General features: G+C 45.6%; 8 protein-coding genes across 20 annotated transcripts; 3 read left to right on the top strand and 5 right to left on the bottom strand.

Annotated features, from left to right (window-relative positions):
* The first annotated feature begins 2,321 nt into the window (after positions 1 to 2,321).
* Positions 2,322 to 15,184, top strand: ARMC7 (armadillo repeat containing 7). Of its 4 annotated transcripts, XR_012648265.1 has the most exons (5): positions 2,322 to 2,421; positions 3,326 to 3,420; positions 3,586 to 3,729; positions 4,314 to 4,481; positions 5,147 to 5,281. XR_012648265.1 is itself a non-coding variant. In XM_075014723.1 (4 exons), exons 2-4 carry the CDS (start codon positions 3,330 to 3,332, stop codon positions 13,087 to 13,089), a joined length of 351 nt encoding a protein of 116 aa, XP_074870824.1. In that variant the 5' UTR covers positions 2,322 to 2,421; positions 3,326 to 3,329; the 3' UTR covers positions 13,090 to 15,184. The 4 variants fall into 4 exon arrangements, 3 of the variants coding, with proteins under 3 accessions (XP_074870824.1, XP_074870825.1, XP_074870827.1); XM_075014723.1 differs by lacking the exons at positions 4,314 to 4,481; positions 5,147 to 5,281 and adding an exon at positions 12,974 to 15,184; XM_075014724.1 differs by lacking the exon at positions 5,147 to 5,281 and having other exon boundaries at positions 4,314 to 4,793.
* On the bottom strand, positions 6,703 to 15,952 carry NT5C (5', 3'-nucleotidase, cytosolic). The gene is made up of 5 exons (XM_075014722.1): positions 15,594 to 15,952; positions 9,220 to 9,320; positions 9,078 to 9,138; positions 7,153 to 7,267; positions 6,703 to 7,054 (listed from the first exon to the last, which is right to left on the bottom strand). Exons 1-5 carry the CDS (start codon positions 15,777 to 15,779, stop codon positions 6,846 to 6,848), a joined length of 672 nt encoding a protein of 223 aa, XP_074870823.1. The 5' UTR covers positions 15,780 to 15,952; the 3' UTR covers positions 6,703 to 6,845.
* A 1,113-nt stretch (positions 15,953 to 17,065) lies between these two features.
* JPT1 (Jupiter microtubule associated homolog 1) lies at positions 17,066 to 31,673 on the bottom strand. Its single transcript, XM_075014811.1, has 5 exons — positions 31,514 to 31,673; positions 27,851 to 27,993; positions 26,952 to 27,040; positions 23,626 to 23,650; positions 17,066 to 18,027 (listed from the first exon to the last, which is right to left on the bottom strand). Exons 1-5 carry the CDS (start codon positions 31,567 to 31,569, stop codon positions 17,879 to 17,881), a joined length of 462 nt encoding a protein of 153 aa, XP_074870912.1. The 5' UTR covers positions 31,570 to 31,673; the 3' UTR covers positions 17,066 to 17,878.
* Positions 31,674 to 36,672: 4,999 nt separating this feature from the next.
* On the bottom strand, positions 36,673 to 51,458 carry SUMO2 (small ubiquitin like modifier 2). Its single transcript, XM_075014148.1, has 4 exons — positions 51,229 to 51,458; positions 48,933 to 49,064; positions 44,313 to 44,384; positions 36,673 to 41,584 (listed from the first exon to the last, which is right to left on the bottom strand). The coding sequence occupies exons 1-4, from the start codon at positions 51,247 to 51,249 to the stop codon at positions 41,522 to 41,524; spliced, it is 288 nt and encodes a 95-aa protein (XP_074870249.1). The 5' UTR covers positions 51,250 to 51,458; the 3' UTR covers positions 36,673 to 41,521.
* Positions 51,459 to 59,926: 8,468 nt separating this feature from the next.
* Positions 59,927 to 80,985, top strand: NUP85 (nucleoporin 85). 2 transcript variants are annotated; one of them, XM_075014146.1, is made up of 19 exons: positions 59,927 to 60,046; positions 60,880 to 60,970; positions 61,730 to 61,892; positions 63,498 to 63,568; positions 66,447 to 66,490; positions 67,794 to 67,863; positions 69,111 to 69,232; positions 71,986 to 72,120; positions 73,041 to 73,163; positions 73,717 to 73,848; positions 74,261 to 74,367; positions 74,716 to 74,799; positions 75,944 to 76,009; positions 76,506 to 76,657; positions 77,512 to 77,629; positions 79,185 to 79,285; positions 79,875 to 80,026; positions 80,637 to 80,723; positions 80,816 to 80,985. In XM_075014146.1, the coding sequence occupies exons 1-19, from the start codon at positions 60,014 to 60,016 to the stop codon at positions 80,915 to 80,917; spliced, it is 1,953 nt and encodes a 650-aa protein (XP_074870247.1). In that variant the 5' UTR covers positions 59,927 to 60,013; the 3' UTR covers positions 80,918 to 80,985. The 2 variants fall into 2 exon arrangements, with proteins under 2 accessions (XP_074870247.1, XP_074870248.1); XM_075014147.1 differs by lacking the exon at positions 71,986 to 72,120.
* A 335-nt stretch (positions 80,986 to 81,320) lies between these two features.
* On the bottom strand, positions 81,321 to 116,355 carry GGA3 (golgi associated, gamma adaptin ear containing, ARF binding protein 3). Of its 4 annotated transcripts, none has more exons than XM_075014853.1 (17): positions 116,225 to 116,352; positions 105,135 to 105,232; positions 104,040 to 104,115; positions 103,409 to 103,507; positions 102,317 to 102,440; positions 100,797 to 100,900; positions 99,485 to 99,565; positions 96,768 to 96,905; positions 95,307 to 95,388; positions 94,652 to 94,768; positions 92,795 to 93,070; positions 91,530 to 91,597; positions 90,439 to 90,743; positions 89,444 to 89,712; positions 88,306 to 88,475; positions 86,673 to 86,783; positions 81,321 to 83,627 (listed from the first exon to the last, which is right to left on the bottom strand). In XM_075014853.1, exons 4-17 carry the CDS (start codon positions 103,490 to 103,492, stop codon positions 83,517 to 83,519), a joined length of 2,040 nt encoding a protein of 679 aa, XP_074870954.1. In that variant the 5' UTR covers positions 103,493 to 103,507; positions 104,040 to 104,115; positions 105,135 to 105,232; positions 116,225 to 116,352; the 3' UTR covers positions 81,321 to 83,516. The 4 variants fall into 4 exon arrangements, with proteins under 4 accessions (XP_074870954.1, XP_074870952.1, XP_074870953.1 ...); XM_075014851.1 differs by having other exon boundaries at positions 105,148 to 105,232; XM_075014852.1 differs by lacking the exon at positions 105,135 to 105,232 and having other exon boundaries at positions 116,225 to 116,269.
* Positions 116,356 to 118,094: 1,739 nt separating this feature from the next.
* MRPS7 (mitochondrial ribosomal protein S7) lies at positions 118,095 to 125,175 on the top strand. Of its 2 annotated transcripts, XM_075014861.1 has the most exons (6): positions 118,123 to 118,221; positions 118,475 to 118,494; positions 119,975 to 120,166; positions 120,790 to 120,853; positions 123,340 to 123,507; positions 124,474 to 125,175. In XM_075014861.1, exons 1-6 carry the CDS (start codon positions 118,123 to 118,125, stop codon positions 124,693 to 124,695), a joined length of 765 nt encoding a protein of 254 aa, XP_074870962.1. In that variant the 3' UTR covers positions 124,696 to 125,175. The 2 variants fall into 2 exon arrangements, with proteins under 2 accessions (XP_074870961.1, XP_074870962.1); XM_075014860.1 differs by lacking the exon at positions 118,475 to 118,494 and having other exon boundaries at positions 118,095 to 118,206.
* A 122-nt stretch (positions 125,176 to 125,297) lies between these two features.
* MIF4GD (MIF4G domain containing) lies at positions 125,298 to 137,580 on the bottom strand. 5 transcript variants are annotated; one of them, XM_075014863.1, is made up of 7 exons: positions 136,687 to 136,861; positions 134,964 to 135,032; positions 132,408 to 132,541; positions 130,700 to 130,809; positions 129,443 to 129,598; positions 128,466 to 128,558; positions 125,298 to 127,465 (listed from the first exon to the last, which is right to left on the bottom strand). In XM_075014863.1, exons 3-7 carry the CDS (start codon positions 132,487 to 132,489, stop codon positions 127,238 to 127,240), a joined length of 669 nt encoding a protein of 222 aa, XP_074870964.1. In that variant the 5' UTR covers positions 132,490 to 132,541; positions 134,964 to 135,032; positions 136,687 to 136,861; the 3' UTR covers positions 125,298 to 127,237. The 5 variants fall into 5 exon arrangements, with proteins under 5 accessions (XP_074870964.1, XP_074870963.1, XP_074870965.1 ...); XM_075014862.1 differs by lacking the exons at positions 134,964 to 135,032; positions 136,687 to 136,861 and adding an exon at positions 137,038 to 137,580; XM_075014864.1 differs by lacking the exons at positions 134,964 to 135,032; positions 136,687 to 136,861 and adding an exon at positions 137,355 to 137,376.
* Positions 137,581 to 140,298: the final 2,718 nt, after the last annotated feature.

Raw genomic sequence — 140,298 nt, 5'->3', positions numbered from 1 at the left:
CCCAGGCCTGACACAGTATGGCCATTCCTATGAATGCAGAGATCACAGCAGTGTGGGTAAGCAGGATGGGATAGAGCAGGGGTTTGTAAACTGGGGCATAGGCCCTGCAGCAAGGGGCATGAAATTTTGTAAGGAGGGCACAGCATGCTCGGCTGCTAGGTCTCAGGCTCACCCAGCTCATTAAAAACATAGAAATAGGTTACTGTTTTTAATGTACATGTTCACATTTACATACGGCTTTACAAAGTTTTTACACATTTTCTTGCACATGCCAAAAGCTTTCCTTCACATGATCATAGCCAAATTTTCCATCTGTTCCGATTACATTAGACAGGTTGAGGGCCCTGCTAATTGCAGGAACGAAAATTGCAGCCCTGTATAAAAAGTTTGCTCACCCCTGGGATAGAAGGCATTAAAAATATGATTGCAAGGAAACACAAAGATAATGAGCGAAAGTCTTATGCCCAGGTAACTTTATAACACGATGCAGTTTTGCGGTGACCCTGAAGCCTATTTTTACCAACACTTCTACCCCTCTGAGCATATTCATACATGGGAAGTTTAGGCTCTTCCTAGAAGAAAAAAATTTTAAATTCTAGATTTTTCTATTATAGGAAGAGCTCGACATTATGGTATTTATTTACATCTAATTTCAAAGGAGAGTGGTCCCTTCATTTTTTCAATACGAAGTGTAAGGAAGCAAACTTTCCAATCAATAGTGAGAAGCCTGCTGTGAATACCCCAAAGCATTATTTTAATGCCTAAATTAAACTCGTCAGTCACTCAAAGATGATCAGACAGAAGCTGTGGTTAAAGTACAATTTGGAGCTGTGCAACACTATCATGGCAGAAAGATTACAAAAGTTACTTAAGATAAGATATGTGTGGCAATGAGCTCAGGTATATTAGCATTTATATAGCACCTTTCATCCACAGATTGCAAAATGCTTCACACAAGTGGGCAGACATTATCCCACTTTACAGACAGGAAAGCTGAGGCACAGACGGCATTTCTTGATTAGGAAGAGTGGGTCAAGTTCAGATCAGGGTTGGCTAATACAAGTTGGCAAAATCTGACTTTTCCCCTAGTGTAGATGCAGGATACTAGGACTGTAATCTGACTAGCTAAAGGTGTCTAAACTAGGAAAAAGAGTCAAATTTAGGTTAGACTCCCCTAATGCACTAGCTAAATGCAATCTGAACTCAGTTTTTCATCAGTGAAGAGAACCCCAGACACATTGAGTGACTTGTCCAACATCACACAAAGCTAATCACTGGCAGAGCTGGGAATTGAGCCCAGATCTCTGACTGTTTCGGATTACTAGACCACAATACAGCTGGGAGATTTCTGAAACCATCACTTGAGCATATCAAGAAAGCTGGGGGCAGAAAACACACCAAATGACCTCCCTGACAAGTGGATGGAAAGTTCACCCAAGCTGCATGAACTATACGGAAGGTGAAAGCGTGTTACACATTCTTCAATTCCCAGCACAGCTCCCCAGCCCCACGGAACGCATGGGCTCATTAGAGCTGTGCTTCTCCTTCCCCTCACAGCTATGGGGAAGCTTTCTTCTCCGCCAGCTCAGCCAGCTGCCTCTGGCGCCTCTGCACCACCTCTTGGCGCTTCTGCTCATAGTGCTCGTACTGCCTGGCACGGAGCTCCTCCACCTCAGGGAAGAAGTGATGCCTGAAACAGAGAAAGATGGTAACTGCAGCGCACTGAGCTCCAAACTCTGAGAGCCACACCCCCCACCTCACCCCACCAGCCAAAGCCCCCGCAACACCCCTCACCCAGCGGAGGGCCCCCCCCGCCAGCCAAAGCCCCCGCAACGCCCCTCACCCGGCTGAGGGCCCCCCCCCGCCAGCCAAAGCCCCCGCAACGCCCCTCACCCGGCTGAGCACCCCCTCAGCCAAAGCCCCCAGCACCCCCACTGGGCTGAGCACCTCCCCCCCCCCCCGCCGCCAGCCAAAGCCCCCTGCACTTCCACCCGGCTGAGCACGTTCCCCCCCCCCACCAAAGCCCCCAGCACCCCGCTGAGCCCCCGCCCACAGCTCGGCCGGCAAACACCCCCCTCCCCGCACCTGCACACGAAGGCGGCGGCCAGCGCACACAAGACACCGCCGAAGAGGAGGGGCTTCGCCAGCCGCTTCCGCGCCGACATACGCCTCATAGCGAGCCGCGGCGGGACACTGTTAAGAGCCTGGGGCGGGGTGTCCCGCCCTCCTGACGCCACACTTCCGGTCCGTCTCAGCATTCCCGCCCTTCTGTCGTGTTGCCCTGACGTTATTTCCGCTCTCCGCGTTCTGCGGGTGCGGGCGTTGCGGAGGGGCTACTGAGGCCGCGCGGGTAGAACGGCGCGTGCAGGTCCCGCGTGTCACCTGGGTGCAGGGCCCGGGCCAGGGCCAGCTGGGGATCGAGTAAGTTGAGAGCTACATTGCAAAGCGGGATCACCCTGCAGCCGGGTGAGGGGGCACCTGGGTGCTAACCTGGACTCGTGGAGCAGGAACGTGTTGCAGTTGCTGGATCCTCTGATTTCTTCAGTGGGAGTCTTGCAGTAATTGGGTTTAGGGGCTCTTAAAGCCCGAGCTCCTGGAGTCCTGTGACTGTGAGAGTCTTTCATTTTTTGAAAAAACTCAAGTTTCTAGCTCTGCGCCTTGCCTGGGGAAAGCATGGGAACGTGACCGATTCACCCACATCCAGTGCAGCCTAAAGGTTCAGAAACCTCATGGCAAATAGAAACAAAAATGTATTATTTTATTTGCAGATCGGGCAGTTTTTAAACCCATTTCATTTTGTGCATCCTCATTCTCTGTTTTTGAATGGTTGAGATTGGCAATAGTGCATTTTAAGCACGGAGAGCACTTTGGCTCCATTCAGACTGATCTCATCTATACTAGGAAAATCAACATAACAAATCCACCAAACGTTGCAATGATGGAGACAAAATAAGTCAAGATGAGGAGGGTTTACCAACTTTTAGCTAGGAAAGGGTTAGAAGAGTACAATAAAAATGAATGCCTTGTCTGCTGTCGCTAATGAAGCTGCACTAATGTTAGTCCAAACATGGGACAATTGTCAATGATTTTCAGTAAAGATAAGTGCAGATCAGATAAATCCATTTGTAGCTAGCATGGTTTTGATCCAAACCTGGACAGGGCCTTGGCTTCTTATACTGCCACTCACAGTTTTCCCAGTGAATCTGAATGAAAGGAAAATAAAATCATCTGATTATTCTACACTTATTAAAATACTTGTATGAACCTTGCAGTGAAGCTGAGGCCATTCTGACATCATTTTGAACAAAACTTAATTTTCCTCTAGCACCATGTCCCAAAAGCGGCAGGATCTGCTGGAATTGGGGCGGCTGGAATACTTGCAAGCGCTGGTCACAGAGTTCCAGGTAACAGAGAGTCCAGGTGAGTGAAAAAGATAAACCCTTTTCTTTTTTATTCAAATATATTCCAAATGTCACAATCATAACTTTCTTGTCAGACACTGGTTTGACTTTTTTTTTCTTCTTTCAGGAATTAGCCCAATCCACTTCAGCAGTCTCTTCTCTAAATGTTGCTTATATATTGCAGACGCCAAGGAGCAAGTGCTGGCTAATCTAGCCAACTTCGCCTATGACCCCAAGAACTACGAATATCTCAGACAGCTTCAAGTCCTTGATCTGTTCCTGGATATGCTTACAGAGGACAATGAGACCCTTGTGGAATTTGCAATTGGTAAGGAGTAGATGTAAAGCTATATGTGAACAATAGTAGTTTGAAGCACTGATTAGATACGGCTGGGTCAGAGAACGCTAGCCTGGCTGCTCTGATTTGTTAGCCCTCTTGAACTTGGGAGAGAGGCTCAGCCATGATGAACCATCTATGGCAAATGTCGTTCAAACTGGTTAAGGCACTACTGGAAGGTCCTCAGATACTAGTGACAATGGCAGTACAGGCTGAACCTCTCTAATCTGGCATGCTTGGGACCTGACCAGTGCCGAACCAGAGAATTTGCCAGACCACAGAAGGTCAATATTATCTAGGAGCATTACCAATACTTCCACTGCTTACTGGGCTCTTAGGAGACATTTAGGGGTAAATTACAGCAGAATAACAGCACAGAACACTGAGAGCCAGGACTGGTGCCTGTAAACAAACTTTATGGGACCACTGGAAACTTGGCCACACCCATGATAAGTGACAAAACAAAGGAGCAGAAATGTAGCACTTTAAAGACTAACAAAATTATTTATTCGGAGATGAGCTTTCATGGGACAGACCCAGGTCACCTGGCTAACTAAAATGATGCTGGATTACAGATGTTGCTGGATGAGAGCGTGCCAGACTAGAAGTTCAACTTGTAAAAAAAATCTCTTTGGAACAGATGTGAGAGACTGGATAGGGACTTGAGCTGAAAGATGTCACCTCCAACAGTATGCACCAGTAATGAGCATGTTAAACTGGGTGGAATTCACACCTTTGGTTTGGTAAGTGCCAAGTCTATGTACGGGACAAACTTGGGATATGTCTACACATACAGCTATTCCAGAATACCTTATTTTGAAATGATGCTGCTACACACACAAGCATTTTGAAATAGCACCCAGCTCTTTTGAAATACAGCATCTGCACACAATAGAGCCTATTATGAAACAGAGCCGTTGGACACACTGTGGCTTATTTCGAAATATCTCCTATTAAGACAGGGAACATAGCCTATTTCAAAATGGGCGATATTCTTTGTGCAATGAGATTTACCAATTTCAAAATAAGCCACCTGCTTTTTGAACTGATTTCGAAATAGCGCTTGCGTCGTGTAGACACTAGGATAGTTATTTCCAAATAACTTTGCTATGTGGGCAGACCCTTAGTTCACAAGAGCATCCTGTTGTGATACAACAAGTAGGAGGTGGTGGTTTGTAAAGAAAACATATGTGAGCACAGATAGGACTTGTTGTGAATTAACTAAAAGACATGAATGGAAATGCTTAGTTATTTTGATGCTAGTTACCACACAGACAAGCCCCACGAAGGAGCTGAGGATCCTGGCCGTAGCAGTTCTCTTCAACGTCCACAGGGAATTAGGCATTAGTAAGAGGGTGATCTAAGATGGTGGTAGCTGGGGCCACAATTGCTCTCTTTTCTGTTTCAGGTGGTCTTTGTAATCTCTGCCTGGATAAGACAAACAAGGACTATATCTTGGAGGCAGATGGGGTGGCACCTGTAATAAACTGCTTGTCCAGCTCAAATGAGGAGACAGTGATGTCAGCAGTCACTACTCTAATGTACTTGACCACCCCACGGTCTCGCCAGCAGACCACGGCACTCCCGGTGGTGGAGTGCATGCTACGTTTCTCCCTCTCGGCTAACAGGAGGCTGAGCAACCTGGCCAAGGTCTTCCTTGAGGATTATTGCTCTCCTGAGCAGCTGGAAGAGGCCAGGAACCTGAGCAAACATACGGCTGTAGGCATCCCGCTCCCAAAGGACTGATGCTGGACAGAGCAGAGGGAGTAATTTAAGACTGTTACGGAGTGAGAAGAGATTTCTGACTTCATCTTTAGAGCCCCCTTCACCTGCAGGGTAGGGCAAGATACTGGTGAAACCAGTTGTAAAGGAAGAAAGACATTCCTGAAATTCTGTCTCCATCTGAAAGACCCGTGGGCGGAGCCAGAACATGGGACCAGACGGCAGGATTAGCAGTTAAACTATAATAATGCAGAATACATTATGGCTGTTAGGGATCAGGCCAAACAACTCCTGAACCATCATCGAAATAACCATTTCTGATAATTACCCTTCTCAGCATGGTTGTCAGGTAACTCAAACCCAACACCATTCTTTTGCATCACTGTCACCCTACCTGCTACCATTGCTGCCTGTCTGTGCAGTGACTATAGCTTTGAAATATGTGTAAATTGTACAGTCTTTATTTCGCAGTCGGAGACAACACACATTCTTCCCCTCTACAATTTACAGTCTAATTGCATACCTCAGGACTAAGCGTGAGCCAGCATCCTCGTACCACAGGCATCTGGCCAGCTAATTACGATGCAGAACTAGCCCTGCTGATGTTAAATATCAATTGGAATAATGGATTCACTACAACATAGCTGGTGGAAAAGATGCAGATTAAGATTTAAAAGGGAACAGGAACAGCAAACTGCAGCTGAGTCAGACAACCTGTCTTGTAGAAGCTGTGGGAAAATTACTCTTAATAAAAACATTAACCTAAAAGGAACTTAAGTGTAAACAGTTCTGGATCGGATAATCACTGATTACAGCATTTGCAGTCCACGTCTCACCAGCTCACATTCCTGCAGGAGAACCAGGAAATGGAATGATCTACTTTCATTCTGTGCCAAGCAGGGGAAAGAGTGGTAGGGTGCTGACCAGCCAATCTGGCTTAGCATGTGAAACTATTAAAACAGTTAAACTGTTGAAAGCAAAATTTCCTTTCCTAACGTGACGGTCTCTCTCATACTTACAGCTTCAGGTATTTGACTCACAAACAGGAGGGTGACAGGAAGATGCCCTACTTGTTACTGAGTGACTGCCAAGAAGGAGGATTACATGAGGGAATGAGATGGGGGGTAGTGTACAGTCATGGAGTTTCACAACTCCTACTTCCTCTAATTTCTTCATATTTCTTTCCTGCCAGCCCCAGAATATTACACCTACTGTTATAATGAACGACTCATCTCTGCCAAATTTCTCCTTCCAAACATAGTTAATGACTCTTATAGACATTCAGTAATTTAATTGCACCAACATTCCAGAGATGATACAAATCTTAAATCAGCTTTGGTATCTTTGGCTCTACCGGGGTCAGTACGTTTCCTTTCAGTGGGGTTTCATTGCCAGTTCCCACCATGTGTGTTTCCATCAGCCGTGAGATGAGCATGGCATTCTTTTTCCACACCATGTCTGCGTTTGCTTTCCACTATCCCCCGCCAGTCGTCGGCCCACGACTGCAGCCGTCTACGTGGTGCCTGAAGCTCAAGGTGCTTGTTATGGCAGCAGGTGAACAAGACGTGTTCCCAGCGTGGCTTGGGCTCCACACCTGAGAAGAGCCAGAACGGAGAGCTGAAGTTAGTCAGTCTTTCCTCCAAACAACAGTAAATCATTTGCTGTGAAACGTCCACCTTGCGCTTCCCAAACCTTGAATGGTGTCTTTGTCATCAAACAGCAGGTCAGCGGATACAACAGTTTTATCTCTGGTCAGAATGATTCGCTCCACAAACTTAGGACCCAAGTGCTTTTCCACCCAGCTGTACTGTCAGGAGGAAGAAGACCAGGAGAAGGATTTTATTTAGGGGATGACCATGCTACCAAGTTTTCTGACAAAACTTACGTTGACACCCAAACGTCGACAGAAGTTGCCAGAGGGCATTCACACTTGTCAACAGATCACGTCCACATTGGTACACCATCATCGACAGTGTGAGCAATGCTCTTGGGATACATACCCCACCATGCCATGGTGGGGGAAGGCAGAGCTGCTAGCTGCAGCTCTTGAGACTCCTGGAGTTCTCCCTCAGCCTCCTCGTCTGCTTTGGAGTGTGATGATGAGTAGCTCTGTGAGCTCTCCCTGCTGAGGAGTGTTCCAGGGAATCGATCACTTGACGATTACCTGTTCTGCTCATTCCCTCTGGGGCACCTGGCATTAGCCACTGTCAGAAGACAGGATACTGGGCGTGATGGACCTACGGTCTGACCCAGTGTGGTGGTTCTTACGCCCCTTCCCCTTGCAGCACCAGTCTGCCTGGGCTGAAGAGCAGTCCAGGGATTTGTTCTTTGTTCCCCAATAGAGCAGCTCAATCAGCAGTCAGACACTTCCCAGAGCTTTGAAAGGGGCGGCGTGCAAGTCTGCAGCCATGAAACATTGAGCAGAGCCATCAGGGCGGGCATTGTGGGATACTGGTGGAGGCCAGTTCTGTTCTCAAAACAAACAGCAGCGTTTACACTGGCTCTTTGTCAACAATAAAGGAAGGGGACAAGAAAAGTCTCTCTTGGGGAGGAAGTTTTTTGTTGCCAAAAATGGGTGTGTCCTTCTCCCTCCCCCCCTGCAGAAAAAGTGACACAAGTGTGAACATTGCCACTGTGGCTCTTAGTGACAAAACTTGGTAGTGTAGACATATCAGTTGCATGTCTGACTGTTCGTAGTACAAAACAGCAGTCATGTTAGTCAGTCATTTTGTTGGTCTTTAAAGTGCGACATGACTGCTGGTTTGTTTTGTTAGAATACAGACTAGCACAGGGACCTGTGACAGTACAGTGATCCCTTGCTGTGGGCCCAGATCTCTTCTAGGAGCATTAAGAACCCTGCAATTGGCACAGGGCACTGGAAGGATGGCCGTGAACTGTCCTTTCAGTGCCTTTTGCTCATTACTTCACTGAATCCCAAAACCGTGTCAAATCTCAGAGCTGCCCTGACCACCTGCCAGGAGCCCACAGGCTCTGCCCAATTTGTTAATACCGTTCAAAGACTTAAGGCCTCAGTCTCCTTTCTTACACCACTGTAAGACAAGACCAGCACCATGAAGTTACACTGGTGTGGAGCAAGCTGAGAGGAGAGTCTATTTATGGTATATACTTACAGCATATGTGGGCCCTTTGTTATCTAACCCTTAAGTAAGCCCCTCCTGCTCTACATTCCTGCCTGGCACCAAGCTTTTGATTGTCAAGATTTTCTCAGAGGCACCTCAGGCATGCAGTCCCCTCCCAATGCAATGCATAAGACACCCCCGAGCGCTCCCGGGGTCTGAAGGGAGTCAGGCCAGCTGCTACTGGACCATACCGCGTGCGTTTCTTGCTGCTGTGTGTATGAGCTGATGAAAGTTGCTGGTTGTCTGGTTTGGTTAAGTGTTTGATGTTCTGGCTTTCACTGTGTAGAACTCGGATGTAAGGCAGAAACTTTTGCTCCTGGCCTTTTATATTTCCTCTCCGGCTGAACAGCCGCCACCCCGATGGGGCCCTGCAGACATTGCTGGCAGTGGCGTGGTACGTGGGCACATACTAGCAGCTGCAGGTGCCTGGACTCTGCAATAGCAACCTTACAACAGGAGCGAGGAGAGCTCTCCCACCTTCTCTGAGATGCAGTGCTCATACTTCAGCAACGGGCTCGTGCAAATAAAAACGTCAGTGCTAAAAAGAAACAGCCCTGATTAGTAGTCGTCAGAGAACATGGATAATAGAGAAGAGTGGGGCAATGCAAAGTGTCCTTACTCCTGCATATGGATCATTTCCTGCATGGCTTCAACAGCTCCTGGAATTGGCTCCAACCCCAGAAAGAAGCCAGGGGATTCATAGATATTAGCTACCTTAGCCTGGAAGAAAGGGAAGAAAAATTAGCAGTTCTCTTAATTGTAGCTTTGGGCATCACTGCTACTGAATGTATTCCCCATCCCAAGGACGTATTTTGTCCACCTTTCAGGGAGGGAGGCCAAATGGCTGAGATAAGTGATTAATGGGTTGCCAGGACAAATCCAGCCCAGACAAGTAATGGTTGGAAGTTGTTACCATTTGTGACGTGACGTGTTGGATCCCATTCCAATTCTCAGGAGACAAAGCTGTCTCATTACAAAAACAAATCAACAGGCCACCCACCACGCAAAACCCCAGGAACACTGCACCGTGATAACTAGCACGCCACCAGAAAGATCAGAGACAGATTGGGACATGGAGACTCAGCCTACAGCCACACTAATGTGGAAGATCAACCTGTTCAGGGTCAATCTTCTGTGGTTTTGTTTCACAGATGTGCAAAACAGTACTTTCCGGGGTCAAAGAAATACTCCCGTTGACCTTCTTCCGTGTAGACAGCCCTAGCAGTCGACAGGTAAGTTGATTTTAGCTACACAATTGCATGGCTCAAGTCACAGACAAGCCATCGACTGCTATGTCTAGTTATCCTCAGTTATCCCCACACTTCACAATGGAGTTCGGCAGACCACAACTGAAAAATACTGGAAGCATGGTTGTGTTGCGCTCAAAACTTTTGTTTAGGTGCTGCTCAGGGCCTCAAGCCGCAAGATTGAAATGTCTAAGAGCAGATTCTGGCTTTGGAACAGTTTCCCCATCTTGATAACATCAGTGCAAAGGCTGTTTGAAGATGTTTAAGTTTGTGACCACATGACTAAAGGCAGGAAATTCAAAGTTTAGATAAGTATTTGTACTGTGAGGGCCAGTGCAGGCAGAGTGCTGGCTGGGGGATTACTGTCTACAGCAAGAGAGTGGGGGTGTCTCTAGCAGGGATGGAAAAGTACCCCAAAAGTTACTTGAGTAAAACTACAGCAAGTGGGGGATGTAGGTAAATACAAGTCTCTGCTGAGCCTCTGGAAAACTACTTGAGTAAAAGCACACATGCTACACCTTGAATGTACTCAAGTATCCAGAAGTGAAAGTAGCTGCACTTTTACTCAAGTAACTTTTGGGGTACTTTTTCCACCTGCAGCAATCTTGTGAAATTCAGTGCTAGTGCCTGTAGTCCCTCATCCACACAGCAGGTTCAGCAGTGAGAGCAACTGCGCAAGCTTCATCAACGCCACCCCACCTGGTCCTGGCAATAAAGGTGCATTTAAAGCCAACTGTGCTTGGAGAGGGGCCAGCTGTTCACTGGTTAGAGACCTATAGGCCAGTCACCACCTGCCCTGGGAACAAACTGACTGGTTTGGATTTGAAAGGCAGCAGAGGGGCTAGGCTTCTCTTTTGAGGATGAGAGATAATGCCTTCTGCAGAGCAGAGGCATGGCCCTACATTTTGTTTCATATATCTGTAGCCAAGAGGCTGAAAGGGACCAGACAGAACAATGATGAGTGTGATTTTCACAGAATGCAACCTTCTCTAACTTGCTGTCACAAAGGTGTTCCAGTAACACGTGGCATTTCGTGGTCCTTATCCTTGTTGCCCTGTGAGGCAGATTTTATCCTGACTCTTACAGATAAAGAAATGGAGGTTAAACACGCTCATGGGTGGTCACTGTGAAGGGCAGAACTGGCCCTCAACGTGGTGAGCCTCTTGTTCCCAGGCTCATGCAGCACTGAGACCATTCCGACTCTCATAAATAACAAGCTTGGTGATTCTGCTCCCCTGCCCATGGAAACAGGGGAACGAGTTACAGCCGCCCTCACTTGCAAAGGGGGACTGGACTGGTCTCCACAGCCAGTGTTTCCTCTGTTTTTTTAAACATCCATGGGTGGAATAAATTTTGTGCGCACCAAAGCATGTGCAGATGTACACCACCAATTGGCACACAGGCTGGGCGCTCTGCTAATCAGCTGGGTGGCACTTGAATAGTTCCTGGGCAGCCACCCAAGCACTCAGCTTACAGGGAACACTGCTCATTAATACAGGAAGCACAAGCTGCCTCCCGCTCTGTCTTGGTGCCTGCTCCAAGCACAGGGGTGAGCCTGCTTGTATGAAGATTAGTTTATCTGCTTCTAGTGCACGTACTCCCTCCATAATCACAGCAGACTGTTTTCGGAGGGGGATCTGCTGTGCATTCCTCAGCTATCAGAGGCCGTGTTTTCATGGTGCTGCCGGAGCTGTACTGAAGTGGAGAGGAAGAGGAATCAGGTGCGACAAAGACACACTGCAGTTGATGGAAAACAGACCGGAAGAGGTGTTTGACCTACAGCCAGGCAGGGCTGAAAGCACAGTTGTAAAACAGCCTAGGTGGAAGTTCACTTTCAGAGGTAACTCCCTTGAGGGTAGCAAGGGGCTGAAGGGAAGCCAGGGCACAGCATAGGTGGGAGTTTTAAGTACCAGTGTATTGGTCAAGTATGAGGGGAGGAGAGGAACTCACACAAAAAGCAGTTAACACTACTGGACTGGGTGGTTAGCTGTACTGGTCACAGGCACCTTTGCTCCTTACTAAGAGACTATGGTTCTACTGGCCTGGGTGGGGTCTAGCCCTCCATCTAGCTAACTGCTGTGCCTCATTTCAGACACAGGAGACCAAACTGCCTGGGCTGGTTGGTGGCCTGTCTCCAATCACAGAAAGTCTCACGGCAGGTTGTAGCAGAAAACCTACCACAAAACCCACCACCAATTACAGGCAACACATGGGGGTACGCAGGGGGGCCACATGTGCCCCCTGCATCCCTCCACCACGCCGCCTGCGAGCACCGTGCTGCTTCTGATGAGTACGGGGCACTCAATCCTTCCCTGCAGCAGCATGGCCCACGAGTACTACTGCTAGGCCATGCCACTCCAAGGGCAGGGGGGACTGTACCCCACATCCACTAGAAGCAGCACGGCCCAGTGCTTCCACAGGAAGGTGGGGCATGGGCAGGCCCCTGCAATGCCAACCAACACTGGTCTCCTCTGCTGCCACTCCTCACCCTCTTATTAGCGGACATCACAATAGCATAAAACAGTGTTTCCCAAAGTGCGGTGACATGTAGCACTGGTGGGTCTCACGAGGATTTCAACGGGTACACGGCAGAAAATCAGGAGAGAAGCACTGGGACAGACCTGGGAGAGGGGGCACGCCTATAAGGCCACAGTCCCAAACAGGGTAGGCGAATGTTTTAAGTTTGGGAAGCACTGGTGTAAAAGATGAAATGGACTGCGGGGGGCTAAGTTCTGGTCACGCTTCAGGAATGTCTATGGGGGAGCTTGAGCTGTAATTTCCAGCTTCAGGAGACCCATGTGCATGCCACTACCCCGGTCAACTAGTGTTCTAAAAATAGCACCTGTGGCGGCATGAGCCCCACAGCGGGCTAGCTGCCCCAAATCCACGCTTGGGGTTTTAGATTGGCTGGTTAGCCACTGCAGCTGGAGACCCAGCCCATGCTGCAGTCACTCTGCAGCAGCAGCTCAGCTCCTCCGTCATCAAAAGTTAGTGAGTGATGCAATCTGGGTGTCACGTCACAACACCATTCGGTTTGGGGGCCCTCGGCCGACTTCCCCACTTCTCTGGGTGGCCCTGGCTTTCCCAAAATGTTGTTTGTTAAGTTGTTGGTTTTTTTTAAACTAGAGTTGCAAATACTCAAGTTACGACGCTACCACCAGTTGACTACACCTCATTTGAAACTGGAAGTACACAATCAGGAAGCAGGGGAGACCAAAACAAACAACCCAATAAATAACTAAAGCAAAGAATACAGTACTGCGTTAACCATAAACTACAAAAAAAAAGGTAAAAGTGTTTTTAATTCTGCATTGCAAAGCTGTATTAAGTCAATATCCAGTAGTGCATTTTTAAAAGAACCGTAACATTTTATTCCGTTACAAACGCCCTCAGAATGAAGGTTGTTTGTGACTCAAAATTCTACTCTACTTATTACAACTCTAGATAGTCTTGTTATGCCAATGGATGTCCAATCCAGTTTTCAGTCTGGCTAAGCTAGAATCCAGCTATCGTACTGTGAAACCTGTCAGTTGAGCAGCAGAACCCTGATCATGTCACCCAGACAAACTGGTAGCTAAATACAGTAAAAAGAAAGGAGTTAAACATAATTTTGTAAATGCTCTGCTTTTTTTTTTAAAAGTGAAATTAGGTAATCTTAAATTATGATCGTAAATAGGAAGGAAGCAACATTTAATTTTAAACAAGAATTAACAACTAAAATGCAGAAGTAGGCAATGGTTAAAGTTCAAAACAAATGGACAATTAGTAAAATACTATCAATTAGGCAAGAGTTAAAATACAAAATGACTGGGATATAAATACCAAAAAAAGTACTAAAAAGGATTTAGTTAAGGGGGAGGGGGATCATTTAAATACGGAACTAAGATACACACCTATAATCAAATCATTTAAATCAGTGTAGACACTGGACTCCCTGCTCATGATTAACTCAACATGCTAGGAGGGGACACACACTCTCTCTCTCAACATGCTAGGAGGGGACACACACACACTGTACCTACCCCTCAAACAGTTTACAATACCTTGTTCATGGTATTTTATTTTCATATTTATAAAGTCTCTGGGACTGAGACAATTTCTTATTACATGCATGAACAGCACCAAGCACATTTTGAGAAATCAGGACATTAATTGCTGTCATCCTGACCTCAGCTGGATTCAAACCAGTGATTTAAAAGTGCCTGTCTCTGTATTTCCCTGGCTCCTCTGAGTTTTGGAGGGTGGGCAGCATGGGAATGGTTCAGTAATAGAAGCTGACACATCCATAAAGAGGCTAAAATCCACTTTGCCAACATAGGATTACAAACTCACCAGGCAATAATTTATAGACTAGCAACACTGACAAGACCACTTAGGCTACTAGAGAAAAAATATTTGCTTCAAAGCATCTGGATATTAGGATCTGATTCATTCTAAGAATAAACTGGTTTTATTCCAATTGGGTTAGGGTCCTGTTTAATGTAGGGGACAATAACAGGTGCCAAAAAGTATCTAGTGTAAAACTGCTATTAACTACAAGCAAGTGAATAGCCCTATCACATTAAAACAGCCTATGAAAATCAGGCTTAGATTAAGTGCTCTGAGTACTGTATTCGGGCACCAGCTTCGAGGAACTGCTGGTAGTAAGCCTCACCCTTGTTGACTGAGCTAACCTTGTTATCCCCACCCTTGCTCTGGCTTATTTATACCTGGCCCTGCAGATTTCCAAGACCAGCATCTGATGAAGTGAGTCTGTGCTCACGAAAACTCATGCTCAAAACTTTTCTGTTAGGCTATAGGGTGCCACAGTCTTTTACCTGCAAGTTACAAGCTTGGGCAGTTTTCTAGCCTATTTGGGATATTAAAAGTAGAAGCAGTGGATGTCTCCAAGAGGTATCTGATGTGACTTGGTTCAGCAGTCCCCAGACTATCTGAAGAAAACAAATTCACAATCCCAGTAGTTTTAGTCTTCTTTCCTGACTACTTACACACACATATATATCTCAATCTGCATCAGCTATTAGGGGAACCCACCAAAGACAAAGAGCCAGATCCATCTGCAGCTTTGACAGTTTCCTATACCTGCTCTGTACACTGCAGTAACCTCCCTGACAAAGAGGTGCTGCAATAACCCCATTCCAGGCTCAGTTAACCTTTGTAGAGTGCTCCGAGATCCTTGGATGGAAAGTTGGGTTGCTGCTGCTGTATAAATGATCACCGTGGGGGAGTGAACATGAGGGGGCTGCCCTGTTTGAGAGTTTCAGTTGGAGCGCACACTGAGTGCCTGTGCTTGTATAAGGAAATAGGGCTGTCCCCCACCCCAAATCTCTGCAAGCGGCTGGGGGCAGCCCCCCTCTGAGCCGGCCGTGATACAACTGAAAGGTACCGGTAGCATTCAGCGACCCCTTTCGTCCCGCCGCCGTTACACGAACAGCACGTCCCTCTCTCCGCCACACAGGCGTGTCAGCATTTCCAGCAGGGAGCAGCTGCTCCGCGTTGTAGTGACGCTGCGCTCCTTGGCTTGCTCTCAAGCCGATCCCTTGACAACAGCTGCCCCCTCGCTCAGGCACACCCAGCCGGGGCACTCTCCGCCCGCAGCACATCTGCCCAGCCTGGGCACGCTGCCCCCGGCCCACCGTGCAAGGCCGCCCAGCGGCTAACTGGGCTATCGCCTTTGCCCCCCCTGCCACGCTTGGGGACGCTTCTACCCAGCCCCACTTCCCTCGACCCAGATCTCGCCTCTCACCCCCAGGTCCTCCCGCAGACGGCGGTACTGCTCCCTGACCGAGAAGCCCCTCCGTTCCACCAGCTCCACGTGCGGTTCCCTGGGGTAGCGGGCGCGGAAGGCCCGCAGGATTCCGCCCTCGAAGTCAGCCAGCACCCCGTCCATGTCCACCAGCACTCGCAGACGGGGCGCGGGCGCTCCAGCCATGCTGCGGCCGGCACTGGAAACCACGTTGCGCCTGCGAGAGCCGGGCCTGTGGGCGCTACTGAGAGCGGGCGGAGCCGGTGTCTATTATTCCCCCGTGGCTTGCAAACCCCGCGGGGATCTCAGCGCTCGCGGGACTGGGGCTTGCGCGGGCTGTGGTAAAGCCCGCCCAGGGCTGGACTCACAGAGGCGGAGCTCCGGAGCAGGGTGGAGAAATCGGATCGCCCGTCTTCCCCCACGCGAGCTAGTGACACAGCTCGGACGGGACCGGCTGCTCATCTCCCCCAGCGCCAAGTCCGCGCAGAGGGGAAGGGAGACGCACTTCCGGCTCGGGGCGACGGAGAGGCTTAGCCAGAGTCGCTGTGTAAGCGCCTTCTGCCCCTGCACTTATTGGAGGGGGCAGCTGATGCCTGCAGTCGTGGCAGGGCTGGATGTGGGAGTCTTCAGCCCCCTGAGTTTGTTTGCGATGTGTTCATATCCCCACCGGTGGAGTAGAGAAAAACCTAGAGCTTTCCACCTGCAGCAGCCGAGCCCAGCTCTGCCTGAGCTAGTGGCACTAGCCCTGCTAGGGCTGGGGAGGTTAGAAGTCTCTACCCTTCCACAGTACGTTAAAAGTCTCAACTTATTTAAATTTGTCACACTTTTAAAAAAAAAAAAAAACAAAAAACCCTCAATACAGGCTTGGATTTTAAACACAAGATTTAGTGCTCTTTGTTGCTGGGTGATATATGGCCCTCTGATGCTGGAAGAGCAGGCCTGTGCCAAATTTAACCACTACAAAGAAACTTTAGACAAAATTGTAATGGTGAGTGCTACTTAAGTCCTGCTCTTTTTGAAAAAGAAGAGTGCAGCATGGATGAAAGAGGATGCGGACACAGCATTGTATGCTTGCCTCTGGAATACTAGTGACTGGTACAGAGTTTTAGATTACTTCGTTCTCCACGTCCAGGAAAAATAGCACATAATGAAGGATTTAGCCCCTAGAACTCTGTCAAGAGCCATCATTTGGCTAAGATTTCAGTACTTGTTTACTAATCAAAACACTTGCTTAAAAATAAGAGGGAAGTCATCAAGAGCTAACAGGATACTGGGTAGGTGGAGCACTACAGTGATGTCATCATGCTATCACAACTTCATTTATAAAATCCTCATCTCATGTATTTACACATCACTTAAAACTACTGCCACCAGGGAGAAGTATTTCAAAGGGAAAGATCAGGTATGTGTTACCAGCAGTACAATGAGGTGAGAGACAAACCAGGACATCAAAATAAAACCCACACAGGAAACACTGCTTCAAAACTTCTATATTATTTACTTTTAAGCAACAGTCCAGCTTTTGTGAAGTTACAACACACATTTTAAAAGGATGATTTTTCACCTCATGGTCAAGCACCAGCATGATCATGCACAGCATTGAGTCATTTATAATAAAATGCCCCTGTAATTTTTACTTAACCACTTATATGATCCAGTCTCCATTCACCTTCACAGGTGCTATACACAAATCCTTCTTCAATATTAGGACAGGCATCTCAGCCCTAAATATGGCACATGCTCCATTTCATAATGGTCCAGCTCTAAGATACCCTTTGTTAAAGGCAGCAAGGTAAACTATCCTTGTACTTCGGTACTGTTCTGGATGGCACACAATTGGGCTTGAGACATTTGCCAATTGAGTTTCGGATATTCAGTAGGTGTGGTGAAGGAGACAGTTCTTGTTTGATGATTGTTTGTGGCCTGTTCAACCAGAATCTTAACCCTTGTAAAGCTGACTAAGAAGTTCTTTAAAAAAAAATACAAAAATTTCTAAGCACACTTGAGAGCAATCTAGTCTCCTTTGAAACACATTACTATCCCTCAAAGCTCTCCCTCACGTTCACTACTAGAAAACATTCATATCACTTCCTGTAGGTCCAGGGGAGACAAAAGAAGTTGGGGGGGGGGACCACCAAAAAAAAAACTTCTTTAAAAAATGGCAGTACATAAAGTGCTTCTTTTTAATGAAAGAAATTTGAGATGTACAGTCAGGCTCAAGTTGTGCAGTTCACAAGCATGAGGGGGAAGAAACAGACAAGTTCAAAACAGTCAGAAAAACAGGTTTAACCGAGGACTAGGCTGGACTTTCCACCAGGTGGATTTCTCCTGGATGGTGCAGGTACTGGCGCTACTGGGCTAGGAACAGGTGCAGCAGGCAGGGTTTTCTCTTCACTCTGGCCAGGAGCTGCTTCTGCATCAGCTTCAATGTTTTCTAGAAGCAAAAGATTTTAGGTATTTGATATGGAGAAGAGATGGAAGTCTGTCTGGATTTCTCAGGTACTCCCCACCTCCACATTCCAATAGGATATAGCCATGGTTTCCCCCGTCCTCCCCCAAGGACTGCTTCAGCATCTGCTGGTAAGACAGCATTAGCTTTTTCATTCAGAAATGTATTTGTTAGACTCAAGAAACTATCACATCTTACACTTAGGTATAGTCATTTAGGAGACAATTTAATTCGATTGCCAACAGAGCAGCACCTGTCAGCAATTCACAGCAAATACCCGCAATTACTATGGTCATGCACAGTTAATACTGGTGCTGCCGCCGCCCCCCCACCAGCTTGAAGTGAATTCCATCATGTACAGGATATACAGCTTGGTTCAATGCATCTCCACTCCCCAACTATACAAACGGTTCAAATTCTAGCACTCTTGTAACCATGACTGTTTTGTATCATCAAATCTATTCATGTCTGTTATGTTTTGAACCAGCCACTTACAGTGCAGGTCTGAACCTCAGTTCTGCACTTGTTTTAAATGCTACATTTGCATCTTAATACAAAAAGCTAGAGCCACAGAACTCTAGGCTGACATGGTAATATGCCTAAGCCCTTCCTAAACTATAAACAAAGTCCAAGGTGATTTGTCTACAAGCCTCCAATACGGCCACATTAAAAGCCTGTGGGCCTTTCTGACATGTACATCTCTTGAAAAGAGAGTGTACTGTTTCATCTCCTTGTCTGGGGTCTTCTATCATTAGAACCACCATGCCCCACCACACAAGAATTCTACACATGTAGCACATTCATGAAAGTTTTACTTGCTAGGGCATCAATTCTACTGCATTTTCCTACTTCTTGCAGTCAGTTATCCAGCTTGCCTTAATCTACAATAAGTTACTACAAACAGGAGAAATAGGAGGTTGTGTGTTCAGTCAAAATTCAGAGCATGTAAAAGCTAACAAGATGTACTCCTCTTTCCCCTGCAAATTCTCAGCTACTCAAAAAGGTCTAGTCTTAATTCCATAAATGTATTTCAGCTTGTAGGTTATGTTCCATCAGAAAAGGCCAAGCAGGGCTATCCTAAGGTGGCACGGGAGGGGGGGGGGGGGGGGGGGGTGTCAGAGGGCCAGGGCAACTGTCCCCCCACAGCTTTGCCCCTGATCTAACCCTTACCCTGCCCTCTTAAACCCATCCCCCAAGCAATACAACCCATGGGATTATAGTGGTGTGGTGAATACTGCAGACTTTTTAGCAGGCTGGGAGGGAACTGGGGCAGATCAGGCCGCTGGGCTGCTCCAGCTCCCACCACCTATGTAGTAAGTTGAGAAGGTGAAGGGGAAACTTCTGCTGCAGCCCCCATGCCAGGCTCTGTGACCTCCCGTCCATGGGATGGTTGGGGCAGCTGCAAAGGGCCCCCAGAAGCACAGGGCCTGAGGCAGCCACCCTCATTCCCCCTATGAACAGGACAGCCCTGAGGTCAAGGTTGTGCTATGATAAACAGTAGTGGCAGCACCCCACCCCCTTTTGACATGTCAATCAAATCTGGTTTTTGATGCAAACTTCCTGCTGGACAAAGATTATTCACATCTGTAGACTAAAAGCAAGGTGTGTGATCAGCACATTTTAAGTCAATACACCACAGCTTTAAGCAGGGTATTTTTAATATCTCGAAGCAAGTCACCTGTGACGCACCAAGGAAAGACTTATCTAAATGTATCAAGATATATAGAAAAAAAAATACCAGTGACTGAGCAGAGACTCAAATTTCTCTTGCATAGTAATACATGCAGTTGCCTACAATGCAGGATTGGGAACTGGGTGGATAAACAGATCCCACATGTCACAGAATCCTTCAGAATTCTAGATCGCATCTGCATTCCTTTGATGCAGCACAATCTTGAAACAGATTAGAAAACTACCATTTCAAACTAGCACATGGAAACATGAGCAACACAGAGCATAGAACATTTGCCGACCTGAGTAGCAACATTTCACATGATAGGAATGTCAAGAGACGTTCTGAGGTCGCCAGCTTCCTCAGTGGCAGTGTGTGCAATTTTGTCCATGCTCAGTTTACTTGTGGGTATCCACAACAAAACATGGAAGGAGGGGAACCAAGGAATAATTTGCCAGGGTTCACAAGAGACTTTTCACACTCAGGAGGTACTGTCCTAATGTTTATGCTGTTGCTTTGGAAAAACCTCTACAATTCCTGTTAGTAGCATTATGTCTTCACAACTTATTCTGACCAGTCACAAAAATGCTCACTCTTGAGCAGATGGGACGAGGAAAAACATGACTATTAAACCAACACACTTTCCAGTTGTGTGTCAGGAAAACCAACTCCAGTTCACTTGCTGCTTAAATTGCTGACATGACAATCTACAAGAAGTGAGAAATGGGTTGACCAGTGCAGCTAGAAGGATCTACTCCTGTAGCGCTGGGGTTTCAATTACCAGCAGAGCTACATGATTATTTTGTACCAGTCAAATGCGCTACTAGTTATGGTGTTTGCAAATCCAGACAAAGTTCATTCCTAAAGTTTTGAAACTCATTCTCTTGCCTCAGTAGTTTCTAACCTTGATCTATCCTCAGAGCCCAGCACTGCAATGCTAATTAAAACGCATTAGAAATGACTCTCAGGAAAACATTAAGGAAAGCTGAATTGTTTATGGTCAGAGGCATTAGATACTCTTCTCACACCAACACTTGCTATATGATGAAGTGGGTCTGTCCCACAAGAGCTCATCACTGAGGAAATTGTTTTGTTAGTCCTTAAGGTGCTACATTTCTACTGCTTTGTTTTGTTGAAGTACGGACTAACACAGCTACCTCTGTTACTATTCAACTTGCTGTATGGTTAGCTGATGCCAAGCCCAGGCATAGCTGCCACTTAACAAATAGGAAAGATTTTTTTTCTCCTAAAACCTTTAAAGAGGGGTCCTTTCAGGAAATTAACTTAACAGCTTGGCTGCTCTTCCAGAAACAAAAGCAGACATGCGGGGAAAGTGGCACTGAGGGAAGTGCTGGGGTAAAGAGACAAAGGAATACTTGTTCCAATCAGGAAATGGGCTATTTCTGGTGTAAGTTTTAGAAGGTGGGAAAGGAAATAGACTTCACCCAAACATCGAAAGAAGAGACTTCATGATCAAAGTCATGAATGCTTATCCATAGTTACATAGACTCTTTTGCCATTACCTCCTGCTCAGCAAAGCTAGTTAGTAGAGACATTAAAAAGGACATTATGTACTTGAAATAAAGAGGCCTGAAGAATCAGTTAATGACTCAACCTATCCTCGAGTCTCCTTGTCCATTTTTAAGGAGATCTTTTTGGTGTGAGAGGAACACATGGGAAAGGAAATTAACTATAATGGTAGAACCGTTAAAATTTAGCTATCAAAACAAAAAAGCAGTTCAGTAGCACTTTAAAGACTAATAAAATAATTTATTAGGTGATGAGCTTTTGTGAGACAGACCCACTTCTTCAGATCAAGTCTGTCCCATGTAAGCTCATCACCTAATAAATTGCTTTGCTAGTCTTTAAAGTGCTACTGAACTGCTTTTTTGTTTTGATAGAATATAGGCTAACGTGACTCTGTTACTATAAAATTTAGCTAACAGAGAACAAAAACAATTATAGACAAAACCACTAACTATAAGTACTCTTTAATTTTAATTGTAACATTTACACCTGACAAGGAACAGGAAATTGTTTCCAACTTGAGTACCATCTGGCTTATTCAAAGGACATTAGGCTTCCCCATTCCTGAAGACATTTCAGGAAAAGCATCTAAGATGACCCTGCCAAAAAGATAGCAAGTGAAAAGATCTGATCAACAGAGCTGAAGCTAGATCCAATTGGTCACCAAAGACCAGAGTGAAACAGCCAGTGGCCCTCATTACAGACCACAAGGCTTTCAATGACATCCAAATGGAGAAAGGACAATGCTGCAACTCAGTCTCTCAGTAGGAAGCATACCCTTCGTGCATGAGTAGCAAGACCCTTTGTGCATGAGTAGCAAGGCTAATCAGATAACAGTCCAATAAAGTTGGAGCATGGGACCAAGAGGAAGAAGCCTATTAGCTTAATGAACTTGAGATAAGATTAAAAATTTAATGAATACACATAACCGAAGAGGGAGCCTAGGTTTTCCAAGCTGCTGGTAAAGGAGGTTATGTAAATATTAATAGCACTTTCAATTTATAATCAAATACAAATTCCACTTAACAGTCATCCTCCTCAAGGGCCATAATTAAGTGTCTCACAGGGCACAGGGTAGAGACAAACAAATCCCTATTATTGATCCTCTATTTGGCTTACTGAAGGAAGTTTATATTTTTGTCAAAGCTGAGCCTTAAGTGCTCTCAAAGTCTCTCTTGGGAACTGATTTATGTGGCTCTCTGAAGGGTACGGTTTCAAATGTCCAATCCCAGTTTGACTAGAGGATAGTTTATTTTCATTCTGGATCAGAGCTGTAAGTGCCAGATTTTTGTAGGTAGTCGTGGACTATTAAACAGATTGATTTTGTTTCCTGTGATTGCTGCCAACTGGGGACATGCTGGCAAGTACCATCAATCTGAGAAGTCTCTCCATTTATGAAACGTGCTGCAAGCAAGTTCATATTGTTCACTTGGTTCAACAGCTGAAAAGCTACTTTTGCCTCTGCAAGGGTATATATTGGACAAACAGCTATAGCCCATGAAAGCTCATTAGCTAATAAATGTGTTAAGTCTTTAAGGTGCCACAGGACTGCTTATTTTATGAACCTACAGACTAACTCTTACACCTCAGACTAAATCTTAGTATAGGAAAATCTCAAACCTCTCTGTACAACTTCCTTCTAACAAGAATTATTGCACAACCCCAAGAAGGTGGGCTGAAGCCTCAGGCCCAAGTCCCACTGCTCTGGGAGGGAAAGGATGAGAACTGAAAGCTGTTGCTCAAGAGCATCAGTCCTTGGCAGGAACACTAACCTGAACTGCCACCCATGGCTGAAACCTCGGGCTTGGTCTTCAGCCATTCGTGGAGATGAGGAGGTTTGAGTCCCAGGCCCCAAACAGTCTAAGGCAGCCCTGGTGAACGCATCACAACGGCATCACAACCCAGTTTGAGAACTACTGTCCTAGTACTGATGATTCATTTGTGGCATTCCCGATAAAAGGTGCTAACAAGAAGTCTTTGAAAACTTCACAGTCCAACTTCATGAGAACATACACTATTTATTGCGCTCTGCAATGTGCTGTCAATATTAGTGTGAAATACTGAACACCAGGCCCCATCCAGCAATTGCTGCTAAATGACAGTCCCTTCTCAATCCCATTTCCCTTGTAATATGGGTTTTAAAACTAATCCACTTGCCCACAAGTGTTGACTTCTTGGCACTAACTCAGAGTTGGCTGTGACCCTAGATCCAATCTGTTAAAAGCATTCCCCAGTTAGACTTCATTCACATGTTAACCAAATACAGGAAATATTTAAGTTACCACCCTTTTGAAAGATCCAAGAGGGAATCCTGTGGTTATGTGTCTCCTCCCAACACCTCAAATACACCAGTTAAAGGTTAGACATGAGACAGAGTTACTCACCAAATGTTTCACCACTTTCCCCACCCTAGAAGAGAACACATATACACATTACTTCCTGTACTCTGCAATGCATTTTCAACATTAGATACAGCGAAGGACCGAACACCAGGCCCTCCCTAACAAAGGCTGCTAAACAATGCTGATCTTACACAGCAGATCCCTCTGAGTTGTAAGAATGCAGAAACAGAGAGTCATCTTAGGATGCTGGACTTTCCAGAGCAGTACTGTAGATAAACCATGCATTCTGCTGGCCAGAAGAACATTACCTCCTTAGGTCTGACTGGCAGTCAATTCAACCAAATGTTTTTAGCAGGGGTCAACAACCTTTGAGATGGAGTGCTGAAATTGGACCTCTATCTATGGTCTGAGTGCTGGTGATAAAGTTTAAAGTCACTAATAGTCCTGCTTACAACAGCTTCAATAATAAAGATGCAGAGCTTTACTGTTTAGGTGGTGGTTGGTAGCATTTTCTGGTCTTTTGTTAATCCACAGGCAGCATGGCTTTGAGCAAGCTCCCGGCTATATGGGGAAGAAGGGGTGGTGATGAAAAATTGGCTCATGTGCCACTCTTGGCACCCGTGCCGGGAAGGATTACTGACACCCCCCCCCCCCCCCCCCCCAAAATCTATAATGACCTTGTCAACTGATCAGGGAAGTGAGTTGGATCTGTGTTTTCAAATACAGACTTGTCCATTATAAAAGATCATAGTGGCAAGGATTGACTGCGCATACATGCTACTCACCCTAAAGGCCAGAGTTAGTGACATGTAGAAATGTGTCTTGTGCTCATGCAAGCAGCAGCTGGACAGTCCACTGTTCATCTAGCACCTTTCATCAAAAGGATCACTTTGAAAGCTTTACAGACATGACATGTTACAGCTGTGAAGTGATGAGGCTACTTGTAAGTATACCATGAGTATATATTTTTATAGTTTGCCCCCCTTCTTTCCTAGGAATTTTCTGACAACACTGGCTGTCTCAAAGGTAGTTGAACTGCTTATGTAAAGTCGGACAAAATGATTCAGACTGAGCACACATTCTATTCAATCCCAATTACATTTTCTATAATAGCACTGAAATACCCTTCTTGCTTGCTTTAGCAGCTTACAATCAGATTGGGGCCCAAAAAAGAAACAGTTGCTGGCTGGCAAGCCAAATGGCCAGCAAGCCAAATGGCCCTGGGTCATTTCCCTCACACAGATCAACTCTTTAACAAGGAGATAATGAATCTTATCAGAATTGAGCCTGTTGTTCAGGTGCAAACTGACAGCTCCACTAACGTCAACAGAATTGCATGAGTCAGGCTGAAGCATATGTAGGTATATCTAAAATTTCTGGACTGGACAACAATTTTAATACAGGTTGAACCTCTGAAAGCCAGGATTCTCTGGTCCAGCAACATCTGTGGACGCTGCTAGACCAGACACCAGCTGAGAGTCCAGCAGCAACTGCTGAGCAGGATCCGTGGCCAAGAAGCTGGAGGCTAGGAGGCATTCTGGAGGGCAACCTGAGAGCACAGCTAACAGACAGCAAGGAAGCATTGATCTCCTCTGGTCTGGGACCACTCAGGTCCCAAGGATGTTGGGCCTCCCTGGTCCAGCATGTAGTTTAAACTGTTTGTAGCTACAGTCACTGTGTGACTCATTCTGTGTGATAGCAATTGTTTTTTAAAAAAAAAAAAAAAAAAAAAAGCCACCCTGCAGGCTACAGAGTATGTAATATAGGTAAACAAAATTAGACCAAACAGCTTACTTTGGCTTTCTGCTGTAACCACCACATGACATTTACAGCTGTTTCAATTTAGCAAGCAAGACAGTTCTACACTCACTCCAAAGTCTTGCTGTGGATCAAACAAGCCGATTTTGAACAGTCTTTATGACTTTAGATCCCATTTAAATACAAGTTACAATAGAGGATCTCGACACTTCTCTGCTCTCATCATACCAGAGGGTTACACTTTGCAGTTTCTCTTTTCTTGAAAAGCTACTGAATTTCAGATTGTCAGAGAGGAATAGCTTTTAGAATTGTCCACAGATGAAGCTTGCCAGAACCTCCCCAATTTTGCTCTGTGCAGAGAAGCTACTATTCTTATTTATTGATAATTTGAAATTGCACACTAAGCAAAAACTTGTGCAAATAGTGTGGTTCTTCTCTCCTTTTTTTTCTTCCCCTATCTCCTGAAGCTAGACCCGGGGTCAGCAACCAAAATAGCTGAAAGAGCCTTTTTTTTTTTTTTTTAATTCTGTTAAAAAAAGCCCTCAATAATTCAAGAGCCACAATGCAAGTGAATAAAAAACTTAATTAGCAACACTACTACTATAGCATATCCCACAATACACTGCACATATTAAGGGGAGTTATCCAATGATTTGAGATTGCATCATTACACATGAGTTGTTCGTTTTGGAGCTTTTAGATGTTCACCATTTATCAAAAATAATCTGGAGAGTTTTGTTTAACAAAAAAAACACCCCACACTTTGCAATTGTTGTGTCAGGAGCCACAAACAAGTCCTTAAAGAGCTGATTGCAGACCCCTGACCTAGACCATTGAGGTGCATCTGCAGCTCCAGGTACATAACAGCCAGACAAGTTACTACACAAGTATCTATAAGTTACAGGTTGAACGTCTCTAGTCCAGCACCCTGGGACCTGACCAGTGCCAAACAAGCAAATTTGTCGGACCATGGGAAGTCAATATGGTCTAGCAGCATTACCAACACTTCCACTGCTTACTGGGCTCTCAGATGACATTTAGGGATAAATCAGAGCTAAGTAAGAGCCAGGGCTGCTGGTTGTAAACAAACTTTATGCACCACAGGAAACTTGGCCACAACCATAGTAAGCATTCCTCTGGCTAACTAAAAATCACCTGGATTACAGATGTTGCTGGATGAGACAGTGACAGACTAGAGAGGTTCAACCTGTACATATTTTACACTCCATCACAAAACTGACAATGCCAAAGCTCCCCCCACCAACCCCTTGCCCAGCTGATTAAGGAGCACAGCAACCTGAGCTTTGCAAGCATATGCCCATAATACTGATCTTGTGGCTAAGGCAGTTTTCCTCATCATTACCAGATTATAGCAATGGAACAGGCAGAAACTTTTTCTGGAGTACCCAGTTTAAAAAAGTATAATTCTATCACTGTGGAACTGTAGAATATGCCCACAGCATATTAATGGTATTGGGAAGTTTCATACTTTCTCCAGGTAGAAAACGAAAGGCCGTAATAAATTCTTTCAGCTCTTTTCCTACTACACAATCTTATTAGAAGTAGGTAAGCAACCACAAGCACAGTGCAAGCTTCAGATAGTCACTGACCTTTGGATCTACAAAGTCCCCACAGTTTGCATCCAAAGAGTTTCTCCTTTGTGGCTCAGCATCTTCTCTGACACCTCTGGGCATGACCCCTGGAAGCAGAAGTTTGTTTTAAGTAAGCTGAAAGCAGGAGTGGACCACTCCAAGATTTTGATAAGTGGTCAAGGGCTGCATTTATCTGTGGAGGAGGAGTGGAACCTGGGATGGAGGTGGAGCACAGATCGGGGAACTCACGGTAGGGGACTGGGGTGCAGAAGAGGGTGTGGGGTCTGAGAGGGATTTTGGGTAAAGGGGTTGTGATCGAGGGCAGGGGATGGGGGTGTAGGAGAGGATTCTCTCTTGAGAGGGAGTTGTGACGGGGGGGTAATGAGGATAAAGAGGATTTGGACGATGACCTGGGACAGGGAGTTGGAGTGGGAGAGGTGGTGGGCTGCCAGGTGCAGACTCTGGCTGAGATGCACTTATCTAGGTGGCTTCCAGAGAGCAACCCAGTGGGACACTCAGCATCCTGCTTGCCACAGCATCAGGCTCAAAGATGCTGATTAGTCTCTACATGTGCCTCTCTGCACTGGATTGGACGGGGAGAGAAGTTTGCATGTTGCCCAACTCCCAGCTCCCATTGGCTGGAAACAGTCAAATTTCATCTCACTGAAAATATGCAGCAGAGATGGAAGATTAATTCATATTTCCCCAAATCTCAGACTGTGACCTGAACTACAAAACCATCTTTCCTCTGCATCGGTCATCAGCTGACTCTACTACTACACTACAGGATGCTAATGATGCCACTCTCCACAGTTCAAGGGGTCACTCACAGCCTTTTCCATAAAACATTATGGAATTGGAATGGTTACAGGACACTAGCAACAGCAGAATGGACACAAACCAGAGCGAAACTTTACCTGTTGAGTCAGCCTTGGAAAGTGGATTCTCTTCAGGAGGACCAAAGATATTGGATGCCATTTTGTTCCTTCGCACTGGCTGGTCTTTTGGCAAATCAAAGCCCAATGAGAAATTGGAACCTCCCCCTGGAGGGCGCAGTACCCTGGAGAAAGATTTGATGGGAATCTTATTTTTTGAAGGTTTTTACCAAAAGTGTTCATTAAGTATTATAAAAAGTTGGTTGGGTTAGCAAAGGGATTGATGGCTCTGAAACAGAAGTAGAAGAGCATCACCTGGGTTAAACAGTGGGTAAATTCAGCCCAGTTTCAGTACTCTCAAGCTGCTATCAGGCAATTAGATGTTCACTTTTCACAATCAAATTTACAGTAGACAATACTGACCAGCACTATACTTGTTGGCTCACACAGAAGCCAAGACTAGATGAGAACCAAGAATGACTTATACTTCTGGACCTACAGCATGCTTCAGGAAAGCACAGAGGCATTTTTTCTGTCCCTGCTATTCATATTTTTGGTGACTAATCAAGACTGTGGAGAGAGAGTACAATTCGCTGCACTAAATATTAAAGAGACAGCCAAACAAGGGGAAAACCACCACAAGAGCCAGTTCCACATATCCTTGTGTCCCAGAAACAGTGACAATTATGCATCAAACTCGGAGCCAAAAATACCCAAAACTATTTATCGGAGTCCAGTCTTTCAGCTCCTGAGAGCCAAATTCATTAGGACACCCTACAGAAATTAACCTTGCAACAAGAAACAAGGCAAAGACCAGCATTTGGCTCACGAACCACTGTACTATTTGCACCATCGATTATCACACCTAGGTTCCAGACTCTTCTATTTGGAACCGTTCCAATTTTTTTAAACCCAAAAGATCCTGAATTGAGAGATAAGCCAAAAAGCTTTAACAATTGCTTGAATGCCATCTGCATTGAACAGGGATTATTAAAGGGCAGAGTTTAGCTGCAAAGCAAAATGCACAGCACTTCTACAGAGCTCAAAGAAAGCATGATGATCTAGCAGACATCCTGATCAGGATGTTGCATGAAAATGTCTGGTACCACCTCCTGAAAGTCAAGATGTGAAAGCAACACTGAAGCTTTGGATTCTTTTGCCTATATTTTCTTCAGCCCATTTGTGCATTAAACTTGACACCTGGGGAGAACAAAAAGTTTCAAACAGCTAGATGAGAAAGGAACAGCTCTCAGCAAAAATTCAAAATACTGCCAAAGTTGATTCAGGGTATCAAATTAAGTTGCTTTAGTATAAAGTTCAGATCCCAATTATGAAAAAAACACAGATATAGTCCTGTGATTCGGTTACAGTAAAGTAGAGAACATCCCCATACTTTTTAAGTGCAGTACCCCCAGATTCGGAGCTTTATGCTACAGTTCATAGTAGAAAGAGGTCTGTAGAGCCTCACTATGCAAGAATTCAAACCCAGATACTGCAGCGCTGGAAGAGTGAGACTCTGACTCAGACATAGATGACCACTGCCAGGAATGAATTCTGATTTTTTTCCCAAACCATAAGTCTACTGCGCTAATTGCAGAACATAAAACATCTATTACTTCTATTCCTTGCTAATCACAAATGCAGCGTAACAGCAAGCGCACAAACAAATGAATTGACACTTTTTTAAGACAATATTCTAGAACAAACTAAGATTTTGAACTTATTTGTAAGTAATCTTTAGAGATGAACACCTAATACTTGCACTGCTCCTTAGTGTATATCAGGGATTCTGTACAGAGTCCAGTTATCCCCTACATACTGATCATGCTACAGAGGAACCCACAGATTATCCAAAAGATTAAAGGTAACATCCCTAGAGACTCCACAGAGATCTTTATGATTTCCTCACCCCCCCCCCCCACTTGGGAGTGAATCTTGTATTCAGTAAAGAGAAATGATCCTAGTGAAAGCGTGTCCATGTGAAAACTGCCTTTGTCTTCCATATCATCATCATCATGTTGTCATATTTTAATTCTGAGAGCACAGCATTCAAACAAGGTCTTGAAACTACAATCCATACCTCCCCCAACCTGGACAGGGTAACAATAATTTTTTAGGCAGACTGATGTCAGATACACTTAAGATATCCAGGTGAATCAAGGAGGAAAACAAAAAGGTAGCCAAGCAAACTGGTAAGTATGGCTACAACTCAGTATCTGCTATTCTGTTCAGTCACTCAGCTAAGGGTTAACGGAAAAGCTTTTAGTCATCATCCATGCCCAGGATTTTGCATTTGCCTCACAACAGCTGACAGCCACATTTTCTTCAGAAAGGGATTGCTCTTAGCATACAATCCAATGAAATGCGTACCAGTGACTGAGAAGCCAAACTCAGTCCCATGAAGAAAACACCTCATAGCAACAGGGAGAGCAAAACCTTTAAAGTCTCAAATCCTCACCAGCAAATTTGTGCTTGTTTAAAGGGACTGATCAAAAAACTACCCGCTCCAGTTCCATGTTGCCCAGAAGAGCACGATTTACACTGCCAGTACCTTGTCCTACACTGCATGACTGAAATACAGGAGTTTGCTTCAAACTGAGATGATTCCTAAGAAATGCTATGCAATTCAAACAAAAACGTCTTCTTTCCACCCAGAACAACTGCGGCTTCTCTGATCCAGGAACAAAAAAAAAAAAAAAAAAAAAAGAGCAGGAGACCACAGCCTTTTCTTTTCCTATTCCTCTTCCGCAGCCGTCTCACAGCCCCCTCAAGATGGCTCCCTAGGTGGGAATCCCCAGTCTCAAAGACTAGCCAAACCCCGCAGGTCTGGCAGTGAAGAGATGATGTTCACTATTGTAGTGCCTTCGCCTCCCCCAGCCACGGAGCATGCTCTATGAGATCTACCCGCCCGTGAGCCATTTAAAGCAACAATGCACAATGAGCTTAACAATACAAACCCCGGAAACCCTGGCAGAAATCGAACCTCCCATAAAGTTACAGCACCGGGCAGCAAAGGACTCCCAACAGGAGCCGCCTCTTCCAGGAACGCGTGATGGGTGATACGTGCGCCCACCGCCCAGGCTAACAGGTAGCGAGGCTACAGACAGGAGACAATAGAGCCCGCTTCAGCCCCACCCAGCATGGGATCCCCGCCGGGGGCAGCGCCGCTGGAGCTCGGCACACCACGAGACTAGCGGGACCAAGGGAGGGCGCAGGGAGGACGGTGGTGGGGTTGTGAGGAGTGGGTGGGAGGCGAACCCGGCTGCGTGGCGGGGCAGCGAGCTCCAGTCCTTTGTTCAGAGCAGCCAGCGCCGCACGCAGCAGCCGCCCGGGGCGGGTCTGCCTCACTACCAGCCGCTACAGCTCTTCCCCAGGCAGCTGCGCCAGAGCCCGGCCGCAGGAGAACAAACCCCACGGGCGGCACGTGCCGGCGGGGCGCGGCCGCAGCCCCGGCGCCTGCCAGCCCCGGGAGAGCGGTCCAGTCACCGCACGGCGGGCCCCGGTCCTCCGGCCCGGCGACGGGGCTGAAAAAACGACCGCTCCCCGGCCCCCCCGACGGCGAGAGGGAGCCCCTCGGAGCCAAGCCCTCAGCGCCCGGCTCCCCGCGACCGCCCGGCCACCGCTCCGGCAAACGGTCCCAACGGCCAGTCAGGCCCGCCCCGCCCCACCCCACCGCTCCCTCCCCCAGGAGCCCCGGGCCCCCACCTGGAGCTGTTCCTGCCGTTGGGATCTACGCCCGTGAAGGTGGTAGTGGTGGTCATGGCGGGGAGAGACGGGCGAAAGCTCCTTAGCGAGACGCCGGCAGGAGGCGAATTGCTTTCTCCCCGCCGCTGGTGACAACTGCTGCAGCCACCGCCGCCGCCCCTGCAGCCGGTTTTATAGCCGCAACAAGACGCGCCCCCCTCCGGCCATGTCATTGGACGGTTCAAACCCGATCCCGTCCGCCATTGGGCGAAGAGCCGCCACTCTGTGCTTTGTCCCACCTCAGCGTGTATTCTGAGTGGCAAGGCACCGCCCTCTTTCCTGCCCCTAACCTTGATTGGGGGAGAAATACGTTGTCCCCGAAACGATTGGCCGTCTTCGGTGCCGGGATCCTTTCGTTCCTGAATGGAAAATTCAGCTGTCACTCACCTGACTCGGTTCTGATTGGCTCAACTGCGTATGAGGCCAAACAAATCGGCAGGAAATCCCTTTATGAGGGGCCAAAGTTTGATTGGAACTGCGGGGTCTGCACATATGGAGTGACTGAGCTTGGATTAGCTGCAGCCCCCTGGGAGATGCGAGGCCAGAAACTGAACCACCAGCATGTACCAAAGGCCGCAAACCCATTTTTATATTGCTAGCGCTCTCTCAAAAGGCACCAGGCCATGATGTCATGCCATGTCATCAGGTGTGAAGCCACCAGCTGAAAACACAACTACAGCACCATTCCCACCTAATGTGGGCTCCAGCCCACGAAAGCTTATGCTCAAATGAAAGCGGTAGTCTTTAAGAGTGTCACAGGACTCCTCATTTGTTTTAATACCCACCTTGCCTGTGACAAAACAATGACAGCCCAAAATGTCTGCTCTGATGCAAGGGTAGCACCTCAGATTTCATAACCTTGTAATGGGATGCAAGGAGAAAGCACCACCTCACAATCTGATCACACTGTGATAATCATGCTGCAGCCTGGAAGATCCATACAAACTGACATGTGCCTTAACACACAGCAGTAATTGTTTCTAAATATCCACCTAAGAATGCAGTAAAATGCTGTCAGTGTTTTTTCCCCCCCCCCCCGAAAAAAGAGTGCCAAAACTCAAGTCGGATGATTCCTCCCCACCAGGCTTAGCCCCCTCTCAGCCCCACACCATGCCCAGGCTTAAACCCCCAGCAGCCCCAACCTTTCCAACCTCCTGGTTTAAACCCCTCACAGCCCCAAACCACCCCCTCCTGCCCCCAGGCTTAACCCCTTGCAGCCCCAATCTGCCCCCCAACCCCCAGGTTTAACCCCTCACAGCCCCAAAGCACCCCAGGCTTAAACCCCTGTCAGCCCCAAACTGCCCCTGCCCTCAGGCTTAACCCCTCGCAAGCCCAAACCACCTCCCTTCACGACGCCAGGCTTAACCACTCGCAACTCCAAACCAGCCCCCTCCCGCCCCCAGAATTAACCTTCACAACCCCAAACTGCCCCCCGACTCCCAAGCTTAACGCCTCGCAGCCCCAAACCAGCCGCCCCCAATCCAAGATTAATTTACCTTACTCAGGAGCTCCGCATGCTGCCGCCCCATGCTGCTCCCGTGCCAGGTCACTGTCTCTTCTTCACCACAGCTGAACGGCAACCCCCAGTTCCCCTACTCCCCCCCATGTACAGCACAGCAGGGGCAGCTCCCACAGCTCTGTCGTGCCAAAATAACAGAAATAATTTAATTGGTTAAATGTCCATATCCCACCTGTCAGAGGCGTGAGCAGCAGCAGCGCAAATGGCTCCTTAAAGAGCCACATGCAGCCCAGAGCAGTCCAGCCAGCTTCCAAAATCGTGGCGCTGCTAGCTCCACTGGCCAGATTCATGGAGAAAAAAGGTGCCAGAACACCATTCTGGTGTGTTCCACCAGGAAAAAAAAGCCCTGGATGCTGCGATTTCAGAATCTCATTGCATTACAACACACTGGCACTGTATCAAATCAGAGTCTGTTCTATTCTCTACAGTTTCTTATACTATGCTTATCACCACAGTATCTGAGCACCTTCCAGTGGTGCATTAAGGAACATGAGTAATATCTGCCATATGTTTATTCTCTGATGACAGCTCACAAAGGAAATGGAATGAACTTTCACCCAGTTGCATGTTATTTGGAAAATGTAAATCATGTATTCAGACTGGCTAGTTAGTGTTCCTTTTTGGTAAATAGCTCGTTACAGTTACACAGCTTAGAACTTTGTATTTGTTTAATCTGCTATGTATTTTAGAAAGCTTGTTCATTTGATCAAGAACTCCTCTTAAATGGTAAGAGCTAGGACCACCAAATTTGATAAACAGTTTCCTCTTATCATAATTAAAGCAGTGTAAGGGTTTGGTTGTGCCAAGAAAAAGGGATGTGCCTAGAATGGGATTGCATTTCATACAACCAAACAGAAAAGAGAGAAATTCACCAAATCAAGAACAGTCCTCAACACTGACATAACTGAGCAAATATTGAAAGAGACTGAACCAACATGAGACAAAAAAAAAAAAAAGATGAATTTGGAATAGGGTTGCTTCTCAATAAACCTTATAGAAAAGAGAATGAAAATGGAGAAATTTGGAGTTGTAATCTGTTTTGGCACAGCTAAATCAATGCTTACCGCTTGAAAACAAGAACAACATGTTACTGGAAACCAAATTGACTCTAGGCATTTTTTGATAAAAAGCAGCAAATTATAAGAGTTTATAGGGATGAAGAAAAAATACCCTTGAGGGAATTCACATTTAAAAAAAATTACTTAAAAAAATTAAAAAGAAAAAAACCCTTTTTAAGAAATCTGAAAAAAATGTAAATTAATAAAATTAAAGGTATTTTTGAAAAATGTAATCATTAAAGCATGTACATTTTCCTTTTATTTTCCTAAAAATCACCAAAATCTCTTAACTGAGTTAAAGACATTAGCAATGCAAGGCAAATCTGCTAGTAGATAATGGCTGTGTCTACACTAGCTGAAAACTTTGAAATGGCCATGCAAATGGCCATTTTGAAGTTTACTAATGAAGAGCTGAAATACATATTCAGCACCTCATTAGCATGTGGGCGGCTGTGGCACTTCAAAATTGATGCGGCTCACCGCCGCGCAGCTTATCCAGACAGGGCTCCTTTTTGAAAGGACCCCGGCTACTTCCAAGTCCCCTTATTCCTATCTGCTCATAGGAATAAGGGGACTTTGAAGTAGCTGGGGTCCTTTCAAAACGGAGCCTCATCTGGACGAGCCACATCAATTTCGAAGTGCCGCGACCGCCCGCATGCTAATGAGGTGCTGAATTTGCATGGCCATTTCGAAGTTTTGGGCTAGTGTGGATGTAGCCATTATGTCTATGATCTCACTTAATAGTAATACCCATCATTTCTAAAACAACTTACCTCTAAACATTTAAAAATCTTCATAAATGCTAACTGATTAAACCTCCCAAAACCCCTGTGATGGCAGTCAGGAGTATCAGAAGGGGAATGGGAACACAGAAGCAAAATGACTTGACAAAGTTTAAAGTACCACAGAATGGAGATCAGAAGCCACATTTCCAATCCCCCTTGCTTCTCCAACCCCAATCCCAAATGACATGTCCTAATTCAACCACACAACCTCCTTATCACTCTCTCTCATTATTCCATTAAGAAAACAGAACAAAACAAAGAGTGCCTCTCAGGTCTGAATACACTGACTTTGCAGACCCAGTTTCAGCACAGATGACTCTGTATTGGTACGGAACCCACCTCTTGCAAGCCCCCTTTCCAGTCTAGCGTGTGTTTAGCATTTTCCACTTCCTCTGCTCTCAGTGCTCCATCAACTGCAGCATTTGTAAAGCAAGCCTCCAGTGACTCAACCCTCCGTCACACATTTTATGTGCAAAACTAAACAAAACAAACCCCTTATCTGGTATACTATCCAACTGAGCCTACCTCAAAGCCTTCAGTAATGACCTGCAGCTCTTCCTGCACTTCTTTCCATTCACAATCCAACAAGCCCCACCACTGCACCCCTCCACTGGCAACTTCTTTATAGCCCTCTCTTATCCTCAGTCTGACCAAACAAGCTTCTCTCAGTATCCATCTTGGCAAGCTTATGTGCAAAAATTCCTACTCTGTGATGGAGCAGTACCCCTAGACTTCCCCCAAAGTACATTCAAGGGATGTTACAAGGAGGAAGGAGAAAAAACATTCTCCTTAATTTCTGAGGATAGGACAAGAAGCAATGAGCTCAAGTTGCATATGAAGCAGTTTAGATGGGACTTTAAAAAAAGCCTTCCCAAGTGTCAGTGTGATAAACACTGAAATAAATTGCCTAAGGAAGTGGTGAAATCTTCACTAGAGATTTTTAAAAGCACATTAGAGAAACACCTGTCAGGCAATACTTAGTCCTGCCATGAGTGAAGGAGACGGGACTAGATTACCTTTTGAGGTCCCTTCCAGGCTTATATGACTTCACGTATGACTTCAGCTATCCTTTAGTCCTCTGGCACTGGTTCTCCAGTTGGGTCAGTTTCAGTTCAGCCTCCTTCTACTTGTGAGGGGTAAACAGGCCCAGGGAAGGGACTGATTGCAGAACTGTCTAGATTTCCCTTTCTCATGGCACAGCCACTTCCTCGGTGGTGGTTGTCACAGGGGAACTTATAAGTCACCTACAGTTTCTCCAGGTCCCAACACAGAAATCCTGCAAGTAACAACCACACACAACACACCTTTAAATAACTGAATTCCCTTAGTCCACTTTTCCACAGCCCTACTGTTTTCTGAGTACCAGCAGCACCTTCCTTGCTCCCCTGGTTCCTGGAAGCAACTGCTACAGACATTCAGAAGCCCCTTCCTTATTTCCCTGACCCTGCCCTAGCAACCAACCAGAACCACCTCTTGGTTTCCCAGTCTCTTCCCACAGATTGAATTTATGCTAGACTTGAAGCTCTCTTTTATATGGACCTACTGGGCCCTGCAGCTTCTTTCCTGAGTGTCTTCATCCCATTCAGCCTCCCTAGGGAGCATGAAAGACTCTCTTCACTGCTATTTTCCAGGGTGTGGCAGGGAGGAGGCCTCAGGGCCTAGTCCACCTTTGTCATGCTGTCCTACTGTAGATAAAACACAATAATAATTACATATAAAAACTATTTAACATGGTCCAATATGAAAGGAATAAAAATATTTTAAATTATACTTTGTTTTATTTTTCCAGAATAATATTGTTCCATCACACGAGGGAATACAGACATGTACGGAGAAGAGGCCACAGTCTATCTTATAAAAATCTCATGTTTTTATAATCACTTTATATTTAAAATATGAAGATCAAAAAGATGACCACCTTCCTTTTAACTTTGAAAACAACCAACAGATAGATCCTTAGAAATCCACTAGTTTCTGATTGGTTGAAGCAAACTCAGTTCTTTGTGCTAATCGTAACATATCTTTCCAAGAATGGCGCAGTAATGATCACCATATAATCAGCATCCATCAGACAAAATGAAAGCACTTAACTTTAAGCTGGGTAGACCATATGAATAACAAAGGGAAGTTACTGGAAAATATTATCGTTAGAAGAGTATCTGTGTTGATCATAACTATCTTTTACCAAGAGGTTTATTTTATATCAGTATCTTAGTTTTGACATTGTACATATTTTGCAGCACCAGATCATACTATATTTTAAGAGCATTACTTGATCTGATCAGCTTTTTATTTGAAAGCCAATTAGAATATGCTCTATGCCAGTATAGTGATGTAAAAGAGATACTCTTTGGCTATGTCTACAGTAGCCCCCTTCTTTGAAGGGGGCATGGTAATCAGCCTGATTGGAGAATAATAATAAAGTGCTGCCATGAATGTGCAGCATTTCATTAGGCTAATTCTCCCGGCGGCAACTTCGAAGTTGTAACATTTTGGGGATTAAGGGTGCTTTGAACTTGCACGGGTAGTTCGAAGTGCCCACGGCTACACGGCACACCAGCACTTCAAAGTTTGCAACTTCAAAGTTGCCGCAGGGAAAATTAGCCTAACGAAGTGCTGCATATTCATCGCAGCACTTCATTAGTATTCTCCAAGCAGGCTGACTACTATGCCCCCTTAGAAGAAGGGATCTAGTGGAGACACAGCCTTCTTGAAGTATTTCCTTGCCCCCCTAGAAGTCATTAGCCACTCAAAAGGTTCCATTTCCGAACGTTCTGATGTCAAGCATGTCATAATACTTTGCACTTCTTTGAACATCTCAAAGCATTTAACAAACATTAATCCTCAAATCACTGGTTAGATGGATAGATATTATCATCCTCATTCTGCAGATGGAAAAACTAAGGCACAGAAGACCAATATTTTCAAACCTGTGTGCCTAAAGATGGATACTTAAATCCATAATTACAGAACTGAGTAAAACTGCCTGATATTTAGGTATAAGAACCACAAGCTCCCACTGAAGTGAATGGCAGCTGGATCTCTGAAACTCAAGTCACTTTGCTTTAAGGTCCATATATATTGATTTAAATCTATAATTTTAGGCAGCCACATCTGAAAATGATGGCACAGGTTACTTGTTCTAAGACAAGACTTCATCCAAACCCAGAACAGTTCTGGCTCTTACTGCCCTATTTTAACTCCTAGATTACATTTTTTGTTAAGAAAACAGATATGGTGAAATAAATCTTTGTGTAACCAAAAACAGACATTGTATATTATTTGGTGGGATGGCCATTATTTATGAAGATAGTAAAATTAAACTGTATCTTCGTGAAGATCTAACGAGGAATCTGTCATTAACATTTTTGTATTGAAGGAGGCCACGTGATCTTTATTGTGCATAGCTAGCATGCATTCCCCACAACATTTCTCTTCATTATGGACCTATAGACCTCATAGCCTCATTAAGAAAACAAATATGGGGGCCTACCTACATGACAACCACTTTAAAATAAATGTTATTGAGATAGCTAAATTAAATTTCAAAATAACAAAGCCCTTGAAGGTCCTCAACGTATCATATATATGAAAGACTTGTCTATACTAGGAAGACCATCTATCAACCCACTCTTTTGCCTTTCTTCAGAGATTGAAAATAGTTTGGCTGCTACTGTAAACACAAAAACCATCTGAATGGGGTTTGCACTTATCAAGCCATCTTAATCCAACTCCATTTTCATGTTTTTTGAAAGCGTGCTGAACATTTGTTCTGATCCACATTGCTAATAAAGCTATGTTTGGATGAATCTGCTCCTGATGCTCATCAGCAATATGGCATTTTGGTAGTGAGGATGAGATCATGCAGCCATTCAGACTCTGGGAAGCAGGACTCAACTGCAAAGCCCATAAGGAGTGTAGCAGCAGTGGAATCTTCAAAGGAAGTATCATTTAAGTCAAAGGGATGCAAACTGCAAAAGCACACCAGGACAAGATCCAAAGGACTAGTTTGTGGATTTTAAAAGATTTGGTATGCTACATTTTATAAGTTGGGACAAATATTCTATTCATCAGTTTGCTAGACCAGCTGAATGAAAAGGTCTCTGAAAGATTTGTGGACAAAAATGGTTTTGGTTGTCAAATATTTTTAAGGCAATAGGAACTTGTGCCCATAGAATCATCTTCCAGGTAACTGTTAACCTGAAAGCATCTGCTCCATCTAAAGCAATACCAGTTGGAGAATGAGGTACTAGATACAAAGGAACTGAAGTTAACTGATTGCAGATTTTAACAACATTGCAATCCTTCTGTAAGGACTCATGATGACAAGGGATATTCTTAAAGCTACAGCACCTGACTCATTGTTACAGAGGATATATTTCTTTCCTCTTTTGGACAGGGAAACTTTTGTAAATTGGGTATAAGCTCATTTTAATAGGTCTGGTTTCCTTGCCAAAAAAAAAAAAAAAAAAAAATCACATAGCTCCCCACGGTGCTGACAGGAATTCAATGGGCAGGTTAATGACAAATGAAGCACCATTGTACCTCTTTATGAGGTTAAGGGATACCATAGCACTTTCGGAAACGTGGGCGTCTGTCTCTTTTACACTCCTACCTCCTTAGGGAAGAAGGAGCAAAAATCAAAATGCAAGTTTTCAGCCTAAATGTAAGCAAGAGAGACCAAGAAATGAAATGTAAGGAGAACTCATCCTCTATTTTCAGAAGCTGAAGGAAATTCAGTTTTTTCCAAAGAACAGTTTTGACATACCATCCAGCTGAAAGAATGAGACTGAGTGGGTTTTCAGAAGTCTCAGGAGAGAGAAGTCCTTCTTGGCCAGGTTGAATTGGAAGAGCTTCTAAGACTCCTGGAGAAAAGATTCTCAAATTCCCACACAGGACGCTGGAGGAAACTAAAACTAAACTGAAAGGAACTAAAAGGATTATCATTTCACTGGTGACACTAGACACAAATATTTGCAGCAAACAGCAATTTCACCTCTACAGAAGTGTAAATCTGAAGTGCGTGCTAAGGAAGGAAATACGCTGCTTACTAGCATTGGAAATTCCTTAAAACTAACTGGAGATCAAGCAGAGGCCTACAACAGGAGACCAATATTCCCAGAAAGTTTTTTTTAAAAATTACCACAAAACATAGGAATGTTCAGTGCTTTATTCTTCGCACGTATTTATGAATCCTCTTAAATTGGGTAACAATGTGTTACCAGGAGATGTGAGAAAACAGTCAACCATCTAACTTTTTCTAAAGCATAGAGGCCATATTCTACCATGCATGGAGTAACTGTGACTGAAATTATTAAATCTGCAAGGGTAGCAGGCACGGGGATCACTTAAAACTAACTCCTCTTGGGGCTCTTTGTCCTATTGCAAAAGCTAGTCATCAAGGAGCAGGGCTTTATTTCCTACTTCCTTTATGCATAAAGTACCTGTGACTAGCTGAAAGCCTTTGGAGATTGCTGGTGACGTAGAACAGACCTAAATCCAAACAGGAACGTTATATACAGACAGTGAAAGGAGGAAGTAACAAAGTGATCTTAGTTATCTCACTGAAATCTTGGATTACAGCTCCTCTCCACTGTTGCCCTCATATTTTGTACTCTTCTTGATAGGATTATACTTATTTGCTTACTGCATAGGTTATATCTGTGCTACAGCTGGGAGCAAACCTTCCACCATGGGAGCACAGACTTGTACTAGTAGAGTTGTATGCCTAAAAGCAGAGCTTTGGCTGTTGTATCTCAAGCTGACTACTTACTCTGAGCTCTGGTGGCTAGCCTGAATCTCTTTCAGAGCTGCAACGTGCACACTGTTTTCAGTGCACTGGCTCAAGCCTGCTAAATGGAGTGTCCACCAGGCCTAGGAGGCTTGCTACCAGCTGCAGTGCAGACACACCTTTGGAAAAAAGTGTAGGTGCTTGAGGATTAAAATTTGTACACTGTTGTAGAGATATAAAGAACTACAAAAGTGCTAAGTATTACCACTATGCAGAAAAATAGAGAAAACTGATTATTTTAAACAAGAAGTTTATTTAAACAACAAGACGGTTTACTTGAAGGGAAACTACCTAGGATCAATGTTTTTGGAGTAATTTACCCCTACTTAGACAGATTGTTATGCTCTACATGTAACAGCTACGTACAAAAAAGTTATAAAATCGTCCTTGCTTTTACAATGATAAAAGAAAAACATTGAAATTATCCAATCAAACAAAGTATGCAATGTTTTTGTTTGTCAACAGTGAGAGCAAAATAACTTATTGGAATATAAAGATAAAAGTTGAAGGAGCATGCCACAATGGAGAAAAGGGGTATTTTCACAGAACCAGTTTTTTTTCCCCCCCACCCCATCTCCATTCCATGTTGATCAAAACATACCATTGGCCATTGAGTTAAAAAAAATATGCATTGTGTCTGCGCACATACACCAGATACTTTATGTACAATAGAAGGAAGAGGGAAAGAAAGAGAAGAGAAAAAAAAAACTATACTGCAGTAGTCAGGATGTGGCTGAACCAAGTCTCATTTTTCTAATTGTGAATGTGTCATCTGTGGGAGCACAGTTCTGGAGAGGAAAGTAGCAGGTTCTCTTTCTAGTAGACTCCTCCTGTCTGCTGCTGGAACACATCAATTGTATCTTCATCCTCCATTTCCAACTGTATCAGAAAGAAAGAAATGTCAGTTTCACATATATTTGCATATAACTCTTATCGCAATTTAAAATGAACAGAACGAACTCCCAAATTTATGCATTCATCCTGCCTTACAGGAACATGAAACTTTAAGGCCATGTCTACACTAGCCCGAAACTTCAAAATGGCCATTTCAAAGTTTACTAATGAAGCACTGAAATACATATTCAGCACCTCATTAGAATGCCGGCAGCCGCAGCACTTCAAAGTTGATGCGGCTCACCACCGCGCAGCTCCTTTTCAAAAGGACCCCAGCAACTTCGAAATCCCCTTACTCCTATCTGCTGTTAGGCATAAGGGGATTTCAAAGCTGCCGGGGTTCTTTTGAAAAGGAGGCCCATTTGGATGAGCCGCGCAGCGGTGAGCCACATCAATTTTGAAGTGCTGCAGCTGCCAGCATTCTAGTGAGGAGCTGAATATGTATTTCAGCGCTTCATTAGTAAACTTCAAAATGACCATTTACGTGGCCATTTTGAAGTTTTGGGCTAGTGTAGACGGAGCCCAAGAGTGATTAAAAATGGTGGATAATTGACTACTTAAAACAAAGGAAGATCTGCTCTCTAAGGGCCTCACAGGCATTAGCATGTTCGAATTCCCTTGCCTGCTTCATCAGACCATTTCACCCTTCCTTTCCCCCATTTCCCTTAGTGTACCACCTCCATTCCATCCTGTGGTTGTTCAAATGCATAGCATCTAAGTGGCTTAATCTACAGTATTAAAGAAAGCAAACTATGGTCAAAGTAACAACAAAAGAAGAAAATAAGATATCAGTTACGAGGTACAAGGAGTTTAATGATAGTTTCCAGACACGTTGTATGGCAATGTAACAAACAGTACCAGAGTGCTAAATAAATCACATAAGTCTTTTCTGTAATACAAGTCTTGCAACCGGCATTCTGGAGTCATTAAAAGTACAAATGGAGCTTACACCGCAAAAAAAAGCCCAGAGAAGTATGTCTAAGGCCACAGCCACACAGCAAGTTGTTTCAGAATACTAGCCACTATTTTGAAATAATTTTGCTAACACCCACACTACGCACACCCTGTTTCAAAATAGCATACATATTATTTCAAATGTCATAAAATTTATTGCAGAAGGAATAATGTTGAAATAGGCACTGTTAAGACACAGAGGCCGTGTTTACACTATCCAAAGACTTTGAAATTGCCATGCAAATGGCCATTTCGAAGGTTACTAATGAAGCGCTGAAATACATATTCAGCGCCTCATTAGCATGTGGGCGACTGCGGTACTTTGAAATTGATGCGGTTCGCCGCCGTGCGGCTCGTCCAGAGGAGGCTCCTTTTCAAAAGGACCCTGCCTACTTCGAAGTCTCCTTATTCCCATCTGCTCATAGGAATAAGGGGACTTCAAAGTAGGCGAGGTCCTTTCGAAAAGGAGCCCCGTCTGGACGAGCCGCGCCAATTTTGAAGTGCCGCGGCTGCCCGCATGCTAATAAGGCGCTGAATATGTATTTCAGCACTTCATTAATAAACTTCAAAATGGCCATTTGCATGGCAATTTCAACGTTTTTGGCTAGTGTAGACATAGCCAGAATAGCGCTATTTCAAAATAAGCCACATTGGCATCCAATATCACTGTTTCAAAATATGCACTGTGTGTCCAGACGTGTTTTTAAAATAGCTGCACGTTATTTCAAAATGCATTCTTGTGTGCAGCTGTGTTATTTCAAAATAAGCTATTTCAGAATGAATTATTTCGAAATAACACTGCTGTGTACATGTACCGAGACCCTGTACCTACAGCACATTGGCGCAGATGTGCCGGTGTAAAGCTTCTGGTATAGTCCTAAGGGTCAGATTCTGTTTCTGCCGGAAGTCCATGAAGTTTACTGTTTTCAGTGAACGGATTTCACTTTCATAATATGCATGTAGAAGAGTAAAAATTGCACATAATTTGTTTTTTGCTGCATTTCAGGTTCAACCAAAAGTTTAAAATTTAAACAGATGTGGTAGCGTATTCTCTGAAGTAAAAATCTGCAAACAGCCTGATGAAAGCACTGGCAGAATTGTCAAGTCCCTTACTTATGAGATGGCATGCTGAAAGCATAAACTTTAAACAGCACGCAATTGTGGGGCAAGTGCTTGTGTGCAATTATATATATCACCCCCACAAAAAGACATTCGTGGGCATCATCACCAATTACTACTATCACTCTACATTACTGGTCTGGTTTTTGTTTTTAAACATATATTTCAGCCATCCCAACTGCACGACATTTGGTAACTTTACACTACTGAGCTACCAACATCAAACTACAGATGCTGAACAGTTTTTATATTATTGTATGGTATATAGTTCTACAATATAGAACCATCACCTGGTAGGCCTCTCTGTGTGTATATATTATTCAAAAGAACTTCAGTACTTACCCGACAGGAATATTAACCCATCACAATCATTGCAAACATAAAGTAATATCCATACAGGGCTTAGCCTCACTAGAAGCTATACATCATCTTATCTGGCAATGTTCTGGTATAAATTTAATATTCTGGATATTGTTATGGTCTTCAACACTTCTGAACTAGTTACTGTAAAGTCCAAAATTATACCAAGTCAAAACATAATACTTAAGCATTAATAGTTATATGGATGTTTCCCTTGAGCAGTTGTGTTATACACAACCATTAACATCCGCAGCATGCTTTCAATATAATTTTTTTTTACCTGTGCAGGTGTATCTGTTTCATTGATTGGCTGCCCATCGAACCGGAATCTGATTTGCCTCATTGACAAACCCTAGCACAAAGAGAAATAAGTGACATGTTAAATGCTGTCTAGTCTTCACTTTGACTTGTAACTGGAGCTATACTGTAATAATAAGAGGCCAACCAATCCCAATTGGTGCTATAATCCCCTTCCTCTCCTCCTGTACTAATTGTGAATTTGCAAGACATAATAGTGCAAGGATTTGTAGTGATTGCCTCTGACTTATAGTGCAGTGCGTTTAGTTTCTAAAGAGATGAATCATCGCCCCTATTAACTGAATATTAGTTCAGTACATTTAGGCTAGGTCTACACTTGCCCCCAGCTTCAAAGGGGGCATGGTAATCAGAATAACGTGAGATTACTAATAAAGTGCTGCGGTGAATATGCCGGCACTTCAAAGTTGCCACCGTGTGCGTGTGTGTGTTTACTAATGAAGTGCTGCATATTCACCGCAGCACTTCATTAGTAATCTCCCATCACCTTGATTACCATGCCCCCTTTGAAGTGTAAACAAGCCCTTAGTATACCAGAAATCCCAAGTCACGTTCTGATGGCCAGTAGCCACTGGAAAAAAAATACAAGAATTTTCAATAAGTCATTTGTAATAAAGTTAGAAGTAGCATTTTAGGTGGCAAGTGTCACAAGTGAAAAAATATCCCTGCTCAAATGTGCAGCACAGCTCTATTTCAGTCTCCAAAAGCAGCAATATTCTACAACTTTTCTTTTCTTCCAGGAAAGCTCACATCAACCTGGTAGTCTGAAAGGACTTAAAGTAGCTAAATTACTCCTGACTGGTTACCTTTGACATTAAAATATTTTAAATTTCCAGCATCTAATGCTAATAGCTTCCTTACTGAATATAAGGGACACATAGATGAGATGAAGTTACAGAACCTGTATTATCTAGAATACACACAGATAAGAAACCAGTAAAATTAACCACTTCAGGTGGCAAATTAAGTCAGGTTTTAAGGGAGTAATCTACCTTCATAGGGAGACTACCCAGATAGGATAACAGAACTTTTTAAATTCAAGATTTTTTTAATTCATTAAATCATTTGCTAACCCCGTCCTCCTGTGAAAATACTATTTATCATTCTTACATGGGCTGTTAGATGGGGAAGTGGTGTTCCTACACTAGCCTAAAAAGTCTTTTGTCAGTGTCCACTAGGTCTATGCAGAGCAGACATAGCCAAGATAAGTTGAGCAAGGAACAGTCAGTGAGAAAGAGGTCCTGACAGCCCTGACAAGTCCTTGTCAGCCATGGAACAAGAAACAAAAATTGGTTTTACTGATGACTTGTTATTGAGGGATTGCGTTGTCAGGAAAAATGTTTTAGCAAGACTATTCAGATTAGTAAAATCTGACCAACTACAGCTCATAATGAAGGAATTTTCCCACTAAGGCAACATCCTCATCTTGAAGGCCTGAAGTAAGTCTTCAGATTCTGGTACTGTTCATCCATAAGATCATCTAAGTTTAAGATATAAGCCTGTGGCTGACCAAGCAACAAAGTGGCTCTACAACAGTCTGCGGCACAAAGGAATTTGGTTCAAGCTCCAGTGTTGAAGGACAAAGTAGTGCATATAGAAAGCATGCTATTGATGGACTCTTCCAGAAACTATGTCTAGTTACTAAAGTGGAGTATTTGAGAGAAGGACGACCAAGAGGGGGAAAACTCGAGGCTCCACCAACAGAAAAAGAACACATGGAGAGTCACAACACCAGTTGTGGTTCCTGGCAATTTTGTACTGGGCACAAGTAAGACCTGACAGAAAAAGTGTATTTGAGATCTCCAATCGCACAAAAGCATTAAGTGCAGAAGAATCCAATATACTGTAACAATTTCCAGTAATATATTATTCCCAAAACAATGATCCTCAATAACGTTCATCTTCTGAACCTATTTCTGGACTATTTTATTTTAGACCAATTATATGCACAACATTACTTCTACTCTTTAAAGATACATAGTTCTCTGAACTGCCTAGCTTTTGTTTTGGCCTCCATAGATATGAGTTTTTTGTTTCAACTTCATGTTTCTTAGCCAAAAATCTGAAGCTCAGGAGTCTACACACAATTCTCATTTTTAAGAAGTGAGCCTTTTGCAATGCTCAATGACTTCAGATGAAGTAGTGGAATCTACAAAAGCACCTATGAAAAATCTGTCCAGCTGTTTAGATTCTTAAGTATCTATCTTTAGGCCTTCAAGTTAAAAAATCTTTGCCCCCAACTTGTGAACCCTTTAGAACAGCAGCATCCAATAGGAATTCAAAGATCGCCTCACTTGAGGGTTGTCATCTTTCCATATCCTCCACATTGTTACACAAAACTTTACAGAGCCAGCCCCCCCACCCCGCCCCCAAACATCCCGCCTCCCAGAGAGCCGGCCACCCCCAGCCAGCTCTGTTCTTCAATGCCAGCAACTCTCCAGAACTGCTGGGGCTGCCACCACACAATTCTGCTTCCAAGCAGTGGGGTGCACATGCAGAGCAAGCAGGCAGATGACACTTCCCATGTGCAGCTCGCAGGGGGAGACACATTTAAAGGCTCCAAGGGCTGTGGGTTGGCCATCCCCTGTATTCTCCACCACACAGTGTCATATTTGCCACATGTGGCGAGTGACAAATGGATTGACACCCCTACTTTGAAATAGTTGCTTACCTAGTTTCCTATTTTAACTAAACTTTGGAGGTTATTCAAAATTTGGTTTCTGCTCATTTCAAAAATCACCTAAATTAGTACTCATCCTGCCTTGGAGTGACTAGACTAGACAGATCTGAAGAAGTGGGTCTGTCCCATGTAAACTCATCACCAAATTAATAATATTGTTAGCCTTTAAGGTGCTACAAGACTGCCTTTTTTTTTTTTTTTTTTTGCTTCGTGAAGATACAGACTAACACTCACACTATTCAACCATCACTAATTTGTCGTCACACCACCTACTGGGGTAAGAAAAACTTATGGATTGCACTCCAGCCTTTAATACTGGGACATGATGTCATAGTATTTCAATGTGAAAGTATGCATCATTCAAAATGATCTCTAATTCTGACTGTCAAGGGTGGTTGTTGCTCGAATCAAATCCATTCTCACCATTAAGTAAGTCAGCTGAAGTCCTCCTGCTTTATACCTAGGTTTCCTGAGGCTCCCAAGATTAGCTCAAACCCAAAAAATGGAAAAAAGTACTTTTAAGCATCTTTGATAGTATTTTATACATTGTAATCACACAACAAAAGAATTTAAATGAACCCAATAGCTTTCATTTGACCTCAGTGCATAAATCCCTTGAAATATACCCCACCTTAGCATGAGAAAAACAGAATTGCTAGACTTAAACCCGGTGCACGCAGTTTTTGTACCAATGTATCTATTGTAGACAGGAGTCTGATTTTTATTGAAATAGTTATACCCATACAACATGCAACATTCATAGAGGTATAGCGATTCCTTAAATTGCAAGAGGGGGCTGTGAAGGCTAGGACTATTACAGGGCTTGAAAAAGAACTAGATAAATTCATGGAGGTTAGGTCCATTAATGGCATCCCTAGCCTCTGTCTGTCAGAAACTGGATACAGATGGCAGGAGAGAGATTGCTTGATCAATACCTGTTTGGTCCACTCCCTCTGGGGCACCTGGTATTGGCCGCTGTCAGCAGATAGGATACTGGGCTGGATGAACCTTTGGTCTGACCTACTATGGCCGTTCTTATGTTCTCATACAAGTATCGTTAAAATCAGTACAACTTGTGAGGTTAGATTAACTTAATGATGCCAAAAACAAGCCTTTTGGAGAAGAAACAGCACCTTTTCCCACACCTATGACCAAAAATAAGTTTCCATAAGGGTATGTCTACAATACAGAGTTATTCCAGAATAGCTTATTCTGGAGATATCATTCCAAAATAAACTATCCCCGAATAGTGCATCTACACTACAAGGAAGCAAAATTTATTCTGAAATAGTGTGTGAAATAGCACTGCTTACAGGGGCTCTGATCTGAAATGCTACGTCTACACAACAGCTTTATTTTGAAATAAACCCCATTCTCTGTCTACACATCCCCTTTTTTTAAATACCTATTTCAAAATAGGCACTATTCCTTATGGAATGAGGTTTACCAATTTCAAAATAAGACTGCCATTTCTAAAGTCTGAATCTATAACCAACCATTGACATTTTCTACATCTGTAGATAAGAACTAAGCCCCAAAAGTCAGAAGTCTGATGTAAGAACAAAAACTGTTAGAAAGGTACATATTAGATTCAGCTGCCTAGCCACGCTCTTATACCCCACCTCTCCACATTTTGGAGGTTGCTATATTAAAGTTGTCTGCCAACAAGAGACGACTGTAAAACAGATGTTTTAAAAAAAATAGATAAAACAAAGGTTAAAATTTCTTGAAAACTTTCTCCCAGTTTGTTTAGCAACAGACCCTCAAAGCAGTACATATCTACTGTGTTGGGTTTTGTCAAACAGGCAATACCTTTATATAATATTTATTGTCCTCATCCATCTTAAGGTAAACGACCCTTACTATAGACATTATTTCTTACAATATTCACCATAAGCACCTCACCTGTCGTTCACAATAGGCTTTCATGAGTTTACTAAGTGGCGTGTGCCTCTTAATCTTAAACTGCACAACAGACCCATCTTGCCCTGCCACCTTCAGATTAATGTGGTCATTGTTTTCAGTCTTCACTCCTTCCTGTTGAGGAGAAAACAGAAAGGAGAAGATGATTGTAAAAAAAGCATAAAATAGGTTAATATTTTACCAACTAGCAACAGTTTATTACAGAAGAGCAAAAGTACACTACAAACTTCATGCTTTGAACTATAAAAAAAGAGTTAGTGTTTTTCAATTTTCCTAGTGTGAAACACCTCACATTTTCAAAAAGGCAAAAAAACCTACAGGACTGAAATTAACAAATTCTGTCAAGACCTACTGAAATAAACAGCACACACAATGGCGATGGAAGATAACCTTAAAAGGAAGACAGACACATATTAGCTGTTTTACTGCGACTATTCTCCAAAGCTAAAGAAAAATATATATTTTTGTCACTTGCTCACATACAACAGTACATTTTATCATTTTAAAATAAACTAAATTTACAATTGTAATCTCAAATATCCTATACATTATCTCCCTCACTTTAACTTAACCAGTAAAGCAATTTCTGCAATTTACAGATTAGAAGAAAGTTTAACTTCAATGTCAGTGCTGAAAGGGAAGCAAGTTCAGACCTTGTATTTTGTTATGCTTCCATGAATCCATTAAAATAATTAGCTCCTCAAACTAGGAGCTTTATCCTTTTTAAAAGAAAAAGAAAAATCCCAGTTTGAAATCTTCTACTTCAATAAAAACATAATCCAGACAAATAATGCAAAAACTTTGTGGGTTTTAGTAACAGAGAGTAAGCTGTGCTAGTCTATACACTATCAAAACAAAAAGCAGTCAAGTAGCACTTTAAAGACTAGCAAAATAGTTTATTAGGTGAGCTTTCGTGGGACAGACCCACTTCTTCAGATGGTCTGAAGAAGTGGGTCTGTCCCACAAAAGCTCACCTAATAAACTATTTTGCTAGTCTTTAAAGTGCTACTTGACTGCTTTTTGTTTTGATTTGTGGGTTTTAGTTTCATATACTGATAAATTCTAAAGGCCAAAGAAATCCATTGGGATAATCTAAAAAAGGAGGCCAAACTACAGAGAGGACCAAATTTCTCTAATATAGTTGTTAGATCTTATCTTTGGGGCAGGGAGGAGGAAGATCCAACCTCAATTTAAAAATTAAGAATGTCTGAAAACTCACCATGACCCTTGGTAAATTGTTCCAGTGGTTAATTAGCCTCAGAGACAAAAAACATACACCTTATTTCCAAATAATTTGGGGCTTGAGTGGAGGACTCTAATAGGGAAGATAAACTACCCAATGCACTCACACAACACTAGGCAATTCAAACTAAGCACCTGTCCTTCGGATACAGGCAGCTCTCCGAAAACTTTGCTTTATTGAAGAGGCAATACCAGAGACACCCAGCACGGGGCTGTGTTCTAACTTCATCCTTTACCACACTGTTGGCCAAGTCCTCCTAATTCCAAACCCTTTGAGCCTCGCATAAGATTTCAGAGCACAACAAACAGTCTTTGCATGTGACAGAAAGTCCAGCAAAGGAGGGTGGGCAGAGAGGAACATAACCACAGCCTGCTGCCTAGGGAGAGCCACAGTCCGAGCCTGGAAGGAAGGGAGGACGGGTCCTTTAAATGGGAGAGGCTTTTGGCGCCTTCAAACTCCATTTAAAATGAAAACGCAGCAGCAGGGAACCGCAGACTGCTCCACGCTGCCCCCATCCCTCGCGCAGAGCTTCGCGAGACCCGCCCAGGGCAGGGGGCGCTGAGCACTAGGAGGCACAAAAGAGCCGGGGCGTGATCTACCGTCTTGCCCTGCCCAGGCCCAGCAGGGGCAAGAGCCGCCGCGCTATTTAGGGTCCCCTTCCCCAGGGTAGGCGTGGGATGTTGCAAGGCCAGGCCCAGGCCGGCGGGGGCGACAGCCCCTCGGGGAGGCGGGGGCGACAGCCGCACTTGGACCGGCCTCCCTGGGACAGGGGAAAAAGGGCCCCCCGGTTCACCCCGCTGCGGCCCCCGGCGATCTCCTGGCACGGAGCCAGCTCCTCCCCCGCCGGGGGAAAGCAGGGCCGGGCCGGGCGGCCTTGCACGGGACAGGGAGCGTAGCGCGAAGGCGACCGGGCCTGGCGCGGAGGGGGGAGGAAAATGGCGCGCAGAGCCGGCGCGACAGAGCCAGGGCTACTCTCCCGCCAGGCTGGGCCCAAGCCTGGCCTCTCCTTGCCCCCGCCCGGCGTTTCTCCCTCACCTTGGGCTTTTCGTCGGCCATAGTGAGTCAGGAGGGTCCGGGCCGCTCCGAACGCTTCACAAAGGGGGGCAGAAAGACCGAGCGAGACGAAAAGAGAGAGGGGGAGGCTAGGGTGAGCGCGCACGCACTGCCGCGGGGCCGCGCCTTGGCCTGCGTGCGCGCGGCCGCGCCGCCCCACAGCCCAGGCCCCATTGGGTCCGGCGGCCGGGAGCGCGCTGATCCGTTACATAACACAGCCGAGAGGAGGAGCGTGCGCGCGCACGGGCGTCTCCCAGCCCTGCGTGCGCGCCCCCCCACCCCGCCGGGCGCAACGGGCCGTGCCGTGCCCGAGCGGCGTGTATTGTCCTCTCAAAATGGCCGCCGGCCTGTGGCTGCGGCCTCCATTTGCCCAGGTGCCCCACTACACACCCCTCTCTCCTCCCACGGCAGCCTTCCCCAGCCCTGGGCTCTGCGCCTTTCTGGCCCTAGCTGGGCCCCTTTACCTCCCCTAGATACACAGCCTAGGGGCATCCCAATTAACCCCTCCTCTATGGTCCCTTCTGGGCCACAGACCTGGGGTATCACTCCAGGAATCACCAAACTCCCCTTCTATAAACCCCCTTCTGAGACCAGGCACAGCCTCTGCTGCAAATGTGTCCCATCCCCATCTGTACTGTGGTCCACATGCACTGCCAAGTGTCCCCTACCCCCTCAGGGCTCTCCGTTCTCCCTCTGGCAAAGTTTTGCCACCTAGGTCTCCCAATGCCCCCTTGCTGCTCAGGTACACCTGCACCTCCATACATAGGTGCTTACACCCCTACTTACACCTTCTTTTGTCCCAGCCTTCACCCACACCTGCAGCACAGTCCCTGTTCTTTAGAAATATCACCTCCTATCCTTGGTATCCCAAGCCACAGCCTCTCCCTTGTGTCTCTGCCCTGTAAGTCACATTACACCCTGTCTCCATTTAAAACCCTACAGCTGCCTCACTGCAGCGTAGCCACTCCAGACTAATACCAACAGGAGAGGTTCTCGTGGGGGCACTGTTTATATCTCCCTGAGAACCATTAGCAGTTAACAGAACAATTTTTCCATTAAACTGATGCTGGGAACAGCAGTAGTGGGGTTGGGATAGCTGCATTTCCTAAAAGACAGCTTTACCAGTGTACAAGCCTAATGTAGACATCTTGTATGCCACTTTGCAGTTGTGACACTATGATCCTTTCTGTTTACTCCTATATTATTCCACCAACACATTACCACCAGCTACAGCAGTAAAATTCTTACATAATATTACATTGATAATCCTCAAACTCTTCATCCCACCCTTTCCCCTTGCTAGTGAAGGGTCTAGTATGTTATATGAAGTGTTTATAAGGGGCTAGTTCAATTGTGAAGGACAGAACTCTTCTACCTAAAGGAATGCTATGCTGGCTTTTCTCTCAAGAAATTGGAGGCATAAATCAAGTGTACTGAAGTTAATTCCGCTTTCAAATTTTAGTAGTTTCAGCTAAAATCATGGGTACTGGCCTGCATGTACACCCAAAGGTTGAATCTGACTCAAGCTGAAATTATTTTCAAGGTTTATTTTTCAGATCTTTGAACCAAGAAAGAATGTGATACTGCATGTGAAAAAAAAATCACATAATAAAAGATACCAGAACAAATTCAGAGCATTCTATTGTGAATATCATTTATTATTTGACCATTTCAAGCCACTGTTACCATGCTTAAAAATATCCAGGGATATTCAGATGTTTCTAATCCAGCTACACAAAGAACCAATGATGTGTCAATATTTTACTGAATCCAAATGTCTTACACTGAAAGCTGTCACAAATGCCATTTGGAAATACATCCAAGAATTGATCAGGATAATGGGGGACACCCATGGAATTGATACCAGCAAATCTGAAACCTTCAGTTGATAGCCTCAGGCTGTTGGATAGGTTCCATCAAAGTTGTTTTTGAGCCTTTACAATTTAGGTATTGCTAATGCAACTGTCTCCATCATACCCACCTGCTGTTTTCAATACATATTTGGCTATAGAGCAAAACACTAAAAATATACATGTATAATACATAAACTGCATCACCCACAAACTTAGGAGATACATGACAGAAATTGCATGGACTAAAACACTTACTGCGCAACTTTAGAAAATTTAAATTCAATCACCAAAACTCATTCTTCCTTTCAGATTTTCTCAATAGTCCTTCACCAAGAAAGCTGCTCCAATTTTTCCTTGTCTTCTGCAATGGATTTTTCTTCCCTAAGACCAGCCCCCTTCTAAAGGCCCATCAAATTAGCTTTATACAAGACTGGCTAGAAACTGGATCCTCATAACCAGTGATGTGGGGTTATCTTTTGAGTGTTCACACTGACCTGGGTCCAAGGATTTGAGGAAATCATAGGACATCATACCTAAAAGAGGGGCTTACGCCTATGGTTTCACATACTCTGTGGACTGACCACTACCTGCATTCAGTGGAAGGGAGCATAAATTTGCCTTGTGGAGTCACATCACAACCTGGCTGCCCCTGTACTTTAACATTTCCCCTCTGTATCACAGCTCTGATAGTTGGAATCTAATATCGGGTACCATGCAACTGTCTGGCCTCAATACCACTTTTCATGTTCAAGGGGCCAAAAATGATGCCTAACAATTATAATATGGTTTGGCTAGGAAAGAGCAAATTGTATTTGAAAATGCTACCAATATGCTACAGTAAACTCTGTCATATGGGACATGCTATCATTTGGAACTCTCAGTCATTTTAACCATAAGAAAATTTTAGTTAAGCTTTCCATAAGTACAGTATAGTGAAAGTACATACAAATAAATACAGCAAATACAATATAAGTTTACAGTGTACAATACTACTGGTGTTGGTAAAGTACTGTAGATATATTTGTTTGTTTCACAATATCTAATCTTGTTTTTCTTTAGTGTTATATATTGTTAGGTATACTTCTCTATTACCCAAATATTTGAATATCCTGCAACCTCCCAGTCCCATGGTTGCCAGATATGAAAGAGCTGACTGTATTCATGCTGTATCTTGGCATGAAACATTGCATTCAGTACTGGGCAACACATTCTACCAGAGAGATAACTAGCTAGCTGGAGAGAGTCAGAGGTTACTTGGTAAGGGAGCAGAAAGGAGACACTCTTCCAAGCTGTGTCTGCTTACTGCACAAAAACCACTCCACTCACAGTAGATTAGGTAAATCTTCCTACAATGACTGTTCTTACATGTTTTGATCAGAAGTTAGTAATTTTTTTAATTCCCTGTTGGTATGTGACAAGCACAATAGGATCTTGGTCCATGATGGGGCTCTTGGAGGGTATACAGTATGAACAATTAACTTAAGCAATCCTGAGGCTTTGGCATATATTCTATTGAAAACACAAAAAGACCAGCTTCACAAAAAATCACAGTTTGCAAAGATGATATAAGCTGATGCAATTGAACTGCCAGAGACAGTTTAGAGTTTCATGATCCAAAAGGATTAACATTCACAGATTAATTTAGAAATAAAAGGGAAGATATGAGAGCCCACAAATTCTTAAAGAGTATCAACACTAAGGACAAAGCATAATTCTTTATGCTTCTTTATTCAGTACTATCTACCACAGAACCTCTATGAACACAATTCTATGCTTGAATAAAAAGAGTAGAGATTTCAGCTGTCTCAGTATTCACTAGGTACATATCTCAGAATGTGACACAAAGATAAAATATCCAGATACCATCAGTGACTGCTTCTTGGCAGAGCTAGTCTTGGAATCCACAAGGGGACAGGCAATTCTTGATTTGTTCTAAGTGGAGCATAGGTTCTGATCCAAGAGGTGAATGTAGCTGAACCACTCAGTAAGAGCAACCATAATTCATTTTATTTACTATTATACCAAAGAAACTCATGGCAGTAGCATTGAACTTCAGAAAAGGGAACTACACAACAATGAGGAAGACAGTTAATTAAACATTAAAAGGACCAGTGACAAGAATGAAATGCCTGCAAGACAGACAAAAACTAAGAACATTAATAAAGGCACACACTAAATGTATTCACCCATATAAAAAAAGGAGGGCCAAAAATGCCATCAAAGCTAAACAAAGTAAAAGAGGAAGTTAGAGGTAAAAATATAGCCTTCAGAAACTGGAAGAGAATTTTTTTTTGTAAGTACACCAGAAGCAGAAGAGAGATTTTAATGGTTACCACCTATGGAGATTCAACCTTATGCTGATGATTTGAAATTCAGTCCTCCTATTTCTGACCCAGTTCCCTCAATCCAGCCCATCTCAGTCTGTCTCTCTGATAGGCCTTTCTGGGTATTTCATGTCAATTTAAATCCATCACAGTTAAAACTGAAATAATTCTTTTAAATCACCACCTCCTGCATTCTCTAACTATGAAAACACAATCAACCCTCCTTACTATTCAGGCTACTAACTTTGGAGAGATGGGCAAGAGATGCATTTTTCTCCTTGACACATGTGTGCAGGTTGTGTGCCTAAAATACAGCTGCTTCTTCCATTACATTTCTAATATTCTTTCCATCCACACAACTAAGACTCTTGGTCAGACCCCCATTTCCAAACTTGATTTCTCCTTTCCAGCTCCCCAAAACTATCACCCTATTTCTGTCCATACAAAACACAAGAGGCAAGATAATCTTCCTTTTACCATAGGATGCCACATCCCTCTTCCAAGGTCAAGCTTCTTGTACTCATGAAAACTGTTCACATACCCTCCCTACTTGTCTGCCCTTCTGCTCTGCCAATGTTGCTTAAACCTACTCCCTGTTTGATTTTCCTAGAAACATTTTTGCACTGTCCTCCATATAAGGGCTATCAGAACAATAGTGGAATTGAACCACATTCAAAGGGATTTTGCTCTTGATGAATTTGATAAAAATCCAAGAGGAACTAAGTTGAGGCATTAGGTCTGTGCTGTGAGCTGGTGGGGTGAGTATCCATGTGCCTGCCTGTAATTTTTTTGAACTGTTTCTAGTCAAAGGGCCTGTTTGTCCACGTTTGTGAATTTAAAGCATGACTTTGAAAAGTATGAATTGGGAGTGCTTTGTTTCAAGTGGACCTTGAGTGACTGACTGACTTACAATTAAGGCTACAATCAATTGGCTTGCAGTTGAGGCTTTGAGCTGGGTCACCTGCTTCAGCCTCATAAAACCAGCAGTCAGAGCGAATGGAGTGAGCTGCAAACAGAGGGAGTTAGCCTCGGAGACCCTCCGAGAAGTTGTGTTTTGGGATCTTTTCTCCTCCTTTCTCTTTGCTTCCAAGCACAGTAAGTACACTGAGGAGTCTCTCTGAACAAAGGTGGATAGAAAGCTGTTTAGATTGTCAGGATCAACAGGCTGTGACTAACAGCTTGAAGTTTGGCGGGTGATCAGTGCCACGCAGAGAACCCCAAGGGTTCATCCTGTGGCTGGTTTTGTTCAACATCTTCCTTAATGACCTAGATGAGTGAATGGATTGCACCCCAGCAAGTCTGCAGATGAACTGAGATGGGGAAGCGGTAGATATTCTGGAGGGTAGGGATAGGGTCTAGAGTTGACCTAGACAAATTGGAAGACTGGGCGAAAAGAAACCTGATGAGGTTTAACAAGGACAAGCGCAAAGTCCTGCACTTAAGACATAAGAATCCTAAACACTGTTACAGCAGCTAAGCTAAGCAGCATTTCTGTAGAAAAGAACCCAGGCATTGCAGTGGATGAGAAGCTGGACATGAGTCAACAATGTGCCTACAGTCAAGAAGGCTCAATGGGCTGCATTAGTAGGAGCATTACGAGCAGATGTAGGGAAGTGATTAATCCCTTTTTTGGCACTGAGAAGGCCACATCTGGAATATTGTGTCCCATTTTGGGCCCTCCATTACAAAAAGAATGTGGATGCATGGGACAGTCCAGCAGAGGGCAACAAAAAGAATTAAGGCGCTGGAGCACATGACTTATGAGAGACTGAGGGATATAGGCTTATTTAGTCTACAGAAGAGAAGTGAGGGGGGGAATGTAATGGCAACCTTCAACTACCTTCTGGCTTTCTAAACACTAAAAAGATGGGATACACCTGTAAAAGATCACCCAGGACAGGGAATGCTAGCAAATGGGTGTCAATGGCCTACACACCAAGATGTAGGAGTGGAAGAGGCTTACTGCTACTACTTCTATTACCTGAAGGGGGGTTACAAAGAGAATGGAGACAGGCTGTTTGCAATGACAACAGAACGAGGACCAATGGTCTCAAGTTGCCATGAGGGAAGTCTAGGTTAGATATCAGAAAAAACTTCCACTAGGGAGTGGTGAAGCACGTGTCTTGGGTGGGATTATTTAATTGGGATTGGTCCAGCATTGAGCAGGGGGTTGGATTTGATCTCCCAAGGTCTCTTCCAATGGTATGCTTCTGTGATAAAAAAGGTTTTGCTGCAATTTTCCAACCACCTCTGTCAAGATTTGGAAATATAGTTAAGGCACCCAAACAACTTTAACTCTGCGTTCTACTGACACTATAAATTCTAGAGTGTCTTCAAAATAAATCAGTTTAATCTAATCTGGGACAACAAAATACCTTAACTGTAGTTATTGTATATCACCACAAGACAGTTGAGTTTAATATCTAAACAATCAACATATGGAAATGAACAATCATTTCACTAAGCGCCACAGCTATTACTCTGTACATTTGTAAAAGCCTATACAATCATATGCTCATCTCATCTACATCTGAAAAAAATGTCTCTGCCAAATTATGTACCAAAGGACAACCAAAATATCTACATGTTTCTTAAAATGTGGCATCCAGAACTAGAGTACTCCAGCTGAGCAGGACATTACCTCTCTTGTATTCATTCTTATTAATGAATCTCAATTTTAACCTTTCTGTTTCTGCATAAAAACTAAGCTGTTGTGTTGTATTCATCCTAGTTCTGGGCACGGAGTAGCAAATAGACTACATGTACTACTGTACCTCCAAACCTCCTCTTTCACAATCAGTCCCACATCCTCAAACTGTGAGACTGATTCAGAAAGTAAGAAATAAAAATAAATCACTTTTTCAACAAACTTTCTATTTTCTAAGAGATTACATCCTTTTAGCTTTCAGATTCCAAGGTTATGCAAGTGGTGAGTTCAAAAAGTTTGCTGCTGGCCAACTTTCCAGTTAGCTGGAAAAGCTTAAAAGTTCTAAAAAGGGCAAGCTGAAATTTGACTGACCTCAGAGTTCCCTTGCTTGGCCTACACAGGCATGAAAACAAGGACCAGCCTATTCTGTCTCCAGTCCCGACAAGTCAACTATAACAAATAAGCCTCACCCATTTAAGGTGAGGCTTACTGGTTAAATGTTAACATCCCTTCTAGTGATGGGGAGGGAAGAGAATCTGTTCCCATGTCAACAAGAAGTCCTGTGGCATCTTACAGACTAACATATTTGGGAGCAAAAGCTTTTATTTTGCCCACGCAGGCTTATGCTCCAGAATATGTTAGTCTATAAGGTGCCACAGGACTTCTTGTTTTTTTTGAAGACACAGACTAACACAGCTACCTCTCAGACACTTTTTCCCATATCATGTTCTCAATTTAGCCTGGTGAAATGGATGCAGGCTAGTAATATTTCAAAGCACCCAACCACATGCTGTCCCATTTAAGACCACCAGAGTATAAATATGTAGAAAGCTTCTTTCAGACCCCTCACCAGAAACAAAATTGTAACAACAAAGATTACAAGTGAGGAGTTATATGCCATTTCAAGGTCCCCTGGTGGCAAAGGATGGCTGGCTATAATCTCTCTTAATCCACAAATTCTGGCACCAGTCTGTGTGCTGACTGTACAACCACCTGCACGAGTCAGGATGAGAAGCGGGTCAGGCAGTCCCTCCCTCAGGCCAATTTACTCCACCCTCCCCACCTATGCAGCAGGAGTGAAAGGCGAAGCGAGCAGAGGGAGCTTCCTCCAAGCCAGGCGGTACAACCGTCTCCCACCCCCTTTGTAGTCCCGGGCTCCTACAAACCAACCCGACGTCGCTGGCTGCTGCTGTGACCTGACACCGTGTCGCTGCCTGAACCCGGACGCACGGGGAAGGACCCCTCGCCCATGGGGAGCGGTAACACATACGTGAGATACATTTCGTGACCGCCCCCCAACCACACACACCCCCGGGAGCAGAGCCCTGCCAGCGCGGCTGCCGCTCCCCCTGATGGGGGCAGCTACCCCCCGGCAGGTGAGGGCGCCCTACCCCCACCGTGAGTGGAAGCACCCCCGGCACGGGGCACAGCTACCCAAAGAGCTGCCCGGCCAATGCTCGGGAGGGACAACCAGAGGCTGACCTATGAGTAAATACGGGAGCCCCAAGGAAATGCCGGCACAGGGCACCCACAGCGCGATAACACCTACAACACACCCTCCCCCACCCCCCTCTGAGGTGCGCGAGTCGCCTCTCCCGCCTTTATACCTTCGCGGGTCCTCCCAGGCCTGTCGCGCCAGCGGACTGTCCTATACGCGCCTGTCTCAAGCACAATTATAGAAGCCCCCCCCCAAAACAGGACATTTTGTTGTTCCTACACACCCTATCTCCCACCTTTTCCTAGGGAGCCGGTCGAGAGGAGCAGCTGCAGCAAAGTGGCCTGAAAGGAATTGGGTTCTGCAGGCACCGCAATAGGCAGCCCAGAACCGGGGCCTCTCTCTCTGCCCGGCGTGGGGTGGGGGGTGTTTGGGCGGCAGCCGTCTATGGGGGCAGCGGCGCTGGTTCTGTGTCCGTAACTGTCACCGTCCTCAGCCCGGCGCTGACATGGAGGAGCTGGACGAGGAGCCGCTAGTGACGGTACGTGAGAGCGAGCCCGGCCGGCTGGACTCCCCCCTGCCGCCCCCGCCAGAAGCACTGGGGCGGGGGGAAGATGTGGGTGGAGGGGGGCGGCTGCGGCCCACTTCGGCTTCTCGCCCTCCTGTCTGTGCATTACTGATGATCCCCCTTCGCGAGCAGCAATATGCAGCGGTAATCAGCGCAGAGCCCGGCGCCCTTTTTCAGTCAGTTACAAAGTGCTTTACAAGGGAGGGTGGCGTCACTATCCCCATTTTACAGATGAGAAAACTGAGGAGGTCTCTCTTGCATCAGGGAACAAGCCTTTGTAGACAGACATGTGTCATAGGGGAGCTTGCCCTACTGTGTTAAAACTGGCTATCACGATACTGTTTTTACATTATAAACAACGAGAAGTCCTATGGCACCTTATAAGCTAACAAATTTATTGGCGCATAAGCTTTCGTGGGCAAATACCCTCTTTGTCAGATGCATCTAATGAAGTGAGTCTTTGCCTACAAAAGCTTATGTGTCAATAAAACTGTTAGTCTATTAGGTGCCACAGGACTTTTTGTTGTTTTTATGGATATAGACTACCACAGCTACCCTTCTGATACTCACTTTTACATTGTCTCTCAAACTGCTCTGCACCCCTGATGCTCCCCTGGGGTTAAGAACTTGAGCTGGAACACCTATACAGCTAATTTGAGAGTGCTACTGTGGACCAGAATTGGGAGACCCACTCCCAGCTGCAGGAGAAACATACAATAAATGGCAAAAGGAATCCTGTTTGCTTGTTCTTTTCTCACAGAGAGCAGACCCATGTCTGACAGTGTCTCTGCCCTATTTCCCAACAGGTGATTCCTGGAGTGGATTCCAACAGCAAGCAAATGTGTTTTGAGTGGGGACCTGGAGAGATGTTGGTGTGTGAAACTTTATTCCCAAAAGGTGGATAACTACTTTTTCATTCTTGAGTGTTTGACTTGGTGGATTTTACTAAATACTAATGCAGAGCAAACAGGGGTACTGCTAACATCAAATGTTCAGAAATTGTGATTTAGGCCTCAAAATAAATTGACTTAAAATTAGGTATATTTCAACCTCTTTAGTCCTGCATACCCTGGGAAACAAAGGTATGCTGGATTAAAGGATTTGCCAAACCAGGGAGGGCACTGCAAGCTTGGGTGGGAAAGAGATGTGGGGTGGTGCGCTTACCAGGACCCTGTTCCTGGGGGTATAAAGGACTCCCCACTGCTGTGGGAGAAGTGGGGAAAATCCTTAGGGGAAGCACGTGTCTGTGCTGCCCTTCCCACAGCTGGAGTGGGACAGGGGGTGGCAACATGCAGAGCTGCTTCTCCCTGCTAAAGTCCATACTCTGGGTGTTCCTGGGGTAGGGACATCTGGAATGTGGAGATTCTAATGTATTTTAAAACTTCGGGTTCTTTGTATTTGTTTTCCTTAGAGTTTGGTGTACATTCAGATTACGAAACACCAAAAGCAGTCCTGTAATACCTTAAAGACTAACAATATTATTTATTAGGTGAAGAGCTTTCGTGGGACAGATCCACTTCTTCAGATCTGGAGGATACTGATAACTGAGAGAAAAAGAATTTGAAAGAACCATTACTGTAGGCTTTAACTTTTGACGTACAGAGGTATATTACTATCCAACAGGGCTGAGATGCTACAAACTATGCTTTATTTTAGGACATGAGAAGAAAGGGTCAGGCTGCCCCAACATTGTCATTGTTCGCAAAGATCAAGATATGTACTCACAGACCTTACGGAAACTCTTCAATGAATCGCATGGGATTTTTGTTGGACTCCAGAGGAGTGAAGAAGAACTGGCTGGGAAGTCAAGGAAAGCTCAGTGAGTAAATAGAAATTCTAGATCAGCAGTTCCCAATCTTTTGAGATGGTGAACCATGTTGACAATTCAGTAAGACTTTGTGACCCAAGGCAATTCAAAGCCTATGTGTGTCGAGTGGGAGGAAGGGGTTAAACTCCTTACAGCCCCAAACCACCACCTGGCTTAAACCCCTGGCAGACTCTAACCACTCCCCCGTGGCTTAAACTCCTGGCAGACCCGAACCAGTCACACAAGGTCCGCTGCCACTCGCTGCTGGCCGCCTCCTCTGCACAGCTTCCTCCAGTCCTCCTACTCCCGTCCCCCACCTGTAGTGCAGTTCTCTGCCTTGCCACAATGAAATGGGATTCAGTTAAATTGGTTTAATGGCCAGATCCCTCCTGCCAACTGTTAAACCAGTTAAACTGAGTTCCATTTCAGCATGGCAGGGCAGGAACTGGGAGCCAAAGGAGGAGTCAGGCGGCAGCAACTGAAGCTGTGAATGGCTCCTTAAAGAGCCTCAGGAAGCTCGGAGTCGCCCAGCTGGTGACCCTTACCAAATCTAATGGCAACCCATGTTTGAGTCGAGAACCGTATGTTGGGAATCCCTGTACTAGATACTTTTGAAACAAAAAATAAAACATGTCAGCTTCCCTGTACCCCACAGAGAATTTACCAGTAGTGATGAACAATTCGGATGGAGTGTTCTATGCCTCTGAATAGCGGAGGGTGAAGGCAGGTTGAGAAGGATTCCCTCAGATGTGTTTCCCAAGTAGTTTGATGTCTGTGCAGCTCCTTAGGTTGGTAAGTTTGAGGGTTACTAAAAGGTACAATTCATACAGGGCATACCTGTTCATTGACTGAATTTATGAAAGAAACACATTGGGTGCATCTACCCTGGGAACTAACTTCCAAGTTAAGGTCGAAGTTAGGCACTACATCGAAGTAGCCAGCAGAGAGTCTATACACCTTTTCCCTTACTTCAAAGTTACTTTAGAAGTAGGGAGCCCAACTTCAAAGTCTTTACTCCATTCCCAGGAATGGAGTAGTGCCCTACTTCAAAGTTTAACTTCGAAGTAGGGTGTGTGGACGCTCTACTTGGAAGTTTGCAACTTTGAAGTTATTTTGTGATGTAGACACAGCCATTGTGTCTTGATTAGGCACAAATAAAAGGAACATTCTCCCTCTCTGCTGCTGGATACTGCCTCCTCCGTAGATATGGGATAGGAGAGCAACTCCCTTCTGATTGGTGTGTTTGCCTTTGTCTTGTTAGAAGGCCAGGCAAGGTGATAGAATTATAATTGTGTTCTGCAGTAAAGGACCAATATGTTGCTTCCTTTGTAACAAACTTATGAATCTATATGCAATGAGGAAGTTAATTAAACTGAAATTCTCTCAGTTTGAGCCTCAGTAATATTATGTAACTATTTTTTTTCCTCTTCCGTTTTACAAAGTTAGGCCTCAGTCCCACAAATGGACAGACCTCTGTGGATCCCCACTGACTTCAGTACAGTGCAGCAGGGGTCTGTGTCTGCAGAGAAACTTGCAAGATTGGGACCCCGTTAGCCTGTTGGCACAAAGCAAACAATAAATGAATCTCTCTAAACATGGTCTTTGTATTCTTGGCAGATTAGTCCGAGTGAGTAAAAACTACCGTTCAGTCATAAGAGCCTGTATGGAGGAGATGCACCAGTTGGCAAGTAGGTTGTTATTCTCCATTTAAGAAGAGACATTGAAACCATAAAATGTGATGTTAGTAAAGCTTTTGAGTACTGTCTCATGAACTTTTCATAAACGAACTAGGGAAATGCAACCTGGATGGAGCTATTATAAGATGCATGCAAAACTGGTTGGGAAACCATTCCCAGAGAGTTGTCACCAATGGCTTACAGTCACACTGAAAGGCCGTAACGAGAGGAATCCCATAGGGATCAGTTCTGTGTCTGGTTCTGTTCAGTTCTTCATCAGTAATTTAGATAATGGCATAGAGAATAAACTTATAAAGTTTGAGGATGATAACAAAGCTGGGAGGATTTGCAAGTGCTTTGGAGCGTAAGATTAAAGTTTGAAATGATCTGGACAAACTGGAGAATGGTTTGTAGTAACTGGATAAAATTCAATAAGAACAAATGCAAAGTACTCCACTCAAGAAGGAACAATAAATTTGTGTGCATACAAAATGGGAAATGACTGTCTAGGAAGGGGTTCTGCAGAAAGGGATCTGGGAGTCATAGTGAACAATAAGCTAAATAGAGTCAACAGTGTAACACTGCAAAAAAAAAAAAGTGAACATCATTCTGGGATGTATTCACAAGAGTGTTGCAGCAGACAAAAGTAGTAATTCTTCTGCTCAATTCTGTGCTGATTAGGCCTCAGCAGGACTACTGGGTCCAGTTCTGGGCGCCACATTTCAGTAAAGCTGTGGACAAATTGGAAGAAGTCCAGAGAAAAGCAATAAAAATGATTAAAGGTCATAAAAAACATGACCTGTGCAGCAAGATGGGGGAAAAAAATTGGATTTGTTTAGCCTGGAAAAGCAAAGCCGGAGAGGACATATCTGTTGGCAAGTATATAAAAGATTGTTAAAAGGAGGAAGAAGAATTGTTCTTAGCCTCTGTGACTGACAAAAAGCAATCGGCTTAAATTGCAGTAAGGGAGATTTAGGCTGGACATTTAGAAAAACTTCCTGAACGTGAGGGTGATTTAGCAGTGGAAAAATGTGCAGGGAGGTTATGGAATCTCCATCGTGAGATTTTTTAGAGCAGACTAGACAAACACTGTCAGGAATTATCTAGATAATACTCAGTGCTGCCATGAGTACAAGGGACTGAAGTAGATGGTCTCTCAAGTTCTCTTCCACTTCTATAATTCATTGAATAACAATTGTAATTTTGTTTAAATTTGTTACAACTGCTTTAAAAGTGTTTTCAGATTTCAGTATTGGTTGCAATTGCAGTTCCACCCTGTAGGCGCCAGACTGACCCAAGGAGAGCCTCCCTCCATTATTTTAATTGAATTTTTAGAATGTACACTTGCACTTACGTTTAAAAATGCTTATTCTTCCTAAAACAAAAAAGCAGTTCAGTAGCACTTTAAAGACTAACAAAATAATTTATTAGGTGATGAGCTTTCATGGGACAGACCCACTTTGGATCTGACTGCATTTTTTATTTTTTTTTTTGTTTTTGTTAAGACACAGACTAACATGGCTACCTCTCTGTGGCTGTGTCTACACTACCACCTTCCTTCAAAGGAAGGATGGTAATGAAGCTGATCAGAGTTTACTAATGATGTGCTGCCATGCATAGGCAGCACCACATTAAGCAAATTCCCCCTCACGGCAACTCCATAATGACGTGCTGCCTATGCACAGCAGCACTTGATCAGTAAACTCTGATCAGCCTCATTACCATCCTTCCTTCGAAGGAAGGTGATAGTGTAGACACAGCCTATGATTATTCTTCCTAGTTTATTTCTCTGCTCTTTGATTCCCTCCTTGATCTTTTCAGATGCCTTCACAAGCCTGAAAATTTGCTTTTTTTATGTTTCTGATGCTGTGTTCTCAAAATACTTTGTACTCTCCCACTTCCATTCTTCATTCTTATTGTCCCTCTTGGAATGCCAGGCTTCTGTGTATTTGTTGCTCCGTTAATTTGGGATTCTGTCTTTATCTACTTTGCTGCAGAAAGGAGCTTATAACTCTTAGGCTATGACCACACTACCCCTCCCTTTCGGAGGGGGCATGTTAATAAGGCAGTTTGGAAGATGCTAATGAGGCACTGAAATGAATATGCAGCACCTCATTAACATAACGGCAGCCAGGCATGATTCAAAAATGCCACTTTCGTAACACACACCAACTGTGTAGACGGGGGCCTTTCAAAAGGACCCCCTGATTTTTGAAAGCCCCTTCCTGCAACCAGTGCCTCATTAACATCTTCCAAACTGCCTCATTAACATGCCCCTTTCGAAAGGGAGGGGCGTTGTGGCCACAGCCTTAGAGGCAGAAGAGTAGGTGCCTATACTGGATCATTATTACAAGTGTAATGTCTCTGTTTTGTCATCAGTTTAAGACAGAGTCTGAGGATAGTTGGTGCTAATCCTTGTTCTCTTTAGTTAATAGGATTTTTCTTGCATGTGGCACCCTTAACTGTAACTTTACTGTTTTCCTTACCTTATTCCTCTTCTTGTACCATCACACATCTTATATGTAATTATATGTAATACTGAAGATTTAACAGAGCACTTACCACAATCAATGTTGAAATACAGCCTAGCAAGCAAAATTATTTCCAAATATAACATGATACAAATTTATCACCTATTCACAGAGCTCTCGGAATGATGTTTTGCCCTCTGTCTTGCTTAGAAAAGAGACCCAAACTTGTACAAAATTAATAAAAGGAGCTAAGTAACTAAGGAAATATGTAGTAACATTTAAGTCTATGATAATGAGACTAGAGAACGACCAAGCATATCATTGGCTCCAAATGTGAAACTGCTTTATTTCTGAGCAGCGTCAGAGGGCTGGAAGAATATTTTTGGGATGTTTTGACATCTTTTTCTCTCTTCCCTCAGTTTCTACCCGGGACCCTGAGCTGCGAAGTCAGCAGAGCACCCAGGTAATTTACCAACATTGTATTGTGAAACCTGGTCATAAATGAATAAAACTATTGTCAGCAAATTCAGCATGCTAGTATGTTGTTCCAGGGTCGTTCTAAATCTGTTTCATTAGTCTTTCGCAGTGGCAGTAGTCTGCTGCTTATGTTCTGAAAGAAGAGTTGGGGGAGTACTGAGAGCTCTGACATTATGTACGCACAGATTTCAGAGAGGTAGCTATATTAGTCTATTTCATCAAAAAGGAAGAGTCCAGTGGCACCTTAAAAGACTTACATTTATCAAGGCATAAGTTTTCAAGAGATACAACTCAAGTTTCCTGAGATTCTGAAAGAAAGGCCGAGATACAGGGATGAGAAAGTAACTCCAGAGTGCTAATTAAATCCATGTGGATGTGGCTCACCTCCAATAGTGATTAGAAGGTGAGAGTATCTGAAGGAGAAATTACTTGTTGTAAAAAGAGCCATTCTGCGTCTGTATTCAGACCCTATTCTGATGACAGCATTGATGTTGCCATACTGGCCTCTTCCCTGTCATAACTTTTTTCGGGTTACAAATTCAGATTGAAGTTCTAATTTATAGCACCAAATTAAACATTGTAACTTTCAGTTGAGGTCTCTAAAAAACTCAGGAATCTTAATGTCAGAATTTATACTATCTTAGCGTAGGTCTGCCCAGCACAGGTATTTCAAAATAAGAGCATTATTTCAAAATAACTAACCTCACTTTTAGGCGACACAACTGCTATTTTGAAATATTTTGACATATCAAAATTGGTAAGCCTCATTTCATGAGGAATAGCGCCTATTTTGAAATAAGCTATTTCAAAATAGGTTGAAATAGGCACCGTTAAGCACCTATTTTTAAATAAGCCATAACGGATCCACTGGCTCTGTTTCAAAATAGGTTTTATGTGTGTAGCAGATGCATTTTGAAATATCTCCGTGCTATTTCACAATGCATTTTTGTGTAGCAGTGTTATTTTGAAATAAGGCTGCTGTGTAGACATACCCTTAATGTTGACCGAAGATGGGAGATGTGTGTTTTTGTATTTTAATTTACGAGGAGCTTTAAAACTCCTTAAATCAAATATGTGGCCCAGTGTCTCATTTACTGATCTTCTCTGAAATGTTAGTAAAACACTTCTGTCCAAAGCGGTAAATTTTATCTGAGGAGTAGCTAAGGAGAAAGACTGCTATTTGACAGGTAATCCTGATCGTGTTGTGGTTCCATGCCGTTCTCTGACTGCTGTGTTGGGAAACTTTGGAGTAATTGTTGCATGTGAAACCTGTACCTGTTGCTCCTCAGGTCTGTATTCTGTCGGCAGTAGAGCTGATTTGGAACTTGTGTGAGATCCTTTTTGTTGAAGTAGCACCAGGTGAGAATTGGAGTATGAAGATGTTAAAATATAAAGGCTTTTGTTTGCATAGGTATCTGTTCTAGATGAAGTGCCTGTCAAAAAAGTCATTACCAGGAAGCTGCAGCAAAGCCTACCACTAGTGCTTCCTGTCGCAGAGAAAACAATTTCTTCTCTATCTTACGCTGTGCCTCTTTCCCTTTTTCATCCTGTGCCGGTTTTCTCCTTTCTCTGTACTACAGTGGACCTAGAATTGGCTCATGGTACATGAAATTAATAAAGTGTGAAATGAAACTGAACTTCTTCCTCTGGTTGTTGAATTTAAAGCATAAAGAACTTCTAAGTACAAACTACTATTAAATTCATAAGGATAGACTATATAGAAATGCTGCATACGACTTACCCATTCAAGGCTGAAATCTCTTGTGCAAGTCCCTTCACTGGTGTCAGTTGAGTTACACCAGCAGAGGATTTGTCCTAAGGTTTCAATCCATCTTACATTTTAGGCAGTTAAAATACGTGAACCTATGCTGTCTATTCCATGACATGCTCCTGGAAACAGGTTCTCAAACTGGACTGTTTGGTGGTGGTCTGTTGAAAGCAAATGAGTTACCTGGCACTAGCTTTTCTCCTCGCTCCCAGTGAGAGAAAACAGTTTGGAGAGGAAAAAGAAAAGGAAAAGTTAAAATTATGTGCATCATTTAGGCCGGGGTGGCCAACCAATTAGAGACCAAGAGCCAAAACAGCTGTGGATAGAGTGCAAAGAGCTACATGTTTTATATTTCAATCTATCTACATAAATAGATACAAATAAACGTATAGTATGTGGCTCAGTGCCCTCTGTCTCTCCCAGAGCCAGCCCCCTACTCTAACCCAGTCCCCCTCCCTTCCCTCAGAGCATTTGATTGATCAGAGAGATGCATGCAGCTCAAGTGCCGCGAGTTGGCCACCCCGATCTAGGTAACGTAGGATGTATGACCATTATTCATCTTCTTGCTTTTTGAACTTCCTCAGCTAATTTGCTAAGTCTCTCTGTGGCAGGTTAATAGACAAAGGAGCAAATCCACTTTATCAAATTCTAAGTTTGTTAATTAGGCAGCAGCCTGCTGGTTTTTCAGGGTCTTAGGTGGATTGAGCCTGGGAGATAAAAATCCTATGAATGGGTCCTCTACTTTTGCCTGTGGGGGATATTCTGAAACTAATAATATTAGAATTTTAAAACAGTAGGCAACAGGGATCTCACAGAAATATGTATTCTCTGCCTGCAGCTGGTCATCTCCTTCTTTACCTCCTTGACTGGGTTCGTCTTCACATCTGTGGTGTAGACAGCATGGTCCGTGAAGTTCTGAGCAGTGACAATCCATCAAAACATAAAGACTTTTGGAATACAGTGAGTAAAGAAATTGGTGCTCTCTCCATCGAAGAAGTTTGTACGTATGCATGTGTTCTCCGTGCCTCCATGGATGGGTTTGTACGCTAGATTGCATCTCAGAAACTGATATTTGGAATAGTTGCTGGTGTCTGCATGGAAGGATTTCTGGAGGAAGCCATCACAAAGACTGTTAATCTCACCCCTAAGGAGGATTTCAGATAAAAATAGAGGCCAGGGTCTGTACAGTACAGGGAGATGATGTCAGGCCAGCCTACCTGAGTTGCCCGCCTGCAGCAGGCCATGGCATGGCAAGTCCCTCCATAACAGGGACATTCTCTCAAAGTCTGATTTGAAACCCCACCTTTAGGCATAATTCATTCCTGCACATACACAACAGTCTGTTATAAAATCTTTCTCCCAGAAATCTCGGAGTACAGCAGGCTCACAACCTGGGACATCACTTCCGCCTCGCCTCTTGACGGAGAGTCCATCTCCAGTTGTCTTTTCGCTGTTACTCCAGGGCATCACTCTCTAGGCTGGGGGCGGGAGGGGGACCTACAGCCCACGGGCTGCATCCAGCATGCGTGGCGCAGGGTCCCCTGCAGCGAGAAGTCTGTGATGTTGCTCCAGCCTCATGCATCCCACCCACTCCACATGGCTGGAGTGCAAGCACTGGCTCCCAGCTGCTGTGGCACAGAGCCCTGAGCCTTGCAGGCCTGATCTAAGCAAGCTGGAGCCTGGATTCGGCCTGCGGGCTCTGCCTGGTTGGGGGGGAATGGCTCAGCATGCAGCTGTGCCCCCCAGCTTGGAGAACAGTAGTGCAGGGAAGCACTGGTCAGGAGGCTTTTCCCCCGCTGCTCCCATTAGCTGGATTTGTGGCCAATGGGAGCAGTGGGGGGCCTGCAGCCATGTGTACCCCGGTAAGCTGCGCCAGGGGCCTTACCCCCAGCCAATTCCTGCACCCTATCTCCCATCCAGACTATATGTCCTTATCCCCATCACACTCCCCAGCAGCCTCCTCCTGCACATGGAACCCCTCAGTTTTGCCCCACCCCAGAGCCCACAAAATCTACAAAAGTTAGTCTGGCTTGGGGGATACCCTGAATCTTGTCCCTTCCACCCCAGCCGGAGGGGAGTGAGGTGCTTCAGAGTGGGGGCCATGTCACTGAGAGATGGGGGGAGGGGGTTTCTTCTTACTTGCATGTGGCCCCCGACTGACTTTTTTCTGTGGGTTAGTGGCCCCAACCCTAAAAAGGTTTCCCGTCTCTGCTCCAGGCTATCCACCTGAGAGTTCCCAGTGTCGCTTTTCTCTCATGCTGCTTCTCTGATAGTCCCAAGTCATCTCCTCAGAGAGAGCTCCCTGCAGCATCCCACACATGCAGGCCTCCCTGCCTGTGAGTCGTACACATGCTCAAGGAGTGTCCCTGCAGGAACCAACCCCTTTTTCTGGACATGGTTCCCTACAGTTCTCCATTCAGGAGTGTTGCAGGGGTTCTTCCTTTAGTGCTTCACTCCGTCCCCAGGTTACCTGCCTGTAATTCCTGCCCTTGCTCCTGGGATCCACCCTCCAGCATCCACCTTCTTGTTTTGGGTTTGGTTTCCTCTAATCACAGCTGTATCTTCCTCTGCATGAACAGTCCTGTAACTTGGCAGGGGTTTCCCAGGTGTGGCCAGTCGTCACCAACAACATGCTTCACCTTATTCCTGCTGGCTCTGTGTTCTAGCTTTCCTGTACTCCTCTTTCTGCCTGAGTCTTTCCTTTCATCTCCTGCAGTTCTTACCTCTCCCCTTTCTGTCTCTGTCAGGCCCGTCTGCTGATTGATTCCTCCACTGTTTGCCTCTCCATTTATATGATCCAGGTTCACTTAAAACCAGTTGGGAAGCAGCTGAGGCACTGTAGACTCTTCTCTCTCTTCAAGTGGTCTCTCAACCTGTGACAGGACACTTGTGCTACACAAGCATTTAAATTAACAGGATCTGTAATTTAAGTACTTCTGGTTCCTTTAGCTTTCCTGAGAGACAAATGTTAACCCAAATTCACTTTAGATCTGATTCTGCATGAAAGTGCTGTCCAGGGTTGCCTGTAATTTTTTCCATACATGTGCAGAATAAAAAGCAGTCAAGTAGCACTTTAAAGACTAGCACAATAGTTTATTAGGTGAGCTTTCGTGGGACAGACCCACTTCTTCAGACCATAGCCAGACCAGAACAGACTCAATATTTAAGGCACAGAGAACCAAAAACAGTAAGCAAGGAGGACAAATCAGAAAAAGATAATCAAGGTGAGCAAATCAGAGAGTGGAGGGGTGGGGGGGAAGGTCAAGAATTAGATTGAGCCAAGTATGCAGACGAGCCCCTATAGTGACTCAGAAAGTTCCCATCACGATTTAAACCATGTGTTAATGTGCTAAATTTGAATATAAAAGCCAGCTTGGCCGCTTCTCTTTCTAAAACGGTGCGATAATTTCTCTTCAGTAACATACATACCTTTAGGTCATTGACAGAATGCCCCATTCCATTAAAATGTTGACTAACTGGTTTGTGGATCTGGAGTGTCTTGCAGAATAAATTTTCTTATGTGACTCAAGGCATGTGTGGATGTGCACCACCAATAGAAACACAGGTTGCCAGCTGTGGGTGCTCTGCTAATCACCTAGGCAGCATTTGAATCTCTCCTGGGTGGCTGCCCAAGTGCACAGCTTACAAGGAACACTGGGGGTGCCTCCGCATTGCTTTTGCTTGGTGCTCACAGACTGTGGTGGTATTTGCAGGTGGACATCTTTGTACTGCAGGGCCGGATGGATGATGCACGGCATTTACTCTCTAAGGAAGCGAGTGCCAATCCTGCATCGATGGGCATGTGTAAAATTCTGGATGACCTGATGAAGAAGATGCCTATTCATAGTGTATGCATGCAGCAGCCTTCTCATACGGTTCCAATGGGGAATAATGCATGTGGTGGTCTCTTTGGGTGGGGGGAGGACAGTGGTGGCGACATTTTTGTCTAGCCCTTGTCATTTCTCCTGTGGTTCACAATAACATAAACATCCTGGACTACTGAGGCTTAATCTATGCTACCATGGAAGATCAACCCGCTCAGGGTCCATCTTCTGGGGTTTGATTTTTGCACATATACAAAATCAAGCTCTCAGGGGTCAAAGTTGACCCCGTGCTCTTCACGAGAGGTGAGGAATAAGGAAAGTAGATGGGAGAAACTCTCCGATCTACCTTCCCCCGTTAAGGTAGAGAAGTTACTGAGCGTAGACAGGTCGATTTTAAGCTATGCAATTGGCGTAGCTAAAATCACGTATCTGTGGTTGAGTTCCATGTTTAGTATAGACATAGCCTAAGGTATCTGAATGCTGATGCTTCCTGGCTGTAACATGCATGTTTTCTAACAACCTCAAATACCCATATGCAGGGATATTGTGTTGGGTGGCGATTCCTGGTCTTACTCAATGCTGCAGAGGGAGATGCATTTTGCTAATGTGTCAGAATGTTCCAGTTGACCGCAATATACAACCTCCTAGAGATCTTTCCTTTGTAGACTTCATCCATGCATCTCCCCTCTGCACACTCTGCAGTGGTCTTTTCGTAGCGAAAAGGCCCCAGATGCTGCATTGTGCTCCTGTGTAGGTTTCTATACAGTCTGTCACTTGGATATTTAAGTGACTGAAGTGACACAGAAACCACAAGAGCCCTTTGACTGCAGCACACCTCAGAATCCTTGCTGCGGGCCAGTGTTTCATTTGCCCCATGAAAATGACAGTTGTAGCGGATCGACTTTGCAGTTACTTTATCATGTCTATGTTTCTTGCCTGTTCAGATTGGCAACACCCAGACACTGACTGAGATGGAACTGAAGTGGCAGCACTGGCATGAAGAATGTGAGCGGTACCTCCAGGATGGGACCTTTGCTTCCAATCCCCACATGGAGTCCATCTGCAAGGTGGGTTGTGGCTGGGAGGGAAGCAGGTTATGGTCCAAAGATTTGAAGGCACCAGTAGCCATCCATTGGAGGTTGGGAGAGCCACGTGGACACGTGAAATGTTGGTATGCTACGTGGTCTGCTGGTTAAAGCAGGAAACTTAGAGCATTGGACTCTGTTTGACATAGGCAAATGATTTCCACTGACTTCACCCCTCCCTAAGTCAGGCAGTAACGTTGGTTCCAGAACTGAGGTCACAGGTGTGTTTTGAGGCCTGATTAACTGGTTGTGAAACACTTTGAGCCTTTTCTTTGCTGAAATCCGTTATCGTAAGTGCAAAGTTTGTACTGTCAGCTCAGATTGTCCCCTCAGTACAGTGCTCTGGTCAGTGGATCTGGTCACTGCCAATAGCAGCCATTCTTTTCTCCTCTGAACTATTTGGTGTTAATTAAGTCGTTGGTGATTGAAAGGCACGGAATGATGGCAAGAGAAGCGGAGCTGATGGATCAAAAAGAAGGACACTAGTAATGAAGAAGAGTCTTTGAGGGCTTATGGAGGGTTTTCTTACTCCCAGATCCTGCTGGGAGATGAGAACGCCATGTTAGAGAAGAAGGAACTCATGACTACATGGTACCACTTTCTGGTAACCCGACTTGTGTATTCTCATCCAACTGTTAAGCCAGGGGAACTTCGCTTCTATGCACAGGTAAGTCATCCATTCAAAACCACTTTGGGAGGGCTGAAGTTTTACCAGGTCCAGATACTTGTGTGATTTTCCTACAGGGTTTGAAAGTGTATCAGCATCTGACAGAGTTCCAAACGTGTGACCTGTGTGAAAAATTTTGAGCTGACCAAGAGTTTTCAGTGTATCATGTACCTGGTTCAGTTCTGTTTGCAAACTGCAAATTCCTGTGCTAGTTTCCTGACGTCATAGTCTTGATTCTTTTTGAGGAAAACAGATGAATCCTCTTTGACCCTTTCAGTCATTTTTTTAATCCCCCACCCAATTGTTTTTCTAAAAGGTCTAAATAAGGCTGATGCAGCCAAATAAATCTCTTTTGCACTGTCCCCGTGGCCCATTGCATTGAATGTATCTTGTCTTTCTGGGGCTTCCACAGTCTAGCCTGGACCTGTTCCTGGGAGGAGAGAGCAGCCCTGAGCCTCTAGACAGCATCTTAATGGCAGCCTTTGAGTTCGAGATCCATCAAGTGATTAAAGAATGCAGGTTGAGTTTTACTAAGACTTTGACTTCTTGGTTATAAGCACTGCTTCTCTGTGCCCTCAGTCCAGTGGCAAGCTGGCATCTCATGTATTTGGGAGAGGAGTCTGCATGTGGAGATACATGTGCATAGTGAAGAGAATAGAGCCTTTCTGATCTGCCTTTTAAATAGTTTGGCAAGAACACGTAAGGCAGACGGCAATTAAAATGCCATTAGATGTGTGACAGTATCACTTTTGTGCAAGCTTGCTGGGGTAGGGCAGTATATTGCTTCTTTCAGTCAGAAATGTCTCCAGAAAACAGTCACTTGATAGTTACAGGCTACTATTCTTCCTTTGCTTTTTGCAAATGCAGCATCGTCCTGAGCAACTGGTGGTTTGTGGCACATCTGACTGACCTGCTGGATCACTGCAAACTCCTGCAGTCTCACAATCTCTAGTAAGTGCCTCTGCATTATTGACTCAGGCATCTAGAAGCCAGAGGTAGGAACTAAGGAGTGGTGACAGAAGGATATTGTGATTATTTCTTGGTGAAGAACCACACATCAGAAGGCAGGGATATACTTTCTATTCCAGTGAAACTTGTGGACTAAAAAGGAAAACCCAAGTGTGGCAAGCATTGTTGCTGCAGGAGAGAATGCCAACCTGCTATGTTTCTGAGCCGATACTGAACCAGCGCCTCAGTGATGTTAGTGTTAGTGTCTGCTGTGCTGATGGCAGTCTAGTTTTTCCTGATGAAATATAACTGCCGGTGGTTTTGAATGAAGTAGGAGTATTAATTCTCTTGCCATTACAATGCAATTACTCAAGTTGGAATTTATCGATCTAAACTTCGCTCGCCATGTCAGTTGGCTGAAGGATTGTCTATATTTATTTTTTAGCTGTGGAATGCTGTTAAACAGATGCTACGCCTCTCTCCCAAGCGGTGGCTGGTTTTCAGGGGAGTTTGTAAACCACACTGAAACAACAAGAAGTCCTTGGGCACCGTATAGACTAACAGATATTTTGGAGCATGAGCTTTAGTGGGCAAAGACCTGCTTCATCGGATGAAGCGGGTCTTTGCCCATGAAAGCTTACGCTCCAAAATATCTGTTAGTCTATAGGGTGCCTCAGGACTTGTTTTTGAAGATACAGACTAACTCAGGTACCTCTCTGATTCTGATACTCACATCTGCTGAAGTGAGTCTGTGCTCATGAAAGCTCATGCTCCAAACTTTTCTGTTAGCCTATAAGGTGTCACAGGACCCTTTGTTGCTGTCTCTGATACTTGTAAACCACACTGAGGTACTCTGGACTGAAATGTATTGGGAAAATGAAAAGCAGTAATAATTTCAGCAGAATCTTTCCATTGAGACATAACCTTGAAACTGTTAATGGGTTTGTGGAGGGATTCCACTGCAAAAAAAAAAAACCCTTTGATGTGCCGGGGGGATTATTAAAATGGACTAATTGAGAGACCTCTTAAAAAAACAAAACAAAACAACCCACTGGTATTGTGGATTGTGTGAGACACTTAGAACAAGTAATCACCAGAGGTGTCTGAGTGTGTGTTAGGATTAAAGCATGTTCATTTTCTGTTTCAGCTTTGGTTCCAACATGCGTGAATTCCTCCTGTTGGAGTATGCCTCTGGGCTCTTTTCCCATCATAGGTAACAACTCCTTCCTGGCTTTCAGATAGCAGTCTACCACTGGGCAATGCAAGAGACACCTTCATGTTCATGATGTGAAAAGCAACACCATTTTTATGGGAAGGGATATTGAAGAAGCTGTTTGACAGCCTTGTGGCTCCTTGTGCTCGAACCACAAGTTAGGGAGAGATTAATTAGAGCCTATCAGGTTCCCCTCCGAAGTTTGTCTTTTCCAGTGATAAACATGACAAGTAAAACATGTTATCCCTGCAACCCCAAGTGTGCTGAGCAGCGGGTGTGGGTGGCTGTATTCCAGAGCGGACACTATAGGCAGCAGTACTACATAAAAAGTAAAAACCAATTTAGGTATCAAAGACAAATGACCTAACCAAGGGGTTTCTGACAGTGTGTTACTGTTCGTAATCCTGACTCTGCTCCCTCTCATGGCTATTATAAAGTGCTTAACTGAGAGTTCTCCTTAGAAGGAACATCTGACCTTTCTCTCCCCTCTTTGCAGCCTGTGGCAGCTGGGAGTAGATTATTTTGATTATTGTCCAGAGTATGGCAGGGTTTACTTGGAGCTTCATATTGAGCGAATCCCCCTCAACACAGAGCAAAAAGCCCTCAAGGTGCTAAGGATCTGTGAGCAGAGACAGATGCACGAACAAGGTGACTGATTCTAAATGACGTTTCATTGTCTTAGAGCCGGGTGGGGAACATGTGGCCTGCAACTTCCCTGGATCTGGCCCATGAGGCTTGAGGCTCCCTCCAACCCCGCCCCCGCCCCCACCCCGGCAGCAGTGTGAACCAGCCAGCACTGGCACTCCAGCCATGTGAGGGGCACCATAGCTGGATCACCAGTGCCAGCTGTTTGACACTGCTGCAAGGTGTGTGTTTGTGGGTGGGGTGGGGGGAAGCCCTGAGCCTTGTGGGCCTCAATCCATCCTGTGGGCTTTTCCAGGGAGTGTGGAGTTCCTCTGTGTGCTACAGGGAAGTTCTCCATGCAAGCACCCACACTGTGCTCCTGCATCCTCCCTCCTGCCCCCAGCCCACTCCTGCACCTGCCCCTCCCCTTCCAGACCCCCCTTCCACCCTGCTCCTACAATCTCCTCTCTCCAGCCAACTCCTGCACCTGCCTTCTAGGTCACACCCTCCTACCTCCACGCCCTGTTCTACACCCTACCCACCTCCAACCCAGACCCCTCACCTCCATCACCACCCACCTCCTCCTGTACCCTACCTCCTGCCCAGACCCCACATCCCCTCCAGCCCACTCCCCAGCACCACCCTCCCAGGCACTGAATCCCTCATTTTTGGCCCCAAAAAATTGACTAGTCTCAGTTGGGGGGGGCCACATCTGTGAGGGCGGGTTTTTTTTTCACTTGCATGTGGCCCCCAGCTGATTTTCCTGAGAGTCATTGGCCCCGACCCAAAAAAGGGTCCCCACCCTATGCCTTACCTGGGCGGTAACTACGTAAAAACTGACTCTGCGTGTCTCTCTTCTCCCTAACTTCATCCCGAAGTACGTAGCATCTGTAAGATCATGGCCATGAAAGCTGTGCGGAACAACCGCTTAGGCTCGGCCCTTTCCTGGAGCATCCGAGCTAAGGATGCAGCATTTGCTACACTCATCTCGGACAGGTGGGTCTTTGTTAGTCTTTGGACTGAGCAGAACCTTTTAGAGACGTTGGGGCGGGGGGGGGGGCTGTTGACTGGCCCGAGAAGGAAGGCTAGTGGAGATTAATCTGGTTTGCAAGAGAGCCTTCCTCTCCTAATGCAGCATTTGATCTAGTGCATTAAATCCTTGGCCCCTTTCAGAGACAAAGGCTTGTGTTTATACTTGCAACATCCTTCTTCCCTGGCTGTTCCCTTACCACTCCCCTCCTCACCTTCTGCAACCCTGAGAGGACGAGAATGGGGAGACAGACCTACAGATCAACGTAATCTTGTGTAGCAGAGGAAGTTAAACCTTCAGGGAGATTCTAGTTTTGAACTGAATAAACTGTTCAGTACATAATGTTGTGGGCAGTGAAGGGATTCTAAGTGGGGAGCCATGCTCTACTCTGATTGAGCCAAGGCTGGAGAGAGGAGATCTGGTTTTTATTCTAACCTGATGTAAGAGTCCTCTGTGATGAATGGCAAGTTGTATCCTATATCTGCTTCATATTTACAGCAGGAGACGGGGCACGGGTGACAGGACCGGGGAATTATCTGTGTCTCAACTAGGATTAGATTGTAACTTTCAGATCCTGGGGTTGAAGATGCTCTAGAACAGCAGTTCCCAATTTTTTTTTTTTTTTTTTGCTAAGGTGACCCATTAGCTGCTTTTTTGACCTACATTACTTACATGCACTTTCTGCTTTACCATCATACTCCTAATCCAGGGCAGCCAGGCCAAATCTGAGTGGCACTGCAATCCTGTGTGCCAGGTCACAATGCCCCAGAGCAGGGAACTAGCCCAGCCCCAGGACAGGAGCTGCCACTGTTAGGGTGAGCGCAGGCAGGGTTGATCTCCAACCCCCAGGCCACCCTGCGCACTGGGCTAAGTGAAGTGTATGTTTGACTAGTGTCCTGTGACCCATCTAGAATCTTTCTGCAGTCCCCAGGACCTACTTGTTTGGGGAAAAACTGCTCTAGAAGTTCAAGGTATTATTCCTTCACACTTGGGGTTTGAGTAGCAGGAGAAAGGATTGCTGGTTTTGTCTTGCTTTAGGAGTGGGAGGGACCATATTCGAATGAATGAGGAAGAGCACCAGGTATTCAGGAAGCAGGGCCCTGAAAGGAAAAACCTAATAAAGGGCTCAAATGGAAAAACTCTTAGGACTCCATTTGTTTCTGCTCCTTGTCAGCTCTTCTGTGCAGTAGAAGCACAAAGCCTTTGTTATGAGCTGGAAGGGCTGTGTGCACACCTGTTTGCCGCAGACTAATTACTGTGCTGCTGCTCTTCCACCTTTTGCTTTAAAAACACAAATCCTGATGACTGCACCTCTCCTGAATGACACAAATAAGGGTGTGGAGATGGTGTTTGAAACGTTCCCAGTAACATCTGAATGGATTTCACCTGCACGGAATGGTTTTAGCTCTTTGGGAGGGTGATAAGTTGAGTCGTACAGCTTCTCTGAAGAGTGGGAAGTGCAGGCTGAACCTAGTGGACACAAATCTCCTCTGACCTTGTGTGTGTTTCTCTTTCCCCTAGATTCCTGAAGGATTATTGTGAGAGGGGCAGCTTCTCAGACCTGGACCTTATCGATAACTTGGGACCTTCCATGCTGCTCAGTGATCGGCTGACATTTCTTGGTGAGCACCTGCTGCTTGCAGACCCTTCCTAGAACTGCCGTAGGGCGTGGCTGACCCTGGAGCCGTTTCTTTGGAGCCTGCTGCTGGTTCTCTGAATTTCTTCTCCTTTACATCCCGAGTCCATTGTAGATGTAGGGCAGCGTAGATTCGTAATGTGACTTGAGATATCGCCATTTTGCTATTGGCAGAATACTTTCTTCAAATGGCATTCATAGGTCTCTGGTATTGCACACTTGTTTGTGCAAGACAACTTAAAGCTCTGGGATTTGTAAATCTAATTCATTTAACTAAATAGCCATGTAGTTTTCCCTGATGGTGCTTCCTGTGAGTAGTTGGTGATCAGAACCTGGAAAAACTTAGGTGGGGAATTTCCCATACTAGTAATCTCGCCTACCTGGTAGTTCTGCTGCTGTTAGAGCTCTCAGAAATACATCTCAGCAGCTCTGTTTCTTCAGCATGGCAACCCCAAGCCCATAGCGAGGAGGACTTCTCTGTATAGGAACTATGGGGCTGGCTGGCTGGCTGCCAAGTAATGCCAGAAGGGCTCTATTCACTTCCTTTGTATATACATATATACACACACACACAGGGAAGTACCGAGAATTCCATCGGCTGTATGGGGAGAAGCGGTTCTCTGCAGCTGCCAAGCTGCTCCTGATGCTGATGACAGCTCGGATTGCTCCGTGCTCGTTCTGGATGACCCTGTTGATCGACGCTCTACCCCTCTTAGAGCAGAAAGAGGTGAGTGTGGGGTTTCCATGCACCTACATAGCCACCATATTTGTTGATCCCAGGCACCTCCCTCTTCCCTGACTGGGTATCAGTGTACACAAGGCTAACTAGTCTTGGAACTACCTGTCTGCCCCTTGTGGCTGGGACAAGTACACTAATGATTCTCCATACTTCTCATGCAAATGAGTTAGATTTGGCAGTTTGAGAAATGTGTGGCCATGTGAAAGGTATGGCCGGTGTTGGCAAGAAAGATGCAGAAGCACTTAAAAAAATTACTCTCTGATGTACATCCTGTAATGTTTACATTAGGATTGTAGGGCAGGAAGGGTAGAGGTATAAATCAGCACTAAATTCAGGCTTCTCCTTTCAAAGTACCAGACGCAAGGGTTGTTGGTGCTTGAATTTGGGATTTTCCAGTGTGCATCCCTCTGGCTTAAGGTCCCTCCAGAAAATTACAGACACACAAGTGCAAGACCCATGACTTACCAGGTGTTGAGTGGTCCAAAGAGAGTCACGCGTGTGCAGAAGCATTCTCCTCTCCTTGACTTATCCCGGAGCCGCTCTCTCTTGGTCTCCTAGATAAGCAGTTAATGTTTTAAGCAAACACTCTTTCCCACAGGTAATATTTTCAGCAGAGCAGACCTACGAATTGATGCGCTGCTTGGAAGACCTGACAGCTGGAAAGATAGATGACCAGAAACTCCAGGTAATCTTGGTCGGTCATCAGTTGGATGATGACCCAGCTAAGGTGGCATGGGAAAGGGGAACACGTCTGCATAAAACTGTTGTTCTTTTTAGGGTGATGATGTTGAGAATACCAAAGTGGACATCTTGAGACTTGCTCTTGCACGAAACCTTGCCCGAGCTATTGTCAAGGAGGGCACGTTGGAAGGATCGTGAGACTGGGCTACTGAAGCAACTCAGTACATAAAACTGGCAGCTTTTTTAAAAATAAATCTTGTTTTGCATATTTCTAGCTCCTCTGTTCTTGTATCAGTATTGTATTCTGTAAACCTGGTTTCATATGAGGGCATGAACATGCAGGAAGGTTCCTCCCCGCTACCCCCCAACATTCATTTTAGGCCCCTAAATTCCTATGAAGGAGCGGGTTGCTACAAGTCAACTTCAGATAACTAAATATGTATAACATTTGCCTGTTACAGTTTCAATGGAGTTGTCTACTGGAGCTGAACTTTAATTGATGTAGCAACCACTACCCCCTTGTGGTTGGCAAGTTGACTCTTATGGCTTCCTACTCCTCATTTTGTCACAAAGGGTCACACACACAGCAAAGTAGGGAAAACAGTTTATTTAACATGCAGCAAAACAAATGCATTGGAGACCTATTTACAGTATGAAGCTGTAACCTCAACCTCTGAACAAGTAACATTCATAAATAGTTTAATTTCCACAGCTCATACAATACTCTTCCACGCAGTGAGACTCTGGTCTCTTTCCCTTTGATTGTACAGCATGGGCTTTGCAACGCCAAGAACAAGGAGGATGAAGCCATTCTACAGAAAGCACTTGTGCTCTTCTGATTTCCTCTCACAGCGTCACTTCTAGGCATCTTAAGCAGTGAAACGTGCTTCCTAACAACACGTTAGAGCACCTGGGCAGACTTAAAGTGCTAAGCAAAGCCCCTAGATGTATTGTCTGCAATGCCCTGGAGACCCATGCTGAAAGCAGCAAGAACACTCCTTGATCTCCCCCTCTTTCCATCTGTTTAAGAACACAGCTGCAGCTTTTCTTCTGCAGTCAAGCACCTCTTCCACTCACTCAAGTACAACTGAGAAGGCCACATGTCCTGAGTACCAAACCCACACTACCAAGCTGAGTTTGGATTTTTAATGCTACTTACCTTTTAATGCCTAGTGCCCCCTTTGCATCAGGATGCCTGCTGTGTCTTTCACATCTCCTCGTGGTTTGCACCACTCTGAAGAAAAACACTGAGCGACCCTGGAGCATATAGAACAACTAGAGAGAATCCTTAGCTCTGTGTACAGGAATAAGTTTTATAATCTCCACTAAAACCAGCAGCACTTCCTCATTTTAGCTGTATTCCTACAACAGGCTGGCGTTGGGCTGTACTCAGCCTGGGGGCTGTCAGGCTGAGCGTTCCCTTGACCATTTAAGTGCCACCTGCATTGCTAGAAATACTTAATTTAGTGTAGCTCATTTCCATGCAGTCACCCCACATGCTGTCTTTACTGGAATGCAAGTTTACAGATTTAAGCCAGGGAAAAGTGTTTGTTTAAAACAATTTGCTAAAACATTGCTGAAGGATTACTTAGGTTTGAAATAGAGAGAGGGGAGGGAGTGCTGGAATCAACTTGTGTTGCTAGAGGGCTTGCTCATCAGAGGCCTATGATGTAACATTCAGGGTTTTACCCCTTGGGAAGACAATTGCACTTAGAGTGGGAACAAGTAAATTGGGGTACTAAACCCAGGAGTGCACCATCACAGCCCAGTGGATTCCGAATTACCTGCGGCAGTCTGCTCATTTCTAAGTAGATGTCCTATAGCACTGCTATTTACATCTTGTGTTCCTAGTCTTTTCAAGAGAACGCTGCATTCAACTATAATACTGCCTGCATGAGGGGAACTGAGGCGTTTCTCCCTACCCTTGGTCTCAGTCTCTGCACCTGATTGGTGGTTGCACTGAAGCTGCTGCAGTGTAGTTGCCATCCTTTTATCAATGTAATATGCACTGTCCACTCAGTGAAGGACTACTGGTGCCTTTTGGCCCTGGTGGTTTTGCCTCCTTGCTACCTACATTTCTTCTCCCCCATACCATGGAATGTGATGAAGGCAGAAGACTACTCAGACACAGCCACATGAGTAGAAAAACTTAGCACGAGTTGCCTGGAAGAGAGTGCAGAGGCAGCTGGAAATATAAAATTAAACTACTAAAGAGAGTGTCACACAATGTGCAATTGCTGTCTGGCACTGGCTTAGGTTGGTTATTGGACAGGAAAACAGGAGCCTTGAAGTGTCATTTTAGTGTAAAACCTTCCCATTTTGGAGCCAGCAGCAAAGGAGTCAACAGCCATAGGGCAGGCACAGATGATAGGGCTCTGCACCGACAGAATTCGGAGTGGCATCATAACCCTACCAGGTTGTAGGCAGCTCAGGACAACAGCAAGGGAGGCGGCCGACCAATCCCCTTCTGGCTACAGCTCTCCCTTACAGAACACCATAATTTCAAGTTTAACAAAGTGGAAGAGTGAACCAGATTCACCCAGAGGCCAAGATAAAGCAGCCAGCAAAGCTGCTCACTGGCTGCCGTGCAGTTCATTCTTGGCATAAATGCCCCCAGGCCCACTTCAACCCGAGGTAAAACATTCCAGACTAAAGCTACAAGCGGAGTGGTCAGGACATGTAAACAAAGCTAAACATCACCAGTGGATAGCATGTGTGCCCTTTCCACATCACATTCATTCCAGTCCCTTTGGGATGCCTGCCTGGTCCTATCATTGAGACTGGCAGACTCGCTGGGTCATAGATTACCCCATTGCTCTACTGGGGGAAACTGATCCACTTCCCCAACCTCTGTGTTGGGCTGGTCTCCCAAAGTGAACGTCAGTTTGTACCTCAGCCTCACCTTCTCCTGCAAGAAAAGACAAACAAGATGGTAAAGTAGGAGCCTCCCCAGGAGCTGGAAGGCAAATGGACCCAGTAGACGCAGGAGAACAATGGCTGTGTTCCTAAATGATGCACTCCCCCTTGCAATAACCTTTTAGAGCCCACAGTGGCTCTGCTTGGATACACCATATGGAGCAAGGGGTCAGCAAATGGGAATAGAGCATTTTGCAGTACTTAATAAGGACAATTTAGCTACTCTTTAATTTGTACGTATTCCAGCTCCTGAAGTGAAATAGCAGGAGAAAAGCACTTACGTGGCAATACATACATTGCATACACGGAACAATGTCTGTTATTCAGCTGCTTCCCGATGTTCCCAATAACATGCTCTAGTACTGCTAGGAGAGTCTGAAGTCTCAACTCTAAACAGTACTACTGGATGGAAGAACGAGCATAAAACCTGACAGTTTTCCTTAGCAAACAACTAGGGGGAAAAAAAATCTGCCTTCCCTAGTTATGTGGCTTTTTTTCCCACAAAGTGAGTTTATAGAAAACCAACAAAACCCTGTGATCTTTGCACCTTGGTATCTAACACTTTTTAGCTGAGCTGCAAATGCCACTTTTACCATAATCTTCAAAACCAGTAAATAATAAATGCCTAGATTTTCTGAATAATCAAAACATTGCACTACTACTACAGACTCTGAACTTCATAGATACGAGCAGTGTAGGGACAGAAGGGGCCTCGAGAGGTCATCAAATCCAGTGCCTCACAGCGAGGCAAGGCCCAGCTCTGACAGGCGTTTTGCCAACTTGTTCTTTAGAACCTCCATTCATGGGGATTTCACTGCTGAGACCCCTCTAAGACTAATCCAGTCTTACAGTTCAGAAGTTTTTCTAACCTCTGACCTAAATCTTACTGCAGATTAAGCCCATTAATTTTTGTCCTACATTCAAATGGCTGTGGAGAAAATTTGATCACTGTTCTTAAACAGCCCTTAACATATGTGAAGACAGTTTTCAGGCACAATCTTCCCACCCCACCCCCAAAACCAGCGATCTCCGTAAGGTGAGTGCTTGGCAGCCACTCAGGAGAAATTCAGATGCCGCAGCAGAGCGCCCACAGCTAGGTTTTGTTTTTAGTGGTGGTGCACATAGGAAAATTTATTCTGCACATGGATGCAAAAGACTAGAGAGAACATTGCTCCTCAGTCATCTTTTCTCAGGAGTAAACATACCCAGATTATTTTTTTATTTGTTTTCTCACAGGTTGGGTTTTCTAAATGTATAATTTATTATTGCTCTCCTCTGGATTTTTTTTTCCAATTTCTCCACAATTTTTCCAAAAGGGTGGCACCCCTGACAGGACACAGGACTCCAGTTGAGGACTTACCAGTGCCAAACAGAGAGGAAAAATTACCTCCTGTTTCATACATATGACAGTCCTGATAATATACTGAACGCAAGAATATTAGCTTTTTTTCCCACAACTTCATTACCCTTTTGGCTACTATAACCCCCAGATCCTTTTCAGCAGTATTACCACCTCGCCTGTTGTTCTCCATTTTGTAGCTGTGCATTTGATGGTTTTGCTTCCTAAGTGTAATGCTTTAATCGTTTTAAACATTCTCTCATTTGTCAGGGTAGTTTAGAATTCTAATCCTGCCCTCCGAAGTGCTGGCGAACCCTCCCAGGTTGATGTCATCTGAAATTTCATAAGCTCCACTCTATTATCCAAGTCATTAATGCAAATATTGAATAGTAATGGACCCCTGTGTGGCCCCATTATATAGGGCCCCCAGTTTCACAACAAACCATTAATAACTACTGGTTAAGTGTGGTCTTTCAAGAAGGTGTGCACCTACTTTAAAGTAATTTAATCTAGCCCACATTCCCCTAGCTTGCTCATGAGACTATCATGTGGGACTCTGGCAAGATATATCATGACTAGTGCTTCCCCCTGCAATCTTCTAGGTCAGTAATTACATCAAAGGAAATTAGGTTTGGTTTGGCAGGGTCTGAACAAATCCAGGCTGGCTATTTCTTGCACCTTCTATTACCTTCTAGGTAATTACAGTCTGGTTCATAATAATCTGGTCCAGTTTCTTTCCAATCTTTTCAAATTTAGGCTGACTGATCTACAATTCCTAGGGCATTTCTGTTCCCCTTTTTCAAGGTATTATGTTTGCCCTTCTCTAGTTTTCGGGGATCTCTTGTCTTTCCTCAGTTCTCCAAGACAATCACCAATATCTCCAAAATTGCTTCAGCTAGTTCCTGAACTCCCTTCAGGTATATTTCATAAGACCCCACTGACTTGATTACTCCTAACTTACCTAAATATTCTTTTACCTATTATTTCTCTGCTTAGAGACATGTTCCTTCCCCCAATTGTTAATATTAATTGTGTTAATCATCTGGTTTTGGAATATCTTATTCAAATGGACAGCACACAACTGAACGAGCAAAGTGAGCCAGTAAATACAGTAGCTGGCTGCTTCTAGTATGATGATCAGAAGGGGGGTTAACTATGTCATTTAAGTGGTTATAATTACATTTTTCAGTTAATGTCACAAATATATGAAGAAAAAGGACCTTCCTAGGTGCTATTAGGTTGACTTAGTCTGACTAGAGACTCAAAGAAATAATGTCTATTATACCAGATCACTTCTTACAAATCATGTAAACTATCATCATATTTAGTCATGTGAATGTTACCCTGCTAAGGGGTGTGGGAGGAGTCCTTGAGGGAGCCCTAAAGATAACATTGGGGGGATTTGTACAGAAACCAGTGAAGGAGGATTGCTATGGAATGAGGCAAAAGCACAGTCCACCTTTCCTTCCCCTTACTCTGTCCCCGCCAGGGTGAGATACTGCTAACATGCCCACATTACACCTCTGCAATGACTTCCCTCTCACTGCCCCAGGGCAGCACTCTACGGCAATCAGCCTTTGGGGGGGACACTCATGCTTGTACAAATGTTTAGTCTAAACCCACATGGAATTTAATCCTCATCAGATTTGTAAAATGGTAAACGGAGTCCCCTTTGCTGGAGTTTTGAGCCCCTCTCACCTTCATAGGGTTTGCCAGCAGCATGACTTGGGTGATGGCCGCTGGTGCCTGGATGGGGTTGAATGGAGAAAGTTCTGTACCCGAGGGTGGCTGCAACTTCACTTTCATGGACTGCAAATGTGAAAGAAAAGGACCCTCAGGTACCATGACCTGCATTGGCAGAATTCCCCCAGGACTACCTGATGTAACAAAGGGTTTAATGCAGGGAAGAGAAATGCTGCACACCATAGCTTTGTAAATCACCAAGTGTCCATATGGGACGAGCAGGGGACACAGATGAGCCTAGTCTATGCTGAACATTTAGACTTAGACACAAAGCAAAATAAATCAACAAGGAGAAGATGCACTGGATGGGGAAACCACAAGAGCACCTTTCTAGCACATGGGTTTCCTTGGGCAGACTTCAATACCGTGCAGACAGAAAAAAAAAAACAAAAAAACCGAACTTGGAGCTGATTTTCAAAACTATAATCAGTCACCCAAAACTAAAGAGGGGAAAAGATGACAAGCTCACGCTAAAATCTCTCCCAGGTCACAGGGCAAAATATTAACCTCAAAATATTGCCTCATTTTTTCCCACCCCCTTTCTGAAAACATGACCTGGAGCTGCTATCACGGGGGGGCTCTGTGTCTTTCAATCCCCTTCTGTAAACTGGGCCCCCTCATTTGCTTTATGTCTGCATTTTAGACGACATGTTGGTGGAGAAGGGATATTAGAATATGGGATCATTCCCCCAAAAGGATCAGAAAAGACAAGAGGAAAAGCCTGTTAGATCTTTTAGATCATTTATCCACTCTAGGTTTAAACATCCCTTGCAATGGGTCTTAAACCCACCACTTGAGAGTTTATTTCAATAGTTGATCTTGCTGAAGTTTTAAACTTGATTACAGAGACATGGGTACATCCCAGCCACACCATAACTGTTAGCTGAGTTTAACTGACTCCCTGGCTGCTACTAAGGCTGTAGTATAGGGGGGACCAGAAAGAAACAATTTTTTCACGTGATGACATTAGGCCTTTTAAAGCTCTAGTCCCTGAAGACTGGAGAGCTTAGCTTGTGTGAACAGTCCTGCCACTGAGGCCATATCTACACTTCTGGGAAGATCACCATTGCCAGGGTCAATCTTCTAGAGCATTTAGTGCACCTGGTAGGAACACACTAACTCAAACTTACAGGGCACCCACGCTGGTACTCCTGCCCCCATTAGGAGCAAGGGAAGTCAACAGGAGCAAACACTCCCATTGACCTCCCTTAGTGAAGATGGCACGGAAGCCCAGCTTAAGGTAGGAGGACTCCAGCTACATAATCAACATAGCTGGAACTGCATACCTTAATTCGACCTTCTGCTGTTATCCCCAGCCCAGTGCATACACCAAAATAAAGCTGAGCTGACCTTACCCCACAAGGGAACATGCTCTCTAACAGCAGTTTCTGTTGCTGTATGTTACTTAGGAGATACAGAGACCATCTTCTAGAGCTCTTTGCTCATGCTTGGAATAAGAAGGAGCAGAGGCCCACGGAAAGCTAGCACAGTAATATGTCTGAGTCCCAGAGCTCACACCCATCCCCTCCTGGGTCTGCATTGTTTCAAAGCAGAATCGCCATCTACCTTTAAGTTTACATGTCCCTACCTTCGGTACTGCAGCCTGTAGGACAATATTCTTAACAGGCAGAGGTGCTGTGTTCAACATGGACACCACCACAACTAGTACGTCTGACCTCTCCGGTGGGCACTCCTTGGCAAAGTGTAAGAGGATCCTGAACCCGTTCTTATCGTAGGCTGTCACAGGAAGAGCACGGCCTGGGGATGGGATGGAGAAAAGGGGAAGAGAATCACAATACTGTATTGGTAGGAGCAATATGTAAATTGACCCCAGAATCTCACTACCTCGCATTTCTCTCCATGGCAGGAGCTTTGTCAGAGAGCCAATAAGCTGTCCATTGTTTTAAAACTCTCTTCAGGAGCAAAAGGTTTTATGCTGTGAAGGCAACAGAGCTGATGGAACAACCTGCTTTCTCCAAAGTTCCACTATCTCCTGAGCAGGACAGACACCCTGCATGTCGCTCTCCTGCTTCGACAGGGCCAGACGGGGCTGTGAGGTAGCCGGATGGTTCTTTGGTAAAACCCAGTAGAGCAGAGCTGGGTATGTGTCAAAATGACAGTGCTGCTATCCAGTAGGGACCCTAGTTTCAAGGGTCAGGAGTGGCTGTGAGGTGCTTAACACCTTGGGTGAGTGGCACATTGCACAGTGTTATTTCAGGGCACTCCAGCAATGTAAGTGGCAGTAGAGTCTAAGAAGCAACTGTCAGCTCTACTGTGCACATGGGGCAGCATGTGGGGAGTGCAGGAAGGGATTCCCAAGAAAAAACAGTAGTTTCAAATTAAGGAACTTAAAAGCCTCTTAACTCTCTTGCCAGCTGGGAGGAGGTGGCCATAAAACCCTGGCCTGATACACAACCTTTTGTACATATTGTACCGTGGGAAAGGCAAGTCCGTTGCTTAACTGGCAAAAGCCTCATCCTTGGGAACCAGAAAACTGCAACCAAAACCAGCTGCATAGCCTCACTAAATGCAATCTGTGCTGTGGGCTGCATTCTGCTCTCAGGTCCTTCCCTGCAATCCCACAGACACACTTCAGTGTTGTCCAGGTGTAAAGAGAGAATTTGGCCCTATACCGCTGACAACATATGAGAGTAAAAACCACTAATGGGTTGGAATTGAGATAGACCAGGGTTGGGAGCAGCCTGAAGAGGCTCTCATATACTTACTGGGTTTAATGGATTCCAGTGGAACATGGACATTGGCCAAAGAAACGTCAGGTCCTTTCAGAGGGCTGCCCTGCTGTTGGAATGAAGTAGGGTGGAAGAGAGGGCTTCCTGAACCTGCCGTGCAGCTGCTGGGAAATGGAATAGTGGGGACCACTGGTGCAGTGACTGGCAATCCTGCGGTGGATATTAATGGGGCAGAGGTGACAGTGGCAGGCAAGGTAACCCCAGGGTGGAATACTGAGGACACCGACTTCACCTGGGCTGATGTCCTATGAGGAAGACGAAAACAGAAGGGGCAAAGTCAGAACTATTGGCTAATAGAAGTGGCAGTGGCAGCACTGAGCATGAAGCTGGGTTTTACTTCATCTCCTGCAAGTCCTGAGAGTAAAAGCAGTGGCTGCAATCGTACCAGGGTGCTGAGACACACTAAACTCATGTAGAGCAGTGTTGGGCTAGGCAAGTACTACATAGAAAACCACAATGTTTCATGGAGTGGTGGTGATTTGTGAGGTCTCTCTCCTTTCCAAATGAGCCATAGGCCAGTGCTCCTGCACTATCCTGGAAGCCAATACTGCTGGAACCAGGGTCTTGTGAAGCCAATACTGCTGGAACCAGATGAAAACCAGGGTCTCCTCTCTTGTGGTCATTTAAGGATCTCAGGGCACTTTTCACAAGAGCAGGCCCTGTTAGCCCCAGTGTTCTGGTCAGTTTACCAGTCTGCCTCTCTAAGACATTGATTACTACAGCTGCGACGTGCAAAGCAGCTGCTGTGCTTTGCCATCGAGCGAGCTGCATTTCACAGGTGGGTCGGTGAAGCTTGGGTATAGTTTCTATATCAAGAGGACAGATGCTACATAAATGTAAGACCATCACTATCCAACAGTATATTTCCACCAAACTAAAGCGAGAAAGAGAGCATCATTATTGCAAACCTGACAGCGGTAGCAAGGATAATTTTCAAACAGGAGAGGTGAAGCAAAATCCAGGAATATTACCCTTTGGCCTCTTCAAGAAGGTGTCCCAGTGCATCCATCTTATGCGAAGCATTGCCTCCTATGGCTGAACTGAGGTACCGAGGGGCAGCTGGCACAGGGGCTACTGGTCCAGCAGAGAACAAGAATGGGGCTGTATTAGGTGCAGGCATGTTGGAAACAGTCTGAGAGGCTGTGAAAGTGGAAGGCAGAGGCGCTGATGTTCCACACACAGACTGGGATGTATGATGAAGAAGAGGGTTCACTGCAGTTTTGCAGGCGACTGTCACCAGCTTAGGACTAAAGAAGTCCAGATCCACCTGGTCATTCTGCAACAGAGAGGACAGGTGTGTGCTGTTAGTTCCTGCCACACCTTAGATACCATTGTAACTCACTGAAATAGGCCTTCCCATTAGGACATTAGGAGGAGGAAGTTAATGGTCTGTTGCATCTGTTGGATTATGTCCGATTTGTAGTTTACTTGACAGAATACGGTACTGTGCTGGACTGGATATTACTACTTGACTGGAGCTAGGTGGGGAGGAGTCAGAAGCTGAAGTGGTCATGTTTACTGTGGACATTTGGATTTGCAAGGGCAGGATACCATCAGAGCAAAGAAATTTACAATAGCCAGAGCATAGGGGTGAGGAGATGGACAGTTTATTTCAGTGTAGTAACAACTGAAGGCTGCTACCTTTCATTAACAGTCCCAGTCTCCTGGAACAATGGTCTCTGCCTTTGACCTCTGAGTGTATTCAGTCCAGAATACAGCTATTCCCTTGCAAACGGAGTCTGCCCTCATGTTTCTATTCAACGTACTTACTGGCATCCTCCCCACGTGAGGATTCTGTAACAAGCTTTGTTGAGATACACACCAAACACAGCACATACAAAGAAGGGAAGTGAAAGGAGAGATACCAGCTCTCTACCAGTTCAGACATTCCTGTTACACAAGGCCGGAATCAAGACACAGGCCTTCACATCTGGAACAGTTATTGTCTCTGGCGTGCATGAGCACTCCCCTAAGATACGGCAAAAGCACCGCCACAGCAAAAGAGAGAGTGCTCAGACCTCTCCCGCAACAACAGTCTGTCAATAACTCCCTCTCTCCTTACCTGGAACATATTCCACTGGCTGTTTTCAGTCGGTTCTTTCACTGTACTGGGGGCTGGGTCATTCAGGCCTGAATGCAAAAGAAAAGATTTGGAAACTGGAGTAAAATTGGAAAAACTCCACATTGAAGTTAAGAGGCACTAAGAAATGGTGATAGACAGCTAGTTTTCCTAATCGTCTGAATTCCTAGAGAGTGTTTGCCCACCGTGGTAAAACCACACAGTTCCACTCTGTAACAGTTTGAGAGCTTGAGGAGAGAGAGACAAGCACATTCCATGTCAATTATCAGCAGCAGACTCCTAGATCTCCTGCATGCATGTCCTGCACATGCAGACAAAACTCTCCATGCAGCAATTCCAATGTTGCTGTTTCCTGTCCCACAGCATCCCCTGTTAGTACCAGGGCCTCACAGCCACATACTGTACAGGCAGCCATATGCAGATTTGCTAATGCACTTTCCTCCTAACCATAGCAGTCACAACAGCTATTTCAGCACTGAAATATAAACGTGAAATGTGGTGGTGGTTTTCTGATGCAGACAAGCAGGAATTAGACTGGGAGTATAGCAAACTCCCTGTATTTAGGATCAGCCTCTGATTTCAGGAGGAGACTCCAGGGGAATGTCTACATTAGTTATTCCGGACTAGCTTATTTCAGAGTCCTTATTCCGAAATAAGCTATTCCAGAATAATGTGTCCATGCTACAGGGAAGCCCTGGAATAAGCAAAATTTATTTCAAAATAGCATGCCACACACTGTAGAGCCTGCTTCGGATTAGAGCCCCTGGAAGCACTCTGGGACTAGGTCTACACAGCAGCATTATCTTGGAACAAGCTATTCCGGAATAGCTTATTTTGATATAACCCTTGTTCCCTGTCTATGCTGCCCCTATTGCAAAATATCTATTTTGGAATAGGTGCTATTCCTCATAGATTGAGGTTTACAGAATTCAAAATAAGTCATCTGTGTAGATGCTCAAAAGTTATATTGGAATAGTGGCCGTTATTCTGAAATACATTTGCTGTGTAGACACACCCCAGAGGTTTTAACACTAGCCTACTTCTCAATTGCCATGACCAGGACTACTCAATGGAGGAGCTTCTCAGGTGTCCCCTGGATGCACCAAACTAAACCAGAAAAATAACCCACAGCATTAGCAATGTGTGGCTAGTACTGATATACTGTGTTCTGCTGCCCAGGTCTAAAACCAGGCTCCATGATAAGAACCCCTTCCCCAGAATGCACTGTAGCCACATCAGCCTCTTACCTAAACACAGCAGCTCCTCATCCAGCAAGGAGAGAGAATTGGCTGTGCTGCTCTGATGAGTCAGAGGAGCTTCTACTTGGCTGGAGGACCGGCTCCGGGAGTGGCCCGATGTTTGGGGAGGAGGCGGGAGGATGGGGATGTCTGATGAGGCCGGTGTTGGTGCTAGTGTCGATGCTGGCGTTAGCGTTGCAGGTGGCACTGGCAGTGGCGGAGCACTGGATACCTCTATGCCAGCGAGGTCAATGAGCGTGCTGAGATTACTGGTGGGCTCGCTCTCTGCAGTGATAGGGAGAAAAGTGTAAGAGGGACTGCAGGCAGCAGGTCAGAGCCTCTGAACAACACACAGGGCGATGTTACCAGGGGATACGTTGGGTAAGGGGGCTTCCCTCCTAATCAGAACTTCTGACTCTTTGGAAGAGAGGAAACCAAGATGCTTTCCACTGGAGTGTTTGTTGTTGAACAGCTCTTGAGCCGGACCCTGTCTCATTAGGAGACATCTGTACAGTAGGGTCTCAACATTCACGAGGGTTCCGTGTTGAGAACGCTCGTGAATGTTGAATTTCACGAATATGGCAGCTCCCAGCTGCCAGTGCTCCTGCCTGGGACCCCCGGGAAGTGGCAGCCGCTGACACTCCCTGCCCTGGCGTGCTGGGAAGTGGCAGCTGCCAGCGCTCCTGCCCAGAACCCCAGGGGGAACAGCGGTTGCAGGTGCTGCTGCCTGGAGCCCCGGAAGAAGCAGCAGCTGCCAGCGCTCCCTGCCCAGGGCCCCAGGGAAGTGGCAGCTGCCGGCGCTCCTGCCCGGGGCAGCGACCACTCGCAAATAATTGAACTCACAAACCTAAAGTTTGCGAATATTTAGACCCTACTGTATAAAAAGTGGAGTCCAATCCTGCCACTGATGTTTCTCTGCTGCATGTTCTATGCGTAGCATAGTGCAGCTGGTAATCCCTTCTATGTCTGCTTAGCTCTGGCGAGAACTTGGGATACCTAGTACAGTGACAACAGGTAGCAAAGGTTGTAATTGATCAAGGAGTTATTTGTGAGCCGAAGAGAATTACAGGCTCTCTCTGCGTCCAGAGTCCCCTTCAATTCCAACACAATCAAATCCTGGCTCTTCCCTAAGGCAAGGGACCCCCATTCTGTACAATAGTAATTTCACTCATGATTTTCATCCAGGAATCTAAGTGTTTTACGAACAATAATTATGCTTCATGGCACCCCAGAGAGGTGCACACTGTTAGTCCCATTTTCGAGATGGGGAAACTGAGGCAGCTAGCAGATGCATACGGGACTTGCTAAAGTTCACACACTGAGCTGCTGGCAGAGTCAGAAACAGAACTCACACCACTTGACTGCCAGGCCCCTGTTCCAATCCCTTAGATAAAGCTCTCAACTTCACACTTACAGATTTATTGTTCATCTTGCTCTCTATGCTTATTTCCTGTCGGTATTTAACCCTTAAAGTGGCCATGACTGTTAAATAATCTAACAAAAAAGTTGCATTCCACATCAGCTGTTAGTAACCTAGACAGGAAGCACAGCTCAGACGGAGGTCTGCTTAGTCAGAACGTCATAAGTTAAGAGACTTCATTATTAAAAAGCTCGCCGTGGAAATGGCAAAGCCAGCTTCTCAAAGCAGGCCACTGGAGGCCAGAGTTATAAACTCATCTGTGTATCCATCAGTGGCTACTGCTTGGGAGCTGACTCGTCGCTCCTGCTTGGGAAGATTTTACCTCCAACAGCGGATAATGCTGGCCTTTACTGCAATTAATAGGACACCCAACCACAAGAGGCAATTCAGAACGACCAGATTAAAAATAGAACAGAATATTTCTGGTCTGGAGGAAAGCTACTCACCTTCTGTTGCAGACAATGTCGGGATGTCTACTTCACCATTGATTACTTGACCCTCGATTATTTTTTTATAGGAATTTATTACCCGGGATAAATTGTCACTGGCCTGCAGAATATCCCCTAGAGGTGGGAGAGAAGCAAGCCGTCAGCAGAAATTGCAGTCACTTTGATCTCTATTGCTTTGGACACTCCACAGTCAATCAACCACACTCCATTATTTAGACAGCAAACTCTCCAGGGCAGGGGCCGGCTGTGCAGCACCTCACAGAATAGGACTCCTTTGACAGCTGACCCTGAGGCACTCCCATAGTAAAAAAAAACAACAACAGTCAGTGATTAACTTCTACAGGCACATCCCCCCTCCTCTCAGAGAAGTATGCCCTTACCTTGGCTTCATGGAGGCTGTTCCCCACACAGCCTCCCCGCCTACCAGTTCCTATTGCCAGGGCCCTGATCTAATTCAATCTGTAAACTTTAAGGACCTTAGGTTTTCCTCCATGTGTTAGGGGCCAGACACACTCTTAGCAGCACAGAAAGAAGTGGTATAACATTAACAACCTTCTTGCTGTATGCCTGTGCAGTCACCAGCCACCCCAGCCTGGATGCAATCTCCTCCTTCAGATACACACCCTTCCAGCCAAAAAAATGGTTGTTTTACCCAAACTGCTGTCGTTATCCTCTGTTTCGCTGGCCAGTTTGAATAACGTCCGTCTTTTGGTTTCACACCTTTCGTAGAGCTCCTGGGAAGAGATATTGGAAGAAAGGGTCTTGTCAGCCAAAAGCCATAGACAGCAACAAACCCCATTCTGGCAGTCAGCAGGAAATGACTCATCTGAACAGAAGTCCCATTATGAAGGGGGAACCAGAGTCTTTCCTTGAGGGAACTGCTGGTCCAACAGGGTGACCATATTCCCCTTTCCTAGCCCTATAGAGGGCAAGTCACCATTTTATCAGCGTAATTGAGTTGTAGTCGGATCTGTAGTCTCAGTATGAAAAAGAGGAATGCCAGCCAGTAGCACTCTGCCTACCTATGCATGGTACACTCTGCACACCAGACTTATATTGTCCAACTGGCAGTCCACAGGACTGCTCTGTCCCACCCTTGTGAGGGATGCATTTTGTAAATCTTGCTGTACTTGGAGGCCATACCACATTTTGAACCACCTAACACTTACAAGTGAGTTGTTGCACCTGTTGCTAAAAATGTCACCGGCTTGCCACTGATACCATCAATTCCCAGCCACCAGCATTTATGCTTAATTCTCATTCTATTCCATATGCTAGACTATCATTATCATCTCTACCACCACTGGGCTAGGTGCTGTATACTCCCGGCCCTCTCTCCTAATTGGGAGAGCAGAACTATCATCACCCGCATTTTACAGATGAGGAACTGGGCAGGAGGAAACAATATGTCAGCGCTGGAAAGCAAATCCAGGTCTCCTTAGTCCCAGTCCACTGCCACAATCAAAATTCCTGTCTTCAGTCCAGGGAGTGGTCCGTGAGCACACACATCACTGCCTCCCCCTCTCTGGTGGAGATGGAGTCAAGGAAGGGCAAGTTTCTCAATTAGTTGGGTTTGTTTTTTTTTTTTAACTCCACATGTATCATTTTCAGTTTTTTACATTATAGAGTGAAATAAGCACGTCCAGCCATGATGAACCCCTGCTGGGTTAAAAGAAATCAAACCCATCTTTAACCGTCTTTCTGGTTATTATTATATTGGTGCTCTCACCTTTAATTACAGTGTCTATGAGCTCTTCCCCAAAGGGAAGGAAACCTTTGTTGTTTGGATCAAAGCTGCTTGGTGCTTTGAGAGATGACCTTTTCTCAGCAAGTCACACATTCCCAGGGTGCTCACTTTCATTATCTGTAAATAAAGCCAGTGCCTGTTTCTTTAGAGAGAACTTTTGAGTCCTTCAGCTGAAAAGTGTTGAGTGCACAGCATCATCATCTCTAGCTGATCATTCCCATCGATGGTTCTCATTTCAGTCATTGCTCTTCATGTTACTGATCACCTTGTTCTGCATATTTTCAACACTGTGCAAAGGTTAAGCTCCATAAAGTCTGGAAGAAGAAAATTCTGGAGAACTATGAAGAAGGATGAGGCTGTACCCACCTTCATGAGCTCCTTATCAGCCTCTGATGAGTTTTCTTTGCTGTAGTGAACCAGCATCTCATTCAATAGCTTCACATTATTATTCACTTCCTCTAGAGTGTGCATGCGTTTTGTCACTTTCTGGATCCGAGCTTCATCCTGCAGGATTTAAAATAAAAAGAGGAGAGTGAGTCTTCCCATGAGATATCAACAGCAGGAGCTCAGTGGTGAGTCACATCAGAGAAAATGCTGACATGTATTTGAAACAGAGGGAGGAGGAATCAGATTTTCTATTTTGCTGGAAATCCTGCAATTTCAAAAAACACCCTTTCTGTTCTGACACAGAATAAAACCAAAAAAGTTCTAAACCTCCTGTGAAAAAACATTTAAAACCAAAGTTGTTTTGGGTCAGCTGAAATGCTTTGTTTCAATACAATTGCAAATGTTTTGTTCCAATTTTCAGTTTTTAAAATTTTGTTACCCAATACAAAATTTTGAAAAATTAAACCAATTATTTCAAAATAAAAAATTTAAATGTTCTGAAAAGTTCAAATTGTAATATTGGAATGTTCTATTTTGTCCCCTAAACAAATTTTTTTTTTAAATTAACATGTTGCGAAATGTTTCACTATAAACAAATTAGCATTGTCCAATGGAAAAACTTTCTGTCGGAAAATTTCTAAACCATTTTAAAATAAAAATAAAAACAGTTAGCCCGGGAAGTTCCATTTAACATTTAAAATGTTCGCCGAGCTTACCAACTTTAATTGCAGACGTTTTGTTAGTAAACAGAGTAACATCATCCATGCCTAGTAAGAGATCTTCCAAACCATTCTTTATGTAGTCCTTTCACATAGACCTTATCAGTAATTAGTTCTTAATTGGTTACTCATGTCTTCCAATTTAAAACTGATTGCACCTAATCACACACTTGTTAGCTGTTCTTCTTCTGTTATTCTTTGATCTCATAGGTTCAAACACCAGATCCAAATCAATGTGCTGGTTAATTGCCTCATTTCCAGAGAACCAGGATTCTACGAATTCTCTTCCCTGCCTAGATCCAGCCTGTCCTATCACCTTCACACCATTAAAATCAAATTTCTAAACCATTCAAATTTGGTATCTATGCTTGTCATGATCATGAGGGTTAGCCAGCAGCCTGGGAGTAAAACCAGGTGGGGTTGACCTATAGGAATGTAGGTAAGAATTGAATTTTTTGGCTCCTCCCTTTTTCTGTCCTCTGCTTTTTCTTCTTTCCAGCCATGAGGGAGCCAGAGACAGAATATCTCCCTCCAATCTTCTGTAAGTAGGGTAAAGTTTAGATAAATCCGTTAGGCTTTATTGTTTGGGAAGTGGGATCTGATGTCTGTGCACTTTTTAGAAATGTTGTTTTACTCTCCTTGTAACTAGGTTCTCGGCCCATGGTGGAGACTCCCCATGTGTTTTACTTTGTGACTCTTCCATCTAGTCATGAGACTTGCAGCATGAATATTGTTGTAATAATAAAAGTTCTGTTTTTCTTTTTATTAACCTGGTATTAGTTAATGTTTGTGTCCTGGCTTTTTACTTTGGGGGCTGAGATTTCCCAAGTCGTCTCTCCCTGGTTTCCTTACTATTACTTGGGTGGTGGCAGTGAATGTTATCCCCAAAATCTAAGGTTTTTAGGATTTTGGGGGGGAAGTTTATACCAAAACCTGGTAGATGAGGTTTTGGAGGTACTTTTGCTGGCCCCGCACTTCTGCGTTTGTCTTGTTAGAGTGGGGAAGGAGCCATGACAATGCTCTTCACCAACAATAAGGGAGACCCCCCATCTATGTGATCTAGATTTGTGTGGGGGCAGGGTTAATTTATATAGAAAAGAAATACTAGTCATTTGTATTCTCCCCAGACAACAAGATGTATTTCTCCCTACTAGAACAACAGTGGGTCACTTGAACTCCTTGCCTCCTGGAGTAGATGAACACGCCACAACTTCATTAATTGGTTGGATTGGATGTACTGTGCACACAGACAGCTTGTGATAAGTGCCAGATTGACAACCATGCAGATAGTCCACTATATCCACACAGCGCATACTACAAAGATAGCAGCAGTGCAGGCTTCTCCCTCACCAATCCCTGATACACAATGCCACCTTGATGGTAGCTCCTTTCCCATGGTCCATTTGATCTTGCCTAGGTGTTCCATCAAGGGAACCAACTACAGAAGTTTTATGATGCAAATATCTATTAACTAGGACCCAGAGCAAGACTTATGAACAAACTTATTTCATACAGTCCAAGCAACAGCCACAAAGTGAGATCAAATTTCATTTACTATGGCCTCAGTGTGACTGGCAACCTCAGAGGTGATCATTTCATAGAATCGTAGGAAGAGACCTCAATAAGTCATACGAAGAGACCTCAGGAGGTCTCATAGCAGGACCAAGCACCATCTAGACCATCCCTGGGAGATGGCTATTTAACCTGCTCTTAAATATCTCCAGTGATTTCTAGGTCTCATTACTAATCGCCATGAGTCATGCAGTCCCCAAAGCTTCAAGCACAGAGGAGCAGGCCTGTTTAACTAGCTGAACACTAATGGAGAGTGAAAAAACAAATCCAGTGAGTTGCCATTCACAGGTTATTTAAGCTATATATCTGTAGTGTTAAAATGTTTACAGATGACAAATCAAGCCCCTGATAACTATTATGCCTACAGAGGTCTCTTAGATAAATAATTCTACTGCTTTTTCTTACCTCTTTTACCATGGATTTAATAAGCTTGTTTGCCTCTTGTAAATCATCTGGGTTTTTGCTTTTTAACAGTTTGGCTAAAAGCTGTAAGAAGAGAAGAGAGCTTTTTAGGAAAGAGTGGCCTCTGGTAAGGCAGAAGAAGGTTCATATATCCTGTGGCCACTGCACTGGAGAAAGTAAAGTGGACAGTTCAGAGAAGAATATTTTTGGTCAAAGCAGCTTACTTTGCTTATTTAGTCAAAGTAACTTCCATTGGACTATTCATGGGTTTGCTATTTTGGTTTCTGTTAAATTACCAGATTTGCACTCACATACAGCTTGAGCATGCTGGGATCTTGGAGACTCTCACATACTACACATGAGTTAATCTGACTGCAAAAAGGTGACAAGCTTTTCCTCTCCACCACTACAGCAGTTGGGCTATGTCGACACACATGCTATTTCAAAATAAATTCAAAATAGGGGGTGCATTATTTTGAAATCGGTAAACCTCACTGCAGGAGGAATAACGCCTATTTTGAAATAGGTGCTATCAAGACACACAGTAGTGCTATTCTGAAATAAGCCAAAATGGGTTCCAATGGCACTACTTCGAAATAGACACCATGGCTATGTCTACACTAGCCCCCGCCTTTCAAAAGGGGGATGGCTAATGAAACACTTCTATGAATATTCAGCACCTCATTAGCATAATGACGGCCACAGCGATTCAAAAGTGCCGCTTTCAAATCATGCGCTGCTCGTGTAGACGGGGGCCTTACGAATAAGGGACTTTCGAAGACTGGGGGGTCCTTCTGAAAGGCCCCTGTCTACACAGGCCACGGGCAATTCAAAAGTGGCACTAATGAGGTGCTGAATATTCATGACAGTGACTCATTAGCATAGCCTGAAGTGTCTCATTAGTATTCCCCTTTCAAAAGGTGGGGGCTAGCGTAGACATAGCCCATGTGTTTGACATGCTATTTTGAAATAACAGGGTGCTATTTCAAAATGCATTTTTGCGTGTAGCTGTGTTATTTCAAAATAAACTATTTTGGACTAGCTATTCCAGAATGGATTATTTTGAAGTAGTGCTGCAGTGTAGATATAGCCCTGGAGAGCAACTTAACTAGAAATGCCAGACAGTAATAACACTGAGCAGTGGCTCACTCAGGATTTCAACCCTTGTGTCCCCTCGGTAAGAATCAAACCTATGTCCCATGTGAAACCAGGCCCACATACCAGCAGATCAGAGCACTTCCCCTTACTAAGTTGTTTTGTTTTGCTGATGTATTAAGAGTATTAAGTAGTATTAAGAGTCCAGCCTTGACTTTACCTTGGATTTCTCCTCATCATCAAACACAGGGTTTTTGGGGCGAGGTGGTGGAGACGGGATCAGGGTTCTATCCACTGGAATTACAGGGTCACACATTACAATACCTGAGGGAAGAAAGAGAAAACAAAGTAAGTTTCTACAAGCAGTGCTTCAGGACAGTGCTGCTATCTGCACACAGGCTGCAAAGAGAGGTTTCAGTGCTGCTGTTCACATACTGAGTTCAGCTGGAACATGCAGCCTAGCTCTTCGAACACCGTGATGGAAGGATGTTTCAGTGAGGAATGGGATTAATTATCAGCAAAATCCTTACACATGTTGTCTGGTAAACTGAGTGATGTGTTCCTTATGGAAAGGCCAACACTTCAGGGGTTAGTGTGCCATATCCTTACAGTTTCTGTACCCAACCTGTACAATCAATAGCCCTCCACCATGTGTCTTTCTCCTTTCAGATTGTCCTGGGAGCCACAATGTAAGGTGCTATGTAATCCTGCTTTGTGCAAACCCAAGACATGCATAAGGGAGGCAGACCAGACAAGCAGAGAAAAATAATGCAGGACTTGGGACTCCACAGACTCCTAGCCGCTAGCTGGAGAAAAGGTCAAACTTTACGGCCAGGGCCCACCACAAAATCCTTAACTTTGCATTATACTTACACGGGCTTCTGAAAGCAGACACCATGCTGAAGCTATATGTGTCTCTTCTCAGCACATTAGGCCTTGACTATGCAAATAAACTGCATGACGTTAAAGTAATTTAGTTGTGCTGGTTCACAAGGCTGTGCAGACACTTTTATTGCAGTTTAAACCCAGCTTGTTTAATTTAAATTTTTTAGGAATCAGTTTAAGCTAAACCAAGATAAGCCACTCAAACTTGAAGTATCAACACAGGGTTGCACTAACTAAATCATCTTTAAAAAAAAAAAAAATAAATAAACCAGCATAAAATTTCTCAGGCAGGCACGGTCTTTGGAGAATTTTATACCATCTAACTGATCAATCCCCCAGATAGTCAGCGTCTCCCTTCTTGGATTGCTCCACTTCATGACATTCCAGCTTACACATGTAGGCTACGTCTACACTAACCCAAACTTCGAAATGGCCATTCAAATGGGCATTTCGAAATTTACTAATGAAGTGCTGACATACGTATTCAGCGCCTCATTAGCATGCGGGCGGCCGCAGCACTTCGAAATTGACGCGGCTCATCCCAACGGGGCTCCTTTTCAAAAGGACCCTGCCTACTTCGAAGTCCCCTTATTCCCATGAGCAGATTGGAATAAGGGGATTTCAAAGTAGCCAGGGTCCTTTCGAAAAGGAGCCCCATCAGATGAGCCACGCGGCGGCGAGCCTCGTCAATTTCGAAGCGCCGCAGCCCGCATGCTAATGAAGCGCTGAATATGTATTTCAGCGCTTCATTAGTAAACTTTGAAATGGCCATGTGAATGGCCATTTCGAAGTCTGGGGTTAGTGTAGACACGGCTGTAGGCTTCAGGAACGCACAAATAAGAAGCTGCTTCCTACCTTGTCTCTTCAGCATGTAGTAGGCATCTTTGATCTTGGATTCCTCTGGCAGTGCCACTGTCCAGCTGTACAGCAACTCAATCACTTTGGTTTTCACCTTCTCTGAGACTCTGTCTCCCAAGTACTGAGGGGGTGGAAAAAGAAGGGGAAACATATCAATCTCCAGCTCACTCTTGCTTCTCCTTTGTAAAAACCAAACATTCAACATGGGAATTCATTGGGTGCTCATTAACTTCTGTCACATTAAACAGGAGTATGAGTATCTTGTATATCCTCTCGGGATACAGTTACGAACAGAGATGGGCCAGCAGCACTAATGACTGACTACACTGATACACGATGCAGTTCACCAAAACAAGAACTTCCCTCAACTCCTTAAAGTAATATTTACATGGTTTTTCAGGATAAAATGTTATCTTATCTCCATCTGCCTACGAAAATATGAGTCACATTCAGTTTGGAGTCACACCATGGGCTCTGGGCCCAATCCTGCTCCTACTGAAGTCAGTAATAGCTTTGCAATGACTTCAATGAAAGAAGAATCAAACCTCCTCTTACTGTCCAGATGTACTTGTCATATGAAAATGTTGGTGATGATGACACTTTGCATTGGCATCATCTTTCAAAGAGTGTCAGAAAGCTTTCCAAATATTAAGCAAGCTCCCTCCCACCCATTAAAGGCATGTAAATATTAACTACCTGCCAGACTGATGCACAGAGAGATTAAGCAACTTCCCCAAGGCCAAAGCACAAGTCGACAGCTCCAAATCCAGGAGCCCCAACTCCTAGTGCCTTGCTCTAAGCACTCAATCACAGTTCCTCCCCCCAGTAATCATGGTTCAACAAAATAAGTAACACAAGGGCCAAAAATCCTTGCACCACATTAAGGAAATGAGCAATGATAAATATTGCACCAGCAATGGGGAAACTGCTGCTGCTTGCTGAGAGAACTAGTAACCAGAGTGCAAAACACCCAGCAAATGACAGCTACAGACTAATTCACAACAATGACGCAGACATTGGGGAGCAACTTGCGGTTTTAGAAAGGCCAGACTGTTACACAGGGGTAGAGAAAATAGCTCAAAGACTGACCTTTGGAGACACAACTTTTATTAACTCGTTTAAAAAACGAAACTTCCCTACTTCATTATGAAATCTTCGTCCACAGTTCTTCATACAAGCTTCCAGCACCTGTGTTCAAGCAAGAAAAACAGGCAGTGAAATCAACACACACCAAGCCTAAAGAAATAACAGCTGTTTTCCTCTAAGGGAGGCCCCAAGTAGGACAGGTGACAGTAAGGATCACATTTCACTGAGACCATGGAAATTTGGGCCAAGGACTCAGGCTCAAACATGGCAGCTTCCCCAGTTTTGACAGAGCACACCTAAGAATCATCTGGATGAGAGCAGCAGCGGGGAACGAAAAAACACCCTGAAGGTAACCAACAAAAGGACCTAGCAAGAAATGAGTTTATGTGGATCCAGTGCAGTCAGTAAACTAACTTCACGGTTAAGTTACATGAGGCAAGAATCTTGCTTTCTCAGTCACCAACCCCTTGCGGAGAAGGAGAATTAAGAAGTTGATTGTGTCAGTTTCAGTGAGCATGCCAATGATAGTACAAGATACCCCCATTGAACAGTAGGGATCACCATCCCCGTAGATTCCACACTCAAGAGACCAGCTGGATTCAGAGTTTTGAGAGAGGAGGTAAGGACTACCTACTGTCAAAGCCTGGACTGCCTCCCATTCCTGGGGTGACTGGATTTTATGAGCCAGTAGTCTCACTGCTATCTGTGGACTGAAACAAACCAAAGTGCCACATCATACATAGAAGAGACATAGGTATTTTTTAGGACTTCTTAGATTTGACAAAATCTTGTGTTTTGACAACCGGGGTATCACACATTTAAAAGGAAATGCCACTTTGCCCTTCCAAAGCTTGATATTTTCAAAGCTCTTTAACAAAATATTTTTCATAGCATCTACGTAAACTGGGAGTGCTTACACACGTAAAAATGGAACATGGTCGAGATGGCTGTGCACAGGACTGACAGCCAGGATTTCCTGAGATCTAATCCTGCTCCACTGTTGGATTCATGGTGTGTCCTTGAAACTTCTCTGTGCCATGCATTGCTTCATGTGCTGTAACTTGATTTAAAATCCAGTTTAGCTAAACCAGTGATAATCTTTATGCGGACATGCAGACTCACAGATTACAAGGCCAGCTTCATCTCTTCTGACCTCCTATGTAGCACAGGCCATAGAAGTCAGAGCAGAGCTTTTAAAAAGCATCAGATCCTGATATTAAAATTGTCATTGATGGAAAATTCAACAGGATGCTTGGTAGAAATTGTACCAAATTGGTAAAGTCTAAACTGATGTGTCTTTTTTTCCTGTAAATTCATTATCTAATGCTAAAACAGCCCAAGATGGGTTTAAATCAGAATAATACTTCACAAGAGTGCCATAACTCATGCAGGTTCACTAGTTATTATTTATAAAGTTTTTAAGGATCTAAAGCCTTCCATAAGTGATATTATTATCCCCATTATACAGATTGGGTAACTGAGGCAGAGAGGTTAAGAAAGATCTCCAAGGCCAGAGAAACAGTCACTGTTAGAGCCACGTGTACAATTCAAGTTTTCCTGACACCCAATACTGCCCTCAGACCAACTGCTTTTCAAAGAAAAGAGACAGAGCTTTGCTATATGCTTCCACATTATCCTCCGTCTTCTTACAAATATAAAACATCAACACCTGGACATAACATTTTGTTTAAATTGAGAATGTTAAAACACAATACAAAATCTGACTGACATGAACAACACACCCTTCAAGTTCTTTGTTGATCTGGTCACAGAACCCAATGATGTACTCCCAGTCTTCTTGCCTGTTAGACGGGTTGGTGGCTTTATCTTTAGTTTAAAAAAAAAAAAAAAAAAGAGAGAGGTCGGAGGGAGAGAGAGAGAGAGAACATGTATTACTAAAACACAATAAGAAGTAAATAATTGGCCTTTCTGAAGGTGAAGCATTAATTTCCACCCACCAAAATTGAGAAGTGAGTTCACAAATTTCTATTCCCATATATCTGTGGGTGCTAAATCTAGAAGATGTGTCGAAGTCAAGTCAAGCCAGTCCCAAATTAGCAACCCATCTAACAAAGTTCACTACAGAACCAGGCAATCATGCTCAAGTACTTATAGAGTCAGTATTTTATAATTACTGTATAGAGGAAAAAAAAAACCAATCCCACAGTCTTCCCATAGCCAGGCAGGCTTGCAATACTGTCTCTCTTTTCTTCATCCATTTATAATACTTAACCACTTATGGCCCTCACATTCAGTCCTGTTGTATGCAAAACTCCCTTTGCAGTCACTGAGAGTTCTGCACGTGTACAAATTGCAAGATCTGGGCTTTAACACAGTACACAAATCCTTTACATTTAATGCCTTTTTCTTGGAGTACCACAGAATTTATCAGATGCCTACTGGAAATGAGAGTTGCAATCCAGTTCGTCAAGACCTTACTTTGGAACACTTCCTAGCTCAAAAAGAAGCAAACTCCAGAATATAGATGTTAACCAGATCTATTTTTGATAAGAATTTATTTGGTCCCAGTAGGTCAACTAAGATACAGCATCGGGTTTTCACCAGCCAAGGCTGCTATTTCAACTTAATTTTACAGCAGAGCCAACTGAAGCATGACGTAGTAGAGTGGAAATTTGTTTGTTACAGGGGCAGCAACAACATGCTGCAGTTTTGCATTACAAATCCAGCCTCTCTCCCTCCCCAACTCACTAAGTTATCAACACCAGGAATCAATTCCAATGAAAAAAATACATTACAAATGCAGCTGAAATACAGCAAATCAAACTTTAAAGCATAGGTGTCCAACCTTTTGGCTTGCCTGGGCCGCACTGAGTGAAGAGGAATTGTCTTGGGCCGCATATAAGATATATAATATAGTTAATGTATATAAATCACATAATAATGTTAAAAGTTTACGATCTTGTGGGGCCGCATTACTAGCTGTCCAGGGCCGCATGCGGCCCGGGGGCTGGACACGCCTGCTTTAAAGCAAGTATTTGCATGTGCACATAGTGTAGTCTCAAATGCATATGGAAAATAATAAGTTTCTGTGTACAGTACACTACAAACTGTCATTAAACACTGTATAAGCATTAATTTAAAACACATCCTTCCACTGGTCCATCGGCATAAATACAACTGCCAAACTACTGCACTGAAACGTCTCTTTTAAAGTGCGTCTGAATCCTCTCACTGGTGTACTCCTCTGGTGTTCGTTGGCTTTGCTTTTCCACAGAAAAACGATTGTTATCTTGTGAGACGCTCCACATATGTGGCTCCCTGTGCCCAAGCTGAGCCCCTGCGGCTTCTATGTGACTCAGGGTGAGCTAAAGGGCACACGCTACAAAGCTGTTTCCCTAACTTAGTCTTTAAATTAAACTACCAAGCTGAGTTTTAAGCTCATGAAAGTTCAGTTAAAAAGGTAGCTGTTGCAATGCCAAGCTGTTCCCTGTAAGCTGAACGCTTGGGCAGCCGCCCAGAAGAGATTCAGGTGCCACACAGCTGGTTACCAGAGTGCCCACAGCTGCCAGCATGTGTTTCTATGGTGATGTACATCTGCACACACCTTCATGCACACAACAATATTTATTCTGACCATAGATTTAAAAAAAAAAAAACACAGAGGAAACACTGGTGCCAAGTATTCATTAACAACACTTACTACTTAAACCTGACCGCCATGCTCTTGATTTCTAAACACTACAACGGAAGCATGAAAAGCCGGGTGTACAAGACACCTTAAAGTTACCTTCATGCAAGTAAATCAGCATTTCAGTACTGCTCTGTGCTTCAAAGCTCCCTTCCATTGCTTATACCGCCTCCTTGTGCTGCTCTTTGCACAATCCAGACAAGGATTATATGAGGGAATGTTCTGCACTGAAGCACACGGAAACACAAACCTGGCTGTGTACGCTCTGCTAATCAGCAGGGACGCTCTCCTCTCCTGAGCGGCCACCCAAGTGCACATCTTACAGGGAATGCTGAGAGTAGTTGCTGAGTTTAAAGCTGCTCTGCGTTTGAAATCTAATGACTTCTCCTACCATCTGTTGGGATCTCAGAAGACGGAATAGTCTCAGTTTGGGCATGGAGTCACTTCACAAGCCTTGTTATTTTGTACTCTGAACTCTCATGATAGTTAATTCTAACAAGAAGAGAAACATCATTAGGGAAGGTTACATTCCGCCTAAGGAGATCACCCCTTAAAAATTAATATACATGTATGATAAACGATTTCACACACACAGAAACTCTGTCCTAGTCTGGAGACTGAAATCTTTTGTCTGTAGAGCCAATAAGGCACAGGCTGCAACAGAACAAGCTTCCCCACATTACCTCATTAATGTGCCTCAACCCTGATCTGGAAGGATCACCTCTAGAAGAGGTTTACTCCTCAGTCCTTGGCCCCTCTCATAATACTGCCAATAAGGATCCAGGCAGCACCCATTACGGAAGCAGGTTTCATGTGAACACTTGATCTACTCCAACACATACCAAAACTGAACAACTGATCTCACATAGGCCCCTGAATAGCCATCAGCAGACCTGAAACAGCACTTAGAAGAAAGGGCTCTAGAGCACGTAATCACAATCCCATCAACAACCAACCCCTTGGCTTTTAGGTACTGAAACATTTGGGTCACATCTGATGGTATAACAACGTTGTCCGATACCTGATCTGAGGGTCACAGACACACAGCATTCCTTAGCTGTTCCAAATCCTGAAACATTAATAAGGTAACACTCAGCTGTAAACCCAGGGTACCTACTTCATTTAAAAAGGATGTTTTGGAGCCCCTGGGAACAGAGATCTTTAATTGACTAATGAATGATTCATATTTTCATGAACTCTTTGGGGGCAGTACACTTTATATGTATCATATATGTGGACAGTATGAAATAAATAAATAAGCTACTTTGTACGGCGGCATCAAACACAGCAGGGCGTGTTAAGCAAAAGGATCCAGCTGTATGGAACCAACTGAGAGTCACATCTGTTAGGCTGTAAGGTGCCACAGGACTTCTTGTTGTTCTTGAGATTCACTTAGTAACTTTTCTTTCCCATTTCAGCTAAGGCTGGATAGGGAACCTGCGTGCAGGTATGCAAAGAGCTGTATCATCGCAGCAGCTAGAAGTAGGAGGCGAGAGAAGACAAAGATGCCAGGTCATCACATACTGAAGCACATCTCCTGCTGCAGTGTGAAAACTTGAGGATAAGATTAATCCATGATGTTGTGACTCCTAGTTAACGACAAAATGACTCTGCTGTTCAGTTGAAGAGCAAGTGCCATCGAGTCAGAAAATTCCTGGTCACATAAATCATGTCCTATCCTCTCCTTCATGTGGGAGATGGGTCCCTACTGCCATGTGGATTTTGCCTCTTCCTTCTGTGAGAGCACAGTGGCTAGTTACTTTAGCAAGTTTGGCTGGCAAAACCCCGGTTTTGTTGACAAAACTCGAAGAGCACGCACACCCAAAACAGGGTTTGTCGACAATGACTGGACAAAACACAGCACTTTGGTCGACAGCGTTCTGCCTCAGAGCTTTGAGGCGTAACACTGCTGTTGACAGATTCTGTTGACAAAAAAAGCTGTGTGGACACTCTGGGGCGGCCTTCTCTTGACAGAAAGGGCACCCCCAACAACGGGCAGTCCTGTCTGCTGTGCTTCCGGGTGCCTGTTTTGTCGAGAGAGCAGCTGGGCGGCGCAGATGCTCTGTCCGCAAAGCGGATCGCTCTTCGGCTCAGCTTTCGTGTGTGGCCACGCCCTGTCTCCGGAAGTTTTGTTGGGAAATCTCTTCCGACAGTGATTTCTGTCGACAGAGTGCTGTAGTGTAACCGTAGCCACCGGGTATGAATCTTTTAGGTGAACATATGACACAATACTCCTTTTGTTGGCAGAAAGTCATCAGAAAAACAGTCTACGCAGGTCAGCCTCCTGACCAAGTTTCCCACTCCCACAACCACACAATTACCAGGAAGTAATGAAAGCTATGTTTACACTAGCCCGCCCCTTTCGAAAGGGGGATGCCAATAAGACACTTCAGGATATGCTAACGAGGAGCTGCAGTGAATATGCAGTGCCTCATTAGCACAATGGCAGCTGCGGCACTTCTAAAATGCTGCTCTTGATTGCGTGCGGCTTGTCTACGCAGGGTCTGTTTTGAAAGGACCACGCACATTTCAAAATCTCCTTAGTCCTACAACCAAATAGGAATAAGGGGATTTCAAAGCATGCGGGGTCCGTTTGAAAAGGACCCCGTGTAGACGAGCCGCAAGCGATCAAAAGCGGCATTTTCAAAGTGCCACGGCCGCCATTATGCTCATGAGGCACTGCATATTTATTGCAGCACCTCATTAGGATATCCCAAAGTGTCTCAGTAGCATCCTCCTTTCGAAAGGGAGGGGGCTAGTGTGTACACAGGCAAAGAGTGATACAACAGCACACATTCCCCCTCACCTTTATCCAACAAACAGCATTCAGGCCACAAGACAATAGATCCATCCGCTCTATTTCTCCATTGGGACTTTATCAGAAAAAAGGCATTTTGGGAGGAGAACGTGGGTGCCAGGTAGCAAAGACATCTAGACTCCCCCCACTAGCCCACATGAATTTCTTCGAAGGCCAATGGAAAAGAAATTGCGTGTGCTTCTCTGCAAAGGCAGGACTCTATATTCACCCCGGCATGAGTCACTGCACCAGTGATCAAGCACAAACTTATTTTTTGTTAGGAGGCAACATTTAAATCTTATGTCTAGACTTGGCATATTCCATTTTTATTTTTGTTTATAATTTAGATAGATAAAATCATTGATTACTTTTAAGCTTTTTATTGTTATTGATTTAGATGTTCACAATTGGAGGAGACATCAGGGAATAATAATTTAAAGACGGCACACACTGCCATTCAGAAAGGTAAAGTGTTATAACTGTTAAAACTCAAATTTTCAACATCACATGTCAAAATATACAAAGTAAATATCCTTCAATCAAATTCTATTAAGTTCTCAAGCAGCTTTTTTCTTATTTTGATTCTCAATAAATTTCAATCATCATCCACGGAAAATATTTTTGTCAGTTAGTGTGTGAGAGGGTAAAATTGACATTTAATGATAAAAATATCTCCTTTCAAGTCTATGAAAAATGTGCTATCCCCCCCAGTCCACAATCAGGCTCACAGAAGTTTATGATACACTCTCTCTAATTTTAAGTGATGAAGCTATAGATATAGACCATCCAGTCCCTCAACTTTTACAGTTAAAAGTCAAACCATTGGGAAGCTTTTTCTGATACACAGCCTAAAGTTTCCTTCATACTAGACATATTTTCATACATGACCTTTATTCTGTGAATCAATTCTCATTAGGAAGAGAAAGACTGGGTGTTTCTGAGTATGTCATCAGCTACAATTAATACATTGCCAGAAAAGTAGTGACGCACTGTGAAGAGCTCACAAGATCAGACAAAATTATCAGTAGGCAGGAAGAAACGATTTACAAGTTAAAACTAAGAGATTTAGTAAAGACTACAGACTAGAGCTACGTATACACTAGAGAGTTTTGTCAACAAAACTTGTGGAGCATCTACACACAAAATGCAATTTGTTGACAGAAATTGTCAACAAAAAGCCATATAGATGCTCCAGAGGGCCCTTCTGTTGACCTGGGGCAGGAGATTGGGGTGCAGGGTCTGGGAGCGAGTATGGTGCAGAAGAGGATTCTGGCCTGGGGGAGGGCTGTAGGAAGGGATGCAGGGTCCAGGAGGGAGTTGGGTGCCAGAGGCAGGCTCCGGTCAGGAGGCACTTCCATAATCAGCTCCTGCCAGCAGCACTCTCAGGCAGGCTTTCCTCCCTTCCTGCCCCGGCCCACTGGCTTTTCCATGTGGCTCTCTGTGCTTGGGAGGGGGAGCGTATCAGGTGCTGCTCCCACTCCAAAATAAATAAACAAACAAACCAGCCCTCTCTGCTCCTATTGCCTGTTTCTGACCAATAAGATCTGAGAAATTACACTGCACTGCCCTCACCCCCAGCAAAATCTCTCCGTTCCCATTGCCCAGTTGCTGACCCATAGGAGCTGAGAGATTTTGCTGGCAGTGGGGACAGCTTGTGAAATCGGTCAATGGGCGCTGAGAGATTTTGCTGGAGGAGGCACTGGAGGCTCTCCCCCAGCAGCTCTAGAGGCCTGCTGTGGGCTGGAGTAAAAGGCTTCACAGGCTGCATCTTGCCTGTCCCTGGGTTAAAGCAAGCCAAAGGGAAACTGCACAGACCCTAGTCAATTAGGCAAGGGCTTCTAGGGCTGTCCAATCAGGAAAGGGCTTGCTGGAGCAGTCGTGATCTAAGGGCTGCTCAGTGATGCAGAGGCAGTCTCTCCCTAGAGCATAGTTTCCCAAACTGGGGGGGGTGTAAGTTGACCCAGCCCCCCCATTGTGACTCTCACCCAAAGAAAGAGCCAGACTTTGCTTCCAGCTCTCAGCCCCTGCCATTTTACATGGGTGACCTGGCACAGCTGCCATAAAAAGCAGGTGGCCAGTGAAGACCCACATGGAGCTAGCTGCCTCCTGCAAAGGTGAGCGAGTGTAGGTTGCGGGAGGAGGATGGGGCTGGATGGGGGACTGGGGGTGCCTTCCTTGGGTGAGGAGGATGGGGCTAGGGTATGAGCAGGGGGCTGGCGGTGCCTGGTTTTGTGAGAGAGGAGCAGCTCCGGTCCCTGGCAGCGTGGGGCTTGGGCAGCTCGGGATGGTGGGGGGTGGGAGTGGCTGGCCCTGCCAGTGGTAGGCTTGGGTGGGTGGCCTGCAGCTGGTGGGGGGTGGGAGTGGCTGGCCCTGCCAGTGGTAGGCTTGGGTGGGTGGCCTGCAGCTGGTGGGGGGGGGGGGCGAGTGGCTGGCCCTAGCGGTGGGGGGCTTGGACAGGCAGCTCTGGAAGTGCAGGTCTTGGGCTGGCAGGTGGCTGGTGTGGGCAGCTTTGGTGGCTGGCATGGGGCTCAAGCAGCTGGCCAGCTGGGGCTGCACCAGGCACCCACAAGGGGCAAAGAAAAGCCATGTGTGCTTATTTTTAATTTTAAATAACATTTTATATTGAGTGTTTGTGTTTATTTTAAATTCTGTATTGCACTTTTTGTTAAAAGGGGGGGTTGGATGACGGTAAAGAAGAGGTGGGGGTGTGTTAAGATTTCTCAAAAATCGAAAGGGCGGCATGATGCCAAAAAGTTTGGAAACCAGAGCCCTAGAGATTAAGGGAGGCCTGCCATAAATGCAGCACTTGGCAGGTTTAGGGAAGCAGAAGAGAGGGCTCTGGTGTGAAGCTCTGATCTAGGAGATGATGAGGGGCTGTGGGCTAGAGGGCCAGCAAAAACAGGTAGCAGAGTGGGAGTGGAGGAGGGCAGTAAATAGCTGCTACTCGAGTCTCACTGGCTGCTGGAGAGAATGGTCAGCTAAGGCCTGGGGTTTGCCCCTGTGAGAGTGGCTAAACTAGGGGCTGCCATTTGCCACTGAAGCGTGATGGTACTCAGAGGACTGCTGGTTCCCCTGGAAGGAAGGAATGGATTTGAGGTGTAGCTAGAGAGCAGTGTCCTGAAGATGACACCATAGTCCAGAACCTGGAACAGGCGAGACACCACCCAAAAGGGTGCATGAGCCAAGCTAAATCCCAGAATGATCAGCAGGAAGTGCTGTGTAGTGAGTGTTTCCTGTTACTGACAGAAAAACATACAGTTGGGAAATGTTTAGTGCTGGCTGGAAGATGGACTAACCTCGACTACTTTCACCTAAACATCTCAGGATTCTGAATCGAGGGTAACTTGCTGTTAAAGCCATGATTGCCAGTACTGAAGCCTGTAACAATTTCTCTTAAAATCTTTTGAAAGGATTAAATCTCTTTCATCGGAAGCTTGTAAGTCCTACTGAGAAATAATCTGAATAAGGCAGGGGTTACTGCCTCGCACCCCTACTGTAACACGCCAGTACAATATATTAAAGAGACAAGGTGGGTGAAACTGTATCTTTCATTGGACCAACTGGTGCTACTGCTATGCAGCTTGACAGTTTCTCTTTCTCCAGCAGAAGCTGGTCCAGTAAATGACCCTGTGTCTCTGTTACCCTGGGACCAACACGGCTATAAACAATATACAGCTGATTTTACTGTGAAATTTCTCTAGGTGTGAACTAAGACAAATTGTACAATTTGGCACATTGTAGTTGGCCAAAAAGTGAGGGCCTACATTTAACTTTTAGACAGCACAGCATTTTTCTACCGTGTGTCTAATACACTAATTTGGAATGGTGCATCTCAGCTATTCCAAAACTATGGAGAATATTCTAAGCATCAATGGGCAGAACTCCAATTGCTTCCAGTAAAAACTGGAAGGCAGAACTGGTAGGCACATGAAACCCCTTGCAGCTTACTAATACACCCAGGCGCTTCAACTAGGTCACTAATTGTCTATAGATCCAAGACACAAATTGATGACACCAATTAAGACATCCCAGCAAAACTATTTTCCCAATAGAGTTTAACAGGCTTACAGCCTGAGTGATTTACCCCCCAGTCAGAAATAACAGTGTGCAGAAGACAGCACAGGGAACACAGATTCCTTCATAGGGAAACAGGAGAGCACAAGGAAACTGTACTCCCCACCCCCTGCAGCCTCTACTATGGGAAGGCAGAATGGGAGGGCTCCCTGAGACAAGTGGGGGACAGTGATCTGGATGGTGGTGGGACACAGTTCCTGGCATGAGGGGAGGGACTCAAGACCTCTGCCCCTGGGAAAGAAGGGAACCACAGGCTTTGGAGGCCCTGTCACTGGGGCAGGAGAACATGGAAATCTCAGACGTAGGAAAAATACTGGCACGTGAGGGCACACCCACAGCCTCTGGCAAAGCGGGGGGTGGGGGGTGGCATTACAGGGAGCCTCCGATATTGAGGAGGGTGGGAAAGAGACATACAGAGTTGAAGGAAATGGATGAATGCAATGAGCTTGGCCTACAAAAGCTACAAATTGTGAGACAACCTAATACAGTATATTTAGCAAATAAGAAGCCAAACCACATGCAACTTAGCGATGGGGAGATTGCTGATCTTTTATTGCCAAGGAACTGATAAACTGAAAGAGATGGGAATGAGGAGAGAATTTCTGGTTCACAAATGAATCACCAAATAACAGGCCAGAGCTGCTGTTGTGCCCCCTGTAGCTCTGGGTTTCTCTCATACAGCCAATGAGCACACTGAATAATCAGTTGCATAACTTATTGCTGGGTATATTTTTGAAGGGAGAATCAGTCCCTTCCAGTATGAATACATAACAACCCCTCTTCCTTCCAGCAGAAAACAGTCTACAGAGTAACTTCCTCTCGTATTACCTGGTGAGTATGCAGTCCCTTCAGCAGCAGGAATAGACTGCACAGTTGAGCACAGGAGTGACAGGAAGTGAGTGGCAAGGAGACAGAGAGTGGGGAAGAAAGCCAAGCAGTGAGAGAGAACAAGGAGCAACCAAGTGGGTCAAGTAGGTGGAGATGGCAGACAAGCAATGGAAAAAGAAGGGAGGGGCACAAGATAGGTCAAGCCATCAGGAGTGATCAGAGACTTTTGTTTTAAAAATAATGAGGCAAGACTGTGCATAACTGGTGGGGGGGCAGCAGAGACAGAATTGGGCTATTAGAGAACCTGCCAAAGATTCAGAAAAATGGGCAGCAAATGACAAACACATAGGATAAAACCCCCAACTGCAACAGACAAGTACTTGGTACATCACTTATGGAACAGCAAGCATGATACATGCATCAACTGCCACTTCCCTCTGCCAGAGACCAGAAGGCTCTGGACATCCACACACTCAGACAATCCCTGTCTATTCCATCCCACTGCTGGTAGGTGTGTTTCATATGGCTTGGGTGGAGGAGGCATGGGTGAGGGTGGGAAGGACTGGCCAGAGGCTGGGAGGGTATAGAGTGGGCAAGGGAGTATGGGGCAGCAGAGGCAGGCAGGGGGCACATGGAGGAATGATGGTGATGGGGTGTAAGGAGGAAGATAGGTAGGCAGCAGGGGCAGGCCAGAGGCACAGGGAGGGGGTGGTGATGGGGTATGAGGCGAGGGACAGGCGGGCAGGGGACATGGTGATGGGATGTAAGGCAGGAGACAAGAGCAGAGAGGGGGCGGTGATGGGTGTAAGGCAGAAGACAGACAGGCAGCAGGGGCAGGCAGGGGGCACAGGATGGGGAGGGAGATGGGTGTAGGGTGGGAGACAGGTGGGCGGTGGAGGCAGGGAGGGGGCAGTGATGGGTGTAGGGCGGGAGGCAGGCGGGCAGTTGAGGGAGGCGGGCAGGGGGCACAGGGAGGGGGCGGTGATAGGTGTAGGGCGGGAGGCAGGCAGGGGGTACGGGGAGGGGGCAGTGATGGGTGTAGGGCGGGAGGCAGGAGGGCAGTGGAGGCAGGCAGGGGGCACGGGGAGGGGGCAGTGATGGGTGTAGGGCGGGAGACAGGCGGGCAGTGGAGGCAGGCAGGGGGCACGGGGAGGGGGCAGTGATGGGTGTAGGGCGAGAGACAGGCGGGGAGGGGGCAGTGATGGGTGTAGGGCGGGAGACAGGCGGGGAGGGGCAGTGATGGGTGTAGGGCGGGAGACAGGCGGGGAGGGGGCAGTGATGGGTGTAGGGCGGGAGGGGGCAGTGATGGGTGTAGGGCGGGAGGCAGGCGGGGACGGGGCAGTGATGGGTGTAGGGCGGGAGGCAGGCGGGGAGGGGGCAGTGATGGGTGTAGGGCGGGGGGCAGGCGGGGGGGGGGGGCAGCAGTCAGCTGGGGGCAGGGGGACGGGGACGGGGACGGAGCGTTACTCACTGAGCCAGGACTCCAGACTCTCTCCTTCCGCCTCCGCCATGTTGCTGGCCGGGCCCGAGACTCCGCCCCGGCCGCGCGAGAGCGGCGCTGGGCTGCGGGAGGGGCGGGCGCTGAGGAGGGAGGGGGCGGCCCCTCTAGTGCTGGGGCTCCATGAGGTTCCCCGCAGCCCCCCACCAGCGCGAATGGGGCTGGCAACCCCCTTTGCCCCACTGGGCTGTGTGCGCCCAGAGCGCCCCGGGCTGAGCCAGGCCTGGTCTGATTTACTCACAGCAACCAGCGCCTCCCTCTGCAACAGGCCCCAGAGGTGGCCGTGGCCGTGGCTGTGCCGGGCCAGTGTGCGGGAGGGTGCCCAGAGGTCCCGATTTTGTATGCATCGGCCAGGCAGGCAGCCGGGTTAGTTGGTAGCTGCAAAAACAGCCGGAAGTCCCGTGGTGTCTTATAGACTAACAGGTTTTTTTGGAGCACAAGCTCCAAAAGGTGACACAGGACTTCTTGTTGTTTTTGCAAGTTTATATGGACAGTTATGACAGTCGGGGAATTGCCTTATATAGGCATCTATTACTCCCCGCCGCTTCGCAATGTTTCACACTTGCGATCCGGTCACCCCAGTGTGCATGCCTGCTTGCAGCTGAGCTGACCCCTGAACTGAGTCTCAGCAGCAGAGCTTTGAACGTGAGAAGTTGGTCCCTGAACTCATGGCCCAGGGTCTGTCTGGGTTCTCTTACCCACAGCATGAACATAAAGGGTCAAAACCCTGTCTCAAATGGAACCCCAGCCTCTTCTGTGATTTGGTTGTATTTATTTTATTAATCTTATCTGGAAAACCAAGGCCTCTTCCTGGCAGGTACATCCCCATCAGTGGACCCTGTACCTGTATGGCTCCAGTTGCAGGACCAGAGTGACTCACTCCCAAAGTTTGGCTCAAAACCCAGTAGATGCAAATCGCTTGCATATAGAAAACGCATGTTTAGGACTTGAAATCTAACTTGTGGTGTGGTATGATGCCAGTGGCGTAAACAGTAACCACAAGATAGACTTACATTTAATTCTACCAAAACATCAGGTGGCATTAAAAGCACAGATTATAGAACTAGCGTTCTACGGGAAAGAAACTCAAGAGGCCCCGGGTGCTCCAGTTGTTTCCAAAGAGCGCTGTGCTGGCTCAAGGCCCATGGGGAGGACTACCCTGTTACTGCTTAGCCCGGGGGTTCTCAAACTTAATAGCCCCACGTGCCGCTTCTCACAACAGCGTCACTGTGTACCTGCGAGGTGTGGAGTGGAGACAGCCTTGCTGTGACCCTGCGGGGGCAGCTCGGGGTACAGCCTGAGTCCCACCACTGAATCTGAATGGGGTCTAAGCCATGAACGCTCCTCACCCAATAAATACCTTGGTTAGTTTGTAGGGTGCTACAGGGCTGCTTCTCTTTAGATCAGGCCAGGCTTCCCCTCTGGGTCCCGGCAAGTCTTGCCGGCCCTGGCCCTGACCCACAGCGTGAGAACCGCTGCCAGACGGCTGCCTGCGCTGAAAGCTGTGAGGAGGGGTAAGCAGAGCCCCCCCGCCTCCCGCCTGCGGTGTAAGCCAGGCCACGCTCCGGCCAGGTCAATGCAGTTGCACTGGAACGAAGCTGTTAGCAGAGAAGAATCAGGCCCGCTCGTTCACACCACTGGAGTATACACGGGGCGGGGGTGTTCGTGGTAGTGCCAACTCCCCCGGACCGGACGGACCGGACATGATTCGCCGCAGCGGGGTCCGGCTGTACCGGTCCGACCGAGATGGCGACGGGTAAGACCAACGACCCTCCCTCCCAGCTGCCCGGGCAAAGCGCCGCCCCTGAAGACGCAGAGGGGGCGAGAGACGGCGGCGCAGGCTCCGACCGGGGCCGGCCGACGGAACCCGGATGCAAGATGGCGGCTCCCATGGCGCGGCGGCTCGAGGCGCTGGGCCGTGGGCTGGCCACTCCCGCGCGGTCCTGGCTGCCCGGGTGAGGAGGGCGGCGGCTGAGGGAGGGGCCGGGCCGCTCTGCGGGGCGCCTGAAGCAGGGCGGGAGAAGGGGGCGTTCAGGGGCGCTGGGACCGTCAGGCCGGGGCGCGCTCCGAGCCATTGAACCACCCTGCGGACCCTGTGTGCAGGCTGCGGGGCGCGCCCCCCTCGGCGCTGCAGCGGGGTGCCCAGCCCCCAGCGGAGCAGGGAGAGATTGTCCCCCGGCCCTGCCCTTCGCCTCAGCCCCCCGACCCTATCCCCCTGCTGAGTCCCTGCTGTGGGCTCTGGGGCGTAGCGGGCGGGGGTGGAGACACACAGGCGTTATGGGGCATCCCGCGGCTCCGTCTTTTTCAGTCCGTGCGTGGAATGCATTTTGTTACGTGCACTGAGGCGGGCGCGGACGTGCACCACCCGCACAGATCCGGTTGCAGGATCGGGATCTTTCCTCCTGAGGGCTGTTGCCTTGTCTCTGCATTTTTAACGCACTGCGCCCTCTTGTTGGGCTCTCTGAAAACGCCTTGACCGCTGCAGGGTAACTCTGATCAAGGCAGGACGACAAGTAGTCCTGTGGCACCTTATAGACTAAGATATTTTGGAGCATCAGCTGTCGTGGGCATGATGAAGTGGTTCTTTGCCCACAGAAGCTTATGGTCCAAAATATCTTAGTCTATAAGGTGCCACAGGACATCTCGTTGTTCTCGAAGGTACGGACTAACACAGCTACCTCTCTGATACTTGTGATCAGAGCAATATAGCTCAGCTGGAGATTTTGTATGTTAATGTGCAGGGCTGCCAGTTTTGTTAAATGTCTTCCATGAACTTCAGTTGTTTTGGTTTTACTATTGGCATTTTTATGTGTACTTTTAATTACTATAATAACGGTCAATACATAGCTAACTGTAAACAACGATGATCATCATCAGTAACCGTGGGCTCAGGGCCTGTTGGTGTCTGATGCCTCTCTCACTATTCCTTTCCATCTTTCCCTATTCAGTGTAGAATGGCTTAGTTTCTGTAGACTAGTTCCGCACCAATTTATTATATCACCTTCCCATTCTTTGTGGGGGTCTGCCTCTCCTATTCAAACTGTCCGTTATGCCGAATACCAGGGTCTTGATTTTTCATTCGTCGTTCATTCTGCAAATATGCCCAAATAGTTATAGCTTTTGTTTTATAACCTTCTGTAGCATGTTCTCTTTTGGGTGTATCTTTCCATATAATTCCTCATTGGTGACCTTCTGTAAACAATGAGCCTGATCCTATTTCCATTGAAGTTAAAGAGATCAGAATTTTAAATTGCTCCTAGAATTGAACTCTTTTGCATTGAATATTCTGTGGATTATATTCTGAGTAGATCATTCATGGACAGATTATTTGGAGAGGCTTTGGTGGTAGAATCCAGAGGTACCCAGAGTTCCCATTAAGAGTAACTAAAAGGAAAGTATGTAGGTCCCCTGAATGAAATATGTTAATATACCTTTTGCTTTTTACAGAGAAGTTATTTATAAGAAATGCTCCTCTCCATCTCTTGAAAATATTAAAATAACATTACTCTTTAATCAAGATGTTTCTGTTGAAGCTAATGAGAACTGATGGTACTTGTAACCTCATAGTATCAGGTCTTCAGTTCTTTTCAAACTTTAGAGCCCTTGGGACTAGCATGTCCATTCCAAGACTTGTTCCATAAGGCTGGAGATAGACTTGGTGAGCCAGACTGAATGATAGAAATGCCAGTTTACAAGCCTCTTCACCCATCTTGCTGTTTGCAGGCTGACCCAGGTGAGATGGAGTCGTTATAGCCCCAGGTACCTTGAACCAGAAGTGAACAAGGAGGTGTACCGCAAACCCCTGCAGGAGCTGTCTGAGGAGGAGAAGACACAACAGGAGCTCAAAGCCGTCCAACCCATAAAAGCTGCCCCATCTAATGTCACTAGCTCTGTGTTCAGTGACCCTGTGATCAGGTCAGAAAACATTCTCCATTACAACACTAACCGGGTCTCGAGGATCCTACTTCCACTCAAATCACCAGGCGTTTTGCCATTGACTTCAGTGGAAGCAGGATTGGGTTTATTTCTCGGAAGTGTTGAAATGCCACAAGCCCAGCAGACTGCTAGAGGTCAGCACCTAACACGATCCTGTCCACAGAATTCTCTCTCCTGCTCTCGAGAGTGAGGGTGGTGTATGAGTTGGATGGGGAGGTTTGTTAATGAGTTCTAGCTGGATAGGGATTTGGTGTTTTAAATTTTGAATAAATATACCTTCTTTTGAAACAATGTAATGGAGGGTGTATTACAGTGTTCTGCTTCTGAGCTCATTCTGGCTGAGACATAGAATCATTGTTGTGTCCTCTCCTTGTCCCACATCAACCTTTATCTGCCAGGCTGCGTTTTGCTTTCAAATTACTCTGTAATTCCTCTGTTTGGATTAACTTCTTCCTATGTCATTGAATAATAGTGGTTAAAGATGAGCATAGCCACCCAAAATCTAGGAGGGCTGGGATTTAATCACAGGAACAACAAAATTAGGACCCTCTGGTGCTGGAAGCAAAGTTCCGCCTGTGTAATGTTTGGTTTTATGCTTGCAGTAAATTCATCAACATAATGATGAAGGGAGGAAACAAGGTTCTGGCCAGATCCATTATGACACAGGTGAGGACTGGACTCTCGTGTGTTAACTGTTACACACAAACTGCACCGAAATAACCTTTTTAAGAATGCAAAGGGAGCACTCAGAAGTTATGACATGCCACAAGTAAGACTGCCTGTCTTCTCTGCAAATAAAATCAAGCTGCTTTCTTTGCCAGGCTGCCTGGGTCAAGCAGGAGTCATTGATAATATAGGAGAGACAAGCTCACTGCTCTCAGTTCTGGTGCCTAGTGCTGACAGAGACCACAGCAGCAGAGAGCTATGGTTGCAGAGAAAGTCTTACTTGGCCTTGGCCTGGAGTGTGCCTAATGCAGCTGGAATTAATTGCTAAGCTTGAGCAAGTGTCTATGAGAATGTGCAAGTTGCAGTTTTCTCCACTGGTTTATACATTGGCCACATTTGGGTTTATCCCGACCACAAAGGCCACCCATCTTCCAAATTTGAAATCCCTGTTCCAAAGCAAAGGAGCACTAAAGCTTAAAGGAAAGGGTGCTAAAATTTTCTTAACATGGGCATTTTTTTCCTAGCCTTGTTTTTAGAACTGTTCTGGATACAGATTTTCCCCTAAATTTCAGCCTGAACAGTTGCAATTTGGCCAAGTTATAATAAACTGAAAACAGAGTTTATGAGAAGAATTTGACAGCCCTAATAACTTCCTGTGTATAAGATTAATACTTAGCACTCTTTTCCAAAGATCTCTGATCTCTTCACAAAGAAGGGGTATCACTATGCAGATATCACAGGTGGTAGCTATGAGACAGAGAAGTCAAGTGACTTTCCTAAAATCAGGCAAGACAACTGTGTCAAAGCCAGGCATCAGAACCAGGCATCTTGCCTCTTTGGGTATGTCTGACTTTTCACTGTACCAGGCTGCATCCCTCTGGCATTAATTGGTGCAGAGCAAAAGTCTAGAAGCCTTCCAATTGCCTCTCAGTACAGAATTGCCCCACCTTAATGAGGTTCAGGTTTCCTAGTTCAGGGTGCATGCTCTGGACTTCATGCAGTGGTGCTGTAAAGGGCAGTGCATTCTCCACAGTCAACATGAATTGGTGGGTATAAGTTGATCAGATAATTACTAGATGCAGCATGATATGTAAATTGATACACTAAGGAGCTTGAAGTGAATCTTGGTAAATCTCATAGGAGGTTGGAAATTGAGGGGGGCAGGGCTGGTACCGTTATGTCCTCTCTGATACCCCATTTGTGGGTTGTCATTGCTATCCTTCACAACCACCAATGGGCTATATGAGAGAAAAATCAGTAAGTACTGAACTCCAGCAAGGGAATGTGTCTGAGTGTGGAAACTTGGCGTAAGCTGGCAAGAGAGAATTGAGTAAAACTGGGCCAGGGGAAATCCAATTGCTGGGCTGCATCCAGCCCACCAAGCCACTGGCTCTGACCTGTGGGAGCCTCAGCTGGTTCCCTGCCTATCCCGCCCCTGTCCTGGGTTGGGAGGCATGGAGGGGGGGCGGGTGCCAGGAGCAGGCCCTATCCCACGCTCAGAAATGCCAGCCACAGGCTCTGTGAACACTGAGCCAGGTGAAGGGGGGACTGGCTTCTCACACTGCCTCTGCCCCCAGCAAAATCTTGCAGTTCCCATTAGCTAGTTTCTGACCAATAGGAGCTGCCTGTTTGCAGGACAGGCAGCATGTGAAGTACCCCTCTCCCACCCCCCGGCTTGCAGTGTTCAGTTCAGGGCATGTAAGGCAGGGACCCTAGATAAGGAACCTGCTAGGCTGCTGGTTGGAAGCTACCGAGGTAAGTGCCTTCCTGCCAGAGCCTGCCGCTGGCACCACCCCCATGCCTCCCAACCCTCACTCCATTCCTGTGCCCTCTCCCATGTAATTCAAATCCTTTATACCTGTTCCTGTACCCGTCCCCACCCCTACACCCCACCTCCATGTCACCTCCCATCCCAGACCTTGCACCCAAATTCCAGCTGCACCCCCTCCTCCAGGTCTCAATCCCCTCCAAGGCCCTGCCTTTCCTCCTGCACCCCTTCTCCAGGTCAGAATCTTCTGCATCCATACCCCTTTCTGGACCCTGCATTACAGTCCCCCGCTCCAGGTTACAATCTCCTCCATCACTCAAATTCCCTTCCAGATCCCACACCCCCTCCTGCACCCCAATTCCTTACCCCAAGCTCCCTTCTGCACCCATCCTCCACCTCAGACCCTGCACCGCCTCCATTAATATCATGGAAGAGTGCGGCCCTTGACCATTTACCAAATTCTTGGCATGGCCCTCCCCCCATCAAAAATTATTGCCCATCCTCGAAGTAAAACCTGTCACTGCTCAAGAGTGCGTCCTATTGGCCCACTGTAAGTGCGGCAGTGTGCACTTTCCAAGGCTCAGATTTTTCAAATGAAGGGAGGGTGCATCTGAAATTGTCCTGACTCTGCCTTCACACTGGAGTGGAGTGCGCTTGGTAGAGAAGGTGACTGTACACAGAGGAGCATGAGCATCTGTTTCCTTGTGTTTGTATTCAGACCCTAGAAGCCATTAAGAGGAAGCAGATTGAGAAATATCATCAAGCCTCTGAGGAGGAGAGGGAGAGCATTGAGTGCAACCCTTATGTCATCTTCCATCAGGCACTGAAAAACTGCAAGCCCATCATTGGGCTCTGCAACATCAAGAAAGGCGGCAAAACGTATCAGGTAAGCAGAAGGCCAGCCTGGGCTAGGAAGAATTGGAAAGGAAGGCAAAACTACCAGTGTCCCTCCCACCTCTCCCCAGCATGCTTGCATCTCCCTTGGAAGTAGAACTATTTTGTTATCTGTATTATAATAGCAACTAAAGACCCCAGCCAAAATCTGAGCTCCGTTGTGCCAAGTACTGTATTTATCTGTAATTAAACATAGTTCCTGCCCCAAATCACTTGCAGTTTGAATGGATAAAATGTCAAGGGAGGGAAACTGAGGTACAGGGAGATGTCCATGGTTACAGATCAGTAGCAAATCCAAGAAATCCACCAGGTCTCTGGGGTCCCAGTCAGGTGTCTTATTCACTAAACCACGATGCCTCTGTGTAAACCGTTTAAGCTGGAGCAGCTCAGCCCCTTTAGAGCAGGATTAGCATGCACAAAAGGTTCGTACAGATGCCTTGTTTTATTTAAAGCCAGGGCAGAGGCTCCCTCTTCAGTTCTCCTGCTGAGCTATTTCTACCTGGGTATCTTATGGGATGAATGAAATTTGGAGCATTTCACCAACCTTCTATTCAGCCAACAAATTACTGCCCTCTGCTACTTGATCAAAGACATGTAGAAAATAGTTTGGTCAAGTTCCTATAGCTCTACATCACAAAAAACAGCCCATAGGTGGCATCTCTGAAGCAAGGCCAAGAACAAAATGGAACTTTCCCTCTCATCACAAGAGGTGGCTGCTGCTCTTTGGCAGGTTTGATAGAGGCAGACAGTTTGTTCTAACTGGAGTCAGAGTAGGTTTAACCAAGGCTGAACTCTCATGTGCTTGGCTAGAGTTAGTCACTTCCCTTCTGTCCCTGCACCAGTCACTTTATTTGGAATCATCAGGGAGTGTTAAACAACTGGAAAAATAGTATTTCAGCATATGGGCCTATTGTGGAGTAAAGCATCTTAACGGTGTTGCTGCTTAAATGTCCCGTAGGTTCCAATCGCTCTGCACGACAATCGGAAACGCTTCCTGGCCATGAAGTGGTTAATTACTGAGTGCAGAGAGAATAAGCATTATCGGACATTCATGCATGAAAAACTAGCCCAGGAACTACTGCAGGCCTTCAACAACGAGGGCCCTGTGGTCAAGAGAAAGCATGACATGCACAAGATGGCCGAGGCTAACCGGGCTTACGCGCACTATCGCTGGCTATAGAGGACGGCCTGAGAACAAGAAACCTTGCCTTATGACAGCAAGAATTCCTCCCACCCTTATATTTGTGGAGCCAGACCTGTGAAGAAGCAGACTGTCTACTCTTAGTGACTTCTAGGCTGTGTCCTTAAGCAGAGAAAAATCAGGATGGGAAATGCACCCACAAAACCTTCATCTCAAAAGTGTTCCTCAGCAACACTGTATAAGGTACCTGCTTTCTGTGGGAGTGGAGGGCTTGTTGTCAAATCATTCTACTCACATGGTAAACACCTTTTTACTCTTGTTAGAATCCAAGCCAAGAGAGCAAGCTGGATTCGGTTCTGCATTGCAAATACTCTTTCCTGTGTATCAGCGCCACAGACAGAGCTCAGTTTGAATTTTAGACTGTTGCAATACTGTCATTTAGCAGAATCATTGTTCGAATGAGCACATGTGATCTGGATGTTAATGAAAAAATAAAAATGGAACTTCATCATCCTCTAACTACATTCTGAGTTTGTGTGTCTGCCTCAGAGTTTTGCACTGACGCCCATCACTCTTGTGGAGCAGTGATATTTATTAGCCATAGGAAGTGGTGTTCTCCTAGGAGATGCTTTCTCACCTACACTCAACTAGACAGTTGAAAGCTTGTTCTCTTGAAGAGCTGCTTCCACTTCTGTACCTGTCATCCTTTGGCTGAAAAGCACAGAACGCTTCTCCTCACTGCAAAGGAAAGACTCGTGGTCTGATGCAGAGGATGGAAAAAAATCGAGTAGGACAAACCTTGGCCACTGTTTTGATTTAAAAATCTAATTGTGTTCTCTCAACTACCCTATACTTGCAAACGAAGGCCACTCTCCACCCAAGGAAGACTAACACAGGGCAATCTTATAGAAGAGATCTTCATGCCACGTTTGTAGCAACTTCCTAGAAACCTTACAAAGCAAGAGCTCTGTGGGGAGAGAAAATGTGGTGTTCATTAGTGGAAAACTTTTATTAGAAAAAGCCTCAGTAGAACACTTATTTCCCCTTTTTGCCTGTCCCTTTTATCATCAGAAATATACAATATTGAAATTCATTAGATTTTTTTCCCCCAAAAACAATTTATAGTGGTGACTATATAAAACTTATGAAAACAGTTTCTAGATACATGAGTGCAATGGAATCACTACTATGATATATACTGGTCACTTCTCTTTCCTCCAAGAGCAGGTACTGGTGCCTGCCGTCCACAGGCACCAAACCTGCCAGAGGGCGGGGCGGGGGTGGGGGTGGGAAATAAGATTAGCCATGTAAAGGTCTCAGTTCCAAGCATTGCTACAGGATGGGGACCGACAGGCTAAGCAGCAGCACAGCAGAAAAGGACCTGGGGATTATAGTGGTTGAAAGGCTGGATATGAGTCAACAGTGTGCCCTTGTAGCCAAGGAAGCTAATGGCATATTGGGGTGCATTAGGAGGAGCATGTCCAGCAGGTCTAGAGGAGTTATTCCCCTCTATTCGGCACAGGTGAGGCCACATCTGGAATACTGTGTCCAGTTTTGGGCCCCCCAGTATAGAAGGGATGTGGATGCACTGGAAAGGGTCCAGTGGAGGGCAAGGAAAATAATTTAGGGGCTGCAGCACATGACCTCCGAGAAGAGGCCGAGGGATCTGGGCCTATTTAATTTGCAGAAGAGTGAGGGGCAATCTGATAGTAGCCTTCAACTTTCTGAAGGGGGCTCTAAAGAGGATGGAGAGAGGCTGTTCTCAGTAGTGACAGATGGCAAAATAAGGAGCAATGGTCTCAAGTTACAGAGGGGATAGGCTGGATATTAGGAAAAGCTTTCACCAGGAGGATGGTGAAGCACTGGAATGCATTACCTAGAGAGGTGGTGGAATCTCCATCCCTAGAGGTTTTTAAGTCCCAGCTTGACAAAGTTCTGGCAGGGATGACTTAGTTGGGGTTGATTCTGCTTTGGGCAGGGGCCTGGACTTGATAACCTCCTGAGGTCCCTTCCAGCCCTATGGAAGTTGCTGTGATCGTACTCCCATTGATTTCACAGGGAGCATGAGACTCATCCTGGACGACTGTTTAAGGCTTGGTTTGTGTGTTGTGGGCCAGAGTCCACAGGGCAGTTAATCAGAGGGCAGTTTTCCAAACAAGCTGTGAAAGCTTTTCCTTCCACTTGTCTCAGCTCTGTTGGTGGCTGATGGAGTTGGCACAGAAGAGCTGTTGGTATAAACCCAGCATCTGTGCTTTTCTGGCTTCTACAAAAGGCTGTTTTAAGCTGTTCATCTTTAGGTACAGTTGATTAGATGGTTTGTGTGTTATCATCAGCCATAAACAAACAGTGGAAATTCTGACTAGGTTAAAACTTCTCTCACCTCCTACACCTTTTCCCCTATCAAGGTGTCTCTCATTGCAATTCAGCAAAGTACAAAGGTTCTACGGGGCACAAACAATATAAATCCTCTTAAGAAAAAAGTTAATTTAAAATATCTGAAATTGTGTGTGTGACATTTGCTGGTGAAAGGGCCAGGTGAAGCTATGTGAGCCTGGCTAAGTTAGTTCTGGTTGTGGAAGAGTTAATCTGTGACTTCACTGTAATAGTATTTTTGAGCCGCAGCTGTCATCTTCCAGTCTGCAGCCCGGAACTCTATGATCTCCAGCAACAGGAGCTGAGAGAGGGAGCTGAGCCCCTCCTGCAGGAGAAAACCATCTCTGAGAAGGGAGAAGAGCTCATCCATTGGCTGGGAGTTCATCTTCTCCAGCTGTTCTCCAATGCGGTGCAGCTGCAGCACCAGGCAGTCCACCTTAAGAGAGGAAAGGGGAGGGAGGGAGCCTTAAAAACATGCGAGGCTGGGTCTACGGTATTTCTAAATAGAGTTCCTTCCCCATCACCTCTAAATTAATCCAGGCTGGTTCTCCACACTGATCTCTTGTATTTCTTTCTACCATATCCAGTTTCCTTAAACCGTTGGCATCAGTCTCTGGTAGTGACTAGGAACCTGGATGCTCTGGAGAGGGCTGGATATTGATAGCTGCTTTGGGGAAGCAGGGGTGCCCATGAGATCCCTGAGCTTCACACATGAAATTGCTGAAGAAACATGCTGGCAGCAATTCAGACAATTAGAGCTGCATCAACTCCTGTTGAGGCTCCCAGTAGGTGGGAAATGCTGAATCAACATCTTCCCAGAGCTCCTTAAATGGGTGTGTATAAGCACCTGAACAGACAGAATGTCTGGACCAGGCTGTCTCCAGGATGATTTAGATTCTTTTGACTGTGTCAGTTGCTCCCAACGAAGAACAGCAGCACCAGCACTGTGAGCAGGAAGGTGGTGTGGCCGAGGGTTTGACAGGTATGTTTTTTAGTAGAATGACAGGGAGTACAGTGAAGTAAAGCAAAATTCATGTTTGATTAACTTTATAACAACCCCTTGGTTGTTTCGGTGCCTTTGGCTTTCACAATCACTGATCACTGCACAGCTACTTCAGTCAGACAAAGCTGGAATTAGACCTTAAAGTTTGTGTTGGGAGAGAAATGGAAGTGTGATAGCAACTTAACTCTGGAAGCATCGGCATCTCCATAGTTCCTCCATCCTGGGGCTGCAGGGAACTTCCCACCTGACAAGCTTCCCTTGTTCCCTGCTCCCACTCCACTTACAATCGGTACAAGGGGGAAAAAGTTCCGTGTCCCCAGCTTAGTTCCAGACTTAGGTTTGAACCTTTCTCAGCAGCTCTTATAGGAGAGTACTTTTGCTGGTCACTTGGCCATACACACTCCCTGCAGGTTAGCATCTCACCAGCACTCACCTCCTCCTCCTTCCGCAGGCTGTCGGGTTGTGCCAGTCGGAACAAGCATTCATAAACTGGGTTCACCAGCGCCATCATGGGCATGTTGTTCACCTGTGAATGGGCAGTGGGCACACATCAGCTCATGAGTAGAGGCGGAGTTTTATTTATTTATTTTTTTAAAAACTGTAAAATGGAAGGGGAATGGCTCCCCTGGAAAGGTGTCACGGTGTCACTCTGGGTCCAAGGGCCTGTTGGCTGGAGTTGCCTAAGAGACCCTATAGACATGGTTCCCTTTGCCAGAGGCACCAGTGATCTTTGCATGTGGCAAAGGTACCAACAGAGAAGGGGAAGTGATGCAAAAACATCTTCCAAAATATTTGTTTATATTTTAAAATTAAATACACTTTTTTTTTCCACCACACTTCAAATGTGTTCACTGCCTGCCAGCATCAGAGCCTGTGCATTCTCTGAGCACAAAGCCAGTATTCATGCTGGGAGGACTTTAGCACCCATCCAGTCAGGGAACAGGAAATGATACCATGCAACTTACCCAACCAATCACAACTAACCAATGGGCCTTGAATTTAGCACATGGGTGCCAAGCGATGAACAAAGGCATGTGTCCCTGTTCCAGGAGCTGTGAGGGATGCTACATTTGTTCAGGGTTTGTTTGCCCAGAATTGTTCGCTCAGCTCTACAGACTGACAACTCTTCCCTCATCCCTTGCTTTACTGATAAAGGGAATAGTAAGCAAAGGCCTCCAATATGCAGAGGGCAACCTAATGATTAGTGAAGTCCTGAACTGTGATGTTTGAAGACAGATCCCCAGCCCACGCAGAGGAGGGGTTCACACCCAAGATTTTGAGAGCTTAGCCAAAAAACTCAGAATTCACACCAGGTTCCAAGCTCCTGCCCCTACCACTGGCAGGGTTTGTTTCAGACCCTCTTTAGCCACGAGACAACAGATCAGGATGTCCTCCACATAGGTGCCTTACCCTCAGATAGTCAAAGATGTTACAAATGAAGTTGACATAACAGATCCATGCCTGCGGTGAACGGGCACGCAGTTCTTCCCGGTCCTTATACTCCTGCTGCAGTCGGTTGAGCAAACTCCGCCGGAAAATGCTCTGGCCTGCCTGCTTGCTCTCTGCCTAGGACCCCAGAACAGTGAGAATAATGGGGGAAGGGTGTGGGTACCCAGAGTTAGGTTCTTTACAAATCACTCATTATCAGATTCCCATCCTCATACAGCAACGAAGGGTCCTGTGGCACCTTACAGAGCAACAGAAAATTTTTGAGCATGAGCTTTCATGAGCACAGACTCACATCATCAGATGCTGATCCTAGAAATCTGCAGGGCCAAGTATAAATAAATATAAATAAATAAATACCCGGCCCTGCAGATTTCCAAGACCAGCACCTGATGAAGTGAGTCTGTGCTCACGAAAGCTCATGCTCAAAACTTCTCTGTTAGTCTATAAGGTGCCACAGGACCCTTCGTTGCTGTTACAGATCCAGACTCACACGGCTACCCCTCCAATACTTGACATCCTCATACAGAGAAAGATAATAGCTAAGTCCAACCACATGTGGAGTGGACGTTGTTGTCATGGCCTGCACATGCCTTCCCACTCTCTTTCTCTAGCTCAACGCCACCCTGAAGCTAGAGAATCTCCTCCTGGCATGCAAAATTTCACAAGCCAGCCTTCTTCCTGGGAAGAAGTCATTTCAATACGTTGGACAAGTTCCTCTGCCAGGAAGGTCACCACCCCAAAACAAGGGACCGTCTTGCAGTTCAGCCCAAGAAACTGCTCTTGTCTGGTGGTCAGAATGCAGAACTGGGAGGAAGGAGGTGCTGGGCTACATTCCCTGCATGAAGTGTTGCAAGTCTTTCCTTCTGTCTCTGAATTTTCCCTTTCTTTGGAAAGGGGAAGATACTCCTCTAGAGGGTGGCATTGAAAACTCACCAGTGCTAGTAAAGTGCTTCGCAGATTACAAGCTCTCTGCATTTTCTAGAGTTCGGTGACCAGCTGTGTTGGTAACTAACACAAAGATTTGTGCGACTACATGAATGGAGTTCACAGTTAGAAGCTGTCCAAAACCATTCCTATATAAAGCTGGCTATTAAATGTCTTTCAACCAGCTCGCCGAAAAAAAGACGCCAGGATACCCACAAGTACTAGTCGTGATCCAGATGGGCAGGCTGCGTGACTCACTATGGATTTGCCATCAGCGTGTTGACATCCTCTCACCTGGATAATGGTGTAACAGATGCGTCCAGCCTCCTTACTGAACACACAGTCTTTGAGGGACTGGTCCACAATGATATTGGCCACTTTCTCCAGGTCCACACCGCTGGGGTCTGCAGGGGAAGTGGCGATTCCATCAGTACTGTATATTCCCTTCCCGTCACTGCACACGTTCCCCACGTCACACACTCCAAGCTCATGCTTGACAAGGCTAGGAAAGCAGCCACGGTGCACATGGGAGGGTGCTGTGCTACCATGCGGCAAGAACTCAGGCTCCCCCCACCTCCCAAAGATTGCAGGCAGCTAACTCACCTGCTGTAGCCTCCTCCAAGCTACCGGAGGGATGGCGTCTTCGGAGTGTGCTTAGCCCCTTTTGGCAAAGAATCAGTCACAACAAAGAGGAGGGGAAAGAGGAAAAGAGTGAAAGTAGGGGGCTAATTTAAATTGGAGCCGAATGGGCAATTTTTCATTATGCTTAGAATACAGATGCTCTGGCTGCGCAGCAGGGCTGGCTTTGCCCCTTGAGGCTGTGGACTCCCCAGCACTGGTTTTTAAGAACATGTAGAGAAATTGTTTGTGGCTGCACTGAGCACGCTTCAGCCTGGGTGTGCAGGGGACTCTCCCCACAATGCTTTTCCTGGCTGCCAGAGGGCACTCAGCAGCAGACACGCTCCCTTGTGATCTCAATGCTCCCCCTGCTCTTGGGCCCAGGAGAAGGAAACCCTGACTGCAATGCAAAGGAATGAGAATGGGGTGGGGAGAAACGGAGATTACAGGAGCAACAGTTGGGTAAAAGCAGAAAGGGAGCAGGTGCCAGAGGGTGAGAGATATACAGAGATGCGGGGGAGGATGGGAGCCGTGTTCTGTGTACACTGCCCAGCTGATTAGCAGTGTGCCCACAGCTAGGTTGTCTCTCTCTCTCGGTGGTGCACATTCACACATGCCTTTGTGCATATAAAATGTATTCTGCACATGGATGGATAAGATTAGAGGGTACACTGGATGGGAGAATATACAGGCCTGGGTGGGGTGGGGGGCAGAAGGCAATGCAAGCGGGTTGGACAGGAGTAAAGGAAAGTGGGGGTGGAAGAGGAGTGGGAGTGCAGACTTGGGAACTGGAGGGTGTTATTTGTCAATGGGGAAGGAGAAGTTGCTAGGGATGACTCGGAGAACAGCAGATAGAATAGAGATGAGGGGACCAGTAGGAGCTGGGGCAGGACTAGCGGGGTGGGATAGTAGTGGGGGAGAGCAGAATCTGGGATTGGGGGAAGAACGGATAGAGGGATGGTCCGTGGATGGAAAGGAGACAGCCTGAGGACACAGGAGCAGCAGGATGATCGCCCCTACAGAATACTCCTTTCCACAATCTGCAACTGAACTCACATAACTGTGCCTGAGGCCTCAGGGTGAAGGTGGCAAGGAGCAGACGTTACGTGTTCCAGCGCTACCACAGGCACGGTGGGGAAAAGGCCTTGGGGGCCAAACAGCAGCCCAATGGCATTTCTGACGTAATCATAGAACAACAGAGCTGGAAGAGACCTAAAAAAGCCATCAAGTGCAGCCCCCTGCCCTAAGCAGGACCAAACCCATCATCCTCCTGTTCCATCGGTGTTAACAAGACAAAATGGCACCTGGATGTTCAGACACGATCTGCCAGCCAGACTGGGCCCGGAAGCCATGGCATAGGGGCTGGAAAGTGATGCCTGCTGACCTTTGAGAGCTGTTTTCAATAACTGCTGTGTCTCGGTGTCGAATGACTGTATCTTATACTCTTCTCTGCCCGAGTCTCCCATGTCTGGCCTGCTCCAACAGTGCAGTTAGGGAACTGGCTGGTAGTGTCAAACCCTGGGAAGAGATCAAACATGGTTTAGTTAGGAAGTGAGACGGGCGGAGATAAGCGTAGGTGCTTGTTTTGCTGAAGCACTGTATAGGTTAACCAATTCAGCAGCTGACATGGTGCCTGTGATGAAAGGCGGCAAAAAAAGAAGGAGGCCCTAAAGTTTACTACGGACTGCACCCATCCTGTCAAAGATGGGATGAAGCCAACTTTGAGCAGTTCTTGCAGGAACGAATTAAAGTGAATGGGAAAGCTGGCAATCTGGGTGGCGGTGTGGTGACCATTGCAAAAATCACTGTAATTTCAGAGGTGCTATTTTCCAAGAGAGACCTAAAGTACCTTACTAAGAAATACCCGAAGGAAAAGCAACTCGCGTAACTGGCTGCATGTCGTTGCCAATAGCAAGGAAAGCTACGAATTGCGATGCTTGCAGATTAACCAGGATGGAGAAGAGGATTAAATGCACATGGCCCTGGAAATATTTTGTACATTAAATTTCCTTCAATAAAATATGGGGGAAAACGTCTCTATGTGAAGAGCATTCGGTTATTTGGGGGTTGAAAAATTTGTCCAGACTCCAACCCCCACTTCTGTGAAACTATCACTACTAATCCGTGCCCTCTGCTACACTTTAACCAGGGGCCTTTGAACAGTGATGGGTGGCTCACATATTTTCTGATATAAAAAGCTGTTTAAACTGTTGATCTGCGGCTTCCGAAACAAACAGCTCACCCATGGCAACCAAAACACCTTTCAAAGGGAGAAACAGCCTGAGCCTGACACAGGGAAATACACACAAGAACATGGCTCGGATCTGCTGATTCATTTGCGTGCATGCAGCTTTGAACCCACAATTCACCTGATTTTGCTCAGACACAGGAGACTCAAACACATACTGATGATTATTCAGTCTGCTTCCTCCTGCACTGTCAGAGCTGCTTTCGCACAGAACCAGGCCAAACTCATTGACTTCAGAGGGGCTGCATCAGAGTGGCAAACAGAGACAGCCGGCAAATTATGCAACATTACTAAGTCCCTCATTTCCTTTAGACCTCACACTATTCTTCCTGGTACAAAACGATCCTAGTGACTCCTGGGTTTTCCTCTGCATGATTATCTGCAGGGAAGTCATCCTTACACATGCACATCCCCTTACCTAATGTGAGACCAGTCGGTGCGGCACCAAACGTTTGTTGCAGGGCTGTGGTGATCTGGGTCACAAACACTGGCAGGGCAAATGTCTAAGTGAAGCGTTCAGTGGGTTTTGCTGGCTCATGAGAATTCCACAGCTATTATTACACAGTCACTGTACAAACAGCCCAGGAAGCAGCTATCAGGGCTTAGTGAGAAGAAGGCCAGTGAGACAACGTACATATCTAAATTGCTGAGACTATTTTTTGGCACTGTTCTAGGGAGCAGAGTGTGGAGAATCACACCTTTCTGTACACCTGCAGCTGCCACCCACTCCCTGCCCCCTGCAAGATGTCCAAGACACACTGTTTTCTCATGCATCTAACAACATAACATGGCTTGGAGCAGTCAGATCTATAAAACCAGAGGGCTACAAGTACTGTTTTTTCCCCTGACGCATCACACCATTGCTAACACACATACAATTCCCCTGGGTGGTCACCCACCATAGAGAGGTGGCCACCAGCCTTTTTACCAGTCCATCAATTAACCATCAAAGCAAATATGGATGACCTGATAGTAAAAATCCAGTGCTGTGCCCATCCATGGATCTTACAGTGGCTAGCACTGGCAGGATACTGGGGGAGAATATCCTGTGGAGACCAGTCATGAATACTCGGTATTCAATTTACTGCCCTGTTGTCCCGTCACTTCTCTTTTGCAAGGGACACTGCAGCATCAAGGGTAAGATCGCAGAACAAAAGGGGAGCAGGGAAAGCAACATCAGCATCTTTAAATCAAGACTGAGCGCCTTTTTTGAATTAAAAAAAAAACAAAACACACCTGGCTCAACCTCAACACGTGGCAGCAGTTGTCCACTTTTTGAACTGAGCCCTCCTTGTGAGTTACAATTTTAGGTTGCAGCCCCCCCCAGTACCTGAACCTCCAGACTCGGGTTTTCAGGGCAGGAGAGGGCACCTGTGATGGTCTACAGAGAGTGAAGGACAACAACTGGGGTACTCCTGGAGTCAGCAAGAAGTGTTGTCTTGAGAAAGAGTGAAGCGCAGGAGACTTGTAGATGACCTGCGCCCCACCCGGAGTACAAGGATTTAAAGTTAGTCAGGCAGAGGGTGCCTGTGATGGTCTCTGCGGCCAGAGCCGTCACTGGGCACAGAGGTATTGACACTGACCCACAGGCTGGGTGACCCACTAAGGTGGGCCAGGAGATGGAAGTGTCACTCCCTCCCCGAGCCTCACCACCCACAGCCAAAGCCCAAGCCACTTGGCATTACCACTCACCTCCCAAATGTCCCTCCGGACTCCTTAGAGGGGCATGCCCCACCGTGTGACCTCTGGCATATGGTCTCTCTGCAGGAATGAACGGGTGAGGGTCTCTGGCCTCTGCAATGCAGCAGATTTGACTAGAGGACTATAATGGTCCTCTTGGCCCTCAAAATCTGACTACATTCAAATATCTGCCACTTAGTCCCGGTGCCCCACTGCTCGCTGACCTCAGCACATGGCAGCCAACGGAGCTGGTGGCAGCCTCGTGGCATGACTCCAGTCCCTGGGGCAAAGCAGCTGGGCAGGAAAAGAACACATGGACAGAGGCAGACACGCACGATGGTTATGAGGTTGGTTGTCCATTGATGGACACTCCAAACACCTCAATTGGCCTCTCTGGCATGTCATGCCCCAGCCTGAGACTTCCTCTCTTTTAGCCAACCCTCTAAGGACTTAGCCATGTTTCTCCCCTCTTGGTCCCTGCCGCTGTCTCCCAGCACCGACCTCTGGGCTGGATCATGTTTGCTGCTCATTCTCCAGGCAGAAGAGAATGAAAGTGTTTCAGAAGGTGTGTGGGGAGAACACCCAGAAGTCAAGTGCGTTGGCTGGAAACAAGGCTCAGCCCTCTTACTAGTCGTGCAAGCACTCAGCTTAGTCTAAGCCTGCTCAAACATCATTCCCAGGCAATTTGGTTTATTGCTGGTTCTTTGGCTTATTTGATAACACTGGTGTCAGAACCCCACCTCAAGTGCACCTATGTCCTGTCAGTCCGATTCCAGCCTCCCCCACACCAGGCTCTTCGTGAAGGCTACATACAAACAAGAGTGAACAACAGGACTCACTCAAGTCACTACCCACACACACAGAGGCTCAGATGTGGGCAGGGAAACAATGAGTCACTCGGGGCTGTATTTTACATGGCAGCAAAACAGGGAACTACACGCTGACTCCAATTAAAACCACAACAAAAGAGAGAAAGGACAGTCCCTGTGGGTTGGGAGGTACCCTGGGACTGAGAAGACCTGGGTAGAGGTTCAGCTTCTTGCTCCCCTACTGGATCCCTGCATGACCTCAGGCAAGTCACAGACACTCTGTGCCTCAGTTCTCCCTCTGGAGTCTGGACAATAGAGATAAAAGGGCTGTCCTGCTTCAAAGGAGTGCTGAGGATAAATGCATTAAAAATGGTGAGGGGTTCGGATGCTTTGGTAATGGGAACCATGAATACCCAAGACAGAATAGGGAGACGAGATTTTTTCCCCTTGCCAGGATTAGGTTACCTACAATGTGTGTGGATTTGGCACGTATAAAGTTCATCTAAGAGAAGGGCTTTAAGACCCAGAACTTGCCGTGAGTTGATACATATCACGGTTATTTTATGGGCTTGTCTCCAGAGGTGGAAGTAGTACCCAAAAAAGTTACTTGAGTAAAAGTACAGCATGGGGAGGGGAATGTATTTAAGTACAGGTCACTAGTATCCCTCTGGAAAACTACTTGAGTAAAAGTACACACATGCATGCATACACACGCCACATCTTTATTGTTCTCAAGTTCCCAGAAGTGAAAGCAGCTGCACCTTCACTCAGGTAATTTTTAGGTAATTTTTCCACCTCTGCTTTGTCTGTAACTACAGCTACTTCTGTATGATCTGACAACGCAGGAACACTTTTCTAATATTGGGGGGCGAGGGGACATGTTCGAAATTTACACTGATATCCTAATAAAACAATTAGGAAAGTACCTGCTGTGTCTCCTGTGTTTGGGAGTCTATCGATCTAGGTTAGTTCAGCCGGTTAACAGAAAAATGATTTTAGGCATCAAAACTAAAAGTCTCCAACTATGACCACCCTTAAATGACAAACTCTCTCCCCGGAGTGGGGAAAAAATACCAAACAATTTACAGAAAAAGCCTAGAAGGGGACCAAGGAATTAGACGTTTGGTTGCTTTAAAACCAGGACAGCAATGGAGAAAGCCCGCAGAGAAATATTCCGGATGCGAAAGTAACTACTGCTCCACCCAAAACAGGCCCGGGTTTGTTTCCGAAACTAACCAGAGCAGCCCGGCCCCGCCAGGTCTGCAAATACCACCAACCTGCTCCAGCTTTTCTCTTCACTCTCCCGGAGAGGTTATTTCAGGACTCGAGCGCTCGCATCTTTGGTACCTTGGCATAGGGAAGAACCGCCCCCAGCCCTAATTCGTCTTGCTGTCAGGTTCGGGTTTTTGGAGGTAGATCAGGAAAAAGCCCAGAGCCAAGAACAGCAGCAGCAGGAGCAGGAAAGGCAGCAGCTCAAGCATGGAATGCAAATGCAGGATGGGCATCCTTCGTGCATTCGCCCCTCCACCAGGACAGCGCCCTGCGGGACCCCAGCTGGCAGGATCAGGCCGAAACTCACAGCGGCCGCTCTTACTTTTCAGCTTCTTTGGGGGGCAGTGGTTGTCTGACGGATTCTTTCCATTGCAAACCTGCGGGTTTCCTCTTAGGTCATTTCCTAGCAGCCGAAGGGAGGAGGGACGTGGGAGTGGTGAAACAGCAGCGCCACCGCCTGGGAGAAATCAGAAATTACGCAACCTCCCGCAGCCCACTCTGCGCCTCCCTTCGTCGTCCTCCGACTTGGGTGCTGCGTCAGGGCGTGTCCTTTTCCCTCTGACTCAGGTGGTGGCTCCCAGTCAAAGAGCTCCGAATGGCTTCATCCGCAGCTGTGTCTCAATGCGACGTTGTGGCCATAGGGACTTGCCCCCTGAAAAGCTGCAGTCCTCTCTAGAGGCAGGGCAGATAAATCGCAGAAGCTGTAGGGGCAGATTCTCTACACTGTTCAGCCAAGGTGCAATCGCATCCGCTCTGAGCCTACTGGCAGAGATTGAAAACTACCAGATCTTTACCAAATATTCATAAACCTGAATTACCCACCAGGAGAAAAAAAAACAAATCGACAGGGCCAGATGAATACCCGGAGACCAGCTACTCCAAGATAGGCCCAAAATAGCCAATAACAGAACACCACCTACAGCCCCCAACTCAAACCACCGGAACACATTATTAAAGACCTACAACCTATCCTTAATCAGGATGCCACACTCCAGAAGGCCCTAGGTGACGGGCCTGCTCTCCCTGCAAGACAACCTCCCAACCTTATGACGATTCTCACCCACAACCACAGTCTATACCGCAGGAACACCAGATCCTGGAACTTCTCCTTGCAACAAGGCTAGTTGCCAACTTTGTCCACATATCTATTCTGGAGATACCATCACTGGATCTAACCAGGTAATTCACAGAATCACGGGCACATTCTAATGTTCCTCAACTAACATCATATATGCCATCATGTGCCAACAATGCCCAGATGCTTTGTATATTAGACAGACTTCAAACTTTCTTAGACAAAGAATTAATGGGCATAAAACAGACATAAAAACACTCCTGATTCACAAACCTGTCAGCCAGCACGTTAATGGAGTGGGCCTTTTGGTTAATGACCAGGAAGTTTGCGTTTAACTGAAGAGGAATTTTCACAACAATTTGGAAAGGGAGGGTGCTGAACTCTCTTTTATATTCAAATTTGACACATTAACAAGTGGTTTAAACCAGGATGGGAATTTTCTAGCTCATTATAGGGACTCTCTTGCATACTTGGCTTTATCTAATTCTTGACTCCCCCCCTCCCTTCTGCCTGTCTGCTCTGCTCACCTTGATAATATTTTTCTGATTTGTCAACCTTGACTATTATTTTTTGTTCTCTGTGCCTTAAATATTGAGTCTGTCCTGGTACGGCTATGATCTGAAGAAGTGGGTCTGTCCCACGAAAGCTCATCACCTAATAAGTTATTAGTCTTTAAAGTGCTACTGGACTGTTTTTTTGTTTTGATAGTATATAGACTAGCATGGCTAGCTCTCTGTTACTGTTCAGCCAAGGTATCCCAGTCCTGATCTGAAGGGATCTACTTTCTAGGCATGAGAGTCCTTCCCCCTCCGTGGCTGTGTCTACACTAGCCCCAAACTTCGAAATGGCCACGCAAATGGCCATTTTGAAGTTTACTAATGAAGCGCTGAAAGCATATTCAGCGCTTCGTTAGCATGTGGGCGGCCGCGGCACTTTGAAATTGACGTGCCTTGCTGCCCCGCGGCTTGTCCCAACAGGGCTCCTTTTAGAAAGGACCCCGCCTACTTCGAAGTCCGCTTATTCCCATGAGCTGATGGGAATAAGGGGACTTCGAAGTAGGCGGGGTCCTTTCGAAAAGGAGCCCCGTCGGAACGAGCCGCGTGGCGGCGAGGCACGTCAATTTTGAAGTGCCGTGGCCGCCCGCATGCTAATGAAGCGCTAAATATGCATTTGAGCACTTCATTAGTAAACTTTAAAATGGCCATTTGCGTGGCCATTTTGAAGTTTGGGGCTAGTGTAGATGTAGCCCATGTTCCATTCAGCCTTCGGCCTCTAGGGGCACTACCTGCATGGGGACAGGGCATGTGATTTTCACTAGTGGTTATGGTGATTAGTGAAATATGAAAAAATGCTCCTTAGGAATGGACATGCCCATATCCAACAGACCTCATGTACCTCCAGGCCAAGCAGACACCCCATGAGAGTAATCTTCAGATCAGTTCACGTGGTTGAAGCTAATGGTTACACTTTTGCTCCTTTTAGGTTATGCCTTTCATATGGCAGTAGTCCATAAATTCACATTTTCTGTTAGCTTGGAAGTCAGGTGCTTGCTTATAAGAGCTGAATCTTCTATTACTGGTTTCACATTTTCCTTCATAGTTTGCATGTGCACTTCATAAAGCTTGAAACTGAATTCTATTTACCCCTCTGCTTTTCCCTCCTTCTCTAAAGGCAGAAAGCCTAATGAATATGTTGGAGCAGAAATACTCAGGTCCTGACATTAAGGCAGAAGTTCTCAAACTTTTTGGCCCATGGTCTATCATGCTTAATGTAAACCTTATCACAGATCACCAGCCAACCACCCAGAATGACAACAGGTATTTGCTTATATTTAAATACTGAATTATTCTACTGGAGCATAAGAACATGGTAGGGGGCACACAGGGCTGGAGATCCAGGGCGCTGTGAGGGGAAGGGCAAGTCCCAAGCCTACATCCCACCTGCAAAATGGTCCATGGCCCACACTTTGAAAACCACTGCATTAGGCTTTTACTTGCAAGATAGGAGAAAAAAAATTGAATTTGCAAGGGGGGGGTCTAAAAAAAGAGAAAGAGGGCATATGTCAGCTAACAATAGCTCAAAAGGGCAAGAGCTCAAGAACACACTTTGTGTTCCAAAGTTATCACACAGTAAGCATCTGGTGAGTGCTGGTCCTTCCTCATTACCCTATTTAGACAAAGTAGAAAAGGCA

Source organism: Carettochelys insculpta, chromosome 20, assembly GCF_033958435.1.
Source record: "Carettochelys insculpta isolate YL-2023 chromosome 20, ASM3395843v1, whole genome shotgun sequence".
Lineage (NCBI taxonomy): Eukaryota > Metazoa > Chordata > Testudines > Carettochelyidae > Carettochelys > Carettochelys insculpta.
This window is presented reverse-complemented; position numbering and strand designations above follow the sequence as displayed.

Bases quoted from the DNA above. Each gene is read 5' to 3' on its own strand.
- GGA3 (XM_075014851.1), bottom strand. From the start codon at position 116,264: ATGGCGGAGGCGGAAGGAGAGAGTCTGGAGTCCTGGCTCA. The intron at 104,116-105,147 runs GTGTGTTGTTCA...GGTTTGTTTCAG, and splicing joins ATCAACAAAGAACTTGAAGG to TCCACAGATAGCAGTGAGAC. The intron at 93,071-94,651 runs GTGAGTAGCTTT...CTATCACTGCAG, and splicing joins GACATTGTCTGCAACAGAAG to AGAGCGAGCCCACCAGTAAT.
- NT5C (XM_075014722.1), bottom strand. From the start codon at position 15,779: ATGGCTGGAGCGCCCGCGCCCCGTCTGCGAGTGCTGGTGGACATGGAC. The intron at 9,321-15,593 runs GTGAGAGGCGAG...CCTTTCTTCCAG, and splicing joins GTCTGCGGGAGGACCTGGGG to GCTAAGGTAGCTAATATCTA. The intron at 7,055-7,152 runs GTTTGGGAAGCG...GGCTCTTCTCAG, and splicing joins TGACAAAGACACCATTCAAG to GTGTGGAGCCCAAGCCACGC.
- SUMO2 (XM_075014148.1), bottom strand. From the start codon at position 51,249: ATGGCCGACGAAAAGCCCAAG. The intron at 44,385-48,932 runs GTGAGGTGCTTA...TCTTTGTGCTAG, and splicing joins AAGCCTATTGTGAACGACAG to GGTTTGTCAATGAGGCAAAT. The intron at 41,585-44,312 runs GTAAAAAAAAAT...TTTCTGATACAG, and splicing joins AAACAGATACACCTGCACAG to TTGGAAATGGAGGATGAAGA.
- ARMC7 (XM_075014726.1), top strand. From the start codon at position 3,330: ATGTCCCAAAAGCGGCAGGATCTGCTGGAATTGGGGCGGCTGGAATAC. The intron at 3,421-3,585 runs GTGAGTGAAAAA...TATATATTGCAG, and splicing joins CCAGGTAACAGAGAGTCCAG to ACGCCAAGGAGCAAGTGCTG. The intron at 3,730-5,146 runs GTAAGGAGTAGA...TTTCTGTTTCAG, and splicing joins CCTTGTGGAATTTGCAATTG to GTGGTCTTTGTAATCTCTGC.
- JPT1 (XM_075014811.1), bottom strand. From the start codon at position 31,569: ATGACCACCACTACCACCTTCACGGGCGTAGATCCCAACGGCAGGAAC. The intron at 27,994-31,513 runs GTGGGGGCCCGG...ATCTTTCTCCAG, and splicing joins AACGGCAGGAACAGCTCCAG to GGTACTGCGCCCTCCAGGGG. The intron at 23,651-26,951 runs GTCAGTGACTAT...GTTCTCTTCTAG, and splicing joins GGGACTTTGTAGATCCAAAG to GGTGGGGAAAGTGGTGAAAC.
- MIF4GD (XM_075014862.1), bottom strand. From the start codon at position 132,489: ATGGGAGACTCGGGCAGAGAAGAGTATAAGATACAGTCATTCGACACC. The intron at 130,810-132,407 runs GTCAGCAGGCAT...CTTCCCCTGCAG, and splicing joins ATTGAAAACAGCTCTCAAAG to ACCCCAGCGGTGTGGACCTG. The intron at 127,466-128,465 runs GTGAGTGCTGGT...TCCTCTCTTAAG, and splicing joins GCCTGCGGAAGGAGGAGGAG to GTGGACTGCCTGGTGCTGCA.
- MRPS7 (XM_075014861.1), top strand. From the start codon at position 118,123: ATGCAAGATGGCGGCTCCCATGGCGCGGCGGCTCGAGGCGCTGGGCCG. The intron at 118,222-118,474 runs GCTGAGGGAGGG...CCCCCTGCTGAG, and splicing joins CCCGGGTGAGGAGGGCGGCG to TCCCTGCTGTGGGCTCTGGG. The intron at 120,854-123,339 runs GTGAGGACTGGA...GTTTGTATTCAG, and splicing joins CCAGATCCATTATGACACAG to ACCCTAGAAGCCATTAAGAG.
- NUP85 (XM_075014146.1), top strand. From the start codon at position 60,014: ATGGAGGAGCTGGACGAGGAGCCGCTAGTGACG. The intron at 60,047-60,879 runs GTACGTGAGAGC...ATTTCCCAACAG, and splicing joins ACGAGGAGCCGCTAGTGACG to GTGATTCCTGGAGTGGATTC. The intron at 79,286-79,874 runs GTGAGCACCTGC...ACACACACACAG, and splicing joins TGATCGGCTGACATTTCTTG to GGAAGTACCGAGAATTCCAT.